The 142,025-nt window shown below is 49.4% G+C and overlaps 1 protein-coding gene across 1 annotated transcript; it reads left to right on the forward strand.

Annotated features, from left to right (window-relative positions):
- The first annotated feature begins 28,062 nt into the window (after positions 1 to 28,062).
- Positions 28,063 to 78,413, forward strand: ZMAT4 (zinc finger, matrin-type 4). Its single transcript, XM_010562737.1, has 6 exons — positions 28,063 to 28,164; positions 43,171 to 43,260; positions 51,161 to 51,317; positions 60,480 to 60,707; positions 69,836 to 69,932; positions 77,843 to 78,413. The coding sequence occupies exons 1-6, from the start codon at positions 28,063 to 28,065 to the stop codon at positions 77,856 to 77,858; spliced, it is 690 nt and encodes a 229-aa protein (XP_010561039.1). The 3' UTR covers positions 77,859 to 78,413.
- Positions 78,414 to 142,025: the final 63,612 nt, after the last annotated feature.

Consider the following 142,025-nt stretch of genomic DNA (forward strand, 5'->3'; position numbering starts at 1 on the left):
CTGTTGTTAATACTTACACCTTGGGACTGGGCTGGCTGTTTGCTGATATGTGTTCATCTCTTGTCCACGGGGCTGGAGAGCCCTGGTCCACTGGTTTAGTGTTAGCAGCAAGCGCCCTTAGCAATACAGGAGACAAACTTGGAAAATGCTCGAGCCTGCTTGGAGGGGGATAATGGAGCAAGTATTCGGGTGGCTGCTTGTAAAGCAAGCCGAATGTGCTGTGCCACAGCGACGGAGGTCCAGGCAAGCCTTGTTTGGTGTTGGGAAAACACCAATACCGATAATCCAGTGACAAAGGGACCTTTGCAGCAGCGCAGTGCATGCGAGGCTGGTGTCAGGTTTTGCACAGAAGGATCTGTGGGCAGAGCTCCGCATTGCGATGTGCTCCCTTCCTAACCAGGTTGCCCAACCTCCCTGCTGAGCCCGCTCTGCCGATCCGTTGTGGGGTGACCCTCCAGCAGCGCTGCACCCTGTGTAGGGTAACCACTTACAGGGTAGCTGGGATCCATTTAAGCAATTACCACCCGAGCTTCCCTCTCCTGTGCAGTCCCAGGTGCAACCAGAATGACAGCATGGGCGCATTGTCTGCTGGGCTTTCTCGGGAGAAAGGCTGATGTGGGTGCCTGCCCAGCTGGTCTGCATCTCCCATCACCATGGGCTGTCCTGGCAGACCACTGATAGCCACTGGCCTGATTTCTCCCAGCTCCAGCTCCTGTTTGGGCTGGCAGTGCTGCAGCAGTGGAGGGCGGGGGAAATAGAGCGGGGAGCGTAAGCTGGGAGCGCAGTCTGTGTCTGTGCTTGGGGCTGGTAGCTTGTGCCCAGCGTCCACCCAACCATCTCCTTATGCCTGGTCTCAGCCATCAGGGAGTTTTCAGGATGCTTTGGCAGGTAAGGGTTTGTTACTCACTTCTCTTCCCACCCAGGGGCTCCTGTGACAGCCGTATCTGTTCCGTTCTGTGTGTTCTCGCTCTCTAACTCTAGGTTAATGCTAGTGGTGCGGGCAGAGAGATTGGTCCCTGTGTCTCTAAGCCAGAGGAAAAACTGGGACGTTAGCAATGCTTAGCGAGCTACAGACCAAGCAAGGCTGTTATTTACAAGCTTCTGAGATGCAGCTCTGCCTGCGCTAAGGTCCACATTTTGCCTGTGCAAGAGCCAACCTTTCTGCCAGGCTTTCCACTTGAGGGGGTCCATCTCCGCACTGTCTCCCAGCTCCTGGGCTTTGCCCTCCGTGCCAGACCTTGGCTGCCCACTCGATGGCTCCCTGCACAAGGGCAGCTTTTGTGCTAGTCTGCTGTAAGAGGGAGTGGGGAAAAACTCCCAAGTTTTTCTGAAGCAGCGAAAAGAGTGTGCGGTGAAGGACTGCTGGATGTTAAATTGTGCGTGAGGAGCCTGCAGAACTGGCGTAGGGGGAACAATTGCTGGGAAGCGGAGTTGCAGGCAGCTGCAGGAGTGGGTGCTGGCGAGGTGCTGGGGGAGCCTGTGATGTTGTGCTGGGGTCAGCTGAGGTGGTATTGTTCAAAGAAATACTCTTGTTGTCAAGTTAAACACTTCACTGGGTTTTGCCTAGTGAGGCACAAATTGCATGTCTGTGTGCTGGCAGTCAGGCATCAGGGTAACCACAGGGGAAATATGTTTCTGTCTGGGCTTGCTGCATCTTCCAGGCTTTGCTGTGAGGATTTTCTCAGAAGAAAGCGTAAAATTATCTTAGCCTCTGAGATTAGCGGACCAAGCCTTCCAGTCCTCAGGGAGAGGACTGAAATCCCTCGCAAAGAGTCCTGGTGGGCAGCTGGCTCCGCTCTGCCTCCTCTGGGGTTCAGCTGCTGGGGCCTGCACCCGGGAGGTGGGAGAGGACCTGTTGAAATTCTGAAAACCGCTGTTTTGTAATTGCTGGAAGTCCCCAGTGCTGGCTTTGGCTGACAAAAGCAGCTCTCCGGCTCTACCCTGTGCCTATGGTTTGCCTGGATGATAAAAGGTGACCTCGGAAATTGCATTTCCAAACATCTTCCCCTATCTGTGAACGATGGCATTGTTCCCAGTGTTTCAGGCTGGGGCTGCCTGGGGCTCTTTGTTTAAGCTCCCTGGGTGTTGCAATTCTTATGCACAGAGCTAAAGATGCTCTGCCAGAGTCTGAGATCCTGGAAGGCGGCTGCAGTTCAGCCTTTTGTTATCCTGAGGATTAAAAACTGCAGTTGAGGATGAGCTAACGAAATCAAAGTAACCTATCTAGGGACATCCCACAGGCGTGTTTAACAGTGTGATGGAGCCAGGGTCGGCCACTAGTTCAGGTTGTTTCAAACAGCACAAGCTGGCAGAAGGGCCCACAAACCTCAGTGAAGAAGCAGGTAGTACTTTAAACACATTTAGCAAACCGTGTTTTTCAAAAAAACCTACTGCTGCCTGCTCCAATTCATGCTGAATGTCAGGGAAGGAGAAGTCTAAAGGGCATCGTGCCTCAGAAGAGAATCTGAGCTGTTACCTTCTCAAAGGAATAGGGACTGCCCAGGTCCAAGAAGGAGGGTTGCTTGCTGCTGCTCTTGGTGCACGGAGGGTGGGCTCCTCGCTGTGCCCGAGGCAGCCGGGGGAGACCTCAGGCTCTGCCAGGAGAAAGCTGGGGAGAGTCTGCACGCAGGGCTGAGCAGAAAGAGCCTCGTCTGGGGCAAGCGTAAAGCATCTGGTCAAGGCGCAGAGCCTGAGTGTGCCGGTCTTGGAGCCTGAGCCTCTTACTTTTACGCCAAATAGCATTTCTCCCAGGGCAGATCCTCTACTGCGGAAAGAGGTGGACAATAGGGGCAGCACGGTTAGGGTAATGTTTTGCCCTGCTTTAGCTTTGCACCTTGGCCTTGCTAAAAGAACGGCCTTATGCTGCGTGCACGTGGCCACAGGGTTTGTGAACTCCAATACGAAGCTTTGCTCAAGCCTCTGTCTTCTTTTTCCAGATATGCTGGGCAGCTGCCGCTCCCTGAGCCAGTGCTGCTTTGTGCTCTGCATCAATCTGCAATCTCTGCTTTAATCGGAAGCGGGAATTAGATTTGGGAGAGGAGTGGCAGCAGAGCTGGAGGCTGCTCTGGCAAGTGCAGCAGCTTTCACCTGCCTGCAGTCTCCTGTGCCGGTGGCACGGCAGAGAGGGGGGAGTGCCAGCAGCTTGGTTTGTCCCACGTCTCGTTGGAAATGAGGTCCCAGTTCAGGCAGAGTTTGCTGCAAGGATGTCTCATAAACAACGCACAGGTGACTGTGCCTTAGCCTACGGTTTCCTCTCCTCTTCACTCCCCCATGCCTGCCAGCTCAGAAAATAGAACGTGGATAGCACAGTATAGCCCAAGGGAGGGAAGGGAAATAGCAAACGCCGAGAGGAACAGCAGATGTTGCTGCATTGCACAATAGAGCATCATCTATCCTCTCTCCAGAATTCACTCTGAATCCACAGGCTGACGTCCGATTAGTGGTGTTTCGGGGGAAGGCCTGGAACGATGCCCTTTGCTGTCCCCCGGACAGCGTGGCGTTTGCCATGTGTCAATCGTTTTACTGGAATGAGATGGGAAGTAGATTTTTAAAGTGCAAAATGCAGCTACTTCCAGCAGTCCCCCCTCTGTCTGACAAGGTGACCTACACCTAGCTAGTCCTGGTTATGATGAGCTTGGGCGGATTTTGCAGTGTCCTTTGACATGCTCTGATGTGCAGGCACTGAGCTGTGAATGCACATGGGAGCTGGGCCTGCCTGTGCCTTATGAAAAACCCAAGTACTAATTTTACTTTGCTTATTTCCCTTCCACCCAGTGCCTTTGCCATGCCCCTTGACCTGTGCAGTGACTGCTAATCAAGAAAATGGTCTTGAGGACAGCAGGTTTCTTTTTTTCCTCCCTTGGGGAAAGGGGGCAAACTGAGCTTTTACACCAAGGGCAGATCAACAGTCTTGCAGGGCCTGGTTCTCATTTATCCTCTGGCCACATCGTGCCACAAGTTATACTTCCACGCTTGCCATAGTGCTAATGTGTGGTCTTAGCACAAAGGAGAACCAAAGCAATGGTGTTCAATGGTGAATGGGCAGCAGAGCAACGTGGAGCTGTGCTTACAACTGTGACAAAAATCTTGTTTATTTCTGGAGATTTTTATAATTATTCACTGAGCTCTGTAGTGCCTCGGGAACTGGATGTCACAGCAAAGCAGTAGATTAGTAGCAGACGGTCCGACCTGGGGTTTCATTGGGGAAAATCTGGTTTCCATTTTTGGCAGCCACAAGTCTAGCAGCAGCGCTGGAAGCAGAGCATCCCGGGTCCCAGCCCGCCAGCTACTTGTGCTCATGTTGGTGCAGAAGGCACCCTGCCTTGTGGCACTGGGCTTTGGGGGTCACCCTCCCGCCCGGGGACTGCCCCTCGTCCCCTGGCTGCATGAGTGAGATCTGCTTGGAGGTGTTTGGAAAAGCAAGGAGCTCGTCTCTGGTGAGAAGGAAGGTGAAGGGTGCTGGGTTTATTCAGACACCTCGAGGCTGTACCTCTCCCTTCTCTGGGGTTTTTGTATTTGCGTTGTCCGTCTCTTTAGCCTGCATTCAGCACTGCAAAGTTTGCTGCGGGACTCCAGGTAATTACACCAGTCTGGAAGCATGAAATGCCATGTAAATGCCAAGTGTTCATTAAGTGTGCTTTAGGCTGGACCAGCATGACCACGTTTGACATGCCTAAGCAAGTGAGAACATTCAAGAGTTGAGTGACTGGTCCTTGTATCTTGAGTGCACTGATACGGAGAGGAATCCACCTGGAAGGAGGCGTTCCTGCTGCCAGCGCAGAGGCAAATGCAAAGATGCAAGCTCAAAACCTCTGGGTACCAGGGCAGGTATGTTTAATTGTCCTTGCTGCTGCCCTTGCACAGCAGGACCCTGATTCAGTGGGCATGTCAGTCTGCTGCCCTGGGGCTGGGGGCTCCCGTGCAGCTGGACCCATGCGGTGCTGCAGCTGCGTACTGCGCCAGGGCTGTTCCTTTAGCAGCGCCGCAGGGAGCTTGGCTCCCTGTGCGCCCTGATGTTTACGCCAATTAATTGCTGACCAGATAGCTGTTCTGTTATTTAACTGGTGGTTGAAAAATATTTGCCTGAACAGCCCTATGGGGTGATGGTTACTGTAGCATGTGCTTGCTACAGACGGGGCTTAGCTCGGCCTTTGGGAGGAAGCGGGGCTGGTGGAATAGGCAAATTAATCAACGTGACTGCCCACCAGAGTCAAATTAGAGAGAAATGAATTTTTTCTTTCTGGAAGGGAAAAATGTAGCGTTCCCATAAAAATACAAGGAATCTAAAATATTTCATAGCTGTAATGTGTGCGAGAGGAAGGGTAAGCTTCCTCTGGGCGAGGAGGTTGGATGGGAAATTCAATTATTCACTCGGCTGCAGGGCTGTCAGTGTCTACCTGCGAGCAAAGGAAGGTATGTGCCTCCCTCTCGAGGCAGAGAGTAACTGATGCCCTTTGCGGGTTGGGATTTTTAGAGGGGACTGTGCATGCTCTGGTCCCTCTGGCAGCAAGGACGTGCGGGGATGAGGTATGAGAGCAGAGGTCTCCCAGACAGCGCCCACCGGCAGAAACGGACTGGACCTGGCTTGACCGGGTTGCTCCGAGGGGAAAAAAATGCCCTTGCTGGCTCATGCAATGCTGCGTGCATCAGGCTCAGGGTATGTAAACAGCCACTGGGGGCTCGCAGCCTGTGCAGGATCAGGCCGTGCATGCTGGCGAGCGGTCTGCCCGTGTAGGTGACACATGAACATCTCGAGAACCCGGCTGAGATGTCAGTCAGACTGTTTTCTTCCCAGCCGGCAGCAGCTGGGCGAGTTCACTCATCTGTCTTGATCTCCTGCTTCCCAGAGGCACGGTACGAGGCAGCACAGCCTGTCCAGAGCCTTTCCCGGGAGTACACGGCTCTAGTTTGTGCTCTGCTTTGTTCTGTGGCTGCGGTAACCTCTCCTTCTTTGGAGAATAAGATGTTAAAGAGCTTTTGAAAATGATCAAACCCTTCAGCTTCACTACTGTGATTAATCAATCACAGCTGCTGCTTTACAGCTCCTTGTTTTGATGTGTTTCAGGTTGTTCCAAAGTTAGCCCAGCGCAGGGCCAGTAAACACATTCCTGAGCCCTGGCAGGGTGCTGGGATGGAGCAAAAGCTGAATTTTCCAGTGCTGCACTTTGTTCAAAGCCAAGGCTGCTCAAGTCTATCGGAGAGAGCCATGGGGCAAGCCTTTTTCTTTGGCACAAAGGAGGGCAGTAACGAATTACTCATTCTCACCGCTATTTTCTGCCAAAGGGAGTTTTGATCGGAGGTGTTTTGTCTAAGGAGCCTTGTGTGGGCTCCCCAGGCTCTGCCGTGCTGGCACCGTGGGGACGCTGCCAGGCTCTCAGGGAGACCTTGGGAAGCATTTTGGGGCTTTGCAGCCCCAGGGAGAGGAAAGGCTCCTGGTCCCTGCGTGGTAAAAGCAGCCTCCGTGCGGCAGGCATGTTTTCTCTCGGCCGGTGGGGAGCCGTACAGCCTGCTCAGGGTTTGGTTATCTCCCTTCATTTCTCTGCCAAGAGTGCAGAAGCTCGGTCTCTGGACTGGCCTGGGGTTTCCCCAGTTGCCTGGGTTTGGGGTAATGGGGTGGGCTGGCCCCGCAGCCCTATCAGCAAGGCAGGTGAGTGCCCCCGAAGCTGCTGCTGGATGCTGGCACAGAGCTTTTTCCAGCAATGGTGCGGTGTGTGAAAACCCTCGTATCCCTTTCTGGTGGCTGGGGAGCAGGCAGCGTCCCGAAATGCTCACTGGGTCAAAGACCCACAGGCGAATGTGAAGAAAGGCGGCTAGTGCTCTGCGACGGACGCGGTGAGTGTGCTAGATCGTGAGAGGGTGCACCTTGAAAAATTTTAAAGGATTTATTCATTTATAAGTTATTTCCAACGTTTCTTGTGCTGATGCTGCCATTACGAGGGAGCATGGGATGCTCCTGGGAATTATATAATCCTAAAAATAAAAGTGAGGAAGAGATTTAAGAAATATCTCTTCCCTGGATGGCAGCTACATCATTGCAAATATTGTCTGATCTGCCCTTCTCAGCACTGAAGTACCTGAGACTCCAGGTGGCAGCTCTAAGGAGTTGGTGTCAATTTTGGAGGCTTAGATGCATGGCTTAAATGCTCCTTAGCAGTTGGTCTTTTTACAGCTACAGACCCAAGCAGGAACATGAAGCATCACAGCTCAGATAGTTTGTAAAACTGCTGTCAAGAAGATTAAGCTGGAAATGGAAAAATTGCTGGTGAAGTCTTTTCTTTTCTTTCTAACATTTTTGTGATAAAGGCTGATTTAAAGTCCATTTCACCACCTAGGTGAGGCTCCAGATACCCGATAGCAAAAGTGCAGCAGTGTGGCTCAGCCAGCTACTTTGCACAAACAAAATCCCTGAGACTGCAAGGTATATTTAACAGAAGCAAACCAAACTAAATAGACTCACTTCTTAAAGGTACTCCAGGTACTCCCTTAGCGACCATCAGCTGTAGCTAATCTGTAAGAGCCTGGAGACCTCTTGCCCAGGGTACCAGTCAGATTTTGCTATTACTCTGTTATGTATGCAACATATGCTTTCCAAAAAGGCACATCGCTTAAGATACAGCATTTTTATCGGGCTCTGGCAAAGTGATACCTAGGCAGCAGAGCTCTTTCGTGAGAGAAGCGGGAGGCCTGTAATCGCTTTGATCGGCCAAACGTTCAGAAGGGGAATGAAGCATGCTTCGTTTACCTGGCTTTGGAAGTGAAGACATAAAGGAGCCTTTCCGCATCTTGGCGTGCAAGACGAGTATCCCCCAGTTCCTCCAGAGTGCAAGCCCCTATTGCCTTGAGCTGCAAAGACCTTTGAGACATCTCCCCTCCCCTGCAGACACCCAGCACCCTCATCCCTGCTGAGACACATTATGGGAATAGAGGGAGGTGAAGCAGAGCCAGATTAACCGCCTTTCTCGTTGTTTGCGTATGCATCGCAGGTTGGAAATGTCACCCCGCAAGGCTTGGAGCACAACCTCCCTCTGCTCCATCGTGTCCCCATTTCTTAACTAACCTGCAAGCAGTAAGGCTCATGGGCTGGCAGTTGAGGTGCCTGCCAATTCAGCAAAGCTGGGACAGAAACACTCCACGGTGCCAAGCTGGTCCTCGCCCTCCTTATTTTGTTATAAGCAGAAAGGAGGGTAGTGAGATGACGTTGCCTCTGAAGTTTGGCATCAGCAGAGGGGAACTGTATGGGATTGTGCTTGTCTACACCCTGGTTTTCAGACCTTTCAGTCTGAACTCTGAAGTGGCTTTGCCTGGAGGATACAATAAGGAAAGTCAACTCTCTTTCTAGGTTCAGCTGTTACTGGATTTCAGACTGGGGAGATTGGTTTGGTTTAAGCCTGGCTGTGTATTACAGACTCCTGGGCATGTGTGCGTGGTGCTGTATTAGGGATTGTCTCCTCATCGCATAGGCTTGCAGGGGTCTGCATCCCCCCAATTGCTCCTTTCCCTGTTTATTGCCTTGCCCTCCTCTGCTCTGCCCCTGGCCTTGGGCACTTGTTCCAACCTGAAAGGGGGTTGTAGTGAGGTGGGTGCTGGTCTCTTCTGTCAGGTGGCTGGAGATAGGACGAGAGGAAACAGCCTCCAGTTGCGGCAGGGGAGGTTTAGGTTGGATATTAGGAAAAATTTCTTTACCGAAAGGGTTGTCAGGCATTGGAACAGGCTGCCCAGGGAAGTGGTTGAGTCACCATCCCTGGAGGTATTCAACAAGCGAGTAGACAAGGCACTTCAGAACATGGTTTAGTGGGCATGGTTGACGGTTGGACTCGATCTTGAAGCTCTTTTCCAACCTAAATGATTCTGTGATTCTATGGTTGGCTTCTGTGTCCCATCAGTCCTGCCCAAGGGAGGCTGTGACTATCCTTTGGCTGAAGATGAACCCGTCCCATTCCCTTTGGTATCTGCTCTCCTCTGGCCACTGCTTTGAGAAAGCTATTCCTGCCCTTCATCCCCTTGCGGGGGGCTCGCCTCCCACCGTCCCTCGGCGTGGCACGTGGCTGGCTCCTACAGCACGAGGAGGTGTGCTCGCTCCCTAAACCCAAAGGTATTAAAATAAGCACATCATCTGCAAAAGTACGAATCGGGAAGTAAACACATTTCCCCCAGAGCCTGCGATACCCTTCGCAGCCTCTGCCCTGCAACCCAGATTTGCGCATCCGTGTATTTTCCCACCGTTTCAGGTGCTCTGCTTTAGGCTCTGCCTCGGCCAGCTCTGCCTTTCCCCTGACCTGCCAAGCCTGCCCAAAGACCAGGGGCCTTTCTCGGGCCGTGGGAATCGGTCCTGGAGAAGCTCTTGCTGATACGATAGTAGGAGCTGGATGCGGAGGGAGGTTGCTGGAGCCGGTGCAGCCTTGCAGAGCGCGGCGGAGCCAATCGTTGCTGCTAGGGGTGGAGCTGGAGCTCCAGCCGAGCATCGCCCAGCGCCTTCCCAGCACAGTTGGCCTGGGCTGCTGGAAGAGCTGCGTGGGGAGAGGAGAGCCCTGCTCGCAGCTCCGGCGTGCGCCTGCTCCGGCAGCATCGCTGGAGCGGCTCCGGCACGAAGGTACCAACGCATCCCTGGCAGGGCTTGTCGCTTGTTGCTCGAATCTGTTGATTAGAGTTGGAGGAAAGTTTATGGGGAAATGGGGAGCTGTTCAGGGTAGCGTTTGCGGGGGGAGCAGCGGGAGGGGGAATCTGTGCGGCTCGCTGGGATCGGCTGCCGGAGAGGGTTTGAGGGCCGCTGCGGAGGGGGAGCCCGTGATGGGGGGTCCAGCCTGCGGCGGGGGGGCTGGTGCCTGTGCCGGCTATGTGTCCGTGTCCCCCCCCATGACCCGTGGCAGGCGCTGGGCGAGGGGGTCCGGCCCCATGTTGTAAGGGGTCTTTTCCCGGCCGGTCAGTGGGAATTCAGAGTGCTCTTCCAGAACACAGGCACCCCCACAGCCCAGTGTGGAGCCGGTGGGGGGGGGTCCTAGGGCTGCGGAGTGCGAGCACGGGTGTCCGCAGATGCAGGAAAACGGCCCTATTCTCTCTGTTGCTTGGGAAGTTTGGAGAACTTCCCAAGTGGGCACCGCTTAGAGAGGAAAAGCAGGTTTCCAGGGAGGCAGCTGAGCGCAGTGGGCTGGGGGCTGCTGTCCCCAGGGACAGCCCTGACCCGCCTGGCCGCAGCACGGGTGGGAAGGCAGCCGCCAGCCTGCGCGGCCGCACGGTGCCGGCGAAGGGGGGATCGGGGCTGTGCATCTCCGTGGGGCTGGTTGGCCCCACGTGTTGCGCTGGAGCTGTCCGTGGGTCCGAGAGCCTGAGCAAAAGCTGCCCCTTATGCAGCATGAGCGAGGTGACTGCTGGTTTGGGCTGCGTGAAAGATCTCTAGCAACTGGCCCTCGAGCCGTCTGAATTGCTGGCGATCTGTATCCGTCGATTAGGGATACCAGACCTGGGCAGTGCCCCCTCGGTTCCTGATGTTAAACATGCTCCGATGGCTGCCCAAAGGACAGCCACGCGCTCCTTTTGCCCTCCTCTGATGTTGAAGTGACCTTAGCGTGCAGCACAGGGTGAAGAAAAAGGTTTGCAAAGCCTTGAGGAGACGGGTAAAAATCACCCGTTTACATTTTCTGCATGAGATTGTGCCGTCGGCTCTCACACGAGCACGTGCAATCCATCTGCAAAACACAAACAACTGGCTCTGAAATGTAAGAGGTGAGCCCAGGGGAGCAGGGCGATGCTGCTGGAGAGGGGCAGCTTGGAAGGGGGGGATGCAGGGCAGAGGAGTTTCAGCTTTGGGGCTCTCGTCATTCCACAGGAAAGGGACAGTGACCTGGAGCATCCCCTGCCACTCGCTTCTCCTTGCACTCTGCTGTGAGGGGGGGAATGGGAGGGTCTTGATAAACAATTTTGTAAGAGGTATTTTGATAAAGGTTCTAGACGGTGACTCATCTACTGTAGGAAGGGACAGGAGGGAGGGGCAGTACAGGAGCTCTCTAGAGTGAAAACGGGTCTTTCCCCCCAATTTTATCAGAAGCAGGAGGGCAGGAATCCTTTATTACTCCCAGAGCAGTGTAGACCCATCAATTATAAACCTCCTAATCCCAGTGCCCCTGCACCTGCTCTGGCACCTCCTGAATCGCTTTCCCTGGGGAGGATCCTGTCTTCTGGCTGCATCCTGGGGTGGGACTGTTCCAAAATTCGGCTTGATTTCCACCTCTCCCCATTGATTTTATCTGTTCATTCTTAGTCACTTCTGAGTCACTCCAAATAATTAATCCTTGTCCGTACATAGCGGTTTGCACCCCACTTCTGTGTGTACCTGGCTGAATTGAGTGGGCACATTTCAGAAGTCACTTCACTTGGCTCCGAGTTGCAGTGTCTGAACTTTCCTCCTGCATCCAGCCTTCCTCCCTCAGGCTTTTCTGCCCTGCTCTGCCCTCTCCTATGCTGAAAAGCCCAGAGGAAATTGAGCGCTGCTGCGTTTCCACTTTCCCAGGTGTGCTATACAACATATACTACACCCCTGGCAGGCCTCCCTAGCTGTTCACAGCATTGCTGACTAGCCCTTCTTGAAAATGTGTTGTCTAGGTATGGTGATGTTTTGCTGGTATTTGCCTGGTTCTGGTTTATTTGCTGCTTCCAGTTTGGAAAGGAACTGGTGCAGCTGGTTGATCCGTGCTGACTTAGCACCTTGCTCCTAGTGAGCAGCCCACCTTTCTCTGGGGGATTTATGGCTCGGTGTATGGCACTGCACCACCCGAGTCCCCCTCTTCATGCCCAGAGATTTACCTGGGAATGCTGATGGCCAGCTCTGGTCCAGCTATGGATTTATCATCCCTCCCTGCAGGGGTTTTGCTGGTGGGAGGAGGAAAAAATCCCCAAGCCCACCAGCAAACAGCCCTCATCCCCCCCCATCAGTGATCAAATGTAGACAATAACATTGCGGATTTTTTGAGAGTTATTCCTTTGCAAGAAGCAACTTTTGACCCAAAGTTGGCATCTTTTTCAGATCCGTGAGTCTTTAATCAGCCCCTTTTTCACTGCAAGGTGTTCTCGAGAGTCGGGAGGGCTCCCAGAAGACTCTCGGAAATCGCTGCAAGGTCTGAGATGGCCAGGCAAGGTCAGGGCTCCTGGGGCTGCTCCTGGCTGATCCTTGCACTGGGTGGCCTGGGCACTGTCAGATCTGGGTGTCTCGCTTTATCTGGGTTAAGCTCCCAAGGAAAGAGGTGTGACATGAGATCCAGAACTGGTTTGAGAGATCAGAACTGGGCCAATTTCTAGGCCAAAATGGGGCTACTGGTGTTCCCAAGGGTGGATTTGGGTACAGAAACAGATGAAGGTCAAGGCTCCCACCTCTCTCCATTGCACAGCTGAACACATAGGGGGTCATCTCCCTGACAGCTGCCGGGCAGGTAGCGGGACATATGGAAGCTTTATTATTCCTTACAAAGTGTGAAAAACACCCCTCGCTGACGAGTACTGGAGTTGCATAGTGCAGACGGGGCTGCCCCCGGGAATAGCAGCAGCTTCAGGAAATGAGGAGGAAGGCTTTCCTCCACGCCATGCCATCCTCTCCTCTGCAGAGAGCATTTACTGTGTTTGCATCCCCTGAAGGAAGGTTTAAAGGGAGCCAGGCTTTGCTCTGTCGGTTTTGCAGCTGTGACCTTCAGGCGGCTTGTGGATGAGAGAGGAGAGGCGCTGGCTTAATGGGATGGTGCATCTTTGCCCCTTTGTTTCAGTTCTGCGATTTCTTGGGCGCTTTGTTGGCACCGCACTCGATGTCCCCTGCCCTCCGGGGAAGGACGTGCCAAACGCTCCTTTCCAGACTTGCTGGGGTGGCCGAGAGGCGAGCCCAGGCAGTGTGCAGGTCGTGGGGCACCCGCACCACCCTGGGCTGCTGAAGGCTCCTTGTGCCCTGCCCAGGACGCAGCAGAGACCGATGCCCAAAGGGTATCCTGCTCTGTTCTGCAGCGTACTTGAGCATTTTGGTGAAGTGGGTGCTTATTTATAGGCATAGGTACGTGGGTAAGTTTAAAAAGTCAAGAGGAATTAAATACGTATTTTTCTAGGCTGTGGCTTTTGTGGGAGCTGTGTATGGGAAAACAAAGTGTTTTCCAGGGTCGCTTATGCTCCGCTGTCTGCTCCTGCCTGCTCAGCCTGGCTCTTGCGCAAGAGCATTTGGGTCTTTGCATTTCTGGTCACCTTGCAACAGACACGGGCGACGATTTCTGTTCTCCCTGCATTTGCACCTTGTTCTGCTGACAGCTGCATTTCTCCTCAGCTCAGAGGTGTGAACGCTTTTACCTGCCACCACCTTCTGCTCCTGCAGAGCAGGAGATGGCATTTTGCAGGGGACTGTGGGGGGAGCCATGCCATTCGCTTCTTCATTTATTAATTAGAAAGAAAGAAAGTTGCAGAGAGATCAGATTTTTGAGAAAGACCCAGAGCTCCAAAATGCTCCCAGAGGATAGATCCCTAATTGCTCTCTAATTGCATTAGAGTTTAATTTGTTGTTGTTTTTACTGTAATGTTCCCATTTTTCTCGACAGTTTGCTTTGTTCCATTAACTAGAAATGGCTGGAGATGAATATTCTCAATATTAAAACTTGCCGGTGGTGCAATGCTTGACAGCTTTTAGGCCTTTAGTGCTCTGGCAGGAGATGCTGATGGCTTAACCTGCGTTGGCCGTCAGGCTCCCTGCGTGGGGGAATTCACGCGTGTGGCGCAGCGTTTGCCCCATGACGACGTTTTGCCCGTACGTGCGAGGTTTGGTCCTGGGAGTTTTTGCAAGATGCTGCAAATTTGGTGATACCAAGCCAAGGGTCCAGCCTGGAAGGTGTTACCGCAGGGGCCCGTGCAGGCGGTTGCTGGCTGGGCACCATTGCCGGGCACCCGGGTGGATGGGACCGCTTGTGGGGTGCTGCCCTCGTGCCGGGCAGATGTGGTTGAGCAGAGGACAGGGATGAGGCAGGAGGGAGAGGGCTCGCACAGGCTGCGAGGGGCTTGCTCTTGAGCTGGGCATCATTTTCGGAGGGAGGCGGTGGGAGAGCACCCTGTCCCACCTCGGGGGGTGCGTTGGCTCCGGCCCCGTCTCCCCTCGGCACCTGTGGGATGAGAGGGAAATCGGAAGGCGAGTAGGGGTTGCTGTCCTCCTTCCAGCGTGTGACAAAAAGCTGAGCCGAGCTCGTCCCAGAGTGGCTCGTGAGCAGCAGCACTTCAAAGGGCTCGTTTAATCCATTTCTCCAGAGCACAGAGGGGGAGCAGGTCTGGAAATGCAACCAGAAAGCTTCAAAAATGGCTTTTGGGAGCTTCATTTGGAAAGCAACAGGGAAGAAGAGTATCGCTTCTCTTAATTCCAAAGCAGAAATATATTTATTTTGCCTTATTAAAGGGGATATAAGGTAGAAGATATAGTTAAGCTCGGACCTGCTTCTTGCCAATTCATATTTGTTGGTGAAACAAATCCACAAGGTGGGAGAGTATAAATAAACCTTTCCAGTAGGTCAGCCTCTGCACTTGAGGTGTCACGTGTCTCCCCCTCTGATCTACTTATATATCATATACGTGTTACTTGCGTGGGTGTCGCACAGGGTACCCGAAAAAGGCCCTGACTGCCCATGAGCTGGGTGTGATGGAGCTGCGCACGTGGCTCTCAAAAAGCCATATCGACGCTAGGAGATGCAGGGAAGTGTGCTGTGACCTTAAAACTGCTCCTAAATTTGATCCAGCCGCTTAAAAACAGTGGGTGGACTTGGTGGCAAAGTGAGACATTGGTATTTAAAGCTGTCTTGAAGGATACAGCCGCAGACATGACACCCAGCAGCTAACTGCAAATGAGGCACACACTGGTTTCAAAATTACATAAAGAAAAAGGGAAAAGCTCTGAGCGCTGGATCTGCAGCACCCAGAGTGGCTTGTTGGAAACCTCAGGAACAGGGTGGAATGGAACACCCGCTGCTTTTGAAGCCTTAAATTAATTGGTTAAACTCCCTGTTGTATGGGATGCTGTGCAAGCTCCTCTATTATTTGAAATATAATAAGCACATGTGAGGTTGATGATAGTGAGAAAGGCAGAAACTCGCATGGTCTCTGTGCATGGCTAAGGTGTTCAGGCTGGCACGGCGCGGGTGCAGCGCGGCCAGCCCCAGCCCTGGGTTTTGGTCCAGATCATGGCATGGAGGTGCTGCCCATCTCACCCGTGCCTTGAAAGGCTCTGGGGCCCGTGGATGCACCCGCACGCTCTTGGTGAAGAAGCGGGAGACTGGAATGATTAGCAGGATTTTACCTTCCCACCTTGGAAAAAAAAAAAAAAATTAAAAAAAAGATATTCGAAATGTTCGTGTGTGCATGCACGTGCCCCCGGCGTGTCAGACGGCTGAGCAGGCTCTGCAGTCGGGTCTCACCACAGCGGAGCGGCCGTGGATCCGGCGTGGTTCTTTTGCAGCCCTGGCTCCTGCCACGGCCACGCTGGGAATCACGGCAGACTACGCGCGGTGCTCACGGTGGCACTTGTGTCCCCGCAGTCAGAGCCAGGCTGAACCCCGGGAGCGTTTTCGCCTGCTCTCAGCCATAACCGTGCATCACAGGACACTGGTGTCTTCCACCTCCACGCTTACCACCTCTTGGAGCTTTACAGAGTCCTGGCTTCGGTGACGGCATGTGGCAGAGAGAGAGAGAGAGAGTTTAGCTTGACTTGAACTAAAAGCTAATTAATTTTGTGCTTTCCATCCTACAATGTCACTGGTGAAAGCATCGAGATGATAACTGTGGATCCAACTGCTCATTTGAAAATATTGAGCGATGATACAAGTTTATGACAATATTACTTCCTGCCACCAGAGATGCTTCATGATACTACTAATTGTAGCAATAATTAATCCGTTTAATTTTCAAGCACGCGGCTGTAGTTCACAGGAGTCTGGCAGGGATGGGAGCCATGCAGAGTGCAGGGACCTGTTATTTTCTCTCTTTAATTGTCAGACGTTTTTACTGCAATTTCAGCTTGCCATGCTGAGGTGAAGAGGCACTGGGCTGTGCCCCCCCGTGATCTGCCCTCGCCCGCTCCTGGGGGCCCTGGGTCCTCCCGGAGCAGGGTGGGGGTTCACGGGGGATCCCCTACGTGTGGGGCCGGGGCAGCATTTGGACGGGGTGTCAAGACAGAGGGACGCGAGTAGCCGATTTGTAGCGTGCGGCTCCAACACCGGGCAAGAAATGACATTGCAAAGCAGGATGGAGCCGAGTTTTCCGTGCCGTCTACAGTTATCGTTGCTAATTTGTATTTATGGAACTCTTCAGGAGTTTCACAGTCTCTTTCTGCAATGCAGGCTAGTTTGTATTTCAGGCTTTTTCAAATTACCAAGCTCTGTTATGGTTGCAGAGGGAGCTCTGTCGCTGTTTGTGCTGAGGAGGTCGTGGGGCTGTTTCATATCATCTCTGCCGGTTGATGCAGATCATGGTGAACCCCATTACATTCAGTCTTTTCAGGAATAAGCCCTGGTTTAATGCGCATTTAATTCTCATCTGGCTCTGATCGTACCAGGTGATGCTTTACTTTGGCAATTTGGTGTTACCTGGTGGATGCTTTCCTGTTTCTCAAAATCCTCTACTGCCAGGTCTAGACCTCTTTGCTTCTAGTAGGTGGTATAACTCAGATGTCTCCTCAGTCTGCTTTTTTGGAGAAGTCTACACCTTTTCAGAAGTTTGGGATCTGTGTGCGCATGATGCAAAAGTATTTTCCTGCCCCTACCCAAAGCACAGGGATTTTTTTTTGTTTTGCAGAACATACGAAAAGCATTTTTCAGCCTCGTTTCCTCTCTAGCCAGAAAGGAAGGCTGGTGGCCAGGACTGAAGGATAACTTACAAGCCCCACTTTGAAAACTGATGTTGTATGAAACACATTAACTTGTTTTAATGCCTTTCTATTGCTTCTCGGTACCACAGGCGTTGCCTAATCAATACTGTAGGAATAGGAGTCCCCGGACTATGCAGAGAGAGGGAGAACTTTCCAAGCCCTGGAGTCGGAGCCGGTCTCTGAAAGGAGCAGCCAGTGCCCAGCCTGGAGCGTGCCCGACTCCAGCCCTTCTGCAATGGCAGTCTAATTTCTCACTGACAAAAATAGACTAGTTTGCGTTTCTGGAGACCCTTTCACACGCGAAGCTGGAGCACTACAATGGGCATTGATGAACCATTTCTCATTGCTCATCTGTTGGTAAGGGACAGAATAGTGTTGTGTTTGGTTTATTTTTTATTTTTTTTTTTCCAGAGGGGAAAATGAAGCATGAATTATCCAAGTGGCTTGCTGAAATGCTCTCAAATACAAGGCAGGTATGACATAAAAGTCCAGCATGCTTCTGCTCCATGTGGATGAGCATGGGAGATGCTCCTGCTTCTTAGAAGAGAATGAATGCAAACAAAAGAAGGGTTGTGTTTTTTCTTTTTTAAATCGAGGAAGGGCAAAGAAAAGGCTGTAGGAGGGATATAAATGTTTTATGTTTTACTTAAGACAAAGCTCCTTGTTGTTTGCTGTTGCACACAAAACTAATTGACAGATTACACGATAATATGAAGAAGTTTAACGAAATCTGCTGATACCCTTTAGAGGATGGGGAATTTGGATGTGCAATTAAATTAGGCCAGCGGCTTAGCTGCTCCATGCTAACTAGGGGACTTAGACACAAAGCATTTGCATTCCTGGTGTCTTGTTTCTAAATCATTTCATTGACTACAAAAAGCTCTGCTCTAGCAGGGGAGCTGTAGCTGAAGGGAACAGAGTCCATCAATCATTACAAGTAAGGAGGGTTCCTGGCCAACGCTGCTTGGCTGCCTCAGGGAGACCTGGACTCCTATAAATCCTCACCGGGTGGCACTCGGTGAGGCAGCTCCAGCTGGCAAATATCGGGAGCTCGGATGGCAGTGAGGATAACCGGGAGCATCTCTGCTTCTGCTGTCGCTAACTTCGTTAACCTTTGCTGGGCAGGGAGCTTTTAGTGCTGTCAGCAAGCAAGCAGTGACGTTAAACTGATTTGGGGTTAGTGCTGTTGAGGCTGCAGCTGGTTTTGGTAAGAGGCGCTTTAGCTTAGCCACCTAGGCCAGCATACAGGCTTTTATCAAGGAATCCAGTATTAAAATAATCTCCCATCAGCGATGGACAGATCTGTTCTCTGAAGACGTCTTCTAAGCTCGTTGCCACCTTACATGGCTTTGCCTCTTGGGTTTCCGAGCTGAAGCTGATGGGGAATGACAAGCCCTGATTATGCAAAGTACCAGAGGCTACGAGCTGCAGGCACGGGATTCAGCTTGACTCGCTTCCTACTGGTTTGTACGTTATTAGGGAGCCACAGGAAAAAGTAGGTCCTGCTAATCCAAAAATAAATGTGGCGTCCTGATTGTAATTGCGGAGAAAGGCTGGGCAGGAGCCGCTCGCCGCCTTCTCCCCCCACGTCGGCTCCTGCTGCGGCTCAGCCCCGGCACCGACCCGCGGGGCAGGGACCGGAGCGGGGCAGCAGCAAACCCCCGAATTTCGGGATGCCCGCAGCCTGACAGCGTGGACCCGGCTCCGGGGAGCCTTGGAGACTATTTATGCCTCTTTTTTTGGTGAGAAACCACCGTTTCCATAGCAACCCATGAGCATCACATGGTAACCCTGGCTCCGCAGCATGGGAGCCCGCAAGGCGCCTTGCTGTACCCCGTGCTCCCGGCCCCGCGACGCCCTGATGCTTGCCCGGGTCCCTGGGGGGGATGCGGGTCTGCGGAGGGGTGCGGGGTCTTTGGGGAACGTGGGTGCCTGGAGCTTGTGGCTGGGGACACGGCGAGAGCTGCCAAAAATGCATCCCTGGGGGGGCAGGGGTGGGAAGAAGTGCAGAGCGGGGAGCAGTGGGAGGATTTAAAAGGGGAGGTGACAGGAGGGAAAGGATGGGTGTCAGGGCTTCGTGCCAGGCTGTGTCAGACCAGGCTTCTTCCCCAGGTTGGGCTTGGCGGGGGTTTAGTCGAGGGGAATCTGTTTCTGCAGGGAGGTGCCAGTGGCAGAGATGTCCCAGGCCAGGGTACCTGGTTCTTCCCTGTTCCAGCTCTCCGCATCCCCGTACAAGCGAGTCCCCTCTGCCGTCGGACTTCATCAACCCCTCCATCTCAGACTGCAGCCTCTGCCGAAGCCTGCACGGGTCTGGTTTAGCCCCTTCTTTTAGGAGGTTTCTGGGCTGTCCCTGCTGCTAAGGGGCCAAGCCGTGCCACCCAGCCGCTCTGGAGCGAGTGCCGGAGCCCCGTCCTTGAAGCGTGCAGGATGCAGAATTGATGCCCTGAGGCACGAAATGTGATTGCTCTTCATTCAGTTCCTACAAACTTTATTAAAACAGTCACAATATATCAATTTCCGTTTTAAAATATATTTTTACTCAAGTCAGCACATGTTTGCAATTAAATCCTGCCGCATGATGTAGTGTGAATAATTAGAAAAATGCACGTGTATAACCGGATACGTGAATTTGTAGGGAAGGGATGCTGCCACTCTCAAAATTGCAGTGTAGCTCCCTTTAAACTTGGCAGCATCCTTTCTTCATCACCCCTGAGGCAATTTGTGGCAGGGAGGGCTTGTTCTCTGCTGCACAAACAGGTCTTTCCTTTGCTCTCTAAATCTACGCGCCTGTAATTTCCTCGGCTCTGCCCTTTGTTCCAATCTCAGACAGGCAGTAGGTCAAAAAGGCACCAGCTGGATTTTACTGCCATACATAAGCTTGCGTCTCTGTCGTTTGCTCCTGTGCCAAGCGGGTGCCGTGCTGTGTGGCGCGGTGCTGGTCAAGGGATGCAGAGCACCCCGCACACCTGGAGCTTTGGCCTTGCTGCTTTTCTGTCTGGAAGGCATCATCTGCCCCTCGTGGCTTCTCTCTGGCCAGAAAGCACTGTTTTTCCTAACACGTTGATCATTTTTTTTATTTCTTCCTTGGTTTTGCTATTTATAAACGGTACCTCGGTGATGCCTGTGAGGAGGTGGGAACATCTGGCAGCTCCCCTCCCGCCCTGCTCATGAGTCTCTGTGGGATTCAGCAAGACATCCCTGGTGAGATCCTGCTCCTGTGGCTGAATCCTACGCAGAGGAGCATGCAACCGGTCCCTCCTTTCCCTGCGCCTGGTCTCGTGGTCCCACGGGCCATTTCTCGCCCCTTGCGTGGAGCAGGGCAGCGGTCTCCCAGCGTGGGGGAACGAGCACCGACAGAGGCACTCTCCCCTCCATGGCGTGAGAGCTGCGAGGCTCCTTTCAAAAGCATCATCTCCGTCCGTTGAGAGGACACTGTTGCTGTCTGAGTGTCCCTTTCTTAGTCCTGTTAAGTAGCGCGGTCGGGCGTTTGGGATGCTGGGGTTGAGGTTCGTCTGCACTGAGGCTCCGTCTCCTCCGTGTTGCTCTCTGCAGCCTCTCCTCTGTGTTTTGACACATGCAGCAGACACGTGCAGGATCTCTCCTGCTCCCCAGCTCATGCCATACACAATCTTGTTCTGATTTTCAAGGCTCCAATAAAGCGTGTCAAAATGCATCAAAGGCTGAATGCAGTACTGAAGCAAATTGACTCTGGGGAGGATTTCAGGAAAGGAGGGAGTAGAGAGATGGCAGATAAACCCCAAACCAAAGGAGGATTGCAGGCAAGGTGAAGTGTGGCAGAGGCAGCAGATGTGCAGCACAGCTGGAGGGACGTGGAGCATCTCTTGGTTTGGCAGGAGAACAGGAAAAACTGAAAATAGCACACGTGTCTTCTGAAGGTGTGGCTCGTAGCGAGCTTTTCAGGGGTAGGGACACTGCCAGCATCACCTCTGGGATGCAGGATCATCTGGGCTCCGTTACATCGCTCACTGGCGAGGGCCCTGTCCCGCCTCTGCAGAGGCAGAGCAAGTAAATTCAGGTGCTGGTACCGGCAGAGACCCCAGATCCTGCGGCTGTGAATTTGGCCCCTTGCACCAGGCTCAGGGTGGGCTGCGCAGGCTGCAGTTGTCGCTGTGGGATGGTCCCGTCCTGTCTGCTCCTTGATGTTCTTCCCTGGGGAAAGCTGGCAGTCCGGTGCTGCTCTGATGAGCTGCTCATTTTTTTCTTGGTAGCCAGTGGTGCTCTCCGTGCTGGGAGCCTGTTGTGGTCTCCAGCGCCCGGAGTGCTCCTTTCTCAAGGCGAGAAAAGCAGGAGAATTGCACTCGTGGAACAGGCTCAACCATCCATCATGCTGATAGTGCTGGGAAATAAGGCACTTCAAAAGGCAGTATTTTGCATTTCTTCAGATGCTTTGTTGTAAGTGCAGTGACAGATTTGCTGAAAGCACATTAATTATTAGTAAAGACTTTTTTTTTTATTGCAAGACAAATTAAACAACAGAAGAAAACAGGAAGTGTTACACGAGATGTTAATCCATGGGAGAGTGACAGCAGGAAAAGCCGCAAATAATTCATAACATGAAAATCAGGACATTTAATTTTTGGCTTCTTGTTTGCATTTGGCATTCGTGCACATGCTCAGTTGCCACTTCTCTAGTGCTCCAATACGGAGGTTTTGGAAGCTGTTAATTCTGGGAAAGGTGATTAAGGCCCTTGAGAGTAAATTGGATAAGGGACCACAATTTTTTTCTTTCCCCTTAACTGGAAGAAACTGAGCTGCTGATGTTAGTGCTTTATCATATAGTGCTCCTTGTCCTTGATTGTACAATAGGAAAAATGAACCTGTGCAGAAATTCCTGGTGCATCACAGCAAGGAGGTGATCGAACGAGCACCTTGGTGGCAAGGTGATCGAACACCTCCGCGGGGCAGCCCTGGCGCAGGGCGAAGCACGCTGGTGTGTGCCCAGCACCACGGGTGGGCCAGACTGGGGGGCTGATGTGCCCCAAGGTTTCAGATATGCTGGTGCAAAGGCAGTTTTTCTTGTATCGGCTGATGATCTCGGTGTGACTGCTCTGGATCCGTGCACACGTGGGAGTTTGCCCGAGCGTCGTTGCAGGCAGGGAAGTGGGTCTGAGCTGTGTCGGGGCGAGCAGCCCTGCACAGAGGGTACCTTGGGGGATGCTCCCCTAAACCTGTGTTTAGGGTGGGCTGGCGTGGAAATTTGGCACTGAGAAGCAGTGATTTTAAAAAAACAATTAAAAGAAGTTCAATCAGAAAGGCAGGAATGTAGCTGGAAGCAACCAGTGGGAGGCATGGCCAGCGGGGACGGTGGAAGCAGTTTCCTTCCCGCGGGTGCCGGCACTTTCAGCGGAGCGCGGCGAGGCAGTGCCCGAAGCTGGGAAGACGGGCTCAGCTCTCCCACTCGCCTTTGGACGTGTTGCACAGGTCGTTGCCACCTTCTGCTCCGTGTCCTCTGGGTCTGCGGGGCCTCGGCTGGGTGAGGAAGAGGATGGGTGCGCGGCTCTGCGGTCGCAGCAGCTGAGTCAGCAACTTCTGGGATGTCTGCCTGTAACTTTTATCCTTATACCTGAGGCGTGCGTTGTAAAGTTTAGTCAGCGGTTACCCGGGGACTTAGCTCTGATCTCGGATTTAGATCCTTCATTTGCTGTCTCCGTTTAACACGTCCCCTCCTGAGCTGTTGCTCTAAGTGCCGTGGGATCTGCCGGCGCGGGTGCTTGCAAGTAGCGCAGGAGGAGCGTTTGGAAAAGCTGCAAGCCGTCTGCTTCTGACAACACGCTGGTTAGGCGAGGGATGGTTCTGCGTTTTCAAACTCCCTACCCTGAAATGACACGAAGTTGTCTGCAGCTTCTCGGGGTTTTCATGGTTTTCTGCTTATTGTTGAAATACAGAAATAATTGACAGTGAACAGTACCAAGGTTAGTCTGTGAAGTGATATAAAAGGCAAAACTTGGAATTGGAAAAGCTCTGTCTTGTTCATGTTTGTCATGTACTCTGAAACTCTTGCTACCAGTTGTGAATTTCCCGTTATTAAAAGAACTTCTTTTCCTATTCACTGAGCTCATTGCTCAAAAAAAAGGGGCCGATGAACTTGATAACAGGGGGTATACAACAATAAAAATAGAAGCAGCTTGCTGAGGGAAGATTGCTGGAAAGGAGATTACAACAGTATTTATCAGAAACACGATGGGAAGTATTCGCTAGCAGTGACTGCAGATTGTGCTTCTGCTCCTGCCTCGTGAGTGAGGACCCCAAGGGCTGTCGCAGCAGCAAAGGGCTGCTGCAACTCGCACCCATCCAGCTGGTGTTCTAGCCCTGAGGTCCTGTAGAAGTTTTACTGTCCTGGCTGGGTCTGGATTGGAAAAGCATTTATTGCAGGTGCACTTCCACCTCTCTTCTTTGTGACGGGTATACGTTCGGCATGTGTCCGTGTCTGGTGGGATTCAGCTGGTGCAAAGCATATCCTTAAAAAGGAATTTGGCTTTGAATATTTCTCTGATGTTAATGTGTGCGTTGCTGTCCTCTAGAATTTAATGCAACTTAGTTAGCATCTTTCTAGCAGTTGCCAAAAACTGGAGTCAGCCCCATCAAATTGATTTTCATTAAGCTGTTATAGTCACTGAAACTGCTGAGAAGAATCGTAGCCATATGGCACAAGGTATTTAAAATGAAGTCTCTTATGACACAGTTTGCCATTCCTGGAGATGCTGAGCTGATATGTGCAGAGGTTAGTGATCTCAAGCGGGAAGGGGGACCTCGACATTTGGATGCCAGCACAAGAGGCAATAATAAACCCCACTGAAAGGAGACAAAGGGATCGGTGTTTGTGGTGGAGGCCACACCGTTCGTGCCCCATCTGAGGAGGAGAAGACCAAGAGTTTTGATATTTAGACCTTGATGTGCAGACCAAGTGCTTCTGCTCAGCGGAACGGTCTCAGTTCTGCTGGTAAGGCTGCGAGTCACACATTAATTCTTCAACTCTCAGCAAGAAAAGCCTCTGAGACCGTGCAGGGAACATGTCCCTCCTTGCTCAGCATCTGCGGTTCTCCTCGGGCGTCCTGGAAGCGCGCGGTGCTTTACAGTGGTGGACATGCTGAAGGCTGATGGCTGGCCGTGGAGAAAACCCCTCCTTTCCACTCTGTTTTTTGACAAAGATGAGCTGCGTAGTGAGGATCAGCCAAAGGCTAGTCAGTTCTAGGAGCTGTTTAGGCACTTGTAGGCAGGGAGAGTCGGAGTAGAATTAAGTGATTAAAAATATATAAATAGGAATTGCTTATGAACTCCCTTTATGACACTTGCAGGCAGAGGAAGTTAATAAATCACTGCTAGGATTGACCCACAAAGCAATAATGCAGAATGTATCTGAGACAAGACAAAATGGGGGGGAAAAAGGGAGCTTTTCTGGAGCAGGAGTAAAGCACTGTTTTTAGGTCAGGTACCCACACAACAAAGCTGTTTTCCTTTTCCCAGGGCTTCATGTCTGGAGCCTGCCTCTTGCTGCAGAGGGGAGCCCTTGCAGTTATGCACAGATGCCATCAGCCGGCCACCTGCGGTTGCCTCGCTGCGGTTACAGCATCTCTGTACCAGTCCCTTTGTAGAAAGCAGACAGGTCCCTCATTTTGGTTTGTGCATCGTTAACAGGGTCTCTGCATAGGCCACCAGGGAAATATCAGCCCTGCACCTTTCCCGTGGTCTGCGCACAAGACCAGCCGGTGGCACCGCGGGGATCGTGGCAGTGAGAGAGCCTGTTTTTAAAACACATGGCGTGGAGATGCGTGTGCATGCATTCATTTCACTGCATATTACCTTGACATCCTTTTGATGTACTGCTCTGGCGTGTTATCTTAGAAAGGAAAATAGAAGAGTAGAGAAAAAAAATGTGTTTTAAGAAAAGCAAAGGAACCAGCTGACAGCCACCAAACATAAAAGTTCTATTCAGAGCCAGCAGGTTGCACCAGCTGAGTTTAAGGTGTCAGTCCTCAGGGAGGGACTCTGGGCAGTAAGGCTGTATGGGGGCTCTCCAGCAGCAGAGAGACAATTCGGAGGCTACTGAGAAGGGGAAGAGACTTTTGCTCTTTTGGGACAGGTAAAAGTCTGTTTTCTCAAGTCAATAGCTGGTACTTGAGTTTAAACTTGTTCTCAGGCTGTCTAGGTTTTAGTGGCAGCTTTGCAAGGGTGAGTTGTATAAATGGGTGCTGGTAGTGGATTGCTTGTGTGAAAATCTTCCTTGCTAAGGTGAATCTATTATTTTTGTCAAACCCTTTGTAATAAATTTTGCCCAAAGCAGTTATTGTTACCAGAGCTTTCTGATTATTTTAAGTAGCCAAGCTTACATATGCTTGAATCCTCTCTACTGTTTAGCCTAATATATTCATGCAAAAGCATGAAGGAGGCTTTGCTTCCATTTATTCTCCTGTTCCGCCTAATCCCCATCCCTCACTCCTCTGCCTTGCTGTCCTTTTCATCACTATTAAAAAGCGATGCATGCAAAACCAAGCAGTGAAACCCTCTGCCAGGATCCTAAGTATGAGGAGGACACTCAGTTACATTTCGCTCCCTGAAAAGGGGACTCTGCCATCCCACGAGCTTTAGCCATCCTGGGCTTGCTGTGCTTCCCGGACGAAGGCAGCCCAGAGCTGCTCCTTGCTGAGATGCAGCTTGTGCTCCTGAGTCAAAGCAGAGTCACTGCCAGGTGCCAGCGCTGGCTGAGAGCTGCCAAGTGACCTTAGCCAAGGGCCCGGGGCAGCAGCAGGGCTTGGGTGCTGCTGCCAAAGGGGACGAGCTGTGGAGTGGTGAGAATTCATTAAAACTCTGCTTTCCGTGGCCTCGTACAGCAGGGTGGGACCGGCCGGTACTGGAGTCCCCTGCAGGGACAGCGCGATGGGGATGCTCCTGTTGCGCGTAGTCTGTAACTGTGCTCTCCATGCATTCATTACTTGAGGGTCTGCCATTCCAGAGGGACTTTATTAGGTAACTCGAATAGTTACACATGAATCATGCTGCATAACATTCACATTGTCAGCATAATAACTGTATTGACCTGTTGTGATGCATTACATCCTTGTGTAGTAACAATGGCATATAAAACCTAACAGGCAATATTGAGGCTAACAAATCCTATACCTGTATCAGAAGTTACTGCTTAGAGAAAAGACGTTAAATCCTGTTCCTGGATAAGCCTGTTTAGCCCCTGCTGCTATAGAGGGGGGACAGACAACTCCATTTGTATGCACATATGTTAGAGGCAGAATAGACTTGGGATCTGTTATCAGAGCATGAAGGGCTAAGCTAATACTGAGCAGCTTTTGATTTACTCTGATTTTTGCAATGAGAGTTTATACTGTGGGCATGGCAAACTGCATGCAAATGAAGGCAATATTACCTGCCTCTGTCTTGGTTGCTGGATTGAGGTTTAATGAGATTCTTTGGTTTGCTTTATGTCAATCTGCTGTATTTAAGTGAGATTTCTTCCCCCTGCTTTATTTTGCCTTTGATGCAATTTTGCAATGCTCCTTGTACTCCTAAAAGGGTCTTTTGGTGTCTTTGAAAGTTTCTTAATGCAGCATTCTCTAGACAGAGTAAATGAAGATTAAACCTAGGCAGATAGCAAGAGAAAACAAGCAAGTGTCTGCAGGATCAGAGAGCAAGGGCACCAGGAGAGGAGCTCTGAGATTTGTGTCTTTTGTCTGGTAGACCATGAATACCCGAATAAACCTTTACCTGGAGCTGGGGGCGAGTTGGTCTCTCTAGGCTGGGAGCCTCTGGTGTCGACTCAGCTGCTTGTTTTCATAAAACGTGCAGGGATCTTAATGCTTGTGAGACCGAAATACGTTTGGGGGTTCGGTGCAACCACCTGGAGTGCAGCAGCTCTCGCTGCGGGCTGGCAGGCAGACGTGCACAGAAAGCCTCATTCCCCAAGCCCAAGGGATCGGGCACTGTCGGCCCAGGACGGCATCGGGGGGGTCTGAGACGTCCCCAGCCCCGAGCTCCGCTGCGCAGCTCAGCAAGGACAGGTCTTTCTGCACCCGATTGTTTTTCTCCTAATGAGATCTCATAACTTTTTCATTTCCATGTTGTTTTTCTTCCTAATCAGTGGAATAAACTCTATAAAAACTGTACTATCAGTCTTCATTATGCCCAGGTTTGTTATAATTGTGAATTAATAGACTTTATCGTGGCATTAGTCAGAGGGAACTGGCCTTTATTTTCCCTCTTGAATCGTGCCAGGTGGTTTTTTTTTTGTTTTTAACTATCCTGTCTATGAAGCTACTTCTGGTGTTTTCTGGCTCTGCCTGGGTTCAGTCTTTTGAAAGCTTCAACCTTCCTGATATGCACCTTGGTTATCAATTCAGAGTTGGATACCTGCAATTGCTTGCATAACAAGGAAGGTGTGAACAGAGAACTAAAGTATTCCTGTGAACCAGATCACTCGGCGAGCTGGTTTTGTAAGTGCAAGCGTCCTTGTTGGAAGTTGTGGGGAATGCACGAATATTTAAACAGCTGCCTGAGAACAGCACAGCCCGGTAAATCACTCAAGCAATTTCCTTCCATGTCTAAATTGAGAAATATGGCAGAGCACCCTTCCAGCTTAAAACCACCTTACTGCAGGTTGTAATGATGTTTGTGTTTTATGGAGAACTCTTTATCGACTCTTCCATATTGTATAACAAATGGTTAAGCGTGTTTCGAGCCATGAGTGATATATGCTACAGCTGGTTATGTACATGGTATTTCTAGATATGAAAGGTAATGGAGAAGAACAGCCATTTACAGCTGTACCTCACATGTGAAATACAAGTGCAGAGCAGCACAGGAATCTGTGCCATGTCTGTGGGCGAGGGTGTTCAGCATTTCGGGTGCTCTTTGGGTGCAGGTGGGGACGTGGGGCCAGGGGAAACCCCGCTGGGCTCCAGCAGTGCCTGGGGGCGGGGGCCGAATGCTGGGCACAGGCTGGTTGTGTGTAAACCCGGGGACTCCGAATTGTAGATGTTGGGGTTGCGGTGGGGACCGTCCGTGTTTCGCATTTGCGCCTGTGTAAAGTTGGTTCCGTTCCCTCGCGGCGACGAGAACCGCTCGACTCGAGCGTTGCTTTGCCCGCGTCTCGGTAGGGACCCTCATCAAACATGCCCTGTTCTGCCTGCCTTTTGTAACTGATTCTGCTTGTTGTCTCTTCTCTCTGTCGTGAACAGATGAAATCATCCGACATCGACCAGGAATTATTCACTGAAAGTTACTGCAAAGTGTGCAGCGCTCAGCTAATATCTGAGTCCCAGCGCGTGGCCCATTACGAGGTAGGATGCTCTTTGGTAACTCGGCTCTGTCGGTTTGTAACTCCTCTGTCGCTGCCTCTCCAGCTGCGTATTTTACAGGGCGGCATCAGCCGCTGCATTCCCAGGAAGTAGCAACACCAGGATTTAATGTTCCTCCCCAAAAACTCAAGATTCGAAAGGCTATCTTTACTGGTGGCGTCTTATTCTGTAAATGATGTCATTGCAACGTTGTCTGCTGCATGTCTGTTTTTTTCTTCTGTCTAAATTTGCAAAGTCAGGCTGCAATTTGAACAGGACTGAAAGCTAGTTTTCAAAGAAACATAGTTAGCGAGGAGATCAATTAACAGTTCAGCAAAATGAACTCAAGTTTTAATATTAAAAGTGCTGCACTATTGTTTCCCGAGTAGGAATCACTGACTGTGCAGAGAATAGATTAGTATTTGTGAATGTATTTAAGCACTTAAGAGGTAGGCAAGCAATAAACAATTAGAACGGATATATTATTAGAGACATGTTAGAACAGCAATTAACAGCACTGCATATCTTCAAAACAAAATTAAATAAATTCTTATTAAACAAGGGAGGAAATTACTGAGGGATATGCTGCTGTGAAATTCTTCAAGAAAGGAAACCCACTGCCCCTCCGTGTCTCGGCACCTGCTCCCTGGGGTGTGGGAAACGTGCACCGAGCAGTTCTGCAGCGGCGCGGCGTAAATCCTCATTGCCGTGAGGGGCTGTCTCGGCGTTAACCCGACAGGAAAACAGCAATTTTCTCATCTGTGTCCAGATGAAGAGGAGGGCGCAGGGTCACTTTGTGTGATGGTTGTGCACAAGGGGTTGGAGTGCAGTCAGGCACCCTTTGCGTGGTATTAGTTGTGTAGGGAGCAGAGGACCGTCCTCCCCCGGTGATGCCTGGCTGTGCGGTCAGTGCCGTGCAGAGGAAGGACTTGTGATATGGTCCAGTCTCTCCTGGAGGACTCCAGGAGAATCGGTGATGCATGTGGAGAGGCTGGCGATGAGGGACTTTTGCACTCGTGGGGGCTGTGTGGCTTAGCTGCCTTTTTCCCCTGCTTTTGGATACGCAGACACTATTGGTGTCTGCACTATTTCAAGAAAATCAGAATCTGTGATAAGAGGCCTGGAAGATGAGGTTTTCCCCAACTTCTGCTCTGATTCGAGTGTTTGTTGATGTGCAATGGGTATACGGGGGAGATGTTTGTCTCAGTGTGGCTAGTGGAGGCATGCAAGAAGCTTAATTAACGTACGGTATCCAAGGATGCTGTGCGGCATTAGTAAACAATGTGAACAATAACGCACATTTACTTGTAAGGCACTTTATGTGTCTGTTTTGGTGAATTTCTTAAGACACCTCCTGTAAACGCTCCCCTGGCTGCCCTCGGTGTGCAGCACGGATCCCTGGCAGCCGCTGTGAAGTCTCAGGCTGCAGTTTTAGGGACACCTTCCAGATCTTGATAATGGGCAATGTGGATGCCAAATCTTGTCTACAGGAGGCAGAAGCATTGCCGCAGAAACAGGAGTAGCGACTGGTGAGCGAAGGGATGCTCAGCCAATCTCTTTTCTCCCACGCCTGTAATTGTAGGTATGAGCTGAATCATTAATTCACAGCAGATGTTTTTGAAATGTGGCAACAACACGGGTTTTCTGTTGTGTATTTCTAGCGTGAGGCGGTGCGCTCGTTTGTCATCCCCTGTGAAATCCCAGCAGACGCTGTAGACGTTCGGCACAATAATGTCATTACTTAACCTTGCCTGCTGGGTTGCACAACGCGAAGCAGAGGGATGGAGAGAGCGAGTCGGCCGGGGGGGCTGGTCTGGCCCCGGCCGGGGGTCTCCTCTGGTGGTCCCATGGGCTGAAGGTGCCTCTGTGCCGCGCTTGGCCGTGTCCCCGCAGCAGCCTCTGCTCTCGTCGGGGAGGCTCGGCGCTTTGGACCGTCTGTCCTGGTCGCCGCTCTGGAGCGTGTGCCGCACGTTCTCCTCGTTCCCCGGTCCCAAGAAACCCGTGGAGGCAGTGAGAGGGCTGAAGATCTGCCCCGAGGTTTTATGGGGAAGGTGGTCCTGGGTGGCAGGCGTGCCCCCGAGGAGCCCTCGCTGGGCGCAGAATTGCCGTGCCCTCGATGTGTTTCTCGGCGCGGCCGATGCGCGAAGGCTTCGGGCTGCCGGCAGCTCGGTGCAGCATCGAGTCTTGCGGGGGAGGTTTCCCGAGTCCATGTGCTTTGACTGCAAATGTGGATGGAAAACTGCTCTGCGGCGCTGCTGGCTCCTTCCCGATGCGAGCTGGATGGGGTTTCGAGAGACCTGAGCAAATAATTTGTAGTGAGTCACTTGTTAGGAGAACTTGGCCTCTTTTTCTAGTCAGACGCTGGCCAAGCAGGATGCGATTTCCCCATGTACGTTAATCATGGAAAATTATCGGAGAATAATTTCTGCAAATAATTCTTGCTCCGGTGCTGTTTCATAAGGAGTTTGGTCTGAACATCTACTCCGCAAGTGGAGAGGGCTGTTCTTTCTGCCAGGCACCTGCTTCGAAAGTGTTTCTTTTCCCTGGTGAGATGAGCAGATCAAGTCTGTGGTCAGAATGTTCACTTTTATAACATCAGGATTTGCAACACACTGTTCTTGTACAAAACTGTGGTGTTGAATGTACCTGAGCTCCATCCTGCCCAAGACTGCCAGCCCTTGCTGCAAGCCAATTAGTTAATAGCAGGAAAGTAAAATTCACTGTTTCTTCCTGATTAAAAAGTAGCTGGTCACAACTTTCACACCTTTTTTTTTTTTTTTTCTTCTTCTTTCTTTTAAAAAGCACTCTCTGGTCAAAACTGATTCTTTTCATAGGGAAAAATACCAACCTCAGAGGTCTAAATTTTACGCAAATAAATTTTCTTTTAATGTTCTGAAGTTGCTTTGTTTCAGCTTTTTGATTGAAAAAGAATACTGTCAATATCAAAGCACACAATAAAAACACAACGTAACCGAACTTTTTGCACAGAGCAAAACTTTTCATTTTGAATCGACTTGAACTTTATGGGGAAAAACGAAACACTGCAAAATAGAAATTCCATGCTGGTATGGTGCACGCAGCTTAATCAAAACAGTTCCGTGTTTCCACCCAGCTCAGCGTGCTTGCTGGTGTCGGGAGAGCCGTGGGGGGAAGCTTCTCGCACAGCCTGGATCCCGCCGTGCTCCTGAGCGTTCGTTTCCTTTGGTTTTCTGAAGGAGGCACCGGTCGATGGGGAGCACGGGCATCGGTCCACCTCGGTACTGGGGCAGCCCTGGGGGGCTGCTGGGGCTTTGGGGCTCTGTCCGTGCCAAGAGGCAGAGCAAAGGGGTGTGCGGAGCAAGCTGAGCAGTGCGCTGAACGCTCAGAGCTGGTGAAGGTACCTGCAGAAGAACATACTGGAAACCAGCAATCGCAAGCTCCCGGACCGTGCTGGTAATGCATCTTCCTCCGTGGCGTGGTTTGTTTTGGTCAGCAGTGCCCTTACTCTTACCGAGCCGGAGCTTAGAGAGAAAGGGAATTTATCTGCTGCCTCTCTAGTGCTGCCGAATAAGATCCGCAGCCTTTGTGCCAGGCACTAAAATCTTGGCTCCTTTGTGCATGCAAAATAAGACATTTCTCTGTAAGAAAATAGAGGGAAACAGTGTATGAAAGGGGGATGTTTTTATCTTGCCAAACAGGAATAGTCGGTTCCAATCGCTGTCTTGTCTCCTTCTCCAAATCATCAACCGGTAACTCTTCTTTTCTTCTGCGCTACTTTGCCAGGAATAAAAAATAATTTGATGTCAGTCGCACAATATTAAGTGGTATTATTTCCAAGGGCAAGCGTAGAGGAAAAATGACAAAAGAATCAGAGTGTTTGCAGCACATTTTTGCTTCCAACTTGACGTACAGCAAAATACTGCCCTTATTTTATGTGCTTTGTGCAACTGTGTCTCTGGCTTTGTCTGATATGTCTGCTGTGCCTTTGCTCTCCTTTCCAGCCCCGTGAAACTGCCAGGTACTGCTCTTCTACCAGGGATTCACCTTAGGGTAGAGCTGATCTGAGTAGCTGGCCTTGGGATATTGACTCCTAATGAAGTTGCAGGTGCCCAAATGAGAAAATGCCTTAACAAGCTCTCTGCATACTGTGATGCTGAGTATCACAGGAGGTTGCTTTAAAGGTATCGGTTAGCTTCCACGCAGCGGTAAGTAAGAGATGAGACCGATCTTACTGGTTGTTGTCAATGCCTGAAAGATCATGCATTTGAATATTTTAATTCTTAAAGCAAATGAATATCTTAATTTGTCTCCTGAAGTATCAGAAAACTCCCTTCCCATTTCCACTACCGGAATAAAGCGTCCAAGCACGGATGTCTGATAAAAGCCCCGCTAGGTAATAGCTTGCTGTGCTGCTGTGATGTGCCAAGCATTTCTCATGTGCATTGGCTCTCCCTTTCCCCCCACGGAAGGAACAAAGAAGAAACGGGATGACTGATTAGATAAAGAATCACAAAAAAAAGGGCAGAGCGATGCAATACGCTCCAGGCGATTGCTGGCTGCATCAGGCAGGTGGTGGCCAAACGTGCGGTGCTGTCTGGTGGAGGGGAGGGTATTTCAAGCCTTCTCTCTTGCTCCTTTGCCTGCTCTCAGGTGTGGGGGGACAACTGGCAGACCCCTTCCAGACACGGACGCTTGATCCGCACCGGCTTGGGACCAGCCTCTCCCTGATGCTCTTTAATTCTCGGTGGCATCGGCCGGCTCCTGCGGCATCCGTGGAGCGGGGGGATGCCCACGTTGTGCCACGGCAGCTCCTTCTTTCCTCGGCCACCTCCTCCTGGCACCGTGGGGAGGGTCGGCTGCGTGGCAAAGGGACACATCTGCCTGCACCCTCCTCCCACAGCATCTTCTGTGGCGGCCGCGGAGACGGGGAGCGTCTCGCAGGCATCGACCTTTTTGCTCTGCTTCGGTGGCACAGACTGTGTGTCTTTCGAGCACAACTTTGAAACAGAGGAATTGATTTTTGTTGTTGTTGTTGTTTTTAAATGACATCTGTGGGTGGGAGAACCAGAAGGCAGCTACCCAGCGTCTGCACCTTTGTGCAGAATCCTGTTTGAGGAGTTGGGAGAGTCTGTCAAAAGGCTGAGATTCAGAGCACCCTGCAGCTCTCTCTTGCATCAGGCTCCTGTAACTTTTATCAGCAAAGCATCACTATTCAAATGCCATTCACCCCTCAAAGGTATTGCCAAGAAATAACTGAGGCTGCTGCCCTGGGATCAGGAGCTCTCGCGGTTGTGTGGCTGCTTTACCAGCTGCTTCATGTGCTCAGCAACGGCTGCTGCCCTCTGCACAGGGAAGAGGGTAGGAGGAATTGGAGAGGGTCAGAGGGCACCAGTGATTTGGGAAGTGGATGGTGCCCCAGAGCTTGCTAAACAGGAATGAGAAGAAAAATAAAATGTACTTGCCGCAATGCGATTGAAAGTCTCTGCCCCAGAGATGAGTTCTTCCTTTTCTGTATTTCTGCATCTTGCCTCCCTCTGGAGTGGGAAGCCTCTTTGCTGCTGGATACTCTCTAGATCACCCATAATTTAGCGCTTCCTTCCAGCTCGGTCTTTGAGAGGGGATGTATCAATCATTTTGGTGAGCTGCTCCGTAAATTTAAAAAGCTAAGCTTTCTTAGTTAGCTCCGAGTCCTCATCTCTATATAGAAGTGTTCACAGCCATTAGGAAGATGTTACCATTTATTTTCAAGTTTCTCCTTGAAAATCCTGCAGGAAAATTACCAAATATGCAAAGTTGCTCTCAGATTCCACCCTGAGCTGCATATTCATCACCACATTTGCTCCTCAAGCTGCTATAGCACTTTTCTCCATTGTAATCTTTATTGCTTCAGGTGTTCAGATGGCGCTTTGCTTTTTCATTTAAAATTAAGAAATACGCCGGGTCTGTGGGAAGAGAAGCCCAGGAAGGTGTCGTGTGAATGGTGGTTCATGTCGTGAGATGAAGGAATGATGCTTAAATGCTTGCGGTGAAGCCTGAATGGCAGGGGGAGGGCAGAGGCAAAGTGTATTAAAATTCAAATGCAGAGGAAACTGGGGAGAACAAATAAAGGGCCGTGCCCTTTGGCTCATCTCCGGAGCCGAGTGCTCTTTGGAATTTCAGACACTGTCTCCCGAGCGAAGCAGGCGAGCGGTATCGACAGCCTCATCAATACTCCTTGTCTGCGCGGGGCTGGAGTGGTGCTCAGGTTAATCTGCTTCCAGTTGGGCCATCCTTCTCTGGGAAACTGCATAAAATGATGGCTTGTCTGAAGGAATAATAAACATTGTTTACTATTGGCACATTAGCGCCTTAAGGATCAAGATGTGTGTGCTCAGAAAGGCAATCCTGTGTCTGAAATATTAATGCAGTGGAAGAGCACATACTCTATTTAACAAAATAAATGCTGTGCTAGAACACAAGGAGCTGGAATATTCTGTGTCTGCTGTTAGCTCCCCACATGAGATGCTGCAGGCATTTCCAGGATGGAGGAATGGAAAGGACGTGCTTCAGCTGGAAATAAAGACTACACAGGGCTCTCGTGTGTCAGGGAGTCTGCTGATGTTAGTTGTGTATTATTGAAGGGAATGCAATGTTTGCAAGCAATGCTGTCTCTCATATCTTCTGCCACTGCTGCTGCTTACTTGCCAAGTGGCAGTAACCTGTAAATACTTCAGAGGACGAAGGAGGAGGCGATGTCCTACCTGTTGTTCCTATGTCCTTCCCCACAACTGCTGAGAATCTGCTCTGCCATGGTCCACGCGTGCTATATGTTTTTAGTGGCTGCTCAAACATTACTGTTATTTTGCAGGTTGTGCTGGTGTTTGGTAGGAGAACCTTGGCTTGAGGAGAAAAAAAATTGGGCTAAAGAAATCTTTTTTTGTGGTTCAGTCACAAAGATGATGAAGGTACCGTTCTGTTTTTTCTATGTGCACACATAGACCTTCTGCAGATTGCCTTGGTACCCGGTTATGTCATGTTAACAGCAGCAATTAAAATATGTTGAGGTAAATGTGGCAACACATTGTATAGGAAAGAGATACGCGGATGTCAGTGTTTTACGGCGAGGTGCTCATGCTGCCTCTTCCCTTTTCTGCCTACAGTAAGTATAGACTCACCAGGGCAGCACTAGCTGCTGGATCGCAGTGTGCTTCAGGAAACCGATGTAGATTAAATGGTACTTTACAAGGCTCTGTGTTACTGCTCTGTTGTCAACGTTAATGGCTAAACATTATTTTTAATGCACTCCTAGTGTCAAAATCTATCGCTAAATAGCAGCAACAGCAGAGCAGATAAAGCCCTATCATACAGCTCCCTTCCAAGGTACCTCTGTGCAGAGTCCCATTTCTGGCTAAAAATAGCTGAAGTTCAAAAAGGTACTTTCACAGCACTAGTAAAATGCCCTGGGGATGAGACCCTGGGGTTAGCATTAATGGGGAGGCACAAGGGATTTCACATTAAGCCTATGTGGAACGAAACGTTGCTCTGTTCCCCATGACAGCCCTGCCCTGGCCAAGGTGTCCCCAGGAGAAATCCCTGCAGCTCTCACTTTCCTGTGGCAGCCCCTTTCTGCTCCCGATGCACAGGAGGGCACTTCTTTGTTCCAGGTATTCACTCTTGCTTTTCTTTAATATTTTAAACTCACAATCCTTGTTAGGATTTGGGTTTCAGGTGGTTGAAAGCAGAGTCTTTAGTTATCGTCGTGTGTTGTGACAAAACCCGCCCACGCGCTGCGCCGGGGCTGAGCGGGCTCTCAGAAGTGACTGGCACTGATGCGCTTTAAAAGTGATTTGTTTCAGACTCATAAAGATAGAATGGGAACAACAGCAGCGCTGCTGGTGCGTGCTGCTCTGCAGAGCCGGTGCTGGGCGCTTGTGTGCGGAGGAGAAGTTATGTTTGTGTTAACTCTTCTGTTTCCCACTTGACACCAGGATGGTAGTTCTGTACCAGCAGTGAAGTTCATCCGCACCTTGAGCGTCAGTACCCAACAGCAGAGTGGCCCGAGCTGAGAAACTTGAGCTGCAGCTGCTTGACATCAGTTGGCTATGGGCAAACAGCAAGGTTTATCCTGCTGTGCGAAGCACATTTTGGAGGTTCCCACCCCGTTCGCTCCATCCCCTGCATCCCCTTTCCCTTGGCGTGTTCCCTGGGAGGTGCACTGCCTTGAAAAAAACCCTAAACACCAATGGAGAAGAAAATTCATGGTTGCCTTAGTCTAAGTGTAAGATCCACCTGCAGAAGAAATGTGAGGACGTGAGATGAGGAGGGACTTCCAGTGCTTTTGAGGAGGAACAGAAGCTTGGGGGCGATCCCGGGATGGTCCCGGGTGCTGGGAGGCAGGTCCGGGGGGTACCAGCAGCCTGCGAGCCGGGTGCTGAGCCCTGCTGTTCGTGCTACGCTGCTCTGGCAACAGGCTGTGAAGAGAGTTTTATTTTCCTCCTGGCAGGGTACACAGCAATGTTTAGGACAAGAGATACTTTGACTACAATCAAAATCAATATAGGAAGTGGTAAAGTTAAAAACCATAGCTGGAACGGTGATTCCCAAGACAGAAAATTCCTGCCTTGCTGTTCCGGAGGTCTGCAGGTATCTGTCACACCAGGAGTCGCAGAGCTGAGCCTGGATCCATCTGGATCGGCAGTTGTGAGAGAGCAGGGCTGGGTCCCGGGGTGGTACTCCGGCCATGGGAGGCGGTCTGAGGAGGTACCCGTGGTACCCATCCACGCAGGGTACCGGTGCCATCCACCTGGTTTATCTGTGTGATGGGGACTGCACCAAGGGGGAAAAAAACAAAGGCAGTATTTTCTCTTCCCTTGAACAAGCATGGTTTAGAAACCCTTCTCTCAAGGGTCTCCTGGGCTGGCTGCCTGAGCCCTCTCCAGCTCTTTGCAGCTTTAGTATTTCCAGCGCAGCAGGAGGGAGGTGACGGGAAAGGGTGTTTGGGAACTCTCCCGGAGGAAACGCATTTCACGCGGCCACGGGAGCTCTGAGCTCACGCTGCACAGGAGGATCTAGCAGGTGAGACTTTTCTCTTATGAAGGTGACTGAAGTAACAACATCATGTATTATATAATTATAATTAAAGTTGTCAGGCTTGGACTGGATGCTTTGACCCCATCCGACTGCGGAGCAGGAGATGCGGCAGGCCCTCGCCCCCTGTGAGTCGCTGCCTTTGGCTGCAGCAGGTCGCTGCTGTTTGTTTTACTTGGAGCTTCTGACGTCTTGGTTTTGCATTTTTAAAATTGCAGTGCACAAGATTTGGGAGAAGCTGCTGGGGCCTGCGAAATGCTCCCGCGAGGCTGTCCGTGACCCCGGTGAGGGGATCCACGCTCAGAGTCGGCTTAGTGAGCAGGGGAGAAATGCTCACAAATTTAGAGAAAATGAAGTGAGCTAGTGGTTGCTTGGCTGAATAGATCACCAGTAATTGCCTTGGCATGTAAGCAAATCAATGTCCAAACCAGTAACATGTCTACCTGTTGCTTTGAAGAAGCCAGTTTCATGGGGGTGAAAATTCAGCTGCGTGCAGTTGGGAATTACGGGCACGTATCTGTGTGCCCAGGAAGTCACGAGCATGAGTAGACGCTTTTTAAAAAATTAACTCACAGAGGAAAAAGGGGAAGTGAATAGAAATGACCATAAATTATAAATGAGGCTCTGCAAAAATTACAAAGGGAGAAAAAGGACATTGGCACCCAGCAGCGTCTGGAATAACAGACGGGAGTTTGTCTCTGCGGCGAACAACGGGGATCTCGACAATGGTGTTTGCTGGTCGTGTGGGTAGAAGAGGCAAAAAAGGGAAGGCGTTTGCTGAAAATACTTCTGTCCTCTATTTTAAAAAAAAGCAGAGGATGTTGTTATATCACAGAATGAGGAATAAGTTGGTTCTGTTCCAGCAGAAATTTGGAACTTTGTTAGGCAGCGATTATGAAATCTAGAATGCTGGTTTTTGAGTCAGCAGGTCCGGTAATTTGCAAGCAAGTCCTTGAAAAGAGCTGGCCACGCGCTCTGCGTCGTCACCACTGATCCTCCATGGGACTTGGAAAGTGGAGGAAATTTCCAGGAGGAAGGCGAGTGTGGAGCCAGGCACGGTGGCACCGGGGGACCGGCATGGGGAGCGGAGCCCTCCCAGCTTGGCATGGCTCCTGAGCAAAGCAGGCTCTGGAAAGGGACTCGAGTACGCAGCTTCAGGAGGACAATGTAATTGGTATTCTGCATGAGGTTTAGAGAACTGGGTCTAGCCAAAATAACTTTATCTCTTTTGATGAGATTACAAGTAGGGCCAATACAGATAATAAAGTTGGAGTAATCATATGACTGCATGTTTCATGGCAATTTAATTAAGAAACTGCCAGCGTACAAAAAAATCAACACAGTACGCACTAAAAGGATTAAAATCCAACCAACAGGCTTCTGAAAAAGAATTTATTACAAACTAAGAGAAGCCACAGCCATTCGGGCTGCCATGACAGTTCCTTTCTTCATCTCCCACCTGCGTGTCGCTGCCTGTGCTCGGCTCGTGTCCCCCGGCGCGGTGGGTCTCTGGTCCTTGGCTGGAGAACAGGGCACAGAGGAAGGAGAGCAAGAGAGGAAAGGCAGACCGACCGAAAACATGGTGCTGCCAGCAGAGGAGTGAACAAGCAGATGATAAAGGGAGCTATGGGGAATAAAGAAATTAGATCAGATGCAAGCGCAGCGTGAGGAAAGCAGCAGAAACGGTTGATTTGAACCTGGCGAGGGGGTTGGGGGTACGCGAAGAAATCCCTCGCAAGATGGTGAAGTGTTTTAGACTGTCAGGTCAGCTTAAATCAGTGGTGCAAAGTGGGAGCGGATCGCAGGGCCGGTGCAGGCTGCAGAGCTGCGGCTGACGGGAGGGCAGCCCGCGTCCCCCCCCGGGGCAGACTGCGGGGTCCGGGGGGGATCTCTGAGTGTCTGTGCAGCCCAGCAAACCCCGGGGCTAAAACCTCCACCGGGGACTTGTGACCTTGTAAAGGGAGACGTGCCTCAGTCCTCCCCCGGGACGTTGCTGCCGTTGGTAAATTTACCGAGAAGCTGTGAAGTTATGACGGCAGCGAGCGAACCCTCCGCAGGCCAGGGCGAGAGGGGCTGCTGCGTCTGAAACCGGCTCGTCCGCGGCTCCCAGGGTCCTGCCAGCTGCCGCTGCTCCCACAGAGACGGAATTGTCTCCTCTCGCCACGCTGCTGCTCGCTCTGGGCAGAAGTGCGCTGCAAAACTCGATTTATGCAAAAGCAAATTGCATTTCATAGCACAATTTAGCTCCGCTTTGCCCTTTCGTGTTTTAGGGTTGAATTGCTGGGACTCTGCTGGCTCTGCCACAATACTTGGTATTAAAATAGGTTTGATATAGACAGAAATGATCCATTTATTTCTCTTTATTGATGAGCCTTCTTACAATAGCACGTGAGAGAAGTCTGCAGTTGCTATGTGAAAACAGGCTCTTTCTAAGCTTTCCCCTCCTCCCTGCATAGGGATGGTTGTTTTTAAAGCATACAGTATTAAGTTAGATTTCTTGCCATCTAAAGGAGTTGTTTCCAGACACTAGAGACAGAGAATTTGAGTGAAAATGCCTTTGGCCTAACACTCTGTAAAGCTACAAAACAAATATTCACAGGCACAGAAATAGTCTCCTAGCGCACCCCAAGATAAAATTGTGGTGGCTGTCGATGAACAGGCAGGTATCTCCAAAGGCAGCGTTCTTGTTCCAGACCGTGCATTGACAGACGTGTCAAGTTTTTGGCTTTTCTAAGGCTTGTACACATGGTGAAATGGATCAGAATGGGAGCTGGATGTGCGCTGCTCCCCCTTTATCCTGGTTTCCCGACTCCGGTATGTGGTTTTTCCTTTGACCCTCTTGCCCGGTGTAGCTGTAATAACTCGGATGACGGTTGCTAGCAGATGCTCAGCTGGCCAAGCCAGCCCCTGCTGCGAGGACAACTCGCAGGGACCTGCTCTGCCTGGGCTGGGCGGCCGGTTGGGAAGCAGCGATGCTCGAGTCGGACTCGCTGCCGTCTCCCCGCTGCTTTCGGGTATCCTCCCGCTGCCGTGTCCTCCAGAGCTCCTTCGGACACGTGGGACCTCTGAACGGGACGGCAGAGCCTGGCTGGAGCTCAGGAGGGCGGGTGGGGGCTGTGGCACCCCCTCCCTGGCGCTTGCCCTTCTCGCGCCTCAGAGCTGCAGATTTCAAGTTGCTTTGCAGAGGGGAAAAGATAACCCGCAGGGCTGTTTGCGAGCGGTGCGCTAAGAATAATCACTTTGCTCTTGCTGTGGTGTTAGGATGATAAATACACATGTAAATGTAGAAAACACCAGAGATAAAATGGGTGACAAATGGGCTGTGCTACCTCCGCTCCCTGAGAGGGAATGAGATGCTCGCTACGTACTTGCAAAGGCCGGGGATGATTTTAAGCTCTGCTTTTATAACCGTAGGATAATAAGGCTGCATAAGGAGCCATGTAGTTTTAAATTACGCCCAACATAAGTTATTTCCTTACCTTAGCACTCATAAATCCAAACAAATGCATAAATAAAGGTGAGAGGTGTTTTACAGAAGGCTGAAACTTCGCTGCCTTTTAAAGCTGACATTTGGACATCATTTACGACGCAGCTGAGTGCCATAGAAAAGAACACTAAAAATGATTGCCATTAAAATCTTGCCTTTTCATCTTACAAAAAAACAACAAAAAACCCACAAACTTTTTAACCTCTAAATTCGGCAGGCTACGGTTCTGTGCGAGTAGGCATCCTGAAGTGCTGGATTAACTCACCCGAGGGAAGAGCCTCGTGACTGTGGGAAGGATGATTTGAGGCTGGCTGGCTGCTCCGAGGGGTGTAAGTGTTCAGGAAAGGAATTCAGCTGAAAAGCTCTGGCCACATCGCTTTTACGGTGTGTTTGACTCTCCTCCATCCGTAGGTGCGAGGGACCGCGGTGGCTTGTCCTGTCCCCTGCCCTGTGCGAAGGGGCCAAGCCGTCGCCTGCCTCCCGGCGTGCAAACCTCCACGAGGTGAAACCAGCCGAGCATCCCTTCAGGCAGAAAGCAGGAGCGCTGCCAAACACTGAGACTGACTTTGCATATCTGTCCTTTGCATTTTGAACATTTATTTTGTCATTTCTTAATTACGTCATCGCTGTCTGGACTGCTAATCACCGATAGCTGAAGCTTTTGGGGTTTCCTGTGCTTAGCTCTGACTACAGCAGGTCCCATTTTCTAAATGCATGCAGGAAGACGAGTTAGGGAAAGATATTTGACGTTATTTATCTTGACTGATTTGCTTCATTAAAAAAAATTATTGCATAGTCACATTCATGCATACAAATATAGTTCTCTGCAAATTTAGCTCCAAGTTCACACCACAGGAAAAGGAATGTTCCAGAACATGCTAATGATAATTTAATATTTTAAAATTGAAAATCTGTGATCTGAAATTATAATATTATGGTGCGTTGCTCTGTGAGGCAATCAGAAATGGAGATTCAGAGAAAACATTTGCATAATAATAGCTGCCGTGCATGTCGGGGCTCTGGATGCAGGTATTTAGTAGTTGCAGGCTTTCGCCCCCCCCCCTTACATCTACTGGAAGACAAGAGCTGGCTGTAAGTTAGTGTTCTGAAGGTTTATGTCTGTGCTCCTGCTGGAGAAGCTTTTAAATCTTCCTTTATGTTTTGCACATCACAAGGATTGCTTTGTCTGTTGATGCTGGCGTGACCAGGACATCTCTAGTCTCTCCGTATCCTCACCTGCTGGTATCCTGCCCGAAGGCAGTGTGAAACCTGCCCTTCCCACCCGGTGTGTCCCTCGGGGGAAAAGTCTCCTCCAGGCATCCCTCAGCTCTTCCCCAATACCTCTACAAAAATACAGGTCCCCTGAAAACTTTCCTGTGGTATAAATGACGTTTGGCTAGGTGCCTTTCTTGGGAGAAAGTACAAGAAGTACCTGGTCGGCTTTGCTGCGGGAAGGCAGCCCTCTGGCTGAACGAAGGCTGTTTACTGGAATTTGGTACGAAGGTTTTGGGACCGGTGACCATGGCTGATGCTGGAAAGCGCGGTCTGCGTCCGTCCGCTGTGGTGGTGGAGGGTGATGCTGGGCAGGACTGGGGAAAGCAGAACTACCTCGGAGCGGTGCCCGGGCTCCTGGGGCTGGTTTCTGCAGCAGCAAATGTCAGGTCGAGCCTGGGCTTTCCCCTCCTGGCGCTGCTTAACCCAGAGCACCAACCCTCCTGTTTTCACGGCCGTCTGGAAGGTTTTACTGTTCAACTCCCCTTAGAAATGCTCGAGAGAGGAGAAGGGGCTCAGGCTCGGGGTCCGTGTAGTCCTTATCCCCTCTCGGCAGGGCCAGCATCAGCTGCGTATGAGGAAAACATTAGATTTCATAACACACAATTATCTGATAATTTACCCGTGGGAGAAATTTCTTTCAAACCTTTGGCAGGTATCAGTGGGCGTATTTCCTAGAGAGTGAGGTTTTATGCCCCTTATATATTTTATTCTTCTGTAAGTGTAAGAACTGTGGATTTCTGTTCATGTGCGCATCTGATCCCTCATGATGCCATCCTGTCTCCCCCTAAAGCTAAATAACACTGATCTTTTCAATCTCTCCCGCTATGGAAATGGTCTGATAACAAATGTTGCTCTTCTCTCGCCGCCTTTATTCCCACTGTATCTTCAAGGGGCTGCAGACAACAGGACTTAGCAGCGAGTGGTGAGGGTGGACCATTTCTTCTGCTAATGGCAGGTGTCATAATCATTCCACAGTTTGTTTCGTCTCGGTGGAGAGCTCTGTGAAACCTCCCTGAAATGCAAATGTTCCTCACCTGGGTCTTTCCCCCTTTTCTCCTCCCATACTGGATACGTATATCAAGGGGATGTGAAATCTTGTTGCAGACTGATGTTGTGTGCACAGCAATAGAGCCTCTTGCTTTTTGTAACTTCATTTCTTGCTTTTTCTTTTCTTTTTTTTTTTTGTTTTTTTTTTTCTCCAGAGTCGGAAACATGCCAGCAAAGTTCGCCTCTATTATATGCTTCATCCCATAGATGGAGGCTGCCCAGCTAAAAAGCTCCGGTCAGAAAACGTGGGTATAATTTAAGTCCCTGTTTACTCAACTGCTTTGTGAATCATTGACTCTCTGCTACAACGTTTTTTTCTGTTACAGCCGCAGATGATCAGGTACCCAGAGGTAACACTTAGGTTAGCTGAAATGCTAAGTAACTGGAAATAATTTTCAATAAACCGTACAAGAAATATTACATGCATCAGCAACAGTAATTGCATTTTTAGTTATTCGAATGTTCTTTCATAGGAAAAAAAATAGGCCGATAGCAAATATCTGGCATTTATTCAGTTGAAGTGCAATGGCTAGTTTTTTTGTGGGTAAGCCAGGGCAAGGGCTGCCGGAGGCTTGTGCCTTCGGGCGGTTGGGATCACAGTGAACGCTGCTCTGCGGTGGCTCTGGCGGGGGCTTTGGGGCTGCTCTGCTTGAAGCAGCGCTCGGGTCACTTCCAGACACGTTCACCCAACTTTCAGTAGGCGACTTCGTTCCCAAGGGCCAGGGGCACTGGGCGGAGGGCAGGACTTACAGCCTGGCCAGCATTTTGGAGTGGCGTGGGGCAGCGATGCCGCATACGGAGCTGTTTTATCGACCCCCGGGGTATGGAGCTGTCGTATGGACTGTGGGAGGTCAGGGGATGCCCACAGTGTCATCGGCACATTGTGGCTGAAAACCCCCGGAGATCCCCCGGGATGAGCGGAGAGGTCACCGGAGAGCAGAGTCCTCTCCAGAGTCCTCTCCTGACCTGATTTTTTTTCTGAGAGTTGATGAAAATGGAGTGCTGAATCCAAAAGGCTCCTCACAAAGGATTGTGGTCAGTCCGCAGTTTTAAAAAACGGCAATCGGGTTCCTCAGTTGCATTCGAATAAACAAATGAACGTGAGGGAATTGGACCAGCTTGCAGCCGTTTGTCAGGCAATAAAAGGAGACTAAATTTATAAGGGACTGATTCACAGTGAATTATTCATTCAGCTCTTTCCCATATTCTGGGGCTGGTGTGAGAGCTGTTGATGAGGTTCCCAGCAGATAGCATCCAAACTATTTCAGATCTATGGGAGTGTGGCTGTGGCTTAATGCTATCAATACTTAGTGAGGTATCTTCTAATTAAAGGGAGAAGTGTGCAAGTTTTGCCAAAGGAATCTGAAAGCTCCTTCACACAGTAATTAAAATTTTAGTGGAACTTTTATGTTGCACACAGGGTAATTGCAGACGCAATCTACCCCTTAACAGCAAAATCTCACAGTATTTTTATTGAGTTATTAATTATAGAGTGTGAAAGGTACAGTGGACATGCACATATAGACTTGGAACGCGGTCCTCTAATGAGCTTTGTTACATCTAACAAGAAACCATGTAGCTGCATGTACACCTTAGCATGAGGATATGGTGGACAGGCAGCCAAACAGACCTCAAATAAGCCAGAGGTGAACCACTTGCCATTTCTTTTGCAAAAAGCAACAGTGAGAAGTAATGTAATTCTGTGTTTGCTGATGCTTGGTTGTGCCAAGGGCAGCCCTTAGTGGGGGATGAATTAACAAGTCGTTAGGCACTAGGTGAATGACAGGCTGTGCAAGACCTAAATTTGAAAATTATTTATGTTATAAAAATAAAGCAGGGAAAATCTGCCAAAATTTACAGCTCAAAGTAGGCCTGTTGCTGATGAGATACGATCCAAGCCTTTGCATTTCAAGTGAACAGAAATATTTAGGACATCTCTAATGCTGCATGATTACATCATTGCCACGTACGGAGTGCAGCTGCATTGCCCGATTCAGGTATCCAGCAGTGTTAGTCAAGCCGTGACACACCGACTTTATCGAGTATTAGAAACAATCCGTGAAAACCAATTAAATTTCTGCGTAGAAGCATCTGCAACTAAAAAGGGAGTATTAGCCTTTTTTTCATCAAAACCTGCACGGTTACATGCCTGTATGCCATTTGATTTGTGTCCTTTTGACCGGAAAACTAAACACCTTGTCTTGCTTCCAAATGGCAATAGGAAGGAGAAGCTGCTGCAGCTGTAGATACTCAATGCAATAGGCTTAGAAACAGCATTTGCTACCTGACCTTTCGGTGAGACGAAGGGCAGTGTTTGCTGTTGTTTGAGGACTATAAAAATACTCTGCATTCCCCAAACACCCATTATCCTTTCATAGTAAGAAGTAGGAGGCTTATACGATTAGTCTTGCACTGGATAACGACTCAGTTGTTGGGCTGCTCGTTATTGTTTTAATTTTTTGTGGGGGAGGGGAAAAACCTCATGTCTTTGGTGTGCTGAGGGACTGTTGACCTTTCATTTTAAATTTCCGCTTAACATTTCAGCTGAAAGTAATCTGAGAAGGTTGCAGCCTGTGTCAGGGCCCTGCTGAAATTCAGAGTCACATCCTCAAGTCCTGGGACTGGTGAAGCAGTTTTAATCAGCTTTTTCTCACTACCTTTAAAAATAGGACCCCTGTTTATGATCAAGACAAACATGATGAAAATTTTTGATATGCTATGAAACACATTTTTCTGAGATGGGAGAAAAGCCTTTAAATTCTTTCTAGTCCTATTCATACTATAAGATATTAAATTGCTTTAGCCAGCATCACCTTCCTTAAAAAAGAGAGGGGTCATAACAGCTAGGATGAATTGTTTGAGGGAAGATAGGAGATTAGATTTTGTTGCTGAGGGTAATGCATGTCCTGCAGGGCGGCGCTGGAGGTGGTTAAGCCAAGAGCTGTGCCTCTCTGAGGCACAAACGGTGCCGGCGGCTGCCTTGGAAGGCTCGGCTTCAGTTCCCGATCAGCAAGGAAACCACAGTTTTTACAGCTTCTGATGCAAAATTTACTGCATGCTATAACCTAAATCTTCAGCAATTACACTGAAACTAAGATGAAATGTCTGGTTTTAGGGCCAACGTTCTTACTGTGTGTTTTGTACCCGATCAGAGGTTTTCAACCAAAAGGTCAGGTATTGGTTTCAATGAAAGACATTAGCGGTGGAAGACTTGAATTTACTCTCCGACGGAAGGCTGGGACTGGCCGAGAGCTGCTGTTGCTGTGACGGGCTCTCTGCCCTGGCTGGGATGCCCCGTCCCAGCCGTGGGGCAGAGCCCACTGGCGTCTCCGTGATGTGCCCCACGTGTGTTCTGCGTGCCGGTCCTCCCCTCTTCTCCCGGGCTTTGCTCTGCGTGGTTTTGAACACCCACTGAGCCACAGCTGGGCGGTGGAAGCCGGGGTCTCCGGCTGAGGAGTGAGCCCCGTTCTCGACAAGCTGCCAGAGTGGGGACCGTGGGACGCGGGCTTACCGCACATCCAACACCCCCCTTGCTTAACTTAGGGCTGCCTTTTCTTCGGAGAACGTATACGTCCTAAGATGCTCCGAGACTCAAGGAGCGTTTCAGATTTAGAGAGCTGCAAACTGGTACTTGCTCTTTGCTTGTACCACAAGAACAGGCTCCAAAATGGAAGTGGTCTAAATTTTATACAGAGCGTTACAGAAAATAGCTCTTTAGCAACACCACCTTCATGCATAGAAAATTAACTCAAATTTAAAAGATAATTTGCAGTGCCTTGAGTGCTATGGTTTATATTGCTATATTTCAAGGGTTTGTATAATCTTTTCTTCTTAGTAAAACCTAGGAAATGAAGACAGCAGATTGTATCTGTGGAATAAAAATCCTTACTTTTCCCGAGTATTGCTTAAGGAACATCCAGCAAAGGACTACAACTGCCTGGTCCTATGTGAGGATTATGCCTTTTAGCAGCTTGTTAACAGGCATCTGAATAACTGAAGTTAATTCTGCTGGATGTACAAGACTTGCTTTGAAGTTTATAATATTACAAAAAGAAGGCCTATAAATTAGGCTGGCTTGGCACCGCTACGGAGTGGGGGGAAGATGATCGATGTCAGCGTTGGGAAACGGACGCTTTATCTCCGAGCCCGTGGTGTGTTTCGTTGTGCTTCAGTTTATGCGAGGCCATTCGCCCCTGTCAGTGCTGCATCTCTGCAAAGGTTAGCGAGAACGGATTGCCTGGAGAAGATCGCAAAAACAAATGGCAGAAATATTCTTTGCGCATTGGCTGGCTTTATGCAGCACGGGGTTAGAGAGTTGCTTGTGTGGGTTTTATGGAAACTAAATTGAGATGTTAGTGCCTATTTACTGCTGCTGCTTTAGACTGAGCTGGGTGCGGGAGCAAGGGAAGAGGCGAGGAGAGATGGATGTGTGCACGGGTGGGTGCAGAGCATCCCTGGAGGGCGGGTGTCTGCCCCGAGTGGGCTGCGGGTTGGCCGAGCCCCGTGCCCCAGCGCTCGCCCGGGCATCCTGATCGACAAGCGATGTTATTTTACCACCTGGCTGCACAATCCTGTCAACACGGTGTCATTCAACGGGTGACAAAAGACACCCGGCTCAGGTTCCCCCCCAGCCCATCTGGTTACAGGTAAAACAGCCGCTGACAAATGAGAAGGCATAATTACCCTTCAGGGCTGGATCCAGCCTCGAGCGCCGGGGCGGCTCTTGCAGGGAGGTTGGGCGGTGGAGGAGGGAAGGGAAACAATTCTGCTGACGAACGCTGCAGACTTGGGTAAATGCTTAATAACGCTTGAGCCCAAACATCTCCTCTGTCCTGCAATGAGGAACAGCATGTAGTGTATGAAAAATGGCTGGCTGTTAGAGAGCAAAGGTCTGTTGTGTTTTGTGCAGATGCTGGGACTCTCAGACTGACAAAGACATTTGGGGACACCCCTCTCCTGCAGGCGAGTGCCAGTCTGGTGGCCAAATCCCCATCCAGGCTTCCTCAACCAGAGACTTGGGTGAACTCGGATAAGCTGCGCAGTGAACTGTGGATCAGTGTAAATGGGACCTTGGGCTCTAAATGAGGTGTCTGAGTGGGGTCTAAATTTTTTATGTTTTTTTCTTTTTTTAACTGCAGTCTATCTGTGGAAGTAGATTGTAAAGGAAAAAATGTCACTGAGGAGCCAACCAGGCAGAAGAGACCCTGGTGCGCAAACACCGAAGTGTATCAGCTTTTCAGACGAGCTCTGTTGGAGGCTCTTCACATGTTACCACCACTGATGATCAATAGAGTCTGGGAATTTTTTTACTCTGCTCTTAACTTTCAAGTGATTTCCCTTTGAAGACATAAAATATCTTGAGAGAAACCTATTTAAAAGAAGTGCAAATTACACTCAGAACAGTACTTACCACCTCTTGAGATTTCTCCCTAAGGTTTAAGTTGATTTGTAGTTAACAACAACAACAAAGTGATGAAAATCGGTCCTTTTTCCTAATTGTGCTTATCTGGGGGGAGAAAGTGACCTTAAATAGCAGGTTGGGTGTTGACCGTGTGGTGGGTTCGCTCTCCCAAATATTGCAGAGCCCTTCTCTTGCCCCACAACTGCCCGGAGGCTGGGGGGCATCTCCAGGGCTTGCCGTGCTCCCCCGGTGCCGGCGTACCCGGTGCTCTGGGGTCAGTGCCCATTGCCGCCGCGGGGTCGGGTGCTGCCGGAGGAGCCTGCCGTGTGCTGGAAACATCTGGCTGATTTCTCCGGCCGCGTTAGCCCGGGCTGGGGCCGGGCTTCGGTGGGAGGACGGCAGGGTCGGGTGCTGGTGCTGGAGTTGTTTCACCCGTTTGTTGAGCTGGGGAAGTTGAAGAGCCGGGCCCTTCGTTCTGTGTCTGAGGATGAGCGTGGCATTTGCAAAAGGGAACTGACTTTTGGATGCCATCTGACTTTCCCTTGGCCCCCGCTGTCCCTTGAGCAGTGCCATCGTTTCCAGCTGTGCAACGTGCTTTGTGTGCCCAGGGGTGCGGTGGCGTGCCCCCGCGGGTGCCTGAATCTTTGCACGGGGATGAACCGCAGAGTGCATTTACAGTTTGGTGTGAAACGAAGGTTGCAGTTTCTAAAGCAGGCTATTTTCTGGTTTGACTGTATACCAGCAGTTGAAATACTTGCTTTTTTTTTTTAAAAAAAAAAAAAAAAAAAAAAAGAGTGCACGACTCTCCAGATGGCTTGTCACTGGAGGGAGTTTTGCTGTCGCACAGGGGCCAGATCTGACCATCTTGTCCAGGGAATGAGCCGGGATGCTAACTACCTGCACACAGCGGGTCATTTCCCGGCTTTGGAAAGGTCTTCCTCTGCACAGAGGAGTATTTTCAAAAGAGATCATTTATAAATTGCGTTCAGCAGCCAACACAACATACTGAGATCTTTGGAAAAGCGAGACCGCTTATATATGGCCCTAAATGTGATTCTCATTTCCTTTGCAGGATGGATTGAATAATTAATTGCGACTAACGGTGCAAACGTCCTTTTTCCCCTGCTTGTTCGTTGTTTGTACCCTTGTATCTGTGGAAGCTATTTGTTCGTAAACACTTGCTGGCAGCAGCAGTTATGTTTTGCTGACAGACGTTCAGCCCAGGGGCTGTTTGTGAGCTCTTCTCCCGAGCCCTCCCTGGCTCCTCAGCTCCTCCCGGCCGGGCAGGGATGTCTCTGTGCCTTCGTTCAGCCTCCACCATCCCCTCCTCCTCACCGGGTTTGCTTCGAGTAGAAGGTCTAAGCTCAGCCACGTAGCTGGGCAGAGGCATGCTGGTTTTTATTCTTACAAGAACAACCGTAATGAAGGTCGGAGACAATATTCTTATTAAATCAGGGTTTACTTGTAAAAATAAAGGTGCGGCCATTAGTGACTGTAAAGGATGGTCCCTACTTGTATCGCTGCAGCCATGAGAGCCTCTTGCTGGTACTGAAACACTGAATGGTGACGTTCATAACTTCTTAAAATTTCTAGTCACCTCTTAGCTGGCACCTCTGACACCTAGGAGCTTGCAAGGGGGTATCCCCTTTGCGCCGGGGTCTTTCGTTGCGCGGATCCTTAAACAGGGCTACAGGCTGCAGCCCTGAGTTTGCTTTAGGCAACATCAGTTTCTGGGATGTGTTTTTTACTGTTGGGTGCAAAGCATCTTGGACTTTTGTGATTGCCTTTTCTCATCTGGCAGTGTTCAAGAGCTCAAAATCCATCTCTAGGAAAGGAGCAGGACGTCAATGTGGTTTTTAGGTGTTTTGTTCTTTTTTCCTTTTGTGCAAACCCTACAGCAAGTGGTTTTTCCTGTCTGTAGTACATGCCATGAGGCTGCTCTTGCCTTCAGGTTTATCTTGTTAGTAGCTGGTAGTAAATTATTGTGAGGTATGAGCCTCGTTCCTCTGCAAGGGCCAGCAGATGGGCAGCCCAGTATGGCCAGGCACCTCGTGTTGCTCCTGCCCAGTATAGCAGACACCTGAGGCACAGCCAGGGCTCCCTGCCCCTCCGGCTGATCTCAGTCTCGGTCTCTGCATGAGGAGGGCGATAAGGGGGTCTCCCCCCAGGGCTCAAGAACAGCAGAGCAAAAGGCAGAGGAGCAGGAGGCATCCGGGGCTGGTGTGCGATCCTGTTTGGGGGACCTGCACGAGTCCTGCTGGTTTATTTGCTTCTCCCACTTGGTGAGAGGGATGCACACCCGAGTCCCGTCCCCCCGGCTGCTTTAGGGTCTCTTACAGAAGTGTGGCAGGAGGAAGCGCAAGTGTCTGACGGCAGGGAAAGCACCAGATTTGTATGGCTCCCTCAGCCAGAGGATAGGAATAAAGACTAAAGGAAGGCAGGCTGGCGGACGTGATGGGTGAACCTCACGGCTGTGGGGAACACGAAGCAACGGGGTGGGCTCCCAGCGTGCGAATGGGAGCGGAGGTGCTGGGGTGTCGGGACCGCCCGGGGGTCGGAGGCATCCCCAGGTTGAGCAGGGCTGGGACCAGGCAGGAGCGAGTCTGGGGGAGACGAGGAAGGGAAACCCCTTGGAAACCACGGCCTTGGCATAACAACCTGGATTCCTCTCTCTTCTTTCTCCCTGACCGTGCTTGGTGGGCTTATACACCTCTTTTTTTGTCTGTGTTTTTGTCTCCACCCAGGGCAGTGATGGTGACTCAGTGGATAAGAACAAATGCTGCACACTATGTAACATGTCCTTTACCTCAGCAGTGGTGGCCGAATCGCATTACCAAGGGAAAATCCATGCCAAAAGGTTAAAACTGTTGCTAGGTGAACAACCAGCATTAAAGGCCACAGGTAGGTCCGGAGGCAGCGAGCCGGAGCAGGAGGGTCCGGCGCGGGGCGGAGCGGGCTCGCTGTGCCGAGGTGCCGGCTCGGTGCCTGCGCGGCAAAAAATGGATAGCTGAGCGATGGAGGCCGGCAGAAGCAGCTATTCATTTGTGTTGCTGTCATAACAACCTTTAAAAATTGCTGATGCTCATTATTGCCTGCTTTGTTCACGTAGATTAGTGGTTTATCAGCCAGGGCTGGCCTTTGTACGAGAGTCCTATCTCTGGCTCCATGCTTCTGAAATGTTTTGCTTGGTGGAAGGCAATATCTCCTCTGGGCACGAACAGCCAAGCCTCGCTTTAATTATCAGAAGTTATTCAACAGCTTAGCTAATATGTTTAATAAACCTTTCGTGTTGCTGTACAGAACAGAATATCATTTGCTTTTACCTTAGAGGGAAATCTGGTCTTTAAAAACTGTTGGATCGATTGCCTTTTGATTTTTGCCCAGATGGGGATTCATGCTTTCCTCCACAGTGATTCCAATAATGCAAGCTTATTAACTTTCACATTTAAAAAGTCAAACGTTGGAATCGGATAATTTAACCATCTTATTGTTTGCTTAACCATAAAGCCCCTGCAAACCGCTAATATACTGTGAAACAAAACTTCCTCTGTGGTTGTCAGGCCAGAGGATACTCGAACAAAGTATTCTTCATGCTAACCAGGCAAGATAACTGGGCTGTGGTCCTGCGGACAGATGTATTTCAGTATTGCAACCAGTGGCCCTTCCTTCGGAACAGAATATAAAGTTGGCTGTGCATTTTACATCCTGCCTAACATGATGTGCGTAAATCCTAGGTGTGATTAAATAAGGGGGGGCTGGCTCTGTGTGTGTTTTTGTTGCTTTTTAACTTTACAGACTGTAGATGCTGGTGCATAGAATATCATTTGTCCTTTACCAGGATTGGCTTGGGAAACATTATCCGCTTTGCCTGAGGGAACGTGGGGAATCGCTTTAGATGGTGGCTTACTTGTTTTAACTAAGAAGTGGGCTCTCAGAAGGCTCGTTAAGTGAAGGTGCAGCAGAGTTCACGAGTCGCTGAGGTGCATCTGAAAACTGCCCCGGTGCTTTGGGTACCAGGCGTGAATCCCGCAGGAGGCGAGGGTGCAGGCGCGGGTGGCAGGGGGTGCTGGCAGCTCCTGACCATCCCCACAGCGAGCCGGGAGGACGGATCTAACATAAACTAATGTGATAATTTGCAGCTGACTCGCTTTAGGACTCCTTAGGCCGTTCTCTGCAGCTGGCAAATAATTACAAGGGCACCGAGAGAAGTAGCGTACTCGTTTATGGTATTTAATTGCCCAGTGCTTGTGTTAGCGCTCAGAACCCCGTCCCCTGTGTGCAGCCTTCCAGCAGTTTCTCCTCTGGCACCAAAGGACCTGCCACAAAACCTCGTATTTCTGGTTAAATCCCGGCGAGTCTCTGAGGGTCGCAGGGGTGCTGGATTTCAGGGAATAGCGCATGGACCCATTCCCACGTAAGTCGACGATTCAGATTCACCCGCCAGCAGGGAAAGAGTTTCTGTTTTCACCTCCAGCACGGTCGTTGCGGGTGAGACCCCACGGGTCTGGTGCTCCTCGGGCAGGTCCGAGGGAGCAGCCGGGATCCCAGGGTCTGCCTGCGGAGCTGGAGCCCTGCGAAGGCGGACGGACAGACTGTGGGCAGTGGGTCTCGATCGATGGCAGGAGAGAATTGATCTTGGCCCAGCAGGTGCCGGTGGAGATCTCGGCCTCTGGTGAACCAACGTTCCTGTTGGAAGTGGAATTGGAGATGCGCGTGGACTGGCAATAGGTAGACGAGAACCAGATGAGAACCCTCTCCTTCGTTAGTGTAAAAGGAACTAGGCCTTAAGCCTCATTGTTTTAAGACTATTTGCTTTATTGCATAAGACTATTCATACTAGACATAAAACTAATGATTAGAAATTGGTTTAGAGAAGATTAATAGAATGCAGGTGCATATAAAACAATATCTATGAGTTGCTTAATTGTTTTATGAGACTCCCTCTTCACGGCTGGCTTAAAATCCAGTCAAGCTGAATCAACAGAGAAAGGATCATACATCTTACACCCAAGACATGAGAGCAAGTGATTAACTTTAGAATAAGATAAATTAATAAAATAACCTGAGTAGTTTCCTTTGGAGACCCATAGATACCTTTGAAGTGTAAGAAGGTAAGTGATGATGGTGACCGGAGACTTTTTGCCCGTGACCACCAATCCCAGAAGAACTGAGACATGAGAATGGAGAATGGATGAGATAAGATGGTGGATGATAACAATATGAGAACAGAGAATCGACTGGAAAATTACAGAGACTTTGGATTGGGACAATGGGTGGCAAAAGGGTATAAAAGATTTGAAAACTTTTGGAGGGTTGCCATTCACTGCGGTGGTGGCCCAACTCTGAGTTGTTAATAAAGCAAACCTAGAGAAACCCACGTTCATAAATTCTTTAACAGTTAGAGACCTCTCTGAAGCGGCGCCGAGGCTGACTTACCATGGGATCCGTGCAAGACCGTGCAGCGACCAGCCCTGCCGCGCTGCCCATGCATAGAGAAGCTGTAGGGCCCTGACAAGGCAGGGCTTTCCAAGAGCTGCAACTTTGCATCGTGTTCTCGTCTAATTTTTTAATCATCTGGATCAGCCTCGCAAAGGCTCTAAGTGAGCTGCGCCGCATGCTCCGAGAGTAATGGGCTCTTCAGCTGTCATAATCACTAGGAAAGAGTAACTCAAGGACTCATCAGCTCTTCCAGACACTTGATCTGGAAGATGAAGCTGAGCTGCAGGAATACATTAATAAGCACCTCCTTGCTCTCCAGGAGTTGTCAGAAATGTGCCCTTTGGACGCAGCATTTTTCTGGGCTTCCTACAGAGTCGCTCAGCATTTTTTCCACTGGATTTTTGTCCCAGTCCTTCACGGCTGGCACCGGGGGGCATTCAGTCTCTCGGACAGAGCTTCCGAGACTCCTGTGCTCATGAGTCCTGGGAGCTGACCACGCACAGCCCTGAGCGTGCTGGATGCTCCTGGGGAGGAGGAGGAGGAGGGTGCTCAGGGACCTTCACACGAAGCCTTGGGGGCTTCACACGTGTCTGTGACAACAGCGTGGCTGCGGGGCTGCAGCTGGCTGTGCAGGGTTTGAGCAGGAGCTGTGCTGTTTTCGGTAGGAGAATTTATTATCTAGCCATTTTTCTTCCCCAGCTCCATGGAAAGGCACTCCAGAGGCTCTTGTGCATCGTCCTTAAAGCCCCGATTGCCAGAAGCCCTGTCAGCGTCTCAGCGTCAGCTTTGAGACCCCGGCGATGGAGGTTGGAAGTGCCGGTGGCGGAGCTGTTCTTTGCTCCGGCCGTCTGTAATTAAAGGGCTGTTGGGCACGTTGAGTCCCAGAGCCCCCCCTGACACTGCGGGAGCTGTGGGACAGGGACGTGGCGCGTTCCACATCACCTTGTGCTGGGATGAGGCGTGGTTTGTTTTCCCTTTGATTTTCATAAGGGAGATAAATAACATTTACTATAAGATTTATCTGCTCAGAAGTAAGCTGCTAACTTGCAGCAGTTAAGAGGTATTGATAATCACCAGCGTGTCACCGCTGAGGGATCCAGCCCCTTCTGATGTTCTGGAGACCTGGAAGTTGAGCCCAATAGATCGAGGAGCAGGTGCTGGAGATTTGGGAGGCACGAGCTCATGCTTGCAGTGTAATGGTTTAGCATCTTTCAAAGAGATCAAGCTGCTGTTCTGATCATAACACGGTAATCCTTCAGATGGTTAAATGGATTGAATGTTTTATTTGCTGTTTCCTTAAGCTCTTAAGAGGAAAGTATTTTTTAACTTTCATGTGTGATCAAAAAAAGTGAGAAAGTCTCTATACAAATATTTGAACTCTCATAATCTTTTAATTAAAAAAAAAAGCTTAAAATGTTTTCAGAGTTCCCCAAGTGCTCTTATTATGGCTGAGATTAAACATGGTTAATCTGAAAAGGTATTTTAGTGGCAATAGGTAAGTAAAAATAGGTAATAACCTCCAGATTTCATTTTCAGCCTTGCACAAAAATCTATTCTGCTACCCTAAATTTTTGTGAAATTCTGTGTTGACCATTTGCTTAATTAGTGCGTCTGTGTGTAAAGGGAGGAAAGAATTTGTGAAATTCTTTGCACAGTTGTCTTCACGGGAGTCATTTCATTCACACAGACATACGGTTACGTCTGTGGAGCGTAGCATCTCTTTAAATTGCACAGTAACAAAATGAATTTAGGGGACAAAATGAAGACTAATGAATGCAGTCAAAACTGCAGGGGAAATTTAAGGAGAATTCTTGAGCTGTTGGAAGAGCAGCGTTTTCCAGTAAAGGTAAAAAAAAAAAAAACCATCGAAAAATACGTAATACTCTCAGCAAAGGTGAAAAATTTGAAAAATGCCTGCAACCGGAATTCTGATCCTGGCCGTGGTTCCTGGAGGCAGCGGCTCTGAACACGCCGTGCTGCAGGGCTGCCGTGGGACCTGGAGCCACTGCCGGTGGCCAAAAATTCCCTGAGCCTTCCCCTCTGCAGAGCAGCTCCTCTCCAAATGCAGCGCCCTGTGGCTTCATCCCGGACTCCCATCCGTTTCCAGCCAGAAAGCGGCAGAGGGAAGGATTTCTGCAGATATGTCCTCTGGTGCTGACATCCAACGTGTGTCTGAGCGCGGAGCATTCTTCCCTGCAAGCAGCGTAGTGCCAGAGCGCTGCTTAATATTGAACCTGAGAGCAGCTCAGGGGCTTCCCAATGAGTTGCACGCCGCAAGGTGGAATGTTTATCTCAGCTCTGCTGAATTGGTAAAGAACAGACTTTCCTCTTGTCGCCGAGGAGGTTACATCAATCCTAAGCTCTAAGGAACCTGTGCTCTGCGTAGTGTATAAAGCGGTGCAAGACATGAGCGTGCATCCTACTCTGTGCCCTGACAGTTCTGTCCCCCCCATTCCTACCACATAATTCAGATGCGCTTTCTGATCACCTTAAGCTGCAGGACCCCGTCACCTGCCTTCGGGAGGGCTCGGATCTGCTTTACAGCTCCATGTGGACACATCTGCCTCCGAACAGACCGCTGCTTGATATTCTGGGTCCTCTGTCTCGCCAATCTCGTAGAAAGTGACATCTATTCTCAGTCCCCTTATGGAGTTCCACCTTCCCTTTCAATTTTATCGTCTTAACGAAATACAGATCTCTCATTTCTCTGCTGGTGCTTTCAGGAGAGGGAGAAGTGTCTTAACAGTTGGGTTTTTCACAATTGGAGAGCGATGTCTCATCGCTACAGTGAAGTATTTGTGATCTTTTCTGTTGCTGCTTCCATACAAGGTTGTAGCCCTCAGAGGCTTTATGTCACTGGTATGGCTGATGAATTTCTCTAGTCATTTCCAACATCTTCTGTCAGCTTGCATCCACTCATCAGCATGAGTTCTAAACCAAAGAATTGGGGGGGGGGGGAATAGCTGCTGCCTTCATTGATCAAAGCGTGGGTACCTGCAGGCATCGTTTCGGAAAGGTGGAAATTGGCCCCTGAGCCCCGGCAGTGCCGCGGTGCCGACGTGAGTCACCGCGTCGGGAGGTGCTGGGGCCGGTGTGCGCCGGCTGCTGCCAGGGGAGATGCCAGCACCAGGATCCCCCGCATTCGGGGTGAGGAATAAAGGCGTGATTTTGTCGGCAGCAAAAGTTACCTTGGCTTTTTTACCTCCTCGTTCTCTAGCTCCTAGAGTGGGGTTTGCGTTTCAGATGTGCCGAAGGGGACAGAGCAAATGGCTTTCAGGTTTGGGTGCGGGGATCTGTCCGGCGGCAGCTGGAGTCTACCTCAGCCTCAGATTTGTCTTCTGAAGAAAACGGAATTTCTCTAGTGCCCTGTTGTTGTGGCTCAGTTACTTACGCGTTCTCATGCTCGGCTCCTGGAGAGTGGCAAGGATAAGAAGTTGGGTGCCCTTTAAATACAGCTATGAATAAAAAGCTTTGCATGCAAGAAATAAGTCAAACATTAGTTCATTGCCAGAGTGTTAAAGTGTTTCTAACTTTATATTTTGCTTCTTGCAGCAAAGTAAGACTTTCTCACTTCCCTCCCACAGCAAAAGGGAACGTAAGGCAGACTGTCATGAGCTATTTAGCATTTTGAAATACTTGAAATAGTCAAACTAGCAGCTTTTATGTTTGTGTTTTAGATGGAGAAACATTTTTAACATTTGACGTTTTGTGAGTGTTTATTATTAATTTTCGTGTCGCTGCTCAGGGAATGATGATATTTTCTGTTCTGTAGTAGTTATGTAGCGCATATCAAAATGATAAATCCACATTTGCGAAGAAGTCAACCTTCATCTATTTCTCTTAAGGAGGATTTGGAAGACACGGGATGTTTTCATTAACTGCCAGGCTGGGTTCAGCACACCTTAGGACTGCTGGTAGTTGTAAACGGAACCTGAGGAACGTGGCTTTACAAGAAAATATTTTGTATTGTGAACGCTGAGAGGAAATCCCTGCCACGCGGGAGCACCCGTGCGATGCCGGCCGGGGGTCTCTGCTGCGGGGGCTGCAGCCCACGGGGTCGAGGGGAGGCAGGCACGGTGGTGGGCTCGGAGCAGGGCTGGGGTGAGTGGGGGGGGGCTCTGGCGCGATCCCCCGAAGCAGGAGCGCTGCTCCCACTGACAGCCTCCCTCCTGCGCTGCATTTGGGTGAGCACGAGCCCCCAGCCTCATCGAGAGGGGCTCGGACGGGCAGCCACGGGGCCGGCGGGCCGGCTGATGGCTGAGCAGCGGAGAACGCTTCAGTCATATTTCTTTAGCGAGCGGGAGATATAACTCCTGCAGACAGCACCAGCTCTGTGAACTTCAGCCTCCCTGGTTCCCCTCTGGCGGCAGCTAACATATAAACAAGGAGAAAGCTGACCGAAAGATCTGATAGATTTAACTTTATAGCCTGGGGCCTCCGGAGCAGCAAGTCAAGTACATCACAGAGCTCCTGGACTGCCGTAATAACTGGTTGTTTATAACGGTCCAGATGCCCAAACATCTCCGGGGCTGTGCGCGGTCCCCGCACAGGGCAGCTCTTGGCACGACTCCCTCCTGCACGGAGGCTCCTCGGGCAGTGCCTGCGGGCGGTCGCAAAAATACCCGAGCAATCGGCACGCTGCCCCTGCTTTTTACCAGTCAAGCGTATGAAAAGCCTCGCGCGATCTTAGTTTGGGCAGGCGATATCGCTATTTCCGAAATTTCTTCTGCGACACCGCGCGTTGGCCCCCGTCTCTGCTCTTTGGTGTACTTGCACTGTTATTTATGTTGCATGCACCTCAGAGGGGCTGGGGGTGCGTCTTTTGTGCTGGAACCGTAAGGTGTTAGAAAAGATGTTGGGTTTAGGAGCAAAATACAGCTGGGTCCTTCCTGAGCCCAGCCTGCTGCCCGCCAGCTCTGTCGAGAGCGGTTTTTCAGGATGCAGCAGAGCCGGGACGTGTCGGAGCGCAGTCCCGGCCCCAGCGATGCTGCAAGGGGCAGCGGGGCCGAAGGCAAAGGAAAAAAACGGTTTTCTTTGTTGGCGTTGTGCTTGGTTTCTAACTAGGCTAGTTAAATGGAGGGCGGGCAGAGATTAGGCAGCGGAATCCTCTGGTGGGGTGAAATGAATCCAAATGAGCGGGCGGGCGGTTCGCGAGACAGCTGAACGAGGAGAAGAAATATCTTCTGCGGGAGCCAGTTGTGTAATCACTTTATTAACTAATCCCCGAAAGAGCCCGTGCTGTGCAGAGCGCTGGCGGCGGCAGCAGAAGCCGGGAAACTCTCCTCCAGGTGTTTCTCCAGAGGCAGCCTGGCGAGGAGGAGGATGGTGCCTCAGCCAACCGTCCAGCCCGGGAAACTCTGATACCTTGGCAGTTGTCATCAAAAACAATAGAAGCTTATAAACCCCTGGAAATTGATAAGGTTGTAAGTAATGTTATATGTAAGATACAATTTCCTTGCGGAAAGTTAATAGACGTCCCTTCCCGAGCGGGTCAGCAGAAGATTTATAACTACGTTAACTTCCTTGAGCCGTGGGGTCAATCACAGTGGGCTTCAGGCGTAATTATACGTCTAAATATATCCCTGTTTTGCTTGCTGCTGCCATTCCCGGTATCAGACACCGAGGTGGGTTCGTCACTTGCCAACCCGTGCTCTCATCAGGGCTCAGCTGCAATAACACGGAGCCTCTTGATCAAAGGAGAGCGATCGAGCTCCTCTTCACCACCTTAAAATTTGCCTATTCTTGTGTCACGGCGAGAGTGGTTTGTTAATTATTTAGACAGCAGACATTTCATCTGGAAAAGGAAAACCACATAAAAGGGAATTTTTGAATGAGGTGTGATAATTAAGTGCTAGTCATTGTATATTTTTGTATCCCAGTGCTATCTGAACTTTATTTTACTTTAAACTGTTTTTCCAAGGCTTTGTGACTTCTATTGTACAAAGTAGGAAAACTCTGGCAAGCAAGGTGCAGCTCCATTGTGTAAAGACTTAATCGCCCATTTTTCTCTGAAATTATATGGGGATTGTGTTTGTTTTCCCACATGGCCTCTTGGCAAATCTGAAGGGAAATGGGATTAAATCAAGGTTGTGGGTTGCCGGTACCTGTCAGTGTGAAGATACGTGGATGAGGGGACTGACTATTGAATATTTTTTTCATCTGTCACAATTTAGAATTAGTGCAACTTTCCCTATTCTTTCTGAGACCAAATAAAGTGAAAAATAAGAATCCCGAGATAACGATAAATCTGTCTGTCTTGAGAAGTAGCTGGCTTTGCATGTTTTGTTTATTCTCCACTGGCAATTTTTCCTGGAAGTAGCAATTTAAGCAGGATAGGTTTAGCAGGTTTAGTCACAACAGTGATAAGACGTGTAACCGCAATGAGAGCATCCTCCTTTCCCAGCTAGTGAAATGCAGATAGTTGAGGAGCAGTCCCTTTCATGCTGCTTTTTTTATGAGAAATGGTAGATTTCCGAGCCGTACCATCCAAAATATCCAGTGGGACCCTGTAACTGCTGCTAATTATTCCCTGTGTCTAATGTGGGATCTGCCTCAGGGTCTGCTGTTGCTCAGACAAGCACCAGTAGCCTGGAAGAGCTCACGTCTGAACGTTTTCTTTTACAGAAACCACTCTGAGCTCCCTAAAGCAGCCGCACGCGGATAGTGCCCCGGTGGTACCGTCACCGCATCAGCGGAGAGACTCGGACAGGTACTGCCAGCTCTGCGCAGCCTGGTTCAACAACCCCATGATGGCACAGCAGCACTACGATGGCAAAAAGCACAAGAAGAACGCGGCCAGGGCCGACCTCCTGGAGCAGCTGGGGAAGACCCTGGACCTGGGAGAGCTGAGAGGTGAGAGAGCCGGTACGCGGAGAGCGAGGACCTGCTCCCCGTGGGATCTGGGCACCGCAGCGATGCTGTCCTCGCCGCAGTCACTGTTCCTCTGGTCAAGGGGTGCAGGGGTGACCGTGGTGCTCTTACTGCTTTATGAGGTTCCCACTACCGTAAAAAAACAAAAAAATCCCCTCCTCTAAGATGACGGTCTGCAGTTTTAGCAGCATCCTTTACAAGTTGTTTCCTAGGTATTTCTTTTGCCTCTTCCCAAAATAGTCCCTTCCATTAGCGCACACTTCTGTCCTCCAGGCCTATCCCTGTTTGCTGAGAGAGGAGAACGCGTTAAAGCCCTGGGCCTCGCAGGGAAATGGGGACGGGGACATTTGTTGCTGGAGGCAGAGCACTCCCTACATCTCCCTGATGGAGAGCTGGGCATTAGCTGTCTTCTGTGATTTAATTAGTGCTTGTAAAACACTGCAACGGCCCTTGGTCAGCAGCAGAAAAGGGAAACCGAGCATTTGCCATGGGTGTGTTAAACACAAGTATTCCGTGTTCCCACTGAAGGAAGAGCAGCCGTCCATCCGTCCATCTGTCTGTCCGTCCGTCCATCCCGGCCCCGCCGGGAGGTCAAGCCATGTGCCTTCCCGGCTCTGTGGGTGCTGGCACCCATGGGGTCCCTGCGGGGGCTGCGCCCCAGGGTCACCTGGATTTGGGCTTTGCACCCTTCCTGGAGGGACCCCACCTCACGCGGAGCCCCTCCGCGGCTGCTGGAGCCCCCGAGCATCCCCGGTCCCTCCGGGTCGCAGCTGCCGCCTGGCACCGATGAAGGACCAGCTCCATCACACTGTGCCTGTCGATGGAGATGTGCTAATTTATACCGGCTGAGGATGCGGCTAAGACTGAATTCTGAACCAAGCGCCTCTTTAACATAGAGGGGTAATTGCAGGAGGAGAGGTACGAGCCTCCTGTTGAAATTTTTCTCTGTGGTCTTGATTATAATCCTCTGCGCACACAATGTATTTGACTGAAGCAGGCTGAGGAAAAAGTGCAGGTTTGATTTTCAAAACCATGCGGGAGAGGAAGTCTGGTTTGCCAGCAAGACATTGCATTAACATTTTAAAATACCTTTTTTTTTTAACTCTTTGCTAAATGAAATAATTTTCCTTTAAATACTAATGACTATGCAGTATATTGTGCATTTCTTGATCTCAAATAAACCTTGTAATGGTTATCCAGATCCTTCGTGTGCTACCTAGTGTGACTCACAATGCCATAAATGATTCATGTGGCTGAGTCACTGCCCGCTGTTGAAAATATGCAGGGAAATAAAACCTGGGACAGTAACATGGAAGTGCTTAGTACTTTGAACTGTGCCAAGCTCAAGAGTGGCTGAGGATGTCATTAACTGTAAATAAATCAATTGTGAAGTGTTTTATTCATTTAGCTGGTGCCTAGGAGAGTTGAAATTGGAGGGCTTTACGTACTCATCAGCCCGTGTTGGTTTTTAACTTTATGGTGGTTCTGCGCGTGGTTGAGATTTGCAGCTGAATCTAGTGTGGTCCTGCCAGCAGCTATCGATCGCGGGAGAGGGGGACTGCGAAGCAGCACCGTGGCTGTATGTACACATCCCCGGGTACAGCGGGAAGGCAGCTTCGGTCCTCTGGTTGGACACTTCCAGGCTGTTATTTTGGAGTCTGCAGTTTATGGAGGTCGACAAGCTGCACAGCCAGACTCGGTGAGCCAGGGAGGATGTCCTTGAGCCTGCCGATGGTGTCCTGCAAAGCTTGCCTCTGCTGCTGGAATAGCAGTATGGCTGGGTAATCCTCTTTTTCACAGTTTTTTTTAACTAGGGGCTGTGATACGCTCTCCTGTACGTGTTTAGCTGTGAGGCTAGAGCAGATCTCTGCAACAGCCAACGCGGAACAAGATCTGCCTTCTGTCCGAGAAAATAGCCTTACCTTGGCAGGTAAAATCATATCTGACTTCAAGAGAAATGATAACAGTGGCAGTTCAGAGATAGCCAGTGGCGGTCTGTCCCAGGTTGTCAGCGAAATCGTGTCTGACCATCGCTTTCGATGTCCGGCAGGTTTGGTGTTCGGCAGTACGTGGTAGGGATTATAGCCGTGTGCTCTCCCTGCTCGGCGCTTGTTTTGCTACCTCGGTCTTTGCTAGAACGCAAACTCGTTTCCTTTCCACGGTATCCCCAGTGGCTTCTCCCATCACAACTTAAATATTAATTCTATTTTGACTGCTGTGGGAGACGAACATTTGCTGCATTGTGTGAGCCTGGAACAAGCAGTGTCAGTTGAAGTACAACATTTCAGCAGCCTTTGATGTTTTGATAATGACTATAATAAAATATTTATTGATAAATATGAATGTCTATTTGGAGAAATAAGAATAGAGATATATTTTTGGACAACTGATATTTATAGGGAACAAAAGCATTGATTCTTCTCGCCAAGTGCTCATCCTGCAATTTTGAAGTCTTATTTTCTTCTCAGAAATGAGAAAGAGGAGAAAAAAGAAAAGAAAAAAGAAACCTCGCTAACAGCACCATTTCTGCAGTCTGTTTTGAGTTAAAGCTGCAATATATGCAAGTGCACGGTCACGCAGCACGCACTTTGGCTGAGTGGATGGTGCTTTTTTCTGGGTGATGGGCAGTGCAAGCTGCTGCTCCGGTCAAGCCGAGCAGCTTCGTGTGGCTTTCCAGCCTCACCAGCAGAGCTGGTCCAGGACCCCCTGCTCCCAGGGCTGGCCTGGAAACCCCTCTGCTCTTACTCGTTAGGAGAGCACGCGGACATACGCTGAAAAACTAAGAAATGGAGAGTTTTATTCCTGCAGAGCTGCCTCCTCTGGCTGCCGCTGCACCCCAGCCTGATCCTGGAGCGGATCATAAAAAGACAAAAAGCGGTGGGTATGGTAACGAGCCCTGAATTCTGGGCTCTTCCCCCGACAGCTTGCGCCTGTTCAGCAACACTGAGCAGAAGCTGCTCCGTCGGAGGCACCGGCGCGGCTCCGTCTGGCAGCTCTCGCCTTCCCACAGCCTGCGCCAGGCAGAAAGAGAAGGGCGGTTTTGCTCCATCGGGTCACATTTCACCAGTTTTGCTTCACGTCTGGCATTATCCGTCGCTGAGCTCTCTTTTCGTTCCTCCTCTGATGCAGGTGGGCTCTGCAGGGGCAGAGGCTTCGCAGCAGAGACTGGCAGATCTCATTCGTGGGGAATTTAATTAATAACGGACCCTGCTTATTGCTGGTGCGGAGCCAAAACCCCACAGCAAAACGCGCTCTCTCTGCAGGCTGGTACAGTGCTTGAAAGTCTGGGCTTTGTTACACGGATTTGGTGTGCCCTCGGCCTTTCCCCTCCCTATATGTAAACCTTTGAATGAACAAAATGAGCAGAAGACTTAATGTACAGACAAACCCTCCGTCATCTCATCAGTGTTTATAACCTGAGCTTCAGCACCTTATTGCGTGAAAACAAATGACTTGCCGAGGCACCCTGGGCTCTCTTCGATGCGTGCCAGTAAAACTTGAATTTTACATAGCAATGGTGACAGATTCTGGGCCAGCCTTGTGTACCTGGAGCGGATTAGATGGGATCCTGTAAACTGCAGGAACGTGGGTCTTCTTCCTGGGGCACTTGGTCCCTGGTGAACAAGAAAAGCACCAGGCCCTGGTGCAGAAACTGGTGCCTCTCAAGGGGATTACACTGTGAATCCCTAAAATAGAATACAGCAGCCTCTGCAGTAAAAGCAGGATCGGGACAGCTGCATGGGGATGTTGTCACCTGAAGCCTTTGTATTTTCAGGTAAATTGTCATAGTTGCAGATGCTATCTTGCAAAATCAGGCAAAGAGCTGATTTTCATTTTCCTTCTCAGCTCATAATTTCTTTGTATGCCTTATAAATACTTTTCATTCTGTGCTGTCACTTTTGGTTAGTAAAAAGCAATTTAACACGTACTCCCCTGGAATGTGTTTTAATGCATTTTATGCATAAGGACATTAATGACTTGACTTGTTAATATTTTATTTAATGGATATAGGGGCACATTCAATTTTACATGAATGCATGTCATGATGCAGGGGAGGGAATGCTGATGTGTCATGAGGATGCCAAAGTAAATGTGAACAGAGAGAGAGCACAGGCTGCTCTGGTTGGGACCACCTTCCTATTGCAGACTGCCTGCTGCGCTAATACTCAACTCCAACGCGCTTTGGTTGGGTGCATTTGATGAAACCACAGTTTTGGCCAAGTTGGCAGCTTTGGTGAGCTCCAGTGAGATCACACGCTGTTAATTTTGATATTCTGGAGGTTGTTGGTGCCTGTGGTTTCATCCTGCAGTTCATCTGAGGCTGATTTCCTTTCTCCGTGTCTTGTTTCGGTGGAGTTAATGTCACGCTCAAGACTTTTCCCGTACAAGTCCATTTCGGGATGCTGGATTTCAGCTGAGAGGTCCTGCCGCAGGAACAACGATCCTGGGCGCAGGGGTGCACAGCTGCGCCGGGACAGCGCGGCGTTGGGGAGCGCGGTCCGGCTTCTGGCATCTTCCCAGCCGGCTGGTCCAGCCCCGGCAACGTTTCCATCCAGCTGAAAACGTAGCCGTGTGCGCTAGAAGCTGTGTGAGTCTGCTGAGCACGAGCGAGTTCACAGGATCGGCCCGTTCCGTGGCTGCGTTTTCCAGCCGGTGGGAAGAGCTGCTGCAGCGGAGCGGTGCCAGCGCTGGATGCGGGGAGGGGGGACAGGATTCCCCCTTGTTCATCATCATGAGCAGCCTTGACATGCTGGTGGAAAAAAATCAGTGTCCCCAGTTAGGAACTGTAATCGCTGATGGCATTTCCACCTACACAAGTAATTAAGATTCAATAAGGCTGCTGTTAATGTATGCTGTTAAATTAGCTGCTCAGCATTAGAACCTTATTACCTTAATTTAAAGTATTACCGGTTTCTTATTTCCCCCGGTCCTGATCTCTGCCATGCAGCAATCACGGCATGGTCCGAGGGCTCAGTCTGCAGCAAGGTGCTAACGCACAGCCCGTGTCAGCCATCCATTACCTTTTCCATCCTTTCCTCTGTGTTGTGGCACGAATGTATGTGGTTTCTGACGCCTGTTGGCTTAATAAAGGAGACGGGAGCTGTGGACAGAGGGTTTGACTATGACACCATTGCTGCTGCATCAAGAATAAATTCAGCAAGGAGAGAATCCAGAAGCATATTTGCTATTTGATTTTTGTTCCGTGCCACATCACGACACATAAAAATATAGGTGACTATTTAAATGCTTCTGCTTTATCACTTGCTTGGTGTTTTCAAGTACTCACCTGAATATTTTTGAAATATTTTTTAAAGATGTTCAACTTCATGTTGGGCCAAATTTCTAGGTGAGAGATGTTTGAGAAAAGTGGGACTGTTAGTATAGCTAGTGGGGGGGTTTTTGAACTTCAAACAAGTGATTTTTTGGGAGTCTGTAGGTACAGCTGGGGAATGGTAAGTGTGTATATAGCCTATGTAGTTAATTATGGTAAGCATAAACTGATCAGATTTGAGAATGCCATACATTACTTGTTCTAAATGAATTGTTTTAGCAATTTCTGCAAAGAAATAATACTGTAGAAAGTCAAAAGAGACTATTACATGGTACATTAAAACTGCTCCTAAAGAGCGCAGCAGCCTGTGCTAAGAATCCCACAACTCCGGTATTTTTAAGCGCAGCCCTTCAATTAAGCTTGAAACGGTCTGTTCAGATCTTCATGGAAGTGAATCAGTGCAAAGCAGAAACACGACCGCAGAGACTCTAAAATTTGCAATTCTCTTTTTTTCTAGGAGGACAGGACAGAAATTGCTTTAGCATCAATGGTTTACTGAAATGCCGATCTACGTGTAATGTCAGTGATGCTAATGCAGTCTGTGATGCCAAGGGAATTATTAGGATGTTAAAATACAAAAGAGAGGAGGAGAGAAGAAACCACTCTCTGACACTCAGCATAGTAAGGGAGACAACAGAATCAGGGTCTGGAAACACTTAGATCTGCGTTTATATGCTTAATTCATGTCAGGCTTTGCCCTACATACCAGGAGTAAGAGCCCTCAGATTGCTCGCTCTCTCAGGGATGTCCAGAAGGGAAACAGGCATTTAATGTACGTTCAGCCGCACTCTGTTCCCTTCTGCAATATCTGGTTTTGTTGTTGCCGTAGCTCCTAAAAGAGGTTTCTCATTTCTTCCACCAAAAAATAGATTTCGAACGCAGCTAGTGGTCCTTCTCTTGGCCCAGGTCACTTCCTTATGGATGGAGAAAGAAATAAAAAAAAAAGAAAGAAAAAAAAAGAGAGAGAAAGAAACAAATTAAATCTGCTTTTGCAGCTTTTGCAGGTGTGGAGGAACTTCCCCGGCAGCATCGTGTTCTTCTGTGATTGCAAAAGTCATTGAGGAATGTTTTGGGTGAAAACCTGTCTAGAAGGCAAAATAGAACATTAGTGTGTAAATAATTACTTGATCTATAATGTGCTAGGCAGGCTAATACCCTCTCCAGAGGGAAAGAGGAGTGCATCCAGGGCACTAAGAATAAATGCTTCCGAAATGGACCAAACTCTGCATTTTTCCAGGAAATCTAAACTGACACGAATCAAAAATAATATCAGCCATTTTCAGCAGCCACTGGGCAGCACACTCTCTTGGGAAAAGGCCTTTTCTCCTTCACCTCTAATTCTGATTGCTGCCTGTCTGCTGGGTTCCTATTTTTAGATTTTCAGCTTTTCAGAGGTGACAAAGTCTTGATTTCCTTGTCCTGCTGAGAACTGAAAATACTCTCAGCCTTAAGTCATTAAATTATAATTCTGAGATGCAAGCTGTTAAATGAGGAAGAAATAATTTTCCTATTTAGTACAATAAATAGCGTTGAGAACAGCGGGTTTTGTGTCTCTCTGTGTATCTCAGGTGACTGTTTTTCTCAGGCCAGTCTGTACAGATGTTGCATTTGGAACCCTGGAATTCTTCCTTAATCCTGACCTTCTTCCCCCTTCCCTGTGACCCACCCAGGACAATTCACTTTATTAAAAGGTCTGAAATAATATGGAGTGGAAAGGATGGTACAGGAAGAAAAGCCGTCATAACTGTCCCAGTCTGAGTATCAATCCCCAGTAAAAAACTGAACTTTGGTAGCAATGTAAAAGCTATTATAATGTTTAAATGAGCAATTTTTATTGTATCCATAAATCATCTCCTGTCTCTTGCTTTTTTTAACCTTATGTGACAATTAGTTGAGCACGGTTTGGAGATATTTCTGTGTTGCATTCAGAGAAAAGTAGCTCTTCTCTTGTTATTATGCTCTCGTCGGCAGTGCCTGCCATTATAATCCTGCTAAGTCTCCTCTTGGTGTTCTGTGCATGCACACTCTTCAGGTGAATAAATGTCTTGTCTGCAGTGGATGTCTCAGAGGCGTGAAGTTTGAGCTTAGCTGAATAAGCAAAACACAGGCTGATATCGTTGGGTTTAGTTCTCCGGCTCGGATGTTTTCTAGTGAATGTGCCGAGAGACTGTTTCTCTGACTTTGCTTATAAATTGCTTTGCAGCTTCTGTTTGAGATATGCATGAATCTGCTTAATTGCCTGGGTTTTTTTCTTCCCTGCAATCTGTGCCCAGTGGCAGAGCAGTGAATTAGGAGAGCAATGCTGTTTAAACCCAGGCTCCGCGGGGGGGGGTGTGTGGGGGGTCTTTTCCGTGGGTCCGATGGCCCCTTCTGAGGGTACAGCTTTTGCCCTTCCGTGACCCAGGGAGCAGGATGGGTTGCAGTCCCCATTTCTGTTGCTCTGGGGGAGTTTGCGTGGTTTGGTTCGGTGCTGCGGATACCATTTGTCTCCTTTTTGCCTGTGTATATAACCTGTGTGCTTCTCCGGAGCTCGGCACAGTCTCCTGCCCTGCCTGCTGCTGCCTTAACTCGCTCAGCCAACTGCACTGCTGCACTTAGATCATGTTCTCTGCAATTTACATCGCAATAAAATAAAATGCGGTATATTTACTTAGAAAATCACTTGTAACTGTGGCAATCAAACAAACAATGAAATGGAAAGTAGCAGAGGCAGCTAAGAAATTTGTTAGAAGGTAAAACAACCCCAAACAAAACAAAACAAACCCCCCCAGAGCCCCCACAAAAAAAACCCCACAAATTGCGTAACGTTTCTACTGTGAACCCACTGAGATGTTATTCTGAGTTCAGTGGTACTCAGTTGGCCAGCAGCAAAAGCAACAGCTTTATAAATAGTTGTTTGTTATTGTATCTGTGAAGGGCTAAAATTAGCAAAGCCAGGGCTGCTTTGCGGTCAGGGGCTGTAGACAGGTATTGCAGCCAAGAGTAAATCTGTCAGGCAAATGAGTTCCTGGCTTCCAGTTTTTGGATGGCCACCTGGTACCCGTGCCAGGCTTCCAGCTCTGACCTTCAGACAAAGGCTGCCGACTCACTGGCATTGGGACACCAGCGGCTGCGTTCGGCAAACACGGCCATTCACTTCGATGGATAAATCAGAGCGGATCCCTTTGGGGGAAAATCAAGTTCCTAAGTGATCTGGCTCCTAAATACATTAATGAGGGATTGCCCTGAATTGCGATCGCTACCAAAAAAACCAGAGGAATAAATGGGGCCTCGTGTGCTCATTAGTCTGAGTGTAATGATGCTTCGTGAGAAAGTCACAAGAGAGGGATGCCGGCGCTGACGAACTGTGGGGACCGCGGTCTCCAGGAGGGATTTGCCTTTGAACCCTGCTTTGTTCTGCTCGGTCTGTGCCTCTTAAAAATATTTCTTTAGGCTTCACTAATGCTTGGATACCCTGGCCTGGAAAAGTAAATAGATGGGTTACTGTAAAGAGAAATGTCTGGGAAACTGGAAATGAAATTTGAGATCTGACTACCTTCTAATTAATTAGAAGTTTGCTGGGGGCAAGGGCTAGTGCTTTTTTTTTTTGCTTTCCCCCCCCCCCCTTTCTTCAGCCATTTTCACTCATTTGTACTTTCAAGCTGTCATTTTGATTCTGAATAGTCTCTAGCCCAGGCATGCAGATGTTTTTCCTCCCGGCGCAGCCCTGAGCTTCCCCTCAGCCTACACCGAAATGCACAGCCAGTGCACAATTAATGACTCTGGGTTTTCTTCGCAGGCCTGAAGCGCAGCTACACGTGCAACATCTGCAACGTCACCCTGAATTCGATAGAGCAGTACCACGCGCACCTGAAGGGCTCCAAACATCAGACCAAGTGGGTATCTTCGTGCTTTTCCCGGTGGCCTCCTGTCTTTCTGTGTCTGCCTAATGAATATATATAAAAATAATGCTTTACGCTCCGATAACCCTCTCATCTGAGGAGCTCTGGGTGTTTTGCAAACACAGATACGGGAGGCACCTCCAGCTTGAGAAACGCAGGGCTGAGCCCAGATGGGATTCCCGGAGTCCCACCGAAGCGCCGAGTGCCGTTTGCTCTTAATTTCCTTGCCAGTCACAGCATGCCCCAGTGAAACCTGCTGTCAGCTCCTCGTGCTTTCCACGCAGCCTGCTGTGTTTTGCTGCTGGAGGTTTGTCCTGGTTTCCTGGGTTTCTGCCTGCGTTCTCTGGGATAGTCCTGCAGGCTCGGCTGGGGCTGGAGAGGCGTGAGCCTGCAGATGTCCTGGGGATGGGGGCTCCTGCCTGGAGAGGTGTGTTAAGGGGATGTCCTGCTTTCCTGAACATCTTCCTTCTCTCCTGCAGACCTCTCCTCTAGCCCCCTTTCTCAGGAACCCCCCCACCCATGGCTATCGTTCTGCACGTCCTCAGGAACGCCCCTTGTCCTCAGCTTGTCCTTCAGAGGTTCTGGGCTTTTGGGCAGGAGCGCTCCTTACGTCTGCTTGAGACAGCACCGCATGCACTTACAGCACAGAGTACCTTATAGCTTTGCACATCTCTTCCGCCGTGTCCTGTCCTATAGGTTTGCTGTCCCTCCCCACTGAAACGTGTCAGAGGATGCTGGGGAACCCAAATATCTGCCCATCCTCTCCTCAAACTGAGCAGTGCCTGGTGGTCTGGGATGGGTGAAGAAGAAGCGGGCAGCAGTGACCCAAGACGTTAATGATGTCTGGTCCTGATGCCACAAGCCTTCGTGCTTAGTGATCCCAAGTTTGCAGCATCCTTCATGTGTTAAACCTCAGAGGAGACACTGGGAGAGTAATGGGATTAGGTGTTTCCAAGTGAAAATGTTTATGCTGTGATTTAGAGCAGTTATGTATTACCCAACTTTGAGACTTGGAGGGAGTCTGCTCTGTCAATTAGTAGAAATTATTAAAATGAAATGATAAAGATACATGGTACCAGAGAGTAGATTAATGAAATAATCTCTCTTAATACACTTACATGTGAGCTTTGGGAACCGTTTCAGGCTGAAGCACTCAGGACTGCCCAGATTAGAAGAGGGACATAAAAGGTGTCATTACTTACTGAAATACTTCAGGTAGCTTTACGGGCAGTCTGAAAGATGAGGCAGGATGATCAGAACCAGCAATAAGTACTCATGTCTACTTTTGCGTAAGCTACCAAAGGATAAATGCAGACCTTCCCCAGCTGATGTTAGACCTTCAAAGATTCCCGGTATTATTAACGTTAGCTCTATCCTATTTATTCACGGAGCGTTTGACTGTCTTCCAAATGCTACCCTTCCTGGACCTCAGCGTGGAGTCATAGTTGGGATCTCAATTAGCGGAAGGAACTGACGGTATCAGACTTTCTGATGAGGTGGTGTTCTCCCTCGCTCTCTTTGCAAAGGATGGGTGAAGTGGAAGGAGAGGCAGTTGTTGAGTGGCCGCGGTGATCCAGCACACCTCCCAGTCTAGAAGGTTTGTGGAGAAGAGGGCTGGGGTCAGGCAAGCGAGACGTGGTTTTAGGCTGTGCCACAAGCAATCTGGGACCTTCAGTAAGTCCTTTGCCGCCTCCATCTCCCTTTCTTTTTTTAGCATGCTTAACTGACGGCGCGTCCCTGCTCCTCCAGGTTACGTGCGCAGTGTGCGGGACGGTGCAGGCGGGATTGGTGTCCGTACCCAGTGCAACAAATTCCCACTGCTGGAAAAGAGAGCTGACAGCTCTTCCCGTCGGAAACCTGGAATGAGAGCAGCTGTGATGTGCTGCCTGGGCACAGAGCTGTAATTTATCCTTCCCCTGCCAGTCCTTCTGAGTTTGTATTATTATTGCTGTTGCTGCTGCTGGTATTATTGCAAAGGATAAAGGAGTTCATTTTAAATCAGAGCAGCCTCATGGATGGGAAATAGAGATGTGCAGAAAAGATGCGCTACTTCTTTTTGGTGTCGAGAGGGTGCCTCACATCCTCTGTTTCATACCCACGCCTTCTGCTTTTGTTGTTCAATCACCTGCAATTAGAAGAGTGTCATCTCCACACTTAGGCAGTTCTGCAGAAAGATAATTCCTTCTGCATCTATTGCTTTCCCGAATGTTTTCTTCCAACTTACTCTGACAAAAATTGCAAACACTAAGGATCTTTCTGCTTCATCTCTTGTTCTGTAGCTGGAGTAGGAGCCTAACAGGGAGTGCATTCACTGCAGAGCTCAGGATTGGAGGGAGTATCTGGGTAAAGAATCAGCAGGAGTTGAGACAATAATTCACATTTGTTTATTGCTGCCCATGGGGAAGAAGACCTTCAACTCCCCGACTGAGTGTGCATGGCAGGAGGCCAGGCTGTAGGATGGGGAAACCGGGAATCCCATTCTGTGGCAGGAGGGATTGCTGCTGTTCAGCAGAAAAACCTCCCGCAGTTGCTCAAACTCGCAAGAACAGCTCTTCCAGAGCAGAAACGCTGGGGAACCAGGGAGGTGGTGATAAAGCAGCAGGGTACAGACAAATACTGTCCGGAACACACGGGGCGGTCGGGAAGGAAGCAGCACGCGGTGCGGAGAGGGCTGGCTTTGGTTTACGGAGGCTCCCGGTGTCCCAGCCCATCTCACTGGGAAGCCAGCAAGCCAAATGGCATTGCACTGTTTTAGTGTCAAGGCTTGGTGGAAGTCACAGCCGTTCCCAGAGCTTTCTGGAGCTCTGAAAGCACATGAATTATTGATAGGAAGGCCCTTTTCGCTTTCATCTTGGTGAGGATCAAGCCAGCCTGTGCAGGGAACACCAGAGTGGCACAGAGGCCTGCAGGACTCCCGCTTTTTTTTTTTTAAGGACCTTCCTCTTCTGCAAATTAATATTCTTATCAGTCTTTCTAAATTTAGTTTCTTATCATTTATTCATAATGACTTAAATCTGGTCCCAAGAGATTTTCATGGGTATTCAGTACAAGAGGAAACAAAGTAATACATTCAAAAGAAAGTATGCTACAAATGTAATAATGGAATGCCAATTAGAGACATTCGTCTGACCAATTTCTATGGGAAATTGCTCTGATTATTCTATTTCCTCCATCCATTGTTCATTCTTACACAATTTTCTTTGAGGCTAAGTATCCAGCACCTATAGGAAAGTGCAGAAGCATGGGAGACAGTAGATTGGCAGCTTGGGTTTGGGCACAACAAAAGCTCTTCCCACCCTGTAATTAGTACGTAACCAGATTTCACTCTCCTTGTTTAAAGCTGCTTTTGCAGCTTCATTGTCCTTTATATGGGACTGAGGGAATGAGTTACCCGTATCTTCTATCCTGAATCAGTTCTCTCCCCATAGTCTAAGGGGTCTGCTAAATCTGGCTGGACCCAGAGATGCAGCCCCAGAATGAGTCAGGGGGGTCTCACGACCATAGTTCTTCTATTTGCCACGCAAGCAGAGATGACCTTGTACACGGTGTTTGTACAGAGCAGGCTGCACAGGTTGGGCACTTGTGATAATAGCAGGTAGCAAAAGAATTCAGGAAGGTAAAGTAGTTCATAGACCTCATGTCCGTGACTACAGAAATCATCTACAGCGCAGACAAAGACAAAGAAATCTTCATTTCTAGTGCTGTAAATGAACACATTGTGAAAAGTTATTCTACACGGTGCCTTGACTGTTGTACGAGTGACTGAAGGTACGCGTGCCCTCAGCTCAGCCCTGTTCCCAACGCAAAGGGATGTGCAGGGCAGCAGAAACACAACAGATTTTGACAGAGCTGCACCTAGGTTTTTGTAGCTTTCTACAAGCAATTACCTCTTCTGTGCAAAGAAAGTTAATTTTGAAATCCGGACCTGGTACTTCTGCCGAAGTGCAGAGCACGGCTGGGTCATCGCAGCACTTTGGGTCTCAAGCGCGGGGTGAAGCAAACGTAGATGGGCTCCACGTTGGGGTGCCAGGTAAGGGAGCCAGCCCTCCTGCATACCTTGGCGAGTGTTTTGCCCACCGGTTTTTGCTGTTCTCGTTGTTGTTGGTTAGTGTCAAGACTGTCCTCTTCCTTATAACTCGGTCTGAAGCCAGTGGATTGCAGTTGCCAAGGCAACAAAACATTTTATGTAGCTGTCACACTTTATATAATTAAAAAAATAAGGGCGGGGGGAGCAGTTTGTAAAGGAAAGGGATTTTGCTCTGGGACAGGTTAGCAGGGAAGGTGATTGCAGGCTGGAAGCTGGTAGCACCCAAAAAATAGCAGGTAGGCGAGTCTTCTGAAAAGCTGCTTTAGGAGAGAAGAACTTTTATGAGGAATGAGTCAAGTTGTGGATATTTATTACAGTTCTTGAGAGCTCTCCAGAGAGCAGCACACAACTGAGCCGCTGCTAGAGTTGCTTTAAATAACCCGCTATATAGCAGCCCTTGAACTACTGCTTAGCAGCCCATGTTATTTGGACCTCCATCGCTTCTCAGCGCGGGCGCTAATGGTGCTGGAGCTCCATTAGCAAAGCAGGAATTCAAGGCTGCGTACCCTGCAGCTGACCTGGTCTTCCTTTGGGGGTGTCTGGCAGGGAGAGCTCAGCTCTTTGCTTACAGGAATTTCAGGGGCTCACCTGAATGCTTCTGGCTGGATTTGTTTGACCAAAAGATGGGAAAATGGGGGGTTGGGAGGAAAGCTGAAAGTGTCTTGGCTGCTATTTTTGGTGTTGAATAAAAGATGCAGGAGGAGGTAGCTAATATTGAGCTAGTCCTTATCCCTCTGGCCAATGAATATGCAAAGCAAGATAATGTCTACTAGCTCCCATTTTTTTTCTTCAGGGTGCATGTACTTTAAGCCGTATTTTTGAAAAGAAAGGAAAAATGCATCCTTTTTTTATCCTATCATAAAGTCAGGAACTGGGGTGAGAGTTGGATACGGGAGAATATTTCTTTTAAGGCATCACAAATCTGGCATCCAGCCTGTTTACGTCAGGGGTCAGGCAGTGTTCGTCTTCGCTCTGATGGCACTGTGCATTCACACAGAGCAGCTGGGCGAGGACTGCTTTTAAATGTGCTAGGAAGCAGAGCTTCAGCTCGCAGCTCTGATAAGCGACGCTGGTGGCTGCATGCACACGCGCCGGCCCAGAAGAAGGTTTTGAAATGTGGCTGGACTCTGGAACATCTGCGGCGGGGAGGAGCACTAAACCTTTAATTAGGGATTTATGAACTGTGTAGAGATGATTGAGTCATTGTTTGACTTGCTTTCCAGAAATAGATGTGGGGTTTTTTTTAATCTCCCCTTCTCCCTTCCTCCTCCCTGCGACGAGCAGAAGAGCAGCAGAATGACCAGCAAGGTGCAAGGCAGGCGGCGGTGCCGGTGCCCGCTTCGGCTGGACCGTGGTCAGCACCAGCAGCTCCGTTTCTATGGGGACCAGTGGCAGCTGAAACACCGGCTCCTGAGGAGCTGCAGGAAGGAGGGCACACATTATCTCCCAAATTTCTCGAGAGAATCACATGCCAGCCTTGCTCCTTACTGCTTGCCATAGGCTGCAAGAAACAAAACTTCCCTCTTTTCCTGGTTTGTGTAAACTGTCAAGGTGAAAAATCACTGCTAAAAGTGGTTTGCAACAAACAACAGAATTAAAGTCCCGGATAGTTGTGGAAGAAGCCAGAGGATATTCAAATTCTGGCGTCAAAGAAACGCTTGTGTGGAATATTAACTTAGGGCTTTGCAAAAAGCACTTCCCTCCTTTAATTAGCACGCACGGGCAGTGGGACCGGGCACAGGGTGCTGTGTTCGTCACTGCATCCAGGAGAAGAGAGCTGTGTTTGGGGACGATGCATCGGAGAGCCCAGTTCCAGGTCTGAAGTAGCTCCTGAGGGGCTTGCGGATGAAAGGACCAAAGATGCTGTTGGCAGAGTACCAGAGCTCAGACCCACATTTGATGTAAGTGCCATCTCTGGGCTGGTTGCAAATATATCAAATGCTATAATAATGTGCCGGATAGCGAGAGCTGTGAGCTGTCCTCCACCGTTCTGGCTGTCAGCGACTGGAGGCTGAGATCCAGCCCTAGTAATTAAGAGTCTGACTATATTGAGTATAATGATTCCCACTTCCATAAAGAAGATTTTTATCTTCTTGCCTTTATTTTGTCTCTTTGATCAGCCAGACCTCTCTGCCACATCTAGAGCTCACAAATGTATTGTGGGGCTTTATAACCACTCATTTACACATTCATAGATGCTAACACATGTCTAGGTTTCCCTTTCAAACTCATGCTTTCTGATTAATTTTAGGATTTTTGCAGAGAGGGGACCCAATCCTTCAGCTATCGTTAGGGTAAGATCAATTCAACCTACCAAAGGAGCGCAGTATCTGGTCAAAATGAATTCCTAGGGGTTGAGAATGGTCATTTCTAGTTTGGAAGGTGTGCTTCAAAGACCTTTCTGCACAGCCCTTCACCTAGTCGTTGGGTTGCACCCTGTGAAAGCCCAGACAATTAATGGCCTGCTGAGGAGCAAATGACAGCAGGCTTGGTGCCTGTGCATTCCCCCCTCCCCCCTTTTTTTTTTTTTTCAGATTGAGAACACAGATGTCTAATTGGAATAGGGTATTTATTAACATAAGCCGTTTGGCTATTCAGAAATCAGCGCTAATCAAAATATTGTAAATATCATGCCTGGAGAAATGTCACCCTTCACCATGATTGCATTTCCATATTTTTTCCAATCTATTTGAGAAAGCATAAACAAGTATTTACAGCCTGTTGGGACTGAAACACGTTCCCGGTTGCGGTATCTGACATAGCAAACGCGTGCGCAGGAGGAGCGGCGAAGGCAGGGCCGTTCCCCGGGTGCTGCGGATGCGGGTCCTGGGTGTTCGCTCCGAGGTGGGTGCTCTGCCTCTGCGGCTGTCCCTGCTCCGGGGGCTCTGGATGTTTATTCATGCTGAAAAGCAGGAGACAGAACTAGAGGAAGGCTTTGGTGGCTCCTGGACTGACTTTGTTTGTGTCAGGCTTTATGCAAAATGTTACTTCTGTTTCCCCCGGGCTTTTGCAGCCCCATCCCTGGTGCTGCGAGGCTGAGCTCCCTCCTGCGCATCCTCACCCAGAACAAATGCACTCTTTGATGTAAGAATTCCAATAAATTTCAGGAAATTATAGTAAACACTTGAGTAGTACTGTGCACTTTACAACCAAGCCAAATGATTTTTTTCTTACCTTGACGACAGCAACTTTTGTCAGGAGATGTAACAATTTCCACGCGCTTTCCGTAACATATAGTGGCTGATGCCTAAAATATAAAGAAGCCTTTAGAATGATAATAACTCCAGAAGATGAATAGTTATAAAAGGTAGACGGAATCGAAAGGCATTTTAATTTGTCATTATTTCAGTTCCAGAGAGCAGCTGAGTAATTACACTGCCTATGAAGAGAGAGTGTGTAATACTTTCTCTCATTATAGGATTACATTTTCTCCCTTCCCTTTTAATGTAAGTGAAAATAAAGCTATCTCTGATATCTTCTGTTTTGATCATAATTTGAAAGCCCCAGAATGGCTCGTGCAACTTTGTTTCGTGGTGTCGGGTGTACAGATTAATTATTTTAACGCAACGCATAAACAGCGGCCTGATTTCTCGGAGCGTAAACCCGAGATCGCCAACGCTTGCTGAATGAGAAATTCCTCACTGGCCAAAACCGCGTTGGGTCACGACCGAGGCAGGTTTTGCAGGGTTGGGTAGGCTCTTTGCTGGGGTTGCCTGGGCTAAGATGGGGACAGACGCGTGGGCTGGTGCGCAGAAACCAGCTCTGGAGCAGGAATGGCAGGGTGGGGAGTGACTTCTGCTTCGTGTCTGTCTTGCAGCCTGAAGAACCAGTAGTAGTTTGTCAGTCGAGACAAAGAAAACCACCAAGGCTTCTTCTGCAGAGGAGCTGGTCAGCGAGGAGAGGATGCTTTCTTGGACAATGATCCTGTGTGGATTCGATAATTAACATGTAACTAACCTTCACTTTGGACAAATACATGGATTTTTTTTTTTTTAATTTTGTGGTGAGTTAAAATATTTCAATGGATTTTTTTACCCTTTCAAGATAATATTTATTCAGCACAGAGTCTAGAGTATGATAACTATCCTGTAAATACAGCACTTAATCATCACTCATCTTCAGAGACAGTGGAAACAAATACTTTTTCATATTTATTCTTAGATTTCTCCCAAGAGTATGAAATTATTCTATTACATTATCCATGATAGTGATGTAATCAGTCTTCAATCAGAAATAAACATACTTTCTTCACCTTCTCCAGCATGGTTTGTGTCAACACATAAAGAGCAGCAAAAAATGAATCATGGGGATTGTATGACGGATGAATTTTCTCCTTCCCTCTTTGTCTTCAGAGAAACAAACGGTTCACTGAGCAAAGAAAACTAAAACGAAAGCGTAAAATCCTTTCCCTGCCAGTAGGATTCCTACAGGTTAGACGGAAGCCGTTCGCTTTATCGACTATTGCTGATGCGAACCCAAAGCCAGACCTCGGTCTGCCCACCGGCCATTCCTGGGAGCGGGCAGCCCTCCGGGAAAGCTGCGGGAAGGACGGTGGGACCGGACCGGCAGCAACGCCTGAACTTGCCGGGCCGTACACCGGGAGACGGCGGAGAGGCGGCGTGCGGAGGTTGGTTTCAGGACACCGAGCTTGACCGTCACACATTCCCCCGAGCTGCCCTCGCCGTGTGGCCGGCTCCGGGCTGGAAGCCACAGCCCCGTGGCAGGGTGAGCCCTCGCCGGCGTCTGGGCGTTACCGGCGCTGAGTTTTGTGCTGGGGCAAAAATCCTCCTCCGTGCCCCGGTAGACCTCCGCCGAGGCACCGGTTGGCACCGGGCGACCTCCCCAGCCGCTCGCCGTCAGAGCCCGGCGCTGCCGAGCCGCGGGTCTCCCGCCAAGCTCCGGCGTTTCCCTGCCAGGTGGGCAGAGGGTTTGGACCGAATCGCTCTCCCCGCAGTGGAAAACCCTGTAAGTTTGCAGCCGCGTTTGCGCCGGGAGAGCCGAAGCGTTCAGCTGGGTCAAGGTCTGCAGGGAACGTTAGGAGCTGGATGGGTTGGAGACCCTCCGGGTGCTCGGGGTCTCTGGCAGCCCCTCCAGCTCCAGCCGGGGTCCCACCGCCCGTGCAGGACCCCCGGCCGACAGCTTCGCAGCCAGGGGCCCCGAGGCAGGGACTGCGGCTCGGGGGGTCCTTGCTCGCAGGGAGGAAAAAATCGACCGAAAACCAGCCTTAACTGTCCAAAAGGAACGCTGTTTGCGCAGACCCCAGCCGGATCCCAGTCCGCAGCATTTTGGTGCTCGTCTATAGGGAAGGTGTTTATCCCTCACTGGCTTTGGGGGGAGCGGAAAAAAAAGTAATTCTATCCACTGGGAAGAGGGAGCTCGCAAGGATTTTAGTTTTTCTGCTGCAGTCAGCACAAAGAGACCAGGTTTCTTACCTAACCCGCTGCAATGCAAAGAGCTGCAATAAACATGATCCGGTTTCACGTAGGTACTACGAGCAATGCAAAACAAACCTCGCTGTGCCCTGTTACACAAACTCGGTGAGTGCACTTTGCATGCAGAGAACCTGTCTTGTGAATGCTGCTGGAGATTAAGCACCACCTTTTTAAAGAGCAATCTGGTTGTTTTATGTATGTGTAGTAGCACAATTCTTCTGAGACTGTGGCCATTTCCCTGCTTCTGCATCTCTGAAATAACAGGCTTTGACGTTTCCTTTTTGTGCACACTCGGCTAGAGGCTCTCTTGTGTCTTTGGAAGGGAGCAGTGATGTGTATGGATCCATCAGTTCATTTGCCAGGAATCCCAGCAAGGTGCAAATTCACTTCTCCAGCATCTCAAGGAAGAGCAGTGACCTGCTGCTACTGGCTCCGCATCAGGGAAAGTTAATTTAATCCACAGCTCACCACCGTGGCCTGCAGGTTTGTGAATTTTCTGCCAAGTTAACAAATCGTACATAGATGATTAATCTGTGTCCTCCATCCGCTTCTCTATACCTTAATAAACCAAAGCAAAGCTCTGCATTTTGGTGTTGAGTAGCGCTCTGTGCTTCAGGTGAGAGATGTTTGGGCACGTCACTTGGAAAACTGCGGTTGTGATGCAAATGTCATTTTATATGTTCATAGAATTATTACTATTATTGTATATTTGTAATATGGTAGCCCATAAGATACAAAGCTCTGTAGCAGAGGATGCTGTAGGTGCTGCTCGGTAACCTTGATCTGTCTCACTCTGAGGGAAGCAACACCCAAAGGGTTTGTACGGCAGACCAGTCTGGAGTGGCAGACGTGCATGTGAAATCAAGGCAGCTTCACTGTAAGCCTATGCTGAACCATATTTTGGGGAAAGGCAATATTTCAAGTCATTAAGTGGCAGGCAGCACATGCTAAGAAGTAATTGTCCTGAAGCCAGTGCTGGTACCTGTAGGACTCCGTCAGTACAAGCCATTCTACTTGTAAATGAGCCCGTGGGATGAAGTGGGAGCAGGCTTTTTGTGGAGGGGACCTTGTGATGCCAGAGGAAGAAAAATAGTCTTAATCTGCTGCTGACAGGGTTCTGTTTTTCATATCTTTCCCTACTGGGGGAAGAAGTTCATCTTCTGAGGCTGGCTGGAGCGGAGCATGGGCTGCAGGCAGCTGCAGGGCGTTCCTGCTGCAGCTCCGCGACACGCGCCGCAGGGACCGGTGCCACGGAAAGCTGCTTTGGCTTTTCTTCACGATGATAATATTGTGTAACTGGCTTCTTAATTACCATCTCATCTGGGACTCTGAAATCCCTCACTACCTCACTGCTAGGGTCACCCTTTTAGTGAAAACAAACCTATTTTTGTCAGTGGAAATAATTCTTTTACCTTGCAAAGGCAATTAAAGCCCAAACTGAACAGATTTATTTTTAAAAGACTCTTTCCAAATCTTCAGGAGAGAAGGGAAATAATTCTCCTAAATAAGGAGGAAGATCAATAATAAACGTTGCTTCACAGAAACGCATGTTATGTTGCCTGCCAGCAGCAAAGACTAAATAGACCCCTTCTATTCTAAGGAGAAATGAGACTCCTGGGATTTGGGTTTGGTGTTTTTTTTGCCGTAACATATGAAATCTGTTGGCAAATATACTTAATAGGCAATGTGCAGTGCTTTATCTTCATTTGGCATTTAATCAAAGGGACATGCTACATCTCTATAATAGCTGGGCTAATTGACTTGACGGAACAGAGCAATCCAATTGGTCATCTTCATATTTGGTGAAATGAATATGAATATCATCATGTGTGATGACAGAGGTTACAGGCAATGTGGGGCAAAGTCCCTGACTCGTACACTTGAGCTGTGACAGGTAGGAGACAGCCACAAAACTCACATTGAATTATAAAGTTTGCCCAACTGTCTTTATCTGCTTTGAAAATCCTTCCTGTTGCATTTTGTTTGTGCTTGGTTTAGTCTAGCTGAAGTGGCGTAGGGAAAGAGAGAGAGAAGCACCAGACCTATTCAAAGTTAGCACTTAGTGCTTTTAAAACTCTCCCCGCTCATGTGTGTGGTGAGCAATGGCAGTTTGTGGCCCAGGGGACACCTACGGAGCTTTGGCCACGTAACCCGTGACAGCAGCGGGCACAGACTCCGACCGGTGCTGACGTTTGTTTCAAATAGATGTACAGGATGCTGTTACATACTTGAAGAATGTTTTCTGCTTGCAGAAGGGACAAATGAAGTAAGTTACAAATGCTTCTAGCGTACAGTTTGTCTGGAAGTGATTTTTCCCTTCACCTTGCTGCCTTGTATTGCTGGGGGGGAGAGTGGGAATCCACGGAGCTAATCACAAAACCTTGTCCCTTCAGTGCTCTTGCCTCTTCTTCACTCATTCCTGCCGATTTCATGTTACGTATTTAAGAAATATTTTATATGCAAGTGGGGTAATTTGTGCGCCTCTCTTTGCATATGCTCACGTATGCAATACCTGCATCGTTTTATGTATACGACATTGCAGTTGTGTTCGGAGGCTCCTGCGCCTACAGCTTTCTCCTGTTCGAAAGCTCATGGCAGAGGGGAGGTGCCTGCAAAATGGAGTTATCCCCTGCGCTGTGCTCCAGGTCTGTACTTTGCAGTGCACCAGCCAGCAGCATCTCATTTCCTCTGCCTTGCTAAGGGGATCTAAACAGAGAGAAGGAACCGAGTCGGAAGAGAGACCTTTGCTTTTCCACATCCCGGAGGCTGCCTGGAGCTCCGCTCGTCGGGAGCATCGGCCCCGGCTGGGCTGCGGGGTGTGCTTGTGCCTTCGGTCTTGAGAAGGGAAGGGTCAGATGCACTGCAGAATCTAATTGTTTACTCGCTGGGGACAGTAAAAGATACTGAAGAAGCTCTATATGATTAATTAGTGCTCTTGCATTAATGCCTTTCATGTGTGGAGGAGAATGGGTTGTTCACAGATGAGTAAGCATCTCCTTAGGTTTCATAGCTGTGGGGCTGTTTCATTTATTGTGGTTTGGGTAGTAACATAAGACGCCAGTGTTTCTGAAGCTAAACTGCCTTTTTACAGTGAGAATGATTTATAGAAATAGGGCACATCATTCTTGCATGTGCAGCCTGACTTTTTTGAGCCTCCTTCCCCCCAAATTCTTCCTTTCTGCAGCCTGTGTGTGCCTTCCTGCAAGCTGCACCCAGGGTGCTGCAGAGGCGATTTTGTCAGGAGAGAAAAAAAAAAATCTCCTAACTTGTGTGCTCAAGTAATCACTACAAGCTAATTGCAGCAAATTAATTACAGCACAAACACAATTTCTTTCCCTAGGCAGGTGTGTAGACAGCCCTGATGCTGCTGCAGTGAGCTGGGTTGAACTCGGCCTCCGATACCCAGCCCGTACAAGTCTGTTTGCCCTTCTCCCCTGGCTGTCCTGCTTGGCCTGGAGTTGGTGGCTTGCTTGGTCTGAGAGAATGACCAAAGACAGAGGACATCCCCCCGCTCTGTCCTGCTTCGAACTGGAGTAACTAGAGCAGCACAATATTTGCATTTGTTGCCAATATTGTGCTGGTCCAGCCGACCAGGCTTTGGTCCCTAAATCCTTCTGATCTCTTGCTTTTCCTAAGTTCATTAGGCCTTCAAAGCAAGACATAAAAAGACAAATCTCCTAGTGGTAAGTCAGTGATCCCTGCAGAAATGCCTCCAGATTGCATGCTCTTCTCTGATGTTGAGATTGGTACACAGTCCAAGGCTTAAATGCTGTGTGCAGAAACATTAGAGATCTTTGAAAATGGATGCAGTGCAACCATTGCATGCCCCAAGGTTACTTTAAATTGAAGGGTGAAAACATTTGCATATATTTTTTTCATTTTACAAAAACCCAAAACGTACTCTGCATTTTTGATGCAAAACACCTATACGTTACATAATTTAATTTTGTCTGTTCTGGCCAAATGTTTTCCCAGCTTAAAATTCCATGCAAGATACTCTGTAAAGAAAGTAAATCTCAATAATTAAGTGTCAATCTGGTTGTGTCTTGCCACACACACACTTCTAAGGAGCAGTGCTAACTGGAATACCGCTGGCACTGGGAGACAGATGGAAATGTGATTATCAACACCAAAACTGTAATCTTTTAGACATGTTTCATTAGGGTTTTGTAGTGCATACTAATACAGTTTTTCAGGCTCTGGCGCAAATACATTAGGTTATGTTTTGGGCGGCAAGACGCTAACTTTCTGTAGTGTCCTATGCTCAGACATAATACAGCACAAATAATGCATGTTTTTTAACTGGCTGCTTGTGCTAAGGCAATAGAGCTCTATGGCAACAGTGTGTAAAGTAACTCTATCGTGAGACATACTACTTAATACAAAGAAGTTAATCATGGGAGAAGAATGCTCCTAGTACGTAAGTGGTACTTTCTTTGTTAAGTTCCTATTGCATCAACTTAATTAGCAAGTCCTGACCTTTAAAAGCACCTTCCATAATCTTCAAATGATGTATGTGGAAGTCTGCATTCCTCCTTCTGGCTGTGCTAGCAGCTTTCTGCACTTGTCTGGATTCGTCTGAACTCCTCGAGCATGTGACCGTTAACTGAAAGTCCTCTCCCCCCAGTGAGAGGCTATTGGGAATCTCCAGATCTGTTGCAGATCTGCAAGACAGGGAAGACCCAATTTGGTGGTTAAACATTCAGGATCTCGAGAGAGAGAGAAAGCAAATATCTATTAACATTGTAAAGTGTTCCCTAATTAAATTACTGCACTGAGCTCAATTGCAAGACTTCAGGATAAATTTTCTAGTCTAATTTCTATTTCTACTGTCAGAATAGGGATGATGGAGCTGGTCCTGTTGACCCAGTGATGTTTATCTTCACTAAGTGTGTTCTCCTGGCTTTAAGGAGCTGGGTTGGGAGACAGCTGCAGAACTCTTCAAGCCAGAGCAATGTATTGCGCTTTTATACCGCTTTCTTACATATTACTTGTACCCTAAGTCACAGGAGATCTAAAGCAAACTCTATAAAATTCCTTCTCTATATCATATCCTCATTTTCCCAGCACCTTTGTGCATCTCGTAATCCTGCCAGTACTACTAAAAATCATCTCTGAGTGCAGCTAGCTTGTACTCTTGCCAGGACCTCATTTCATATCCTTCAACAGAGGGGTTGCAGATTGGGGTTTTGCTAAAGGCATGGGGCAGAACATGAGCAGCTGATGCTGAACAGTTATCCTGGACATCTCTCCATGACGGTCTTGTCCACTTCCCCCGCCTTTGGCATGGTGACTGCAGATGCCAAGCCTTAGAAGTAGCATTAATCCCATCCCATCTTCGACGGGGCTGTTATCACATACCATCTTGTGAAGGAGCATGTTTAATGTCATCAGTACAACGTGAGAGCCGTAAATGCACCAGGGTCCTCAATCACCCCAGCCAGCCTCACCTGCTCCTCGCCACGCATCCCCAGCCCATGGGTCCTGGAGCTGCATTTAAGCCCCGTCTGTCCCCCCAGCCCTTCCTCGAGCCGACTACTGGGAGCTGCAAGAGCCAGGCTGCTCCCTGGGAAAGCCAAGGAGGGAGCTGCAGGTACCCAGCTGCGCCGGAGGGACGGCATCGTCACCGGCAGAGCAGGTACCCAGGCAGGGCTGACGGCTGCAGCAGGTCCTGCCGGCAGCACCTGAGCTTAAATACAGAGCTGAGTGGATTTTTATCAGTCTCTGTAAGAAGCCTAGATGGGAGGGCTCTTATTTGCAGATACCGCCCTGGAGGTTTTGCTTATGTTGGTGCAGCAGGGCTGGTGACAGCTCACTCGCCTCGATGGTGTAGGCTGGGTTTGCCATGCCAGTGCTTGAAAGGGAGCAGTTTAAGCAGCATCCCCTCCGCGGGCCACTGCTCGCTAATCGAGCCTCGTAGCGTGCTCTTAGGTCTTTCACAATAGCCTTTGTCTAATATGTTTTTAATCAGTGTGTGCATTTCAATTTGCATATTAATAGCAAGGAGATGTTATTATCTGCTGCTGGTGATGAGATGGTTGTCAAGCTCATCTTTCCAGTCCGAGGAAAGAAAGAAACTGCATCTATTGTATAAAAAATGAAATTGCAGAAAACACATGTTTGGCATCTACCATACTCTGCCTCTATCTTTCTTTATCGCTGTCTTTATTTTCCTCTTAATAGCTCTCATGGATGGATTCATTAATCTTTTTTTTTTTTCCTTAGAACAAGGATCATTTAACAGGAGAGTAAGACAGGATTTCATGCCTGTTGTGACAGCTCCAAGCTAGCCTAAATATCACATTTTTGCTGGGTGCTTTTGACTTGCAAAATGGCAAAAGGTTGACCCAGTCTAGGAGTCCATTTATTGCAGCCGACTCCAGCAGAATAATTAAAATGCCAGTAATGAACTGCTCACTCTCCAGGTTTTGGCATTTCACAGCTGCCGTAGGTGTTGGCTTCATCAGCCCGGTGCCAGTGACCGGGACGCGGCAGCGGAGCCGCCTCTCACGGTCCGTACGGCAGCAGCGGTGCCCGGGGGGGCATAGATGGGGGGGGCAGATGGACCGTGGCACTGTGCAGCACTGAGGCGTGCAGGGGGGAGCATGACAAGCGAGGGCTCGTGAAATGGCCCAGAACAAGCCCCGAGTACAAATTCCTTATGCTGACAGCGTTTTCTACACCTTCGCTTTGTAAGACTGCAGGAGGAGCGATGCTCTTGTCCCAGGTCCTCGGGCTGAGCAAAGGGGCAATGTTTTGATGTGGGACTAGGTGACTTAGGAGCTGAGCTCCGTGGGCTTCCAACTCGCATCCCCCGCTGTCTGTGCTTAATCTGAAATCACCCCCGGCTTTTCTGCAGATCGCAGCACGAGGAGGTTGTTTATCTTGTCTTCTTTCTGCTTTTCCTCTCCCCTTCCTTGGCTGTTCCCTGCTGTTGCAGATGCACAGACTTTCAGCGCAGCCAGTTCCCGGGGCTGTCCCTGCTTTCAGCTTCAGGAGGTGATTTTCTGTGCTCTGGTTTTGCGCTCCACCTTCCCTCCTCCGTGTCTCAGCAGGAAAATGGTCTGGAGGCAAAAAGCCAAGACTGAAAGGAGAGAGATGAAAAGACAAATTAAAGAAATGGGAAACGGGGGGAAAAAAAATCCAGAAGAAAAAGCACATCCCCACCAGCCTGGCTCCACTAATTGCTGTCATAGCTCCCCACCAGAGAAGGGGCTGGAGGAGAAGCAAACCCTGTTGGCCAGCAAGGGTGGGTGCTGGGGTGGGTGCTGGGGAGCATGCCGAGTGCTGCTGAGATGGGAGCTGCTTTAAGTCAAGTTCAGGTTTAGCATCACTAAATTTTAAGCGTGCTCTCCTAATCTGGGATCAAAGGACACAGACAGTAAAGGGTGTTTGGAAGGGAGAACAGGGAGATATATATATATTTTTTTCTCCACTCTCCTCTGCCAACAAAGCTGCCCTTGCTGATCCTGAGGAGGAGCAAGGGGGGAGCACCGAGTTCCTGCAGCAGGAGACAAGGTCCCCCTGCTCCTACCTCCTATTGCTCTGGAAAGAGCAGAGCAGAAGACGGGGAAAGCCACCGTCAGTTCTCTCCGGAGCATTCCCGTCTGCTGTGCAAAATGACAGCAGCGGGCGCGTGACTGGAGACCACAATAGGCACCGCTCATGTAAACGCTACATAAATATTGAGTGACAATATTTTGAAAGAGGAACCTCTCAGCGATCTGTGAGCAGGGCGGCAGCACAGAATTAGGGGTTTTCAATCACACCAGCTCCAGAAGAAAAGAAGTGCGGCTGCTGATCTGAAATCAGCCTGCAGCTTCTGCAGCCACCCACTGCAGACCGTGCGGGACAAAAGGAACAGTATGAGGTAGAAAAAAAGCCTGTGAGCATTTGCTATAAAGAAAGTGGCTGGAGGAATGAGACCAAGCAAAGGTGTGGGATGGATGTTTCACTCCAGAGCTTCAATCCATTTATATAATCATGGTTGTTATCATAATAAATGTAAATAACTGAATGAGTTCAAATTTAGTATTTGACAGCACAGGCTTTTTGTGAGCACACGCTGAATTCTTGTGGAAGGCCTTTATTTTATCAGGCAATCTAACAATATTTTAAACAATCCTTTAGGCATTTAGTTAGGCCCATATTTTGTGGGTTTTTTTTCACTCCTGGAAATGAGGGCTATAGACTCCAAAGCATAAAGCCTCCTACAAGTTCATGTGTTAAGAAATTGCTTGAATCAAAATATGTGGCAGTTTGGCAGCTTGCCTCTTGCTGCATTGCTATAGCCTGTAACAATAGCAATAATGTTATGGTGAAAATACTAAAAAGCTGTTTTGCACCTTGTCAGCCCAAAGCAACAAATATCCAGGCTAACCTTAATTTACTTTTTATAGGATGTGGCAGCCCTCAGCGGCATCCGAGACGGGCATCAGAGCCACGACCCACCTCACCCGACTGAGGAAGCATCCTTCCGAATTAGCACCGGTGGGGGGCTCTTACCCTCGCAGGGGATCAGACCCCGCGGCCCCACATGGCACGGTTACTAGTGGAGGTTTGCCTTGGGTCTGGGTCTGACGGGGACTTTAGTCTCCATCTGGACTCCCACTCCGCGCCTCCGCGGATGCTGGAAGCGGGATCCTCGCCACGTGAGGTGGGGGGAAAGTAGAGCAGCCCCCACCGTGTCAGCCAGGGTGTTTGCAAAGCCTGCCCCAGCAGCAGCTCCTGATGCCGGAGTACACGAGACCCTGAGCTGCCTGTCTGTCTGTCTGTCTGTCCTGGCTGTGCCCTGTGCTCTGCTGGGGTCAGGGCTGCTCCCCTTGCTGGAGCAAAATGCCCATCCCAGCACCGTCTCCAGGCTCCGTACAGGTGGGCTGTGGTGGAAAAATGCTGCTCTGTGAGGTGACATGAATGCCTTGGGGTTGGAAGGGGATTTTTCAAAGGCCTGGAGATAGCTGGTATTCAGAAATAGATCAGAAGAAGCCTTTCTACCTAGAAAGGAAGAAATAGCGAAAAGCCGGTTCAGAATAGCATCTTCTGTAAAGTCCCACTCGCATGTACCTTTTAACGAGACTAGTGCTGGTCTTAACAGACAAATGACCTCAATTCACTCACAGCTCTGTGCTATTGATTCAATAGCTTCTCTTAATGAGGAAATTATTATCTTTGTTAGGGAATGTGGAATCTAGCAGGTGCACAGTATTAAATAATGAAAAAGCAACTTTGCTAGTGCCAGGAATATGATGGTGCAGTGCCAGGGATGAGTGGGGCCCTCAGATGGACTCTGCGAGGATTCTTCCTTTCTGTTCGATCTTGCTGAGCACAAAGACCGAGATGCTTGTGCCACCGGGCGTTTTGGTTTAAGCTGCCAGGAGGGGGGCTCTTGTAATAGGTGCCACTGTGGATTCTTCCTCGAGCCTGCCCTTGAACGCGGTGTGAGGCACAGACTGCTCAAGTCTACCCCTTCCACCGTTTCTGTACGTTTAAGCAGCGTGCACCTTTAGAGACGTCTGGCCTGAGTCCAGCTTAGATCATGCATCTTTAAATCACCAGGAGTGCTGTCTCGATTGCTTCCCCCCTGCCCATGAGTCACTTCCTAATGCAGATTTTTAGTTCATTAGCGCGGTGATGCATTAAAATCAATCTCAGTAAAAAGGCAATGCTGTGTTTAAAAAAACCCAAACAATTCCCCCCCCCGCCCCCCAAATTCTCAGGTTCATTTTTGCCTTGACTCGGGCAGAGGGAAGGGCCAATGTTCTGGAAAATTCCATCCGGATCCCAGGTGGAGCTTGGTGCAGCCAAATGGCTTCTTTACGCTGAGCCCAGGGTCTCCTGCCCGGACTGGTCATGGAGGGGAGTCCCCCTGGCAGAGCCCATTGCATTGGGCTGCAATTGCTGAAGCCGTCAGCCGGTGCTCGGTGTGCAGTCCTGTATCGAGCCCCGAGGACTGTATGGGTGCTGGTGCTGCACTGGCTTCAGGACCCATCGTCTGGAACAAGACCGAAAGGTGACCGAGCGACCATCGTGTTTTTCTTTAGCGCTGATGGAATTAGATGGAGATCTGTGGTGTGTTACTCCAGTGAGTCAAATGGGAAAAGGCAAAGTAAAAGGGAGAAGTACGCTTTCTTGGCTGGCAAGGGCTAAAGCAAAGCTACTTGTAGAGGAAACCAGAATCGCCACTGAGCTAAAACCTTACAGAGTAGAGCTAAAAGGTGAGATAACGTGCTCTTTTCTACTGATTTTACTCAGTGGGCAGTGAAACACAGTTGATGAGCAGGGCAGTATAAATCAGCGAAGTCTCTGATACAGCCCAGCACGCGCTGATGTGACCTGGAAAGCTCCTTAAGCCAAGCTATTAAGTCATTTGCATGAGAAAAGCAGACAAGCCTTGCTTTACCAGAGTGAACCAGCGCTTTGGTAAAACTCATCTTTATTTTGAATGTTGTCCTGAACATTACATCTATGGCCACTTACCAGTAAGTGCCTACAAGCTCAGAAAACAAGAAGGCAAAATCACAGACTTTCCTGCTCTTGTGACCAAAGGCCTGTTTATCTCCTTGTCCAAATACTCTGGCTTCTGCCTTTCCCCAGCACTACTTGGGTAGGACCCTGCTGACGTTTTCTAGGAGTGAGCTCTGCGGAGGGCCGGGTAGCCCGTGCATCCTTCCGTGCATCCAGAGAGATGCTGCCCCAGCCCCGCTGAGCCGCCACAAAGCCACCCCCGGTCCCCGGGACAGGGGACTGGCCCAGAGCCCTTCCCAGCACATCCACAGGTGCTGCAAACACCCCGCGGGACAGTAACAGCGAGTAGTATTTTGCACTTGTATAACACTTTTCTTTTGAAGGATGCTGGTGGATGAAGGCGACCCAGCCTAGTCTCGGCAAACAGCTGTGGCTCCCACCGCAAAAAACACACTCAGCAATAACACAGGTTGCCCAGGGAGCTGGGGGGGTGTCTCCATCGCAGGAGATATTCCGAAGCTTGTAGCTCGCCCTGCTTGAGCAGGGGTTGGACAAGATGACTCCAGAGGTCCCTTCCAAGCTCAACCAGTCTGTGGGCTGGCAGAGCTGGGACTGGTTTGAGGAAACCCTCCTGGCTTCTGCATTGGGGTGGGGTTTCTTTTGGTGTGTTTTGGAGGACAGTACGCTAATAAAATACTGCTTGATCCAAAGATGTTGCCCACAGGATCTCTGTTATTTCACACTTGACTTGGGCTGTGGGAGCCGGCCCAGTGATTTTTGGAACCGCTTTTGGAGAAGCACAGGGATATAATCAAATGCAATGCGGCGAGCAAAACAATAACAGCATCAGGTGCTGAGCGTTTCTTTCCAGGACTCCTACGTAAAAGCCTTCGGAGCCTGGACTATGTGGCCACGCAAGGGGCTGGTTATTGGCGGGACGGAGCCGGGTCCCGGCCGTGGGGTGGGCGACAGCCCCCACTCCTCACCTGCCTGGCACCGATGGTGCTGCCTGCCGTCGCATCCTGGGCTCAGCCGGGCGCAGGATGGTGACGGCCAGCGGCAGGAAAGGCACCAGCTGGTGATTATTCATGCCTGTGGCACCGCGCTCGGCTTGGGAATAGGCTGCTATGCAGAAAGCCCACTCCTCCCGCTAATTAAAAACACTGCGTGCACTTCTGCGGCAGGGATGCTTCCAAAGACCCAGCTGCCTTTTGCTAGCTCCGGGTCAGATCTGTCCGTGCTCTCCCACTAGCTCAACTGGTAACCGGCTAGAAATGACCCTTTGACGGACGCAGAGCAAACGGCCTCCGCAGCAGAGCGCAGAAATAAACCCAGCACAAGCCTTCCCGCGGCCAGACGCCAGCCCGTCCCTGCGACACGGCGAGGCGGGTCGGTGCTGGCTGGCAGATAACGCAGCTGCCTTTGGGACACAGGTTTCTACTTACTGATTTCTTTCTGGCTACAGTCATAGCAATAGTGATGTCTGTTAGAGTTCCTGTCGACTTTCACCCTCGTAATGGGGGTCTATGTAATTTAATATTAGTGTTGTAGTAGTGATGATCTAAGGATATAGGCTAATTAAAGTTTATAGTGAAATGTACTGCTTTTTTTATTAGAGTATCCAATATAGTTAGAAAACGGACAAGCTTTAGGGCACGCAGATTCTTCTTTGGGTCTGAAATAGGAACAGTAAGCTTCAAGCTAGATGCAGACTGGAAAAAATTTCAGCTTCAGTTTAACGTAATTACGGCAACAAATTAGACAGTTTGGAGGAAAAAGGTAGTAAGCACCTGTAAAATTAAGTATTATAAACCTCATGTGTTATTTCGAATCTGGGAGCTTTAAATAGTGTTACAACCATCACCTAATTTCAAAGGATTTGAAATAAATTTATTGTTTTGCATTGGACAGAAAATTGGAACTGTCACTTGACAGATGTGAATTGCACATGTTGTGGTTTGTGTTTAGGGGGTTTTGTACAATCCTCTCTGTTGCCATTCAGCGTCGTGCGTTTTGTATGTGAGAATGTCCAACCCGGTAATTTCTGTTCTGAGAACAGGGTTTTTGTGTATGTACCATTTCTAAAGTGAGCACAATCATAGACATGTATTTCAAAAGGAATGTTAAAAATAAATAATTTGAAATCTGTGCTATATAGTTGGATTTATTTTCTTTTGAGGATTTATTTCAGTTGCATCTTTTTTCCGCCAGCCAAGCAGCGCTCACCTCGGAGATTCTCTGGGGTGGTGGGATGCCATTTGGTTCCCACAGACACCTGGTATCACCAGCCTTTCCCTCTTCCACCCGCACCTCTCCGATGTTTCCTCTGTGCTTGAAATGGGAACTCCACTTGCATCACCTGCATCTGCCCCAGCTCTGCAGGGAATACGTAATGGGGGAATGGAGAAAGCCCTGCCCGTGGGATTTATATCTGGCAGAAGTCCACCCCGGCATGGTTGGGTGCCATCACGCCCGATGAGACCCGCTGTGCTCCGGGCGATGCCGCACAGCGTTCCCTGCCCAGGGCTGAGGTCTGGGAGCAGGGACCGGTGCCCGGGATGGGAGGAGTGGGGGGCAGGGGCAGGGGGATGACCAGTGCTAAACTGGGGCTGGCGTCTCCCTGGCTGGCCCAGCTGGTTTCATCCATCAGCTCCGTGTCCGTTCACCAGCTGAGACCCCTTCCCCGGGCACCCTCCATGCTCGGTTTGGTTTTGCATTCGCACCCTCTCTCTGAACGCTCCTCGCCTCCTGCCAGAACAGCAAAACAAAGCCGTGCCGTTCCCTCTGAACAATGCAACGCTAGCGCAGGCCAGGAGAAGAGCAATTTGGAAAAGCACGTTAATCTTTCAGCCCCCATTCACCCACTAATAAGGGACACCCAGCCTAGGCTCCAGTACAACCCGTTCCTGCCAACAGCATCTTCATTTGGACCTGCTCACATTCAGGCCTTACCACGGGGGCCCTTTCACCAGTTTAATGAACCCAGCAGTCGTTTGGAGGACGGGGAGATGAAAACCATGGCTAGATCGCCCCGGGGGCTTCCCACGTGGGCTGCCTTACGGAGGCACCGTCGGTGCCAGGACCACGACCCCAGCACCACGCTGCTGGTTTGCGCAGCGCAATGGTCCGGCCAACTCGCAAACTGCTGCAGCATCGATCCCAGCGACTACCTGTTGCTCCCCCAACACGTCGCGTTTTAGGGTTTGGGGTTTTGGGGGTTTTTTTTACCCTCCAGAGAGAACAGCGGCTCTGTGGGAACATCAGCCGTGGCAGCAGCTGAGGTCTGCAGTGGCAGGGAGCTGCTTGCCTCCGTATATTCATGGTGAGCGATAAAGTAGTATTTTAAATTCAAAACCGATGGCTCTGACCCATTTCTCTTTGCATAGCAACACCAGGCTGGTGGTCCCAGGAGGGTCGTTTGGAAAGGCCTCAGAGAAATTTAGCAGCATTTTCTCCTGGAAGTTGATCCACAGAACAGCTCCGGAGCCATTCCCCTGTTGGCGGGCTTCGATATATGTGTTTTAAATAGTCAGCTGCTGTGTGATTTTAATATAAAGCACAAGTATTCTATTTAATTAAACACGCAGTTTAAGAATATCCACAACTTGCAGAGGGATGCTCTGTGGCTCCTCTGCACCTTAACGGATCACCAGGGTGCTGCTCTCCCCGACTCGCCGAGCGATAAGCAGGCAGCGACTTCGGTGCTGCTGGTCTGCGCTGAGCTCGCTGGCAGCACCAGTAGCGCGGTGGGGATGGCACCAGTGCCCGGGGGTGAGTCGCTCTCCCTGGCACAGTGTCCTTGGGGAGCCCAGGCACAGGGCAGGCACCCACGGGAGGTCCTGCCCAGTGGCAGATGGCCCGATGGCTTCAGGTGACCTGGGCACTGGGACGTGGTGCAGCTCCCTGGGGCTGGCACTGGTGGGAATCAGGGAGCTGGTGATTTATGATAAAGGGGATCTGTCTCCAAAACCTTGTCCCCTGCTGCGCACCACTTCAGCAACTCTGCTTTATTACGCGGTCAGTATCCAAATTCTTATTGTAATTAGTAATGAAAATATTAATGGTCTACGGAGAAACAGAATGTCAAGGGCACTTCGGCAGGAGAGTACGGGGACCCAGGGAGAGGAGAGGGGAGAGGAGGTGTCTGTAGGTAGGGCTATAAAGAGCAAGAGCCTGTGTAAGGTCAGGTGTGCAAAGGGAGGAAAAGCAGAGGAGTCACAGTTACGCCAGTAAATCTGAAAGAGCAGTGGAGCAAAAGGGCAAGGCTCTAGAACAAAAAAAGCCTGGGGGTGGGAAGGGCTCTGCATGCTTCCAGCACAGCAGGCAAAAATGCAGGAGCTGCCAGGGGCAGCATCAGGATAGCAGCAGCCAGACACAAAAGCAGTGGGAGGGGGTGTGGGGGGGTCATCTCACAGCTACCCCAGGCAGAGCAGGGACTGAGCCCTGGATTTCACTGAGAGGTAGCAGTAGCCCTGCACGAGGCACACCCTGCTCTGCTAGGCTTTTTCACGTCAAAACCACTTGGATGAAATTTTTGCAAGGGTAGAAGAGGGTGGCTGCGCTTAGCACGAGCCAAGGCTCCTCTGCAGCTATCAGAGCTCTTGCACCTTGGGGACTCAGGGTCTCTTGCTGGCTGCCCCGTGAACCAACTCCCTCATGTACCCAGAGGAGCTGTATGGGGGGAGAAACACCAACCAGGTCCCTGCCCTGACCGCCCCAGGGGCTGGGATCCTGCCCGTGGCCTTTCCAGCCAGCCCAGCTCTCCTGGCACCACTGGGACCATCGTCTGCAAGAAACGGGTGGCTAGATGGGAAAAAAGACATGTGGTTTCAGCATCTGTTTTCCTGCAAAGTCCCCTTAAACTGTGAGCGTTGCCTGTGGACGGAGAAGATGCTGACGTCCCTGAAGCAGCAGCTCACGACCACGGAGCCTGCGTGCCGTGCACCTCACTGTGTGCCGTCTCGGATGCGCCAGGTCCCATTGCTTTTATTTTCAGCGTTTGATCACTTGCGATAGCCGCAGCTGGGACTGTGCAGTGGAAATACAATTTTTCCAAGGAGTATTGTCACATCTTCACGCTGTTTGCGCTGGTGCAAGGCAAGGTGTGATGGATCTCAGCTCCCACGTGCGCCGCTTGTTCCCAAAAACAGCTTTGATAGCAGCCAAAGAGCTGGTACAGAGAAGGACCCAAGACTTATTAAGTCATTTGGCCTTTTTAGAAAGATTTATTCCTGTGACAGAGTGCAGATGACGCACCTCCGTCTGTGTCACTGACGAGCCCCATACCCCGGCACAGCATTTCTGTGGGCTGGATGTGTTATTATTTCTGATGCTGTGTCAGACAGTCAGTCTGGTCCATTAAATACCTCCTGGCTTTTCTCCCCTCAAACTTTACTTCATTTTTCCTGGCCAGGTAATTCCTCCTGCAGTTTCAATTGGACATTGCATGGTTTTTCACTTGCTGTCTTTCCTTTCTCGTAGCCTCATAGAGCAGCAATGGCCACACATCAGGATCTGCTGCAAACCCCGGCAGGCAGGGTAGGTGGCTTTATAATGACAGACACTGGAAATTCAGCATATCGCTGCTAGTGCTTTCACATATGCAACACGGATGCTGGAGGTCACGGTCCCTGAAATTTCAGCACAGAATAGCACCACGCAGGGTGACAATGAACTTTTGCCTGATGCGCTGCACGGCTTTTTGCCTGATCTGCTGCAGAACTGTTTAACTCGTTGCTATCCTGCAGTCTTGCAGATGCACTGCTCTTGCTTCGCCTCTGCAATGTGTACCCAGCATGTCTTTGGCTACTGCAAACCCATTTGTTAATCAGTAAAGCAGAAATGGTGCTTTTATGCTTCCTAGATATTAGTTTGAGTGACTTCTGTAAAGAAAATATTGGCCATAGAATGAATGCAGAGTGCAAAATGTGCTGGTTTTCACTTGTTGTCTGTGCTAGTGTTTATCCATGCCTCAACCAAAAATAGCAGACTTTGTAGATATTTAGTATTTTTCTCTTCATCAGCTCATAACATTAATGTTCCTGTTGTCTAGCAGAGATTGTCTGATCTGCAGAACAGTTTCTGCTACCCTTAGCAGCTGTGCTCAGTTTTCATTTTGCATGGTGACGGCTGTGTGTTGCTCACAGGCACAGCCAGGTTTCTGCTTGTTAGCAGGTCCCGAGGAGGGATTGCCCACACCTTTGAGCTCAGCTGGCCCCTGATGAGCCAGGCTTGTTACCACCAGCGTTGGGCATGCCCATAAAGCTGCTGGGCTGGTACCCAGTTCTTAAGGCTGTTTGGCAGAGGCTCTGGCTGTTGGCATGGCTGTGCGTGGGGCAGGGAGCCTGGCAGTGCTGCAGCAGGTAATGCGGAGCCGCTCGGGAGCGTGCGGTGACGTGCTATGGGCACGATCCTGGCCCTGGAAGAGCCGGCTGCTCCGGAGCATCAGGAGCTTTGACCTGGGCTTCTCTGCGGGGAGGATGCAGAGGGAGCATTTCGTCCAGCCCTGCGACAGCCCCTGGCTGCTCACCCTCGTGGGCACCAGCGATGCTGCTGGGGGGACCTAGCTTCACCCCAAGCGAGACCCCAGGGCTCTTGGTGAGGATGACAGGCAAGAGGGCCCAGGTAGTTCTTGATCTGCTGGGACACAGGAGACCACGGGATAGGAGAGGACCAAGACAGGCTATTTTCTTAAAAGCATGTTTATCGCCACTGTCAGCGTGGGCAGATGGTGCTGCAGGACCCCCACGGGGCGGTGGCCCAGGTCCAGGTCACACGCTGCATCTTCTGGGACGGATACGCCGTCTCTGTCAAGGTGGGCTGTCAAGCTGCCAGCAGCGGCCTTGGCGCTGAGCTAAATGAGCTGGCATTGCCATTTCGGGGGTTTATTAATAAGCCAGCGGTACATAACTTTGTTGCGAGACCTGCAATCATTCTGCGCTTGGTACAAGTTGAGCTGTAAATAGCTCTTTGAGTGGTGACTCCCAGGTCGGTGCATTAAATTCCAGGTGCTGCAGCCAAATGCTTTTAGGGCTGAAGCACCGCCTGACCTGGACCTGAACAAGTGGGGCCGCGTGGTGCTGCAGCTCAGCGCGTACCTGACCGGAATACGCTGATGGAGCCGGAGACAGGATCGGATCGTTGGTGAGGTGGGTGGTGAGAAGCACCAGAGACCTGCTGGGGAGAGCAGGGGTGGCAGAGCGGTCCTGGGCAGATGTATGGACACAAGGGCTGTACCTGCACTTGAGCAGATGAGGCCTGGTGAGTAATTGAAACTCCTTTTTTTTTTTTTGCTGCTGCTGTTTTTCTTACTATTCCAATGTCTGCAGACAGCTTGTGCTTGAGCTGGCTTAGTTACAGTTCAGGATTTCTCAGCAATGTTCACTCTTCAGTTTATTCAGGGACTTGCTGCCTAAAAGTTGCAATCACTGGTGTTAGGATTGTTAGCGGAGGGATGGAATATTTTGTATCCTTCAGAACAAGATAATTGCTCCATGGGCAGGGGGTAAGGTCGCTCTGCCAGGTGGGGCCAGGGTAGTGCACAGGGCAGTGGGTGAGAGCAGCAGCAAGTGCTGGCCAGCCTGGGGCTGCGGTGAGCGTTGGCCACGTAAACCAGCCTCGTGGCATCCTTCTTGTCTGGTAGCTTCAGCGTACTGGTGCCGAAATAAAATCACGTGTGAATGGGGGAAGGAGGAAAGCTGGTCCTGGCTGCAGACAGGACATGGTGAGAGTGGTGGCCTTGGCTCTGTAGTGTGGATGGGACACTGGGTGATGTGAAGAAAAAAAGAAAAAAAAAATATGCCTGAAGCCTGCAGTCTGTTTGCGCTTTAGTTGCTGTCTGTGGAGGTTCTAATGATGTTGCCCTAGTGCCTGGGCAGCCTTTCCTTTGTGCATTAGTGCTTGGGGTAGATGTAAAGGCAGAGCGGAGGTCCCTTCTGTTCCTCAAGAGAGGCTTTTTTTAGTCTGCGTGCTAGCTGGCCGTACCTTGTGAGAGTGCACCCATTTATGTGACCACTGTAGAGTGCCCAAGGTTCAGGCAGTGTCATTGCAAAGAATAAACCACACAGGCACGTGCTTCGCAAGCTGCGAGCCACCTCAGAAGCTTTTGCCTTAAACCTGAAAATTATCTTGCGTTTAACATTACTATAATAGTTGTGACAGTGTTTACAGTCCCAATCAGCCAAAATCTCTGCCAGAAATGTTGTAAGTGGCAGTTTTATAAAGTCAGTTTCTGCTTTCATTACAGGAGAGAGAAACACAAGGTTCACAAGGGATTGCTGCAATGGTCATGGCTGGGAGAAGAAATGCTCATTAACTTGCTTATCTCCCCTGAGTGTGCAGAACAGATTGTCTGCCAGGCACTTGTAGGCACCACTTGGCATAGGGAACTCTGCTGGGCTTGTGCTGTAAAGACACAGAATAAGCCCTCTGGAAACTCCTGTATGGAGCATTTATTAATTTGTCTGTCTTCGCCATCAGTAAATGCGCTGTGGAACCTCAGACGGGCACCGTGGCTCAGCCAGAAGAGTGCAGTTGATAGCACCATGAGTTAATTAAAGATGAATTGCAGAATGGCTAGGGAAATCCTATTGCAAGAAGAGGCAGAATACCTGATTACTTCTTGTCTCTCCCAGCTCCTGTAGGTTAGTCTGTTCTGTGGGTGGTAACCTGTGGAGTGAGCTGGGTTGCTGGGCTTCTGCTTTTTACTTGGAGCAATGCTTGCCTGTTGCTACGCCACAGTTACACACTCGAGCCTCCCAATGTTTGCAGTCACCTCTCTCTCGAGAGTGTATGAGGGTGGACTGAAGGTTGGAAAAACTTATGCCTCTCTGTAACAACTGGGAATAATGTCCATGTGGGAGAAGTGGGGTTTTAGAAATACTCCAGGATTCTGTCCCACAGTCTGAAGCAGCAACTTTGCAACAGCTTTAGCCTTGGCCAGATAAAATCAAATACCTCTTTTGATTGTAAGAAGCTGGAGTCGTTAGCTGGACCTATCCATTCTGCCTTGCAGCTAGGTTCCCTAGTGTTAATTACCTCCTGCAATAAATTTAAACCAGTGGTATTTGTGTAACAAGTCAGGTGAGAGCAATGCAGCAAATTTATAAAGGTTACAGTGGCAGCCCTAAAAGGAAGCTGTGCCTGGTGGGTTCATCCAGCCTCCTCTGGCAGGCAGGCACAGGGGTGCAGCGGTGCTGTGCGGCGCTCTGGACACGGCTGTCCTGCGCGTAGGCTTGCGGCAAGGTCGCGGTGCAGCCCTGCGGGGCAGCCCCGTGTTACCTGCTCTATGGGCATGATCCGAAAGGCTGGGGTTCGCAGGGCTTGCGGGGTCATCAAATCCATGTCCCTTAATGAGTGTTGTCTGAAATGGCCTTAAACTTGCAATGACAGAAACTACACAACCTCTCCAGAGAGTGTTACAGGGCTGCTTTGTTCTTTCCCTTAAAATGCTGTTTTCCCTAAGCCTAACCTGTGCTGTCTTTGCAAATTGAATCTATGCTCTCTCCAAGATGCACGGGGAGGGGGGGGGGAATGTATTTTTTGCTTCATCCTTTTACGTATTTGAGGATTTAGCATGTCTCCTCTGTCTTCCCTTCTCCAGACTGAATGTTCCCATTCAGTACAAGACAATCAGTGCAATCAGATGGGTGCAGATCTAAGGTATGTGACACTGTCAGTTTGAATGGATTACTCTGCTCCCTGGGGTGACAGGCAGGTGACATGATGAGCTGAAAAGGTCCAATGCTGCACCCCTCGGCAATGAGTCCACCTGGGCATTTTGCAGGAAAATTAAGTATCTTAAATGGCAAACCTGCATGTTGCAAATAACCTCCTTGCAGCTAGTTTTCTGTTTGTCTCCTGGCCTCTCCTCTGCAATTAGAAGAGCTTTGCTGAGATGCCTTTAATGTTTGCTAAATTATCTCATTTGTTTTCCTTCTGAAATGGATCTGTTTGCCAACACACACTGCTTGTTGCTCCACAGTAGCAGGGCCTCTTGCTTTTGGCATGTTTTTTTTCAATGACGTTTGGTTTTTTACAGAAGTGGATTTCTAGCAATACTTTCTGCATATGGATAGTGCCTCCAATGCTGTATGAACTCAGAATATGTATTTGATTAGATGCACGAACTTGAAGCTGCTGGTTGCTTTTTCATTTGAGCTGGGCTGGGAGAAAGTGCCATTAATGCTTACTGGTTTCTAGGCACCAAAGTTTGCAAATCTGCTGTCTAAAACTTGTCCACGCAGCAAAATGAGTTTCTGCAGCCTGGTTTGGTCTGTGCCCCTGCAATCCATTATAACTAACGCTCCCTGTCCCCCCTTAACTTCCAAATGTATTTATCCTGCTGTGCAGAAAGCTGCTGCCTTTTGTTTTACTCTTACCAAGTCTGGTGCCTCCTTTACAGACAAGTGGTCTGAAACTCAGCCCATATGGGTGCTGGCAGTGCAGCTGCCCCTGCCGGGCAGGGAGTCGGGAGAAAAGGAAAAAAGTACGTATTTAACAAATGCTCCATGTCACAAGCAGAAAAAGAGTTAGTTTGTCTTAAGAAGCTCCCTGTGGCTTAAGCACATATTAATGGCAGCAAAAAAACTCCCAACCAGTCCTGAGATCTCTGTTACTGGAGTGCAAATCCAAGTGATGCTTCTTGGGGCTGCCTGTGCCGCAGTGTCTGCTGTGCCCCCAAGTTCCCAGCTGCCCAGGGAGCGGAGCTGAGCCCCCCCAGTATGGTCCACTATGAGACCCTCAGACTCACCAGTTCCAGGGCTGTGCCAGTGCTATGCACGGTCCCCAGCAGGGAAATAGCTGCCGAATGCAGACAGCCCCATTTGGAGAAGGAGCAAAGGACAAATGCTGAGTTTGAGGAAAAGAGAGGGAGGTTATTGCATTAGGGAGATGTAATAAAACGGGGAAGCAGTGAGAGAAGGGGAGAGGCAGTGTGGAAAGCTGAGGGCAATAAACCACTGCTGGTGAAATGTAATAATAACACTTTGCAGTTATCTGGTGTCTTTCACCTCAGGCTCTCAGAGCTCCTTAGAAATATTAGCTAATTAAACCTCCTGTGTTAATTAACCACACTTTGCTAGATGAGAACCCAGTCTGGAGAGCAGCTGTCTGTTCTCCAGACACTGCCGATGGCCTCATCATTACGCTTTTTTGTGGTGAGGAAGACCCGGATGGGAGGATGTGGCCGTGTCCCGGTGCGGTGGTCCCTCCTGCTCACCCCTCGTCAGTACCAGGGCAGAGGTGCTGGGATGGGTGGCTGGGGCTTCATTGCCTGGTCAGCTTTTTTCTGTGTGGATGGAGCAGATTCCAAACTGCGATTCCTGGGTTCCTCCTGTTTGGTCCCTTAGCAGCTTTGTTAATGCAGGAAAAACATGAAAAATAGGCAAAGGACCTGTTCGGCTTGTGTTTGTTGACAGCAGTGTATACTGAAAGTGGAGCAGATCCCTGAAGGCTGGGAAGGAGCTGGGATAACGTCAGGCCTGGGGCTGCGGTGATGAGCTGCAGAGCTGTTGGTGCAGCACCGGCAGTGGGAAACCTCGAGGACAAATCGAGGACAACACAAGGAAGCAGCTGTTCGAGGAATGCCAGCTCTGCCTCCAACAGGCTCCCTGTGCCTTAGTGCTCCCCACAGTGCTTACTCCTGGAGGTTTGGGATCTCTGAGCCTTCCCTTTGCTGTCAAGACCTTCTCCCGGAGAAGCTACAGGGTCCCCGTGGGGCTCAGCCCAGCTGGAGCGTGGGAAAAGCCCTGCAGTTAGATGGAGGCATCCCTCCAGGTGATCGCTTTATAAGTGTGGAGAAGTCCCAAGTTAAGGCTTTAAAGATATTTAGTGAGAGCAAAATTGAATACGAGCAAGGGACCGGAGAGGGTGATTAGAAGGTCATTTGTATGAGATTTTTCTTAGTCTGTGCACAGTGACTTATTTCTCTCCACAAGGTCTAGGTTTGGGATGACATATTCATATAGCAAGAATGGGTGTCTTCCCTCCTGGTTTTCTTATGAAAATATCTTTTATTCATAGCTCTGCAAGAAAGCATGATATAATTTATCTCAAGGTACAATCAGAATTTTTTTAAATATTCCAGAGCTGTAGCAAGCGGGCACTGTGGTGGTTAATACTCATGGCCATGAGCCTCCAAGATTTTGGATCACAAGTATGAGGCGAGAGCTGTAGTCCTGAGTCAGGAGTGCCCAGACATGCCGGCACAGCTCACGGCTGTCACTCAGGGCACCCCAACCTGGCTAGAAAGTGTCCTCCTGCCCTGGGCTTCCTGATGGAGAGGTGGTGGGATTTCACCAAATGCCTGTTCATACTCTGCCGGGAGCTGTTGGCTTGCAAAGGTGTCCAGGAGGGGGGCAAAGCAAATGAAGGCAACATGTTTATAGGCTTGGTCAGCTGGTTCTCCTTTCCACTTTGCTCTAAAAGTCAGTGGCTGAGGCAGCGGGTGCAAGAACAGGGTGAGGTGTGTGTTTAATGGAAGGAGATGAATTATGGTGCTTATTATGAATTATGGTCCATCTATGAGCCACTGTGGAGCCTATCTCTGAGGATGTCAGTGGCCGGGGAGCCAGAGGAAAAGCTGCTGGTGGGGATGGGGGGATGGAAAAAGGGCCCTTTACTTGGGAGGTGCACACAGCAGCAGCAGTAATACATGGGAAAACCAAACACTAATCAGAAATCAATCTCTTGCCAAGCAGGGCGGTAGGAAGTAACTAGAGACAACCTGGAGTAAGAAGTATTTGGTGTTTTACACAAAGCTCTGTAGGTTTATTTTTCTACTGTAGAAATTTGAGGCAAGAATGAGAGTCAAAGATCCCTTGGGAAATAGCAGAAGGTTATTTATTCACAGCTGGTATTTATTCATTACCTGTCATGAAGGTGTCCATTTCCATAGCCTGGAAATATACTCCTTTCTCTTGACCATTGATGAACTCCGGTAGGTACCTATCGCTGCCTACACAGCCAGGATGCATGGTGCTGCGATATGTGTTCTTACAACAGCTGGTAAAAGCTGCCTGCCATGCTGCTAGTAGCTGCAAAACCTCTTGGCAGGTGTGATTTTGCTCAGCCCTCGGAAGGAGCACTGCTGCTCCTGCTCGGTGCCCTCGGCAGAGCCTTCCTCACACCTCCTCTTGCTGGAGATGAGGGAGGGTGCTGGGCAAATGTCTCCTTGCTGTCCCCCTGCCGTGGCGTGGAGCCCCCAGTGCCTGAATCAGAGCCCAGCTCTCCCCTAAGGGCCAGGGCTGAGCAGCAGCCAGGCAGAGCAGTTCCCAGTAGCTTCCCTCGTTCAGTGTCAGTGAAGTCAGGGAGAAGAATTCCAGGGGAAGTACCCCAAAATCATTAATTTGAGTTCTTCCCAGCACAGGGTTTTCCCCATTGCATATCAGAATTTCAGGTAAAACAGTGTGATCCCCGAGCTATGCAATAATCTGCCGTTTTGATTTTGCCTTCAGTGATGGCATGACCTCATTTTGAAAGGTCTGAATAACTCATGTTTGGCTCCTGGATACGACACAGAATGATACTCCTTCCCTCTTTATTATATCTTTGAGGATAATTATTCTTCCTCTCCAAACATAGCATTTTTCTCTTTATGAGAATTTGTTCTCATTCTCATCTCCATTCTGAAAGGGCTGGTTTCTGTTTTATTTTTAATTGAAAGGCTGGAGGGCAAATGCAATTAAACCATGGTGTGTGAACTATAACTTGTAATATGTTTTTTAAAAAAAAAAATCACCTTGCCATTCACAAATGACTTGCTTCTAATGTGGAGTCCATCATAAGTCCAAGTTTCAGTTCTCATGATCAGACCAAATGAGACCAAATCACAGAGGACTGGGGGGGGGGGGAATAGATTGAATATATTTCTGTTATCGAAGGGAAACAAAGCTGTGCTGTGCAGAGGTACAGCTCTGATCTGCAGTTTGTGGTGGTGGTACGATGCTCCGGGGACAAACTCCTGCAGAAGCATCCCTGTGCTGTGCACGTGGCCTCGTGGTGGGGGCTGGGACCCCAGGATCGGTCCCTGCCCAGCCTGGGCTCTGCAGGACAGAGGCGCTGTGATTGCGGGCTGGGGACAGGTCCTGCCTGCCCCTGCCCTCGCCCTGGCTCCGGCCAGTGATCGGCTCAGCTGCTTGGGGCAGAGAGAGGAGTTCTGGACTTAGCTGAGGGCTGAAATGGGGTAACAAGGCAGCTTCTTCACTCCTCGTGGTTTCATGGGATGTTTTGACAGGGGAGCCCAGCCGTGCGTGAGCATGGAGCTGCTCTCTCTTGCATCTGGCACCAAGGGTTATAAAGATAAAGGTGGTGTTGCCACCTCCGCTTAAGGGCTTGTTCTCTGTGCTCTTGACTAAATGCATTGACTAATAAGTGTTTTAGAAGTTACTCTTTAGAGTAACTTGCGTTGTTTTCAAAATAGTAAAAGGATTTCAATTAAAGCTGAGATACCTTGGAGATTGCCCTCCCCGGGCCAGCACTGGCAGCTTCCGTATTAGTTGTCAAATCATTATAATTACAGATTTGGAGGGTATTTAACTTCTCTGTTACTGATAAGCCCCAGCTGCAGGGACCAAGACCCTTCCACTGATACTGTTCCCTATCCTGGTGACCCTGGGGAGAAATTGCTCCTGACCGGCAGTGAGAAGCCTTTTGAAGTAACGCGTTGCATGCAAAAAGTGATGGCAATGTTGTGATTCGAGTCAGTCTGGTCACTGTTTGTGGCGCCTTGCACTAGAGGGAGGCCCATTGCTCCTCGGAGGGAGCCACATGCCACCTTAAATATCCGTGTTGGCCACAGGCGAGTGCCTCTTGGAATAAACCTCTCCAAGGCTGCCTGTCCTCTCCCATGCAGACTGCGCATGGAGGGGGAGGATAGAGTGACCTGCCATTATTGCTAATAGATAGGATCAATAATATGAAACGTATCATCCTTCTTCATTTTTCTCATCATGTTGAAATCAATACCCTGCCTTGCGCAGAGGCCACTGCTGAAGGCCGGGCTCATTCGTTATTGCACACCTCCCTCCTGGATTTACACCAAATGTTACATTTCTCTCGTAAAAAAATGGGCCACATGTCAGCGTTGCTGATAGCATCTTGGGCTTGGTAACCTCGGAGCAACTGCACCAAAATTATTCTATAAGAGCGTCTGCATGCATTAGTGATTTATGCGACAAATCATGCACTCTCCCGTGATGACTCAGTCTGGTTGTTTGTCACTGCAGAAAGTGAGAAAAGTGTGGCTGCTTCACTGAAATCGTGCATTTCCATGAAAAAAGCGTGAAAGGGGGAGACACATTTGAATAATAGTTATTGAGGAATAAAAGTTCAGTAAGTGGTGGAAAAAGCATATCCATTTAAGTTATTGCATCAAACTCTTGCTCAGCAGAATATACGAGATCTAGTGGGAAAGTTTCTTGTGGGAGTCAGGACTATGTGGATCTGCCAGGGACTGAAATGAGACCCAGCTTGCTTAGTATCTTTTTGACATACAGAGGCTCAGCAGTAGGGTGCAAGCCCTGAAAACTGGTAACATCTGGGCATAATACAGAATGGACAATATAAATCAGCTGTGCCCTTTCCATAGTGCCCCCCAGCCTTGTGTGAAAACTCTCCTGGTGTCCTTGCTGCTGCCTGAGCCCTCATCACCTTCTGTTTAACTGAATTTAGCCCTTTTATAGGTTACTAATGGGAAAAAAGTATTTGTTAAAGTCAATATACTTTAAAGCAGGAAAACAAATTTGTCCATTGTCCTCTTAAATTAAGAGGATGAAAACTGCTTGTCACTTGGCTGGATTGTTATGGGATTTTGACACTGGAGGCTTCAGCTCTTTTATTAGCAGCAACTTTTTCACTGCTTTTAATTACTCTTCAGATGCAATGCATCTGCAGGAACAGACCCCTGCATTCCAGTCTGTCTCCCCATCACTCTCTCATCTGTTTGCAAATGAGTTTATTCCCTGGAGAGATGTCTTCTGGGCTATGGATAAGGCACAAAACAGGGAGACAAAGAAATGTCTTGTCCATCACTTGTCTTTCCTGCTCATGTTTTGTGTGGAAGGAGGCCAGGAGGTGCATTTCCAATGAGCACATCCCAGGCCTGATCTCAGCAGGGTTTGCTCCTGGTGGTTTCCAGGTGCAGTGCTGGATGGTCAAATGCTGACATGTTTAGACAAAGTTAATTACCAATTCTATAAAATTGTCCACATCAAAGGTTTAAGAACTGTACTTATTTGATAAGGAGTCACTTGTAATACCTTGTTACTTTCCCAGTTCTAATTATGCTTATCGGTCCCTGCTGATAATTAGCACTGTGTGCAAGGCGAGTACTGGTGTGGTGCCCAGGGAGCAGATGGAAATCTCTCACTATTAAGGCTGGAGAGACGCTCCAAAGTCGGCATGGTGACAGCCAGGTGATAGTACAGTCACATGCCGGGGATGCTTTCCAGGCTGTCCCCAGCACGGGCTTGGAGGATGCTTTCTGGGATGGGTCACAATTCTACCCGAAGCCCCGAGGCAGCGCAGAGGAGCAGCCTCACCAAGGGGCTGCGTCTGCTCTGCGTCCCAGATCCTTGGCAGGCAGACGCGGAGCGAGCTGCCCATCGGCCCGGGCCGCCTCGTTAATTGTGCAGAAGGAGCAGCCGTCCAAGGACTCGTTACTGCTCAAAGCTAAATGTCAGTCCCTTGCATTAACACAGCCTTTTTCCAATTCCATTAAGTTATGAAAAGGTTTAAGGGCAACTTTCAAGAGCTTTTATAGCCATAAGAACTTGATACTGTTCAAGCCATCATCCAGTGTAACTGCTTCTAAGGGTGTCTGGGGTGGTCCCTCATCTGCCCCCCCCTTTCTCCTGGGGAAATGCTCAAGAAGGTATCTCTATCTATAGGTATAGAAGATCTGTACTACAGCAGACATGCTGCTTTGCTGCAGTCTGCAGAAGAGCGGTGCAGCAGGTGAAAGGCAAAATTGCAGGAAGTTAATAAACTGCACCATTTACCAACCTATTAAACACATTTTTAAAGGATGACTTGGCTACCCAACCAGCAGAAAACAACGTACAAGGAAATACAGCCTGAAACAACCGCTCTATTGCCATTCTAGGTGCATCTCTTAGAAAGTTGAGGTGCTATTAATTGCCAGTGTATGGTTTTATCTTCCTGGAATACACTTCTTTATGCAAGTTTTTCTAATGTTTATTAGATGTCCTTTTTTACTTAAAGTTCACAGCATTTAAAAGATAAGTTTCAGTAGATTAAAAATAACACAAAATGCCACCTGTCTCCAGGCTGCAGGAAAGACTTCAGTTAGTAGGAAAATTTCCTGGTCCATCCTGCTGATGCCAGACTCTCCTCCGGCTGTAGTTCATGCAATTTCTTTTTTTTTAATTAATGGCTCATTGAAATTAACTGATAGTGACAACATGATATTTTAAGTGGCTCACCTTTCAGAATTCTTCTAGTTCTACATGGGGCAAACACAGAAAAAAATTCCAAATAATAGGTGTATGAAAAAGATACCCTCACAAGCATATACTGAACAAGAAAACTGTTTTAGAGCTAAAAACTTTAGAAAGTTACCTAGGAAAACCAGACCGGCTTCCCAGGAGAGTTTACATTTTTGTGTAGTAAATGATATTATCATCTCAGAAGAGATACATTTGAAGTTGGAAGTAAACTTTCTTCTCTGGTAGTTTCTTTAAGATCTGAAAGAAAACCTTAAAGGTCTTTGTGGAGACCTACACTTAGCCTGCAAAGTAGTGATATAAAAGATACATCTTCATTTAACAGGCAGCATAGTTCCTATCATTCCTAATAAATGACTTCTTATTGTGGGCTACCAGTCTGTTGTTCACCATCAGGAAAAAACATTATATATATTCATAGCATTTATTGTGCTGTCCTATATATATATTCATAGCATTTATTGTGCTGTCTTCCTAAACACACAAAAGGGGTTGTTAAAAGTAAATGCTTCCAGCATTGTGCTCTACAACATCGTTCCATTACCTACAAAGCACGTGGTTTTACCAGCAGGGTTTGTATCTGTTTTAAGTAGGAAAGTATTACAAAAAGATCTTAAACAAAAAAAGCCGGTCAGAAGCAAAGAAATCTTTGGAGTATTATCCTATTATGTCTAATACCAGAAAGATCAAAATTTCCCAGCTAGGAGTACGATGATCTGTTGTAACTCGTGTTTTCTCTTGCGAGTGCGTGGCGGTTGTACGACAGCGAGGAGGGGGAGCAGCCGGCTCCCAGCCTGGGTCACGTCCCCTCCGGTGGGTGCTGAGGGCTGCAGGAGGGTGCTGGCAGGGGCTGGGTGTTCGTGAGGCTTGATGAGCAAAAAGCCGGTTCTGCAGAAGTGAATGCCAAGTGTTGCAATCCTGCGGGGTATTCCAGGGGTGCCTGGCAGCACAGGGGATTAGTCATTTTTAATTGTGAATTGGTATCCCTACTACTTCATTATTTATATGCAATTGATGGGGTTTAATGCTGCAAAATTACTCCAAGTATACCAGCACCTGTGCTTTGTTCGCTGTGAAATACTGCTTTACTTTTCTGGATGGCATCTACTTATTCAAGTTTGTATTCAATAAATGCCTGACACATATGTGAAGGGAAACAAAACATTAGTAACACTCTCTGTTTTGTCCTTAGAGAAATGAATTATGTGAATACTTACTGCTAACAAACTACAGGAAAACGGTAGGTGTGTGTGAGCCAGGGAGAAGCAAATTAAACAGGCAGAAGTGTGTTCACTTGTATTCATTAAATGTCTCCAACATTGTTGTCCCAGTGCTTGACCGGAATAAGAATTGATGAATGAGCCACTGCTCTAAATTCGGTTTTAAACTGTACCGTGTACCGTACATTAGGATTGTTTTTGGATGGGTGGGTGCTTGCTCCAGCCGGGGCACAGCATGTGCAGCTGCCTCGGAGCAACCCTGATGGCTGAGCAGCCTGGGTGCTCCTGCCCTCGCATACGTACTTAATTGTTCACAGCACAAACCTAAAAATAAATACCTGCCAGTGGCAGAAAGGATGAAGAACTTCTCTTGGGGCTCCAGAATTTGGCTGGAGAAATCCCCTACCCGTCCCGGTCACTCCACAGCCGCTGCACTGAGCAGCCTCCCGAGCACTCGAGTTGTGCTCTCTGAATACCCCAGGTTTTACGCTAATCACAACAACCAGGAGCAGTCTGTGAGATGGACCATCCATCCCACTGCCGATGGCTCCTGAGAATATGCTAATTTGTCACTTAATATCTGTGAATGCTAAGGCACCCTAATCAGCCAGGTTCCTGCTTCTGTCATAGCAGTTGAGTTCAGCACAGAGGCAAAGATAAAGCGTTGGTCTACGAGCTGTGTCTCAAGAGAACTGTTGTAGTAAATTCAGTTATATTTTCTGGTCCAGATTAAATGCAAATAACCTTCCTAGTGCTGCAGATCTTGATTATAAACTTCTCTTGCAATCCCTTTTGGCTGAACTGTATTTTGCTGTCCCAAGATCCGGAATTTACCGCTTGCTTTTTCAAGCCTCTTGCTGCTATGTTTACAAAAGTAATATCACCCTTACAGGGCTAAGTACTAGAAGTCAGAGATAACAGATTTTGATTATCACTACCAACGATTTTAACAGCCTCAGTTTATGTTATATGCAGCTCTGCAGCTAGAGATAAACTAGGAAAAGGAACCTGTTGAGACCCAAGTGATTTTCATATGGACTACTGGGTTAAGTCCCTGTTTGCTTCTGCCAGGACATGGCATCGTGCTGCAGAAGTGACGAGAGCGTGTGAACGTCAGGTCTTTGGTTTCCTCGATAACGGAGCGTTACGTGCGCTTGTAGTGCAGTCGCTGCGTCCCTCGTTCTGGAGACCCCTGCTTAGCGATGTGCCCAGGGAGAGGGTTAATTAGGAAAGCAATGGGCACAGAATGACAAATGGGATGGAGGAAAAGGAGATCCCTTTCCAGGCTCAGTCTCTCAGCAGAACCTTGTTGGACAAGGCTGGTTGATCGCTGCTGTCCTGCCCCGATTTTGGTCTGGGTTTGCTGCAGGCGGTGGATGTCCCTTTTGCTGGCACCGTGCCGCTGGTGCACGGCGAGACGCTGACGATCAGTTGTCTTTTTTACTGCCAGGCATACCTGCCACGGCAACAGTTTTGGAAACCGCTTGTTGATGAGCGCGTAGCAAAGGGTAGCTGCCACCAGAAAGCGTTGCATCCCAGATAATTGCGTGGATTTTGAGTGTGTGACTTTCTAAAGGTATCGAAGCTTTTTACTCTGCTACTGGCATTAGGACTTTATACCCCTTACAATTAACCTGCCAGTATTGTGTTTCAAAAAACAATCTCCCTAAACCCCTTAGCCAAAAAAAGAAATTCTCATTGAAAAAGGTGGCAACTAAGTACACAAGGAGCAGCAGAGACAATAAAATCCAGGCTGTAAAGACTGGGTGATGCCTTATCACAGGGTTGCAGACTGAGTAGGAAATGGACTGAAATAAATATGTGGAAGATAGAAGAGTCACAAAAATGCGAGTAAGAGAGGAGCCGTGCGTGACCTGGGCTCCTGCCAGCAAGCAGGAAATAAATATGAGTTGCATGAGCTCAGTACCCACAAATGTGGCCAAGCTCCCAAATTCACTCAGCTCCTACTCCTGATCGGTTGCTCAGAGGAGCAGAGCTGAGCCAGGCTGAGCGCTCCCAAAATTCGGGCACTGGGCTGCAGAAAGCCACGTCCGCTCTCCCTTGGACGCCTTGTGCGGATGCCGTTATCCATCCCGCTCTACTCCTCATCACCTCGTCCTGCCTGTCGAGGCCGGGCAGGGATGGGGATGTCCGTCTGTGCCGGTGCCTGGGTAGTGTAGGATGAGACAGCCCCGGGATCCCTCCCCTCCTGGGCAGTCTTTGCTGTCGCTGTGTCCTATGGAGCCATCCTCGGAGCCGTTCACTCGATGCTGATCCTGGCCAGGGACCAGAGGGGTCCCTGAGGATGAGAACTGTGCGTTTTCCCATGCCCTGAGCGAGCACCTGGGGACTAAATTCATTTATTCCTGAATAAAGGCCATTTCTGATGGAGCAAAATGTCTAGGGAGGCAAGTACTGCTGACCTAGTGCATGGTGCTGATTTTTGAGCCAGTTTGGTCTCGTTAATATGTTTCTCCCCTCCTTATTGGCCTTTCTTATCATGACTCAGGGCAGATGTATTATCAACAAGCAGCAAAGCCCCTATAAGGCCTGTGGGCTGAAATCGGTGTTTTCCCGCTGGCGATGCAGCTTTGCTGGAGCGGGGTGTGCAGGGGGTCTCCTCGGGATCCGGAGCTGCCTGAGCTCAGCTGCAGCTGCCAGGGAAAAGGGCTTGGGGGGAAGGATGTGCTGGAAAGCAACTCACACTGTCAGGTTTGGAGTCAAACAGAATAAAACTGATAGCTTTTAAAAATTCATGGTTGTGTTAATGCACTCAGTCAAGTGTAATTAAATGTAGAGAGACTCAACAGTTTCATATAAATACTTTGTAGGAGCCTGTCAATCTTCCAGGGAAACGAACACCCCCCCAAGCAAATGAACAAACCTTTAAAATCTTCAGCATTGCCTCTTTCAAGAGCAGAGACAAAGGCTGTGGAGAAGCGTCTGAGGGTTTCTTCTGCGCCTGGCACAGAAGTTTTTCCAGAGGAGACGTGTTAGCTGCTAGTACAGATGGCTGAGGGAAAACTCTTCACATCTTCTGTTGTATATACCTTAGCGCTGCAGCACAGACTGGCAAATCTGGGGCTGTAAAAAGCAGAATTAGCCATCAGAGTGTGTCCTGGGCTTTAAATGCCAGCAGATGCCGTGCCGGGTGTTCAGCTTCACCCACCAAGAATTTCTCCTGCGCCTGCCTTGTCCTTCAGGAGCTGCTGGAGGTACAGGACCAGGAGAGCTGCTGGCTTGCACTTTGCTGTGCCCGGACCTCTCTCTGCTCTGCGGTCCTTTGATTATCTAAACAGAAGCTGCCTAACTGAAAATAGTCATCCCTGTTTTAAAATCTGCAAAAAAACCCCCAACCCCAAAAGGGTGGGAAAACGCTACAAGCACAACTACACAACGGATGGCTGTGTCTTGAAAACGAGCATCTCCTCCGTAGGAGAGGTTTCCTCCTACAAATTGCACTTAATTACTAGTAAGTAGTGGAAAACAGGTGTGTGCAAAGGGTACTGAAATCCAGAAAAAACCCTCCTGAGGCCCCAGCCAGCTGCCTGTGCTGCAGTGTGGGTCGGGCAGTGTTTGGGCTCTGGCAGCTTGGGGGGGCAGAACGCTGCCCTGTCCCCCCCTCCCCATGCTGGCTGCCCCCATGTCCCTGGATCGTGCGTGCCAAGGGCTGCAGTGCATCCTCTCGTTCCTGCAGATTGACTCAGATGTCTTGAGGTGTTTACTCAACAAGTGTGTTTCTGTGGAAAATCAGTCCAGGACTGAGGGCAGGATGCCACCCCAGGTGCCTTCACACAGCTCTGTCTGCAGCAGAGCGCTTCTGAAGGTATTTCTCTAAAGTTTCTTCCTAGGAACTCTGTTGTGGTCAGCAGCAGAACTGGGAAAATCATCCAAAGCAGAGCAAGAAAGGGAGGATCAGACAGTACTAGTATCTGATGGACCTCATTTTTTCCCGTTTGTGGTCTTTCCTTCTCTTTCCTTTGCTCAATTGAATTCTAACCTTCTCACAACAGTTGTTGAATATCACTGCAAACTTAATTTATTCCTTTGTGAAGTTAAAGTAAATATGACTGAAAGAAAAATACATGCTGTACTTGCTGTAAGACTAATGACATGTCCCCCAATTATCTTCAGCAGTGATATAGCTATAATCAAATTTAGCGAGAAGCTGTGTTGCTCAGTGCAGTTGACAAGGATGCAGTGAATGAGAATTTATGCCTGCCTTTTGCATTAATTTAGCAACAGTCCACTGGCTCTGGCAGTGATGTACTTACCTGGCCTTGGCATGAGGCTCGTTATCACACCAGAAGCAGTGTCAGGCATTGCCAGAGCCCGCTCTGCCCCTCACCTTGGAAGCGCCCAATTGCTAATCCTTTGTCGCCAGTGCTGCTTCTCCCAGGTTGGTCCTGTAAATCCCTAAAAGTGGGTGGGAAGTGGGTCAAAGCTTCCAGGCACCTTCTCCTTGCCTTGCTCTGCTGAGCCATCGTGTCGTACCTAGGTGAGATGCCCGTTCCCGACAGCTGCTGGGAAGCAGAGTTCTTTTGTCAGGCTTCAAAGCAAGTAAAGCACCTGAGGTTTTTTTTATTTTTTAACTTTAACACAAATGGGTGTCTATGCAGGGGACTCATTTGAGGTGTCAGTTTTCTCAAAAAAAAAAAAAAATCTCACCATATTCCTGTTGTCCTGGCTTCAGCAGGACCCAGACTGATGGGGGACACCGCAGCGGGGATGTGTTATTCAGGAACAGTGAAGGTATTTCAGTATCGCTAGTACCTCATGTGATGCTTTTGGGTTTTCATAGTCAATCTAATAGCAGTGTTCAAAATAATTGCTATAGAGGAAAAATGTGCCTTATCACAGAGAGCAATGCTTTGACAATGAAAGCATTTCAGAGTGTATTTTTAGGACAGAAAAAAAAAATCAGTCTAAATCTTATGCCTTTTTCATCATATGCCTTGAGCAGTGAAAAGAGGGGGAAAAGGATCAGCATTTTTGCGGTGCTTCTCCACCAGCAGCCAGTCTTTAGCAGGGAAATAAACTCATCAGACAGCCAGATTCAATGGATCCCACTAGCACATGTACTTGCAGGAGAGGGAGAGTAAAACCTTTCATCCAGACAGTGAAACAAAGAACAAATGCCCTTTTGGATGATGAAGAGAACTAACAGAACAAAACCCCCAGCAAACTCCTTTAGTTATCGACTGGTTTACATTTTGCAGTTATTGCAGTGCCAGGTAACCTAGAAGCATTAATAAAATGAAGCAGTTCCTGCACTGGAAAATAGCTGTGGGCATCTGCAGCCCATTCCTGCTGGCCATGGGGCGAGGGGGAGGTTTGCAGAGCAGTAACTGCACCTGGGTAAAATGGGAAACATGAAAGTGCGGCAAGAGCCTCGTGTTTCAGGCACAATTATATTCATTACCAGCAGAAAGGTAGTGGTGACTCTTTACTTAATGACCTGCCTACCCCTTCTGCTCCTCCTTAGCTCAAAAGAGGGATTATCGATACTCAAAATAGTTTAGTAATGATGCCCTGATGCTGTGCTCAGAGGTCTGTGTGCTTCTCGAGCGTTGCAGGAGGGCAAGTGGCAGCAGATGCACTGCGCAGGTGCCGGGATGCAGCATGGCAGAGTTTTGCCTCTCCCTGGTGCCCGTTTGGGAAAGTCAAACATTTGCGTATAACTTAAAAGAAAAGCCATTTTGCTAGTGTGAGCTATTTGGTAATAAAACGTGGAAAGGCACTGCAGCCAATAAAAGTAAATTAATAACTAGAGACAACAAATCCCTGCTTCGTTGACTGGCATAAAGCAATCCTTTGCTGAAGGCAGGAAAATGCGACAGTTTGCGAGGAGACAGGTCAAGCCCATTCCAAGAGGAATGGGCCACAGAATTTTGTGGGATATTTGTGACCAAGATCTTTTTTTCCCAAACCTGTGTGGTTTATTCCCTCTGTGCCGCAAGCAGAGTCGTAAAGCAGCATCCCGCTGAGACAGGGCATGCCAGGATTAGGAAAAGGGGATTTGGAGGCTGTCGATCCAGGCTTTGGACCTCAGCTTTGTAGCCTGGGGTGCTCCAACTTCTCCCCCTGAGCGCCGATGTCTCACAAAGCCCAACAAACCACCCTGAGACGCTGATCTGGGACAGCTCGGGCAACGCGGACCGTGCACGCGGTCCTGCTGCCCGCAGCGTGGTGCCTGCGCTCGGTGCTGGGGTCTGTGCCAGAAGCTGCCCTTGGCTCCAGCTAAATCCCCGGCACATGTCGAGCAGCGGCACCGCGGAGCGCAGGGAGAGCTGCCATGAACGCAGCCAAAACCCGTCACCGAGAGGGAGCACCCTCGGGTGGTCGGGTGCCTGCCGCCGGCGCGGGTCTGGCTCCTACCTGCCCTTTTGGTTGTGCTGCTCATGCAGCACAAATTAGGAGGCTTAATTATTTCAATAGAGGTTAACTACATTAGTCACTACAGCAAATCTCCAGTTCATGCCATGCTTTCCACTTCATTTAATTCATTACCCCCTGTGAAAGTCAGTAGATTTCTGCGTAGAATTGCTCATTTATATCACATATGTTCATTTCAACAGCAGTCCTCCACATCTACCCCTTCTCTTTCTTTTGTTTTTGTTCCTCTAAGTGATCATGGCTGGCAGTGACAAAGCGTTTTGATGGGAGCAGGTCGGAGCAGCCTGGGACGTCCTCTGCTCCAAATGAAGGTGGTGGGTAAAACAGTGCTGTACCCAGTTTGCCAGCAGACCCTCATCCTGGGAGGGGTGGGCTGTGGCCCCCAGACACTGGATGTACCCTGTGCTGTAGCTGAGCAGACAGTGATTTTGGATTTTGTAAATCATCCCCTTCCCTTGTTGCATCCTTGCTCAAAACCTGGTCTTACAGATGTGTGTCCCCTCCCTGCAAAGTGGGGTGGCCGTACCACGCAGGTCTTCATCCGTGAGCCTGCTCTCTCCTCGCTCCCCCGTGTACAAGACGACAGTCCATCATGGGAAAAATTAGCTGGTTGTGCACCCCTTGCAATGATTCTTAAAGAGCAGTTCCTCACAGTTTAATGTATTTCTGTAATAGTAATAAATGGCAGCGCTAAAGCTCTTGGATGTTATTTAATTAGTTTTACTGTGCCTTCCATACTTGGCAGAGATGTATCTTAATAGCTGAAGGATTAATACAAAGGCGTGCTTTAAACAGAAATTCAAACTTAAAATGATACAGAACAACAAAAATCTGAAAATAAACACAGACTTTAAAAATTGCCCAGATGAAATTGCAGTGCAACAGGCACACAGTACTCCTGTTAAAAGTAAGCCGATGAATTGTTCTTGTGGGCCAGAAACCTCAACTCTGACCTGGCTAATGCTGGATTGCACATTGAATTCTCTGGAGGCACACTGACATTGGGAAGGGCATTTGCCAAGCTGCACCAAAGGCTCAAAATGACTATGCAATGCTTATCCCTGAATTATTGTTAAATTGGTGCATACTATCATTTGTTCAAGCACATTTATCATACTCTGTGCTGAGCACGGAGTTTAATATTTGACCACTCTCAAAGTGCTCATAGCAAACCTATTTTGGATGTATGAAAAAGGAGATGTGAAAAAGGGCACTGGAAAAGGCATGTTTGCCTTTAGAAGGATTGCCAAAGCCCGGGGAACAGAAGCTCTCTGTGTTCTAGCCTGGCTCTGTTTCTCCTCTTTCTTTTTTGTTTTTTAACCTTAGTTCATTCCTTTATCGTTGCACCCGGGGAGGGGGGTTCATCGTTCCTGTGTCTCCGAATCCTCCAGCACCCCTGCAATACAGCGTGTTGATGGCAGTCCTGTGAAACACGGCCACGCACAGATTTCCTCGCAAGAGCGGCTGTACAGTTCTTCAGGCAGGGCTCCCCGCAATGCTGCAAACGCCAGGCAACTTAAATCCTCGGTGCAGCAATCGGTCCTGCCAAGGGGTGCAGAATAATTTCTGCTGGGTGACCTGCGCGTGTCCACGTGCTCAGCACTCCGGCAGGATCTGTAAAAGCTCTTTTTGGCTCTCCATTTTGTATAGGAAAGGGAAAGAAGCCCAGAGCTGGGATGAGACCCCCATCAGCATCCTCCTTCAAATCATGGTGACTCCCACTCCCCCAAAGGGAGGTTGAGAATCTGGGACCCCAGGAGCGCCCAGCGCAGGAAGGGCGGCAGCAGCATCCCCTGTAGTACAAGAATTGAAGCTGCATTTTACCTCCCTTCTCTAACAGGACTGTTAACGGACCGTAACACTGAAATTCAGCCCGGTTCATTAGTGCTACATTCCGTCCTTCAGCATTGATCTACCTTATTTGTTTGTCTCTTCAATTGTTAGCACGGGTGATTGTTTGCATAATTATGCAAAAAGATCTCTGTTCTTTCAAGAAGCCGTAAGAGTAAAATGCAATTGCCTGCACTACCAGCACCGTCAGACCCACGTTATCTAGGGCTGCCTCTGCCTCCCTGCCAGAAGAAGCCAACAGTCTGGACGCTAGAGCGGTGGGTGGGTGAGATTCCTCACAAATTCCAGCTCTGAAGGACTATGAACACTGCCTGGCCTGTGCCCACGTAGGGCTTTATACCCACTTTTTCTCAGGTACATGTGCGAGTTATAATCAGGTGGGGGAAGGAACCAGCAGGCTCCTGAGGAGGTTTTGGAGACAGTAATTATCTCCTCTGAGCCCCAGTGGCTTCTCTCTATTTCAGTCTGATGCCACTGAATGGTTGGAAAAGATGGTAAATTAATGTTGTCATTGCTAATTATTGATGGGGGGAGGTTTATGCAGTCATGTAGCCCAAGTGTCCAAATCATGTCTGCTAACATGTGCAAGGGGGAAGTGAGACATTTTCCACCTGTCAGCTATTTTGCAGCTTGGTGGGATATTTCCTATTTTTAACTGCAGCTGCAGTTAAAGGAATAAACTTGTAAAGTCAAACATAAGGTAACAACCAAAGGAAGTAATTTTTTAGATGTAGATCTGTCTGACTTTGATTTAGTACATGGTGAAGATTTTCTTTAGCATAATGATACTTCTTAGGGTGCATGATAAAAAACCTGCAGTAATGGACAGACACTGTTCTCAGTTATCAGTCTCATCATTAGCATTTTGCTATCATTAACCTTCACAGGATAAATCACCTGCTTATAAAAAAGGTATTTCTTTGTTGAGCATTAGTGGGTCCAGTTCTGGATAGGGATGTGGAAATCAGTCTACAGAGTTTTGCGAACATGAACTACGTGTGGTTCTGAGATCGGAGGTCAGGCCAGTGTAAATCAGGGAACTTATTCCAGATTTGGGTTTGAATTGAGGCTTGGGGATTTAAAGGTGTTCATGGGTGTTCACTTTGGCTGGGAAACAATCAACCTTGTCGTCTACAGGTGGAGGGACTGACCTGCTCCAGGGGTCTGTCCCACAGCTGCTGCAACCAGAGGCTCCCATCGCCCGCCACGAGGGTAGGAAGCGGCTCTTGCTCTTTGCAGGTAAGAGCCTGACCTCTCTCCTCTCCTTTCTTACATTTTAGCACTTTTTCCTCTGGCCAGGGTTTTGGAGGTGCTGCTTGTGCATTTGTTGTCCGTGCACGCATCCCCTGCTGCCGCTGGTGTCCTGCTTGATGTGCTGCGGGAACAGGAGCCCAGCCGGGGAGTTTGCCGGGATGCCAGCCTTGGCTGGGAGTGCTGGAGGGGCACACGAAACACTTCAGCTGCCAGAAAATCAGTTACGCATTTATTTGGGAATCAGTAGTACACAAAGCACTTTAATAACCATATTCATCTAAAGGCTACATCAGTAGAAATAGTACTGCCTGTTCCCTGTTGAATGCCAGTTAGTGGGGAATGCTGTTATTAACATTAAGCAGGAGCTGCAGGTCACCTTGGTATAATCAAGCTAACACACATTCTGATGGCTGTTTAATTAGATTTACCATAGGGAAGATGCCACGTAAGAAGGCTGCATTTCTGCTTTCAGCGCTTGAGATGGTGGCTGGATTAAATAAAAATGCAGATAAAGGACTGCAAGTAATAGACAAAAGTGAGCGCTTTTTTTTTCCCCCCCTATTCAATATAATTTTTCAGTCTGGTTTAAGTGGATGTGTCTCTTGCTGCCGTGTGCAAGCGCAACCCCTCCTCGCAGGGCCGGGTAGCTGCTCACACACACCCACGGGACGATGCTGTTTTCTGACTGCAACAAAATCTGGGGTACTCCTCAATGGGCGATTTGCTTTTAGGTGACGATCTTTTAGCATCTTGCTGTGAGGCTCTTACTAAATCACTCGTCGGGAGCCTGCCCCCATGCTGTAAACAGGATTGAAGCAGAAAGGAAGGAATACATCTGGTTTCCAGTGGCAATTTCCAAAAGTTATGGCAAACTGGTGCCTGCATTAGAGAACAAATAGCTCATGTCCATCTCCCATCAATTTTGATACTTTCATGAGGCTATGGGAGACTCCGAGGAGCATTTTGTAAAACTGCCACTTGCTCCTTCATAGAAAATAAAACATTGAAACATATTGCTTTAAAAGATATGACAGTTCTCCCAATGGATTTATTAAGCAGACCCCTAGAGTAAAGAGTTATAAAATCTGATCAAGTCAGCAGTTCCAGCTGTGTAATTGATATTCTTTATTTCCTATTGACTGCTGTGCAGGACTTCATTTTCTGTAGCATCAACAAATTCCTCTTCTGCGTACTACAGAACTACCAGGGGGTTCAGCAGAAAACAAAGCTGATCAGCAAACGCAGAGCACAAATCCCTGGAGAGCGCCAAGGCGCTTTTCTTCAATTGCTTCCCATAAATACACACCTTTATCCTAATCTACACTGTTTCTCGAATTATTCCATTTGCATAGGGCAGTTTTACCAATACGCTGTGGTTTTGCTGAAGGACAGAGTCTGGGCGACAGTCTTGTTTCCCAGATGAAACAAATTCTCCTCATCTGCTTCATTTTATGGCAATTTTATATGTTTTACTGAAGTAGGATTATTATAGTAACCATTTTACTGAAACAAAATAGACAGAAAAAAGCTGTCCCCGCAAAATACAACACGTCGGTTTGTTTTTGTACCAATTCTCCAGGCAGAAATCCAGCTGCTCGCCAGGAAACCGGAGCAGGACGGCTGCTGCGTCTTGGGTCCAGCCCAGCGGAGACCTGGCACTAACCCTGCGCAGGGTTGGGTTTATCTTATGTCAGAGCAACCCCAGCTTGTACAGGTCTGCAGTGTAGCTCCGTGTCCGTCTGTCCTGAGCATTTGTCTGTCACCTGGCAGGACTAGAACGGCAGGTCGCTTCTCAACGCTCTCACGGGTGATTTAGGTATTTGATTTATTTTTGGTGGATGTTAGAGCGATGGACAATAACTGAGAGACTGATAGTAACAGTCCTAACGTTGTCAAATATTTGTAATAAGTAGCTGCATATTCCAGGTCTAAAAGCATATTTGTCTTCCCTCCTCTGCCGAGCAGGTGTTTGTTGCTCATCTTGTGGGAGAGAGCAAGGTAAAATAGTACAGGAAAGAAAGAAACAGCATTGGCTGTGTGGTCTGGAGTCATTAAGACACAGAGGCCAGGGCATGCTGCTGGAAATCAAAGCTCTCCAGAGGGCTGAGGCCCCAGGGGGGTCCTGGGGGTGTTGGTTGTCCCGGGGGGCTGACACCCGCTCCTGGGTTGTTCCCTGCGGGCTGGAATCCTCCTGCCCCAGGGAGGCTAAACGCAAGGAGGGGTTTGCAATCTATAGTCAAAGTCCTGTATTAAACCCCAGACTGTTCTGGTATGGGGGGGTTTGGGGCCATTTGTCGCTCAATCGATTCACATCCAGTGGCGGCATCGCGAAGCGTAGGTCCCTTTGAATTGCAGTGCCCATTTATCGTGCTTTCTCAAGTCCTGTTCCTCGGTAAGGAGGAGATTTGCAGCACCGGACGGAAATCCCGTCGGTGGAGAGCAGGGAGGGTTGTGCTGCACCGCGTGGTGCAGAGAGCCCGACACGGTTCTCCTCCGCTCCGTCCAGCGCTGCCCAGCTTTCGGCCAGGCTGGCAGCGCGTCCGTGCCAGCCTTTGCCTCCCTTCTCCCCTTCACAGGACAGTGTTATGCAAACCAGTCATTTGTTCCTCTTAAATTTAAAGCTTTTCTATGCTGTTGACCTCCTGCCCTTTCCTCCTGCAAATCATTAGCTTTTCCAGATGCTTCAGTATTAACTTGTACGATTTTATTTCTTCTTCTTTTTTTTTTTGTTCCTTATCTCACCTCAAGAAGGAGAGGGATTACCTCATTCCCACTGCCTCAGAAATAAATCCTCATTATGGATTTGTACCTGGGGAGGAAGAAACTGACTTCCACTCCCAGCCAGTTCTGAACAGATATTTGAAGGTAATTGTTCAGTCCAGGGACATTTCACTTGTCTAATAACCATAAAGAGTGCTTTTATTAGCACTGTGTTTGAGGTTGGGACTATTTAGAAGATATTTATGGGGAAGATATTATTGCAGAAAACTAGAACATGGACATCAGATTTATGTTTTTTATTTCGAGGTGGAGCAAAGGGGAAGGGCCCAACATCTGTTAAATGTTCGAGTGCTGGTGTGGGGCTCAACCCCGCTTCGGGCGAAGCACAGGGTGGGGGGGCTGCCCTGCGCTGCTGTGGGTGCAGCTGCCTCCTCGCAGCTGGAGGGACCCCCGAGGTGGAGTTTGCTGTTCGGGAGCAGGAGACGGCACGGGACAGGGGTCCCTGTTCACGTTCACACGGACAAGCTAATAGGCACTAAAAAGGCTGGAGGTGGGAAATTCCGGTTTTCTGTTACCTGTCCTTTGGGATGCAGGCTCAAATGGGGATCAGAAGCAACTGATCAGAAGCAGCGCGCCTAGTGCAATACGGTGCTCTTGTACTGTCGGGACGGTTTGATCCCTTGTACGAAACCCTTTTGCATACCCTCCCCCTCCTGGCACACACACATTTTCAGGATTGCCTCAGATTTGTCAAAAGTCATCTCCTGAGATGGCTAAAACCCAGCAGGGATGAGTAGCTGTTATCTCATGCTGTAGTTGTGAGAATTCTGATGTGCACTAGCAGACATTAACAGCATTTTTATTCAGGGCCCAGAAGGTATCTACCTCTAGGTTCTGTCTCCCTAAACACTCCGGAATACATAAGGCTGTAATGATAGTGTGATGAGGCCATTTTTTTCTTGGCTAATTGCTGCAGGATGAAATAAGGGCCAGAATAAAATGTGGTCATCTGCTAAATGGCTGCTGCGCCTGACTGTCAGGCTGTTTACTGCAGCCGACAATATATTGACTGTCGCGGGTTTTGAATGCTCCAGCTTGGGTGAAAATCATGCGGTGACTTCTCTGGGCTTTAATAGACCTGGTTCAAAGCCTTTCTCACACAGCCAGCAGTGACTGACTACATGAAAAGAAGCAAAGAACAACCAGTGAGAACTTTCTAGAGAGCAATGACTTGGTCCGGTTTTGCAAATTTACCCTGAGGCACATCCAGGTGTTTTCACTTCTGCAGATGAGCAGAGGTGCTCCACAGAGGTCAACAGTACTGAGGGAGGCTCTGGGACACTGGGACTCATGATCCGGAGCCTTTGTGTGCGTGCCACGTACTGCTCTGCTGCCAACTTTGGAGGTAGCAGGGATCCCTCGCCCACCCGTTTAGTATCCAGCTGCTGGTAAAATTTTTATGAAAGGTCCTTAATTATTCGTGAAGAATGACATCTCCGTTACACAACTTATCTCATGAGTGGAGTACAATCATTTAGTACTTGATGCTCCAGGGTAATGGGTTCTTCTAACACTGGGACCTTTCTTCCCAACCTCTGATCTCACCCATAGAAGAAGATGGGAGGATTCGTTCGTACAGGTCGTAACACAGACAAGTCCGAAGCCGTCCGGCTGAGCAGGTGCTCCAGGTTCAAACCCGAGTAACCCAGAGATACCCTAGGCTCCCCCAGGAGACAGCATTTGGGGTGGATGCTGGGCAGCTCTGACACCCCATCTCACTTCCCAAAGGGCTGCTGACCACCAGCCGTCCCGAGGGCTGCGCTTTCCTGCTCTGTCCACCCCAGCCAGGATTTAATGCTCCTCCCTGCCCATCCCTCTGTGCTCGGAGCCGTCCGACTCGCAGCAGCTTGCTAACACAGCCTGGCTGTGTTTAGGATCCTCGCTGTTAATGCTGGGGGTGGGTTACATGGGTCTCCTGTGATCCTGGTGAAATTAGGAAAATGTAAATCAGGCTTAAGTGCCAAAAAACCAAACGCGGCAGAGGAGCCTGGGCAGTGCTGGAAGTCCACGGCAGCCTGTTGAGCCAAGGTGCTTGAGCCATCGAAAACCCCTTTCCATATCCGTAACCCCTGGGGACTTGGGAGCCGGGATTGAGAAGAGTACCGTGTGCTTGCGCAGTAATTAGCTGCTCCGTCTCACATGGATTGATTTCAGGAGCTCGCGTCTTGTGCAGCTAGTCTTGTTGAACATTTGCTGTTGCTGCCTGATACTGCTCCTCGTATGGGCCCTGACCAGGGAGGGTAATTAATTAAATGAATGTTGCAGCTGTCAGTGAGGTATGCATTTCTGCTGCTCTCACAGGCGGATCTCCAGACACTGCACGTGTCCCGGGGCTGATCGTTAAAGGTGAACGTTGCCCACTGCTGAACCAGGGTGGGGGAACTGGAGCTACGGGAAGAGCTGAGAAGAGCGTTCCCCGTTCAGTGCCTTCGCCCCTCGACTCCGTCCACGCCACGCGTGTCTGGGGCACGCAGCTGATGCAGGGCTCGGTGTTCGCTCTGAGAAAGCCCAGGACCCTCATCGGTGCACTCGAGCTGTTTCTGTAAGCGGCAGGCCCCGGGGGGCGAGCAGGCAGAGCAGCCCAGTCCTGCGGCTGCGCCAGCCGATGGACCGGGCTGCCAGGGTCTTCCAGCGGGACCAGCGCGGGGACGTGACTGTCGCACCCCTCAGTGCCCCAGCTCTGAGACTAATGTAAAGAGATGCTCCCCTCGCTCTAGGTTTTTGGCAGGCTTTAGGAAATGCCAGCGCAGCAAATGTTTTCTTCCATCAGATCTCATCGCTGGCAGGCAGATGAAGGCAGTCTTTGCTCAGATTTAATTTCCAGTGCAGCACGTATGGTGCATGGAGATGCATCTGCAGGAAAGAAGCAGCCCAGACATCAGCTGCACTTCAGCCCTGATCCACAGCCTCCGGTAAGTCCATGGGCCGTCTGACAGCGGACAGGAAAGGTACCGAAGAGCAGCAGTTATCTTCAGTATGTTTAATTCCCTGGACTTTTTTTAGAGGTCCAGAAATGGAAATAGAATAGAAAAGCACTGCCCCGCAGCACTGCAGCTCTGACGCAGTCCACGTACTGCAGCGATGGCACTGTGGATACGTCCTCGGGCTCTTAAAAGCCTGTGCAATCACCTCTGGACCTAAACAGTTGTGACTTTGTGTTGTCCAAAGTCTATATAACTTTCTCATTTTCTACTACCCCGTGCATAAGAAAAGCAAGCACTAGAAAGCTGTAAAGCTGGATGTTTTAAAGGTAAACTGAATCCCAATCATGGTTTCCTTCCCATGGAGCAGTTTTAGATATAAAGAAGATGATAGATTAAATTATGTTTGACTGACAGATTTAAATTGGGACTTCTTTCTGCAGCCTCCACATCCATGCTCTAAATAGGAGGCTTGGGATTAGGGCCATTAAATTACTTAGTTTATTGGAAAAATAAAATATCAGGAACAGATGAAGATGAAAAGAGAGAGAAATGCAAACTGAAAGAGTGTTAAAAAATGATTAAGGTAAGGTAGCAAAGGAAATAGAATAGCACTAAAACTAGATGACATGTAAGAAATTCTCTGAAAGTGGCAGCACTGAGGAGTCACTTAGGCTGTTAAAATGCAGAGCGGTGAAGTTAAAGACAGATGAGCTTGGTATTGCCAAGAGCCTGAAATGGTTTTCCAGCCACCAGAGGTGCTGAAGGTCATGCCCTGGGGCAAGGTGCAATTAAAACAGAAAAGAAACAAACTGTTTGGGGGTATTAGAAATGTCACAAGTTGCATAGCTTTTGCAATTACTCAGTGCAAAGAAACACCTTGCAAGGCAGCTCCAGGAAAAGCAGCCCCCCTTGGCGGGGTGGCGAACCCCCCCCACAGCTCGCCTTTCTTCAGTCTATGGGCAGACTTGTTTTTTCACATGCCTTCAGGAAGAAACTAAAAAAGTGTTTTGAAAATTATCTTGATGCCAGGATAATTATGCTAGAAGGACGCTGCTGGACTAGGCCCCCTCCACTTCGCTTCTTGACGACCCTTTTGTGCTTTTCTCTGTGGGATGCTCTGGGCATCATCATTCTTCTGGAAAGAGTCTCTGTCCCAGGGCTGCACTGCAGCACGGCTTGCTGGAGCATCGCACGCTGCTTCGTACGCCCACGCTCCCTGGTACCCAGGCTGGACCAGCTCTCTGCCAGTGGGGATGGGAAAAGGATGGAGGAAATTAAATGCAGGCCGTGGATGGATGGTGTTAAACCTCCGGCTGTCCTCGCTGCAGTCTGAAGGCAGTAATTGCTCCTCCTTTCCAGGTCCATGCACCAATCCCAGGGAACATGCCCGCAACTACTGGAGTTTGCAAGATTGTTGTTACTGGCCCTGGTCCTGCCTCCCTGCTTAGCAGTTCCCGCACGCCGCCCCCAGATCCAAGCAGAGGTAGGTTTCTGTCTGCTTGCTTTGAATAACTTTTAACTTGTCTGAGTCTTTGCATCTGTATTGCCTCCCTCACTCTTTCCAGTAATTACATACAAGGCCATGGAAAGAGATCAAATCCTGCCATCTCCTTTGAATCCTGGAAACTGCCTCTTACGGCACCCTTGAGTCTCTTTAAAGGAAACAAATTAAAATGCTGCAGCCCAGATGATTGCAGGTAAAGCCATACCCTGGAGGACCTTGCATTTTCCAGATAGCCCTCTATATGGCTAGTGAAACATTTCAAGGAGATTGATTTCATATCGGGTCTTGGGAAATTCCGCAGCTCCAAAGATAATCTATCACCGCCTGCCCAGAAAGGAGTGATAAATTCTTTGTCTTCTTCTCAAGCATCCATTGTGATTGCAGGAGGAACAGCAGTGCAAACTGTTTTCCTTGCACGTGAAAAAAAGCTATACTTAGGTCAAAGGGAGCTGCTTTCAGACTCTCCTTCCCCTCCTGTCATGATTCATTTGAGTCAGGCCGCTCCCCCAGCAGCTCTTTCCCATTGTGCACTTACAGCTGCGATGTTTGGCAGAAATTATTGCCTGCTTTCTTTTCAGCCTTTGCTTTAGATTCGTTATTATGATGGGTTGTTAATTCTCTGGAATAGCAGCGTGCGTCCACTCAAGTGATATTTGTACGTCCTTGCCGACATATGCAGCTTGCCTCGATGAATGTCACCGTCCTCATAAGCAAAATATCTTCGGGTAATCCCAAGGCTTGTGCACCATCCCAGGGCGATGCTTCCCAGGGGAGATGTCCTCCTCGTCTCAGCAGGGCAGGCTGTCAGGATCGCTCACAGCCAGGCACCCAGGAGGGGCAGGGATTCTGCAAGGTGCCAGGTGGCATTTGTAGGGAACAGGTAGGTGCCACTAGATGACAGCATCGGTCTGTAGGTGTGTGGCAGAGGGACAACTCCTCTGCCACCGCCTGAGGAGGTGCAGGATGCAGATCCAGCCTTTGGATCTGGTTAAAATGGTTTAATGACATCTCAGCGCAAAGGGGACAGTTTGGATAAATGGTGTAAGAGAACATACTCTCTTACGTTAAATCACCACTCTGGATCCTGTTGCCATTGGCAGCCTGAGGGGATATTTTGCAAAGATCCTAAAACACATTGTAAATTAGGGAAACAAACCAGAAATCAAACCAAAACACCATATTGTGCTAAGAACATTTCTCTTGATACCAGAAAAGCTTCTCAGAATGAACCACCTCATTCATGTTTACCCTTGTTTGTTTGTTTGTTTTTTAATTTGAAGAAATGATCTCATTTCTGCTTTTCTACAAAAATAGCTATTGTCATTAATAATATCGCTGCAGTCTTGCCTCGCTGCCTGCAGAGGTCAGCAGTCCCAGGCAGAGCCCTGGCAGGGTGCGGGCAGCCCAGCTCCTGGAGAAGATGCTGGTCCAAGGCCAGGAGGAGCAGAAAGCCCCTCGCTGCCCACCCAGCTGTGGGGTGCGGGAACTTCACCGCAGGTTTACCCGGCTTGGACTTGCTCAGACCTCCCTGCCAGAGGGAAAGGGTATCTTCTGCAGGCTCAGGCATCACCAGCGATGTGCAAGGGCCTCTGGCCGGGATGCTCTGATGTGTCCTGCACCCGGGCTCTTCCCCCAGTCTCTCCCTGCCGAGGCCAGTCAGGCTACAGCAGCTGAATGTGGCTTGGCCAGACCCTTCCTAAGCCTCCCCGCGTGGTTCCCATGTGTCTTTACACACGTGTTCAGGCCGTGCACCGGAGTTTAACAGCTGAGCACCGGGTTCAACGCCAGAGCAGAAACTCGCAGGGAGAGCAGCGAGCGACGGTGGCAGCATCCCACCGAGAAGGGCCGTTTAATCTGGAAGGTTAGTGGTCTTCTTGCCGGGTTTCGGAGTAGCTTTTCACAGTCTCAATTAGCATGGGTGTTCCAGTAATTGTGGCAAACTGGCGAAGAAAAGAAACAACATTTCGTGATCCTTAAACCTGTTAAATTTGAAACTTGAAAAGGCTCACACAGAAACCTCAGCAGCCCCAGGTAAGTTTTCTTCAGCCAGCTTTGTTGTCTCTCTACAGAGAAAGCGAGCTTAGGGAGGGATGAATCCAGTCCATAATTACTTAAGAAAACTGCTCAAGTTAGCTGGAGAGAGCCTTCTGGCTTGCATTAAAAGGAGAAAATTGCAGCTCTTTGCCCTTTTTGATCTGTTATACAAGTATATGCAAAGAGGGGCTGAAAAAGAGGAGGTGAGGGTTCTCTGAGGTTCTCGTCACCCTGGAGGGCAGCAGCGACGAGAGGTCTGGTGACAGCGACGAGAGGTCTAGTGACACGATACTGTCACCAAGAGGAGTGTGGGAGCTGCGTGCTGTATGGGACGGGCTCGTTTAGCAGCTAGTGTTAAGACAGCTCTAACTTCAAAGACTAATGCTGCAGGGAAAGGAAGCCCTGGCTAACTATTCAGCACCTTCACACTTTCAACTCTTTTTGCTGCTTCTAATGCAACTGGTCTAAGATTTCCCAAAAGACCTGTAGGAAAACTGGGGAGGATCAGACGTGACTTTCTGGGCTTCTCGTATGAAAAGCAATTGGGGAAAAAAAATTAGAATAAAATAAAGCATGAAAGAGACTTCTGGTTATACTTCATGCGTTTAAAGGAGAATAAAGAGACACAAAATCACGTGCAGGTCAGTTTTACACAAAACATCAAAGAGGGGCGGGAGCGACTGCTCACCGAGATTGCCAGCACAGGGCAGCAGCAGCCCAGGAGTGGTTTCAAAGCACAGCCACCCAGGGAGCCCAACAAAAATACAGGGGACGTTTGTGTGAGGAGTGTCCGTGTGCTCCCGCACAAGTAAGAAACCCATGGAGCGTCAGGGGAGCAGTCATTCCTGTGGTGGGAAGCGACCGCACAGCCCTGTACTTACTAAGTATTGAGCTCCTGTAGCTAGTAACTATAAGTCTTTATAATAGTCTCATCATGAGCCTGATGGACATGTGCCACAAGAGGCAACTGTTTTGTAAAATAATGTAAAAAAAGTAAAATAATAAAACTTTCGCACTGGTAAATGTCTGAAATTTTCTTAAATTCAGGCTGGGTTTTGGGGTGAACCGCAGAAAAAGCCAGTCAAGAAGCAGACCAAGGACTCAAGTCTGGCTTCCCATATGGTGAATGAATTATTTTGTACCGAGGCACTGGGATGCTGAAGTGTGGTTTGTGACCACGCTCATTTTTTGATTGAAGAACTAAAAAGGAACTAATTTTCACTGTCAATGAGAACAAAACCAACCCCTGAAGTGCTCAAAATTTTCTCATTTTCCTACTAGCCCTACTCAATAAGTCTGTACTGGGTAAAGATTTCACTTTTATTTTTCTTATAATAATTTTTATTTTTATGTAGATTTTTTTTTCTGATTTTTTGGGGGAGCAAGACGGTTAAAATTCAACTGGGAGGCGGGATGTTAGTGCAATGAATGTCTCCATGATTTCTTTTAGCAGTTCTCGCTAGGGCGCAATCCCAGTTCAGCCTTAAAGTCCCTATAAGCCCATGTAGTCCAGCTCCACCTGGGGCAGGTGGTCAAAAAGCTCCAGTGTCCTCCAGCTCCATGCGTGGCCACAGCTTGGAGGGGAACGCCGCTGGGCCACGTGTATTTGGGGTTGGGAGAGACCCAAGGCATGGAAGGAGGCTGAGCGTGATCTCTGTCGATAGCGACAGGCTCAGAGTTTTACTTTTGTGACAAACCGGGCTGACCACAGAGGAGGCTTATCGCAGAGGTTAAGCAGAAGGACTTGCAGGTACGTTTCTGCCTGGACCACCCCAGCACGGTCTCACTTTGTTTTGCTGGGAGACATCTCGAGCTGCTTTGCTTACGGTGGTCTCCTGCCCCAGTGGGTGGGTGGGAGCCCACCAGTATGTGATCCGCTGGGGATCCAGCTGCGGTGGTGGGTGCTGCAGGTGCCCGGGAGGGCAAAGGGCACCCGAAAAGCACAGAGATGTCACGACCTGCCCGCGGGTCCCCAGCCACCGCTCTCCATGGCAGCGCTATCAGCTCTGCAATTAAATGACACCTCCTGCTGATAGCTTCTTAATGGGGAACAGTTGAGGCAAATTATAAAATTAAAAGAAATAGGGTGAGACTACAATTAAAAGCAGTGTCTCTGAACTGGAACTGCTCTGCCATGAATTGAACATGCCTAAACCTAGTTATGGTTGAGCGGAGCTATTCCACTCAGCATTGGATTAACTCATCAGCAGAGAGCCTGGAATCTGATTTAATTTGAAAGACTACAAAATTATATTTCTCTGCTGATTTTCCAGGTGGCAGGATTAGATGTGGAGCTTTTAGTTTTCCACTACTTCCTTTTAACTTAATTTGACAGAAATGGCTTTCAGTACAAGACAATATTTGATGGGTACTGTATTGGGGATAACGAAAACGTCAGACAAATGGCAAAGCATAATTGGGGGAGCTTGTTTTCCTCTATCTAGAAACGCTCTGGGTTTGATAAACCACTAAGAATGGGTTTCCTGGAAGAAATAAACCAGGGAAATTCTCAGGTCTCATGTGACGTTCAATGCTCCACCAGAGCAGCACCTCTTTCTGGGGAAAAAAGGGAAGACCAAGAGCTGCAGCAGCACCTGGCAGATTTGGTGTGCGCCGGCCACCGAGAGGACACGGGAAGGGTTTTTTGCACGGTTGGCACAGGCACGGCCACGGGTATCGCGGCTGCAGGGGAAGGAAGGGTGGTGGTCAGGGAGAGGGACGGCCGCAGGGACGCCCTGCCGTGGCGTGCGGGAACGGGAGCTGCCCTTCCTCCCGGCTTTGTTGATTAAGGAGCTCCTTTTTTTGGCAGGTTGAGCTGAAATTAAAATATTGCAGGGAGGGAGACCCAGGGGCAAGCGAACAGCTTGTTCCCAGCTGGCTCAGCACTTTCCTGTTTGCAATTCCACCTACCAGAGCTCAAAAAAGGCTCCCCTGAAGGCGGACCGGTGCCAGGCTGGCCGCCTCCGATGGCCCCCGATGCCCGACAGCCCTTCGGCCGGAGCGTGGCATGGGCAGCTCTGCCCATCCCGCCGGGAAGGCAGCGGGGTTCCCGGTGCGCATCCGACCGGAGCAGCGTTGGAGCAGAGGTGGAGGCAGGCGACGGCTGTGCCCAGGCTCATTTGGAAGCAGTTGTCTGAGCGTTGAAGCGAATGGACTTTTTTGGCAAATCTTTTTCGCTTCTGCGTTTCGTTCTCAGTGGTGGTTTAAGCATTCCCAGGTATGGAGGGGAACATTTATGAAATACAAGCTCTGTGCAGGTATTCACAGTAAACCTGGTCAGGGGATGGAACACCCCACCAGCCCTGTTTTCTCACCTCCAGACAGCTCTTAGCTTGCTCATGCCACAGGCTCCTTGGGCACAGCAGACCTTACCCAGAAATCTATTTATCAGGTAACAGTAAATACCAACGTATGAAAATCACTGCCTGCCAGAATGCAACCTGCAGGCAGAATAAAAGGCAATATTCATGACACCTATTCTCTTCTAGGAAGCCATCCTTCCTCTCCCTTCCAGGTCTTTCCCAAAGGCACAGCTCTCCCCCCGGGGATGCACTGCCCCAGGGAGGGCATTTGCAAATCCCTGCGTGCTGTGGCAGCAGCATCGCTGCTGCCCTGTGCAAGCTCCAGCTGTGCACATCAGGCGACTGATGCTGACCCTGGCAGGAGAAGGCAGGGATGGAGGGCCAGGATCCATCCGGGACTCCAGGACCCAGCAAGGACACTCACGTTTTGGCACGCTCTACGAGCTCATTTGGAGCTCCGGGATTTGGATGAAACCCTACAGTAACTTTTAGGGAACCCGTTTGTATAGGACTCTGCATGTTCGCTGTAAAGCTGATTTCCCGAAGCCCTTTAGAAAGGGGTTTCTCCCTGCATGGGGACGAGACCCCTGTGGTTGCTGCTGGCTGCCCAGGACATGCTGTGTAGATGGTTTGTGATACAGCTTGTGGTCAGGGGGGACCCATGGGGACCTGGAGCCCCCCCACAGCAGAGCCTGAACCAACCCAGCCATTTCCAGAGCCACCGATCCCTCCTGGAGGGGCATGGAGGGGGCAGGGGGGATGGACCGAAGGGTTAAGGGTGTCATTGCAGGGATCTCTATATGCTGGGTTGGAAGAAGGGCTGGGAGGACCAGCAGCTCCTTGAGAAAGACCAGCCTCCCGTGAGGAGCAGGAGGGTCTCGCCCTTTGTAAGGGGGATGCTGGAGCAGTAGAAGGTTTGGCAGAGTCTTGGAAAGAGGCAAGGAGGTGAGGGTAGCTCTGGAGTAGGGTCCTGCTCTTTTCTGTCCCTAAAACATCTGGGGTTGGTCCCTTTGGGTAGAGGCTGCCTGGCTCAGAGCCCTGGCATGGTTGTTTCAGCCGGAGATTTGGCTGGGTGTTTGGGGGGGGTCTTGGAGGCTTCCAGGGCTTCTTCCCTTGTCTAGGGAAGAAAGGGGACGTCTAAGCTCCAGGAGCTTGGGGGAAGGGTCTAGCCTGGGGTGGGGACTGGTGCAGAGCCAGATGTTTTAAAGGCCAAGTTACTTGTGTGCTCTTGCTAGCCTTCTCCCCAGGTCATGCACCCCCTGACTGCTGGAATGATGCAGCTCCTCTTTGCTCTGGGACAAGAAGGGACAGACCCAGGTTAATTGACACCTGTGCATAACTCCCATTGCTCTCCTCTTGGTCTTTACCGCCAGACCTGAGCAGAATGGTTTCGCTGGGAAATGGTCTGTAAATTTGCAGGCAACGTGCTTATGAGAGGCAGGTTTCTAATGACTCCCCAAACTGAGATTTTCTCTCTGTAAATTTAACTAGGTCTCAGTGTCCCTGATTAGCTTCTTGTGATGAATTCCATCTGCCTGCCTGGGATCAACAAAGACCTAAAAAACCTGAGCACCAGACATGCAGCCTACTGTTTTCATGCTGAGCTTTGTTCATTATAGGAAATCACTTAGAAAACAGGAAGCTCTTCCTTGTTCCACTCAATTTCTTGGGCTTATTTGCCATGAAACGTCACCTTCTCAGATGAAAGAATGGGATTTATCACAATTAAGGGAGGCTTTGATATGTCCCTTTAAGTGAATCAAGGGTGCTTTTAATTCTGAATCTATGCAGGATTTTGTTGATGCAACCCGGGTCCCTTGCAATTTGTAACACTCATAAAACATGCACGTTCTTGGGGAGTGGTTGCATAATTTTTGTTGCTTCCAGCAGTGCTCGCTGCAGAAAGCTGGCTAGCCTTTAGCCTGTGGAAGGTAATGAAGCATGTTTATGACGAGTGACTGTACACACGCTGACATAGCCCTGCACAGGGCTGGTTGCTGGGCATCGGGTATCAGTGTGGCATAATTGCTGGGAAGGTACGCAATAAACCGGGGCAATCGCAAACAAATAAGTGCGTGATGGGATAAGTGCTGAATGAGTTAACCTCTGCTGTAGAGAATAAAGTGTATTGCAATGTGCCTGGCTGCTGGTTTGTACCTGTTCCTCTGTAGTGCTCCCAGAGAGACCCTGGTGCAGGTTAACTTGCTGCTCCCTGCACAGCACCCACCCCTGAGCCCCCCGAAGACAAAGAGGGGACACGTCCCCCAGCGCACAAGCCCTGACAGTGGGGTGCTGCTGTCAAACCAGTCCCCAAAAAGTCCTGAAGCACCATTCCAGGCTGGGGAGTGTGACCCAGCAAAGAGCCCACCACAGACCTCAGCGAGACATTTCCCACTGAGGGGGGCTTTAGCTGGATGCTGCAGTGGTTTTTACGGCAGCTCGCTGTCATTCTTTGCGGTGACTACTGTGAGCACCCTAGGGAGAAGATGGGGGTGGGAGAAACTGCTGTCAAGCAGGCAAAGCTGAGGAAGAGATTAATAGAAACACAGGTGTCCCTTTTAAAGAATAACTAGGGTTACAGCTGGCCCGGGGGTGTTTATGGCCAGTGATGCTGGCAGCAACTGGGGGTGCTGGTGGGCTCCAGAGTTCCACCTGCCTGGGGCAGAGCTGGGCTCCGGGGTAGTGCCGGCGCTGCCAGCCGTTGGCTAATCATTGCTTCTCCTCGGTTCTTGCCAAGTGCTGTGGTAGCTCACACGCTTACGTTTGGCGTCCCAGTCTTTGTGCTAGCTGTTCTGATAGATGTTGTTGAAAAAAACAAAGCTAACATGAGAATAAACAGAGAAATGTACCCGCTCCAAGTGACTGTGAACTCCCTGCTAGCACCAAAGGTAAGAGCGACAAGCTGAGATAACATCCCTGCAAACTGTTCCTTCTGCTTGAAATCCCTTTTTGATGGGTTACACGTCCGCAGAGGGGACTTGAGTAACTCCCTCGAATCGCTGGGGCTGAGAGCAGTGCACAGTCACTGTGAAACACCCGGGGCTTGGCTCCTGCTGAACACAATCCCTGCTCGTACTGCACGGCAGGGAATGAATTTCGGCTGCGCCGTGCCTTGGCGAGGATGTGGTGGGCGAAGCTGTCAAAAGGGCATCGGGACGCGTTCCTGGGCTGCCGCTGCCTTCAGATGTGTGTTGCTGGTGTATAGTTGCATTGATATCATATATATTTTAGAAAAAATCAAAAGGGTTATTAGGACAGAAAGGGTCTGTGTCTCCTTCCTTGGGAATGCAAAGAGAGAACTCCTGTGCTGGATTATTGATTGATTGAGCATTTTCCTATATATTTTGGTTTTTTGCATTCACAATATACAAAACATCCCATCTGTGTCCCTGGCTTCGTCAGTCACCCACTTTGCTAGAGAGCTTTTTTTTTGGCTGTTATGGGAGACGAGTCTGTGAAACACAGGTTTTGCTCCCAAGATGCTGGAGGCAGCAACAGCAGAGTCCAGGCAGGGTGCTGGGGGCAGGCGGTGGAGGTGGGCTCCCAGTTCTTCACCAGCGTTTCTCCACCACGCTCCTTGCACAGCCGCTCTCCCTGCCCTGTGACTAACGTCTGCTGGTCGCCAGCTCTGCCCTTCCCCTCTGGCAATTCCAGTCTGGCGGCCAAAAGCTGCCTCACTGGTGCCGTAGCCTTGGATCAATGTCCAAGGCGCGGCAGCAGCGTTTTACCAGCTTCTTTGCAAAACGTTTGATGTGGCCATACGTTATTCCAAAGCCCGTCTCGGTAGCTGTGTGGGTTGCTGGCCCTTGCCGGGGCACCGGCTATGGTGCTTTTTCTGTGGCATGCCCGGTCTCTTCAGCAATTTGAGTTGCTTCAGCAAAGGGTTATTGTATGAAACACTCTACAAAAAATGTGTTGAGTTTGCTGTTGCCATAGCACAAGTAGGAAACCTAGAATGTGTTGCGGAAGTTGGTGAGTCACTGGGGTGAAGCATTTATCCCAAATCCCCCTGTCCTGGAAACCTTTTGGCATGTACGAACTTTACAGAGCCAGTAGCCCTTGGTGCGAGTTAGTGGGACCAGTAAGCGTGTCCAGGCTAGTCATACCCACCTACCTCTGGTGTTATCTGGCCCAAAGCAATTTGGAAATTGTCAGTGCCACTAGCAAATACGGTTTTTTGATGAAGTTAGAGTAACAGCCTGTGATTAATGGTGGACCAGTTACTTGCTTGCTGCTGAGCCTGGCAGGGTCTGCCACCTCGCAAGGCGAAGGGCTCTGCAGCAGCAGGTTTTAATGGACTGAAAATAACTGCTTCCACTCATCTCTGAAGGCAAACTGTTATTCCAGCACTGAGAACAGATATGTCAGAGCTTTCCTCCTGAGGACATGGCTATGTTTTTCAAACTTCGGCTGCAACTGGTACCTTTGCAAGGCAGATGCATGGAAGCAGGGAGCGGAGGAATTTCCCTCACCCCTCAATCCTGCCTGCACCTCTGGTGCGAGCCCTGATGGTAGGAGTGGGGTTTGCCCACTGGGAGATGCCTCCTCCAGGCTGTGCATTTACCGGGAGAGCCGAGGATGCTCAGCCCTGCCTGGTACGGCGTGGTGGGTGATAAGGAGTTGGACATCTATTGTATCCTGTTGTGTCCAGCCCTGCAAACCCTGCTGTGTCCCCAGAAGGGACCTGGAGGCAGTCGCTGGGGTGCAGCGTGTCTCGGGAAGGCAGAGTCAGGGTAGTGTTGGGAGTACAGCTCATCTCCAGGTTTTTCTTTACATAAGTCATACAATTTCTATTTCTTTCCATCCTGCCAAGCAAATGAGTTGTGTATGTGCTGGGATTGCTAGTGCTCACTGCGAGTCTTCAGGCAGCCCGCGGTGAGTGAGCAGCCCTGCTTGGCACCCCAGTGCTGGGCTTGGCCATGAGTTTTTATGTCGTCGCTGGGATCCTTCCCATTCGGTGGGGGAAAATCAGGCAGTGTCGGGGTGCAAGGCTGAAATCTCACAGCTCATCAGTGAGATGCCTGCAGTCTGCATCAACTGCAGCCTGGAGTAATGCTATTTGCGGGACTTTTAAAATGAAGGTTTATTTCTCCTTGAGCATAAATTCCACCGTGGCAATACAAAACCACAGCAGTGAGTAAAACCCCCGGGATGGTGAGGCGTGTCGGTGGCAGAGCAACGCGTGTCCACCAGCGTACCTTTTCTCTCAACGCTTTTTCCACCCTCTGCAGCAGCATCCCGTCGCTGAGCTAAAAGATCATAACAATAACTGAGGATAAAACCCCCTTCGGCTTATAAGCCTCTTTCTCACATTACTGCTGAGTTGCTGTGGCTTCAGATGCCAAGCTGAAGTATTTAGCATTGCCAGACCAAAGGCAAGGCTGTAACTGTAGGTTTGAGTTACTTGGTTATGTTACATCAGATTTTTAAGCTGGTTTTATTCCAAATGGAGCAGATCTCCAGCCACAGGAGGGCGGCACCGCCACAAGCTGTAAAAAGGCTGTTTCCAGCTTGCCCAAACGGCTGGTTTTGTTAGAAAATAATACTGCTTAACAGAAAGAAAGGGGGGGATCCTCAAATACCCATCCACAGTACTCAGGATGCATACGCAGGCTGCTTTACACACGCCGCGCTTCTGAAAAGCATCGCCCAGTCCAGCCGATCCCTTTTGGCCCCACTGCCCAGCTTCTGCTCCCGCCGTCGGGGTTGCTCCAGAGAATTTCACAGCGCTGGCATGAGCGGCTGAGCCCAGTGCTATTGCCAGGCAGGCAGCGGCGAGGAGGGAATTAACTGGTTCTTAAATGAACTGAACCTCAGGATCTGATCCTGGATTTAGGCTCGATCCCATGCCCAAAACTTGAATTACAAACTCAAACGGGAGGGTGCAAGGCAGGTAGAGCTGTAGGCGTTCCCCCAAACTGCAATCGAGTTTGGGGCAAACCCGAGCATCCACTTTGGGCAGCCCCAAAAGCACATGCAGCAGGACAGCGATGGCATTCACGGACTGGTAGTGTGCGAACAACTGTATCGGCACCACGGTTTGTAACAGCAGAGCATCCACAGCTCAGGAGGTTGATCTCCTGTTACAATATTAAAACTTCCCTGCAGGGGCTCTGGGAACCAGTGGCGAGCCCGCTGCAGGGGTTTACCAGGTTACCCCTCGGTGACTTCGGTTTACCGGCGGAGCAGTCCCCAGCAGCAAACCAGGAGACGCTCACAGCCTTTCCTCGCCTCAGCAGGCTGCGTGGGCTGCGTTAGGAGTATGAATCCAGGGGAAAATGTTAATTAGTTTTCAAACCAAGATTCTTCCCACTAAATCAGTTTTTGAGTATCAAAGGAAGGTCAAAACCCCGTGAAGTTATCTAGCAGAAGAGAAAGCTGTTTCCTCTGCAGGCTGAAGGGGCTGGAAAGCCAATGGGATTTAAGGACAGCTATTTCTGGGACCTTTCCATGATCAAAGTTTACTGCAGGTGACTTGGGACACTCTGACTTAATGCACTATTCATATGCAAAAAGTATTTTCAGTCTTAAATGTCTCTTGTGGAGGGGGAAAGGTTTAAATTTTGCTGGCTGGTTTGGTTGTGTGTTTACGGCAGCTTGAAAAATAATAGGAAGAGAAAACTAGCACAGTGTGGGTGTGGAGACCCTGGGGGTTTGAGAAGCTGGGTCTTGTCCTCTGGCAGTGGATTTCTCCACGGTGCAGCTATCGTGGGGGTGGCAGGGGCTTGAGGATGCCCCAGCAGCAAGAGAAGAGCCCGCAGGGGTGGGCTTGAAAGCATTCGTGCACAGTGCTGCTGCTTTACATAAGTAGTGTAAATGATAAATGGTATAAATGATAGGAAAATGTGGGATTGCTGGCCAGGTGCTGTTGTGCTCTGCAGCTCTCAGTACTCAGCTGATGTTTAACCTGAATTCCTGCTCAGGTAAATGGGACTTTGCCTGTGGAAGGGGTGTGTAAGGGTAAGTCCAGGCCAGTACAGGTTCAGTGATGTTTTCCTTAGCTAAAGACAATTTCAGCTTAGTCAGCAACAAAGCAAGGGCATTATCTTCCAAGAAGGCTTGTTTGATTAGCTGAAATGAGATGTTTCTGAGAAAGACCCCTGCAACAGCTCAGTCACGAGGGTTGCAGGGGCGAGGAGAAGAACGCCCGTGTCCGTGGAAGCGTGGCCGTGGCATGAGGACAGCAGCAGAGCCCCAGCCGCCCCCGGCCCTGGCTCTCCCGGGACCGAGGACTCGCACGGGAACAGCCGGGAAAGCGGGAGGCGTTTGTGGGGCCCGGGGGCTGCAGCCCGTCCCTCTCTGTCCTCCAGAGCGACAGCTCAAGGTTAAACCAAGAGCTGGCATAAAGCGACAAGGGGCAGCACTTGGGACTCGATAAACCCTGAAAAAAACAAGTACGAAATTGGAATCATTTTATCAGCTTTCCCCTGGCATTGATACCTGCGGACTTTTGTCTGAAGCTGAGTGGGAAGAGATCATGCTGCAAATGTTAATTCCCATAGGATAATTATTTAAAGGGCCGTGTTTGAACCGTTTCTGAAGAAGGACCCAAACATGCCGATTACACAACAGATTGCAGAGAATAGTGTTGCAACAGAGATTAACATAATTAGAGAACTGAGAGGAGCACTTGACCTAAAATAGTACACAAAAGGATGAAATTTTTAGTTTTGTAGTAAGCAAAACCTGCTATGCATAGCTGAAAGCAGAAGAGAGTTAAACCCAGCCTGTAAGCCAGCCTTTGCTGGTATGCAACATGATTCAGCACTGGGCTGCTATTAAAATATATTAGGATACTGTTTCAAGTTCAAGTGCTTGACTTAGCTTTAATAAATTACAAAATTAGGTTACATTATTCAAAATGAAAGGGTCTCAAAAGTAACGGCAAAGTCTGTAACAGCCAAACCTCAGATCGCCCCTGGGTTTTGTGCCAAAATAACCTGGGCTTGTGTAAGGCGACTCTGGACTCTGTTCTGCCCTGTGACGGGGCCGGGTGCATGTGGCTCTCTGCATTAATTACATACAAAGAGCAATAATTCCCCTCTTAAAGCCCTGAAAAGAGGCTTCCTCGTCCCCCATGCCGGGGGACTGGCGTCAGGCTGGAGGTGGTGGAAGGTTTCCCAAGCCGGTGCTGCAGCCGGCACCCGGAGCCACTCCACACTGCTGGGAATTAATGGGGCTCTTCATTTAGTTCAATTACTGGGCATCCACCTGAGAACCTGTAAAGAATAGAACAGTAAATCTTACAATCAAATATTAAATTATACCTAATTTATTTACTTATGGCAAACCATAAGCCCTGTAATCAAGCGTGTAAAGGTTTATAACTCCAGCACTCCTGGGAGCGAGGGGACATGCCTGGCAGAGCGCCGGGAAGGGTTTTCTGAGACTCGGTCTGGGGGGGGGCACAGACGGGGATTGACCGGGGTCTCCCAGCTGCAGAGACCGAAACAGCGCAGCCCCTCCGGGCAGCCTCAGCCAGGCAGACGAGCAGCGGGCAGCTTGCCCTCCGCTCCCGTTTGCTGCAGATTTTTCCTCCCTTAGGGCTTACCTGCTCCCACCCGTGGTGTGGGATGAAGGAGCTTGTCGAGCCTCCCCTCAGCCCTCCAAAGCCATCCCTGAGCTCATGCCTGGCCGGTGGCCTGCTTAAAAACCAGAGGCACTGGCTGTCCCTGATCAGTGACCAGTGGGCAGCAAAACTGGCTGTAATCCTGCGTGAGCTCCGAGAGCTGAGTCCCCAAGGCTGCGTGGTGCGTGCCCACGCAAAGTCGGGCTGCAGGCATGGCCTCTCTGAAGCAGAAAAAAAACCTTCCGTGTCCCGTCACCCACGCCACACCATGCGGGCTCCCACATCTGCAGTGCGGCTGCTGCACGCCTGAAAGGCAGCATGGTCTTGAGTTTCACTCCATTGCATGCTTGCTCTTCTTTATCACGTATGGGGTTTTGCAGGACGTGCCATCTGGCTGAATATATGACTGATGTGAATTGCTATAAGAAAAATATGGGGGGGGGGGGAAATGTAAAAGGTTTAGCTTTAATGGACAGGAAATAAATGTGTAGCAGTTCATGCAGGCAGATGGAAACAGGCTGTTAAAATGTCCCAATCTATGTATTAAATGCTTAGATGCATGTTGCTTCATGAGGACACCCTTTCTAGCAGGGATCAAGCTAGCAGTGACAGACTGCAGTGCTGCAAGGGAGTGTGGTTGGGAATGGCTGTTGATGGGTGGCACCCAGCAACGATGAGCAAAACAGGGAGGGGGCCTGCAATGCTACAGCAAGCAGAATTGTACCTGTATGGTTTTGTCTGCAAGGATCGTGTGGGAGCTGGGTCAAGGTAACACGGGTCTTTTTTGCCTATCTGACCTGCAGATAATTAATTTCAGAAGGCAGATAATGTTTCGTTCACTTTCCTACAAAAAAACTATGTTATTTTTTTGGCCAGTTAGCCAGGGAAAACCTGGTCCTTGACTTTCATAAATGTCTCTCCACCATCATAATGCATTTTTGCATACTTTTTACTGCGACTAAAACACTCAGTATTTAGGAAGAGGCTTATTGTTTGAATCAAACAATAAAAACAGCGAATGTTTGGCAGCACTTTCTGCAGAATATATTCAAGGTTTTTAGTTCTGTACAAAATCCTTCAAGTTGCCTGGATTTTTTCCATGGACTTCACTCGGGTCAAGATTTCAATACGCCTTTGAATTGTAGGTTTGTCCCTGAACTCTCCGCCAGCCCTGTGCAGTCATTCTGCAAATGGGCTCAGAAAATGACACTTGGGCGAGGGTGGTTGGATGTAAATCAGAGCCTCCCAAAAAGTTTGGCAGAGGCAAAGGGTTTGCTGGCTCACTAGCACATTCTTGAAATGATAAAGTGCATCTCGTACTTTACAGTTCAGTGTGAGGGAGAGAAAAAAATGCGTCTGGATTAGAATTTTTTTACCATTCAGGATGGCAGGTGAATTTTAAATAGAAACCCAGTTGGAGAATATGTCCAATCTGGAAAGCATAATTTGACAATTTTCTCTTTCCTTTTGATTATGCAATGTCAAAGCAGAAACAGTAGCAGGTGGGGAAAGTACCTTGAGTTGTGTCAAGGTATTGTGAGATGTTGTATGCCAGTTTTTGCCTACTTCCTTGAGGCATAAAAGCATCTTTACTTTACAAAGACAATGGAAATCCACTTTTTCTTCTGTACAGATGTTTAAAAAAATGGAATTGGTTTCCGATGTGGGAGAGCAGCAGGAATGGGGCAGGAGAAATTGGAGCAGCCGCCTGGTTGGGTGCATTTCCCGGGAGGGTGCCGTGCACCGTGGGAGGCTGGAGCCCTGCTCGGACTGTGGTGCCACAAAAGCCGGTCCAAGAGCCGCGGTGCCGGGACCTGCTCCTGCCTGTGGGCGCTGGAGCACCAAGCCATAGTGTGGGAAGGGACTGCAAAAGGGACATCCCCTCCCCGGGCAAGAGCCAGCTGCATCTCTGCTACCCCAGGCATGTGGGACATCTCTGGCTGCTGGGATCAGGATGGTCGGTGTGGGGCTGGGGTAGCCAAAGGACCCCAAGCACTGCTGAACGCCCCCCCTCAGGGCAGCTCCTCAAAGAGCTCTGCCTTGGGGTGAGCAGGCTCACGGACCTTTCGGACCCCATGTTCCCCCTGAAAAACTTCACTGCTGCATCGCCTCAGCCCCTTCCGAGCATCCACGCAATTTCTTGCTACCGTGGGGAATATCTTCCCCTCCCGAGTGATGGGGTCCTGGCAGAGGGGGGCACGGCCGGAGGAGGACCCCGGCTGGGTCTGGCAGCGCGATGCCCCATGGGAGGGAGGCAGGCAGGCAGCAGGCAGGGCTTGGCAGGACCAGCACATCTGCCTGTTGTGCAGGCAGCACCGAGGAGTTGCTCCACGTTGTTTCCATCCGGGTGTTTTGGGAACCGGTTGCTTTAGTGTGAGTCAGTGAGCCCCCCGCCCTGGCACTGGGCCCGTGCTCAGTCATTCGGAGGAAGAGGGTTTTCCACGGAGGAGGAGGCGATGCTGAGTCCCAACTCTTGCCTCCCCTCACGCCGATGATGCTCCCTGTGCGTGGGCGCCTGCAGGAGCCCCAGCCCGGGAGGTGACGGCTTGCTGGCTCAGCTCTGATTCACAGCCCAGAGGCATGCACCATAAAAACCTCCTGGCATGCGAGGGAGCCCGTGGGTTGCCTCCGTGTCAGCCCTCCCAGCTCCAAACCCCTCTGTGCCCACCTGGAGAGCCCTCGTGAGCCCCTTGTGCAGAGCAGAGGTGCAGATAAACATTACGGAGTTCCTACTCCTGTAAGAGATGGCATTTAGGTTTTGAAGCTTTAGAAATGTCTCGGTACCTTGACATCCCTTGTAAGTGGTG

The sequence above is a fragment of the Haliaeetus leucocephalus genome, unplaced genomic scaffold (assembly GCF_000737465.1).
Source record: "Haliaeetus leucocephalus isolate CR32 unplaced genomic scaffold, Haliaeetus_leucocephalus-4.0 Scaffold162, whole genome shotgun sequence".
Classification (NCBI taxonomy): Eukaryota; Metazoa; Chordata; class Aves; order Accipitriformes; family Accipitridae; genus Haliaeetus; species Haliaeetus leucocephalus.

Coding starts and splice junctions, on each gene's coding strand:
- ZMAT4 (XM_010562737.1), top strand. CDS start 28,063: ATGAAATCATCCGACATCGACCAGGAATTATTCACTGAAAGTTACTGC. Junction 28,165..43,170: donor AGCGCGTGGCCCATTACGAG/GTAGGATGCTCT, acceptor TTTTTTCTCCAG/AGTCGGAAACATGCCAGCAA. Junction 43,261..51,160: donor AAAAGCTCCGGTCAGAAAAC/GTGGGTATAATT, acceptor GTCTCCACCCAG/GGCAGTGATGGTGACTCAGT.